The 144,179-nt window shown below is 36.7% G+C and overlaps 1 protein-coding gene across 1 annotated transcript; it reads right to left on the reverse strand.

The window, feature by feature from the left end:
- Positions 1 to 10,218: 10,218 nt before the first annotated feature.
- Positions 10,219 to 67,736, reverse strand: SNX2 (sorting nexin 2). Its single transcript, XM_060008959.1, has 15 exons — positions 67,584 to 67,736; positions 45,719 to 45,836; positions 40,905 to 41,068; positions 39,475 to 39,541; positions 39,096 to 39,139; positions 37,283 to 37,424; positions 33,224 to 33,302; positions 27,461 to 27,536; positions 26,420 to 26,533; positions 26,070 to 26,163; positions 24,529 to 24,734; positions 17,924 to 18,067; positions 16,637 to 16,717; positions 16,441 to 16,512; positions 10,219 to 14,704 (listed from the first exon to the last, which is right to left on the reverse strand). Exons 1-15 carry the CDS (start codon positions 67,689 to 67,691, stop codon positions 14,654 to 14,656), a joined length of 1,560 nt encoding a protein of 519 aa, XP_059864942.1. The 5' UTR covers positions 67,692 to 67,736; the 3' UTR covers positions 10,219 to 14,653.
- Positions 67,737 to 144,179: the final 76,443 nt, after the last annotated feature.

The raw sequence follows: 144,179 nt of genomic DNA on the forward strand, positions 1-144,179 counted from the left end.
TAGGATATTCCATCCATAAACAACAGAATACACTTTCTTCTCAAGTGCCCATGGAACATTCTCCAGGATAGATCATATCTTGGTTCACAAATAAAGCCTTGGTAAATTTAAGAAAATTGAAATTATATCAAGTAGCTTTTACAACCACAACACTATGAGACTAGATATCAATTACTGTAAAAACTACAAACACATGAAGGCTAAATAATACACTACTAAATAACCAAGAGATCACTAAGGAAATCAGAGGAAATCGAAAAATACCTAGAAACAATTACAAAGAAAACACAAAGACCCAAAACCTATGGAATGCAGCAAAAGCAGTTCTAAAAGGGAAGTTTATAGCAATACAATCCTACCAGAAGAAACAAGAAATATCTCAAATAAACAACCTAACCTTACACCTAAAGCCATTAGAGAAAGAAGAACAGAAAATACCCAAAGTTAGCAGAAGGAAAGAAATCATAAAGGGCAGATCAGAAATAAATGAAAAAGAAATGAAGGAAACAATAGCAAAGATCAATAAAACTAAAAGCTGGTTATTTGAGAAGATAAACAAAATTGATAAACCATTAGCCAGACTCATCAAGAAAAAAAGGGAGAAAACTAAAATCAAAAGAATTAGAAATGAAAAAGGAGAAGTAAAAACTGACACTGCAGAAATACAAAAGATCTTGAGAGATTACTACAAGCAACTCTATGCCAATAAAATGGACAACCTGGAAGAAATGGACAAATTCTTAGAAAAGCAAAACCTTCTGAGACTGAACCAGGAAGAAATAGAAAATATAAACAGACCAATCACAAGCACTGAAAATGAGACTGTGATTAAAAATCTTCCAAAGACAAAAGCCCAGGACCAGATGGCTTCACAGGCAAATTCTATCAGACATTTAGAGAAGAGCTAACACCTATCCTTCTCAAAATCTTCCAAAATATAGCAGAGGGAGGAATACTCTCAAACTCATTCTATGAGGCCACCATCACCCTGATATCACAACCAAAGATGTCACAAAAAAGGAAACTACAGGCCAATATCACTGATGACCATAGATGCAAAAATCCTGAACAAAATACTAGCAAACAGAATCCAACAGCACATTAAAAGGACCATACACCATCACGTGGGGTGTCTCCCAGGAATGCAAGGATTCTTCAATATATGCAAATCAATCAATGTGATAAACCATATTAACAAATTGAAGGAGAAAAACCATATGATCATCTCAATAGATGCAGAAAAAGCTTTTGACAAAATTCAACACCCATTTATGATAAAAACCCTCCAGAAAGTAGGCATAGAGGGAACTTACCTCAACATAATAAAGGCCATATATGACAAACCCACAACCAACATCATTTTCAATGGTGAAAAACTGAACCCATTTCTTTAAAATCAGGAACAAGGTAAGGTTGTCCACTCTCACCACTATTATTCAACATAGTTTTGGAAGTTTTAGCCACAGCAATCAGAGCAGAAAAAGAAATAAAAGGAATCCAAATCGGAAAAGAAGAATTAAAGCTATCACTGTTTGCAGATGACATGATACTATACATAGAGAGAATCTTAAAGACGCTACCAGAAAACTACTAGAGCTAATCAATGAATCTGGTAAAGTAGCAGGATACAAAATTAATGCACAGAAATGTCTTGCATTCCCATACACTAATGATGAAAAACCTGAAAAAGAAATTAAGGAAACACTCCTATTTACCATTGCAACAAAAAGAATAAAATACCTACCTAAGGAGACAAAAGACCTGTATGCAGAAAACTATAAGACACTGATGAAAGTAATTAAAGATGATACAAACAGATGGAGAGATATCCCATGTTCTTGGATTGGAAGAATCAACAATGTGAAAATGAGTACACTACCCACAGCAATCTACAGATTCAGTACAATTCCTATCAAACTATCAATGGCATTTTTCACAGAACTAGAACAAAAAATTTTACAATTTGTATGGAAACACAAATGACCCTGAATAGCCAAAGCAATCTTGAGAAAGAAAACGGAGCTGGAGGAATCAGGCTCCTGGACTTCAGACTCTACTACAAAGCTACAGTAATCAAGACAGTATAGTACTGGCACTAAAACAGAAATATAGATCAATGGAACAGGATAGAAAGCCGATATAAACCCATGTACCTATGGTCACCTTATCTTTGATAAAGGAGGCAAGAATATACAATGGAGAAAAGACAGCCTCTTCAATAAGTGGTGTTGGGAAAACTGGACAGCTACATGTAAAAGAATGAAATTAGAACACTCTCTAACACCACACACAAAAATAACATCAAAATAGATTAAAGACCTAAATGTAAGATGAGACACTATAAAAGTCTCAGAGGAAAACAGGCAGAACTCTCTATGACATACATCACCGCAAGATCCTTTTTGACCCACCTCCTAGAGAAATGGAAATAAAAACAAACAAATGGGCCCCAATGAAACTTAAAAGCTTTTGCACAGCAAAGGAAACCATAAACAAGATGAAAAGACAACTCTCAGAATGGGAGAAAACATTTGCAAATGAAGCAACTGACAAACGATTTATCTCCAAAATATACAAGCAGCTCATGCAGCTCAATATCAATAAAACAAACAACCCAATCCAAAAATGGGCAGAAGACCTAAATAGACATTTCTCCAAAGAAGATATACAGATTGCCAACAAACACATGAAAGAATCCTCACCATCACTAATCATTAGAGAAATGCAACTCAAAACTACAATGAGGTATCACCTCACACCGGTCAGCATGGCCATCATCAAAAAATCTACACACTATAAATGCTGGAGAGGGTGTGGAGAAAAGGGAACCTTCTTGCACTGTTGGTGGGAATGTAAATTGATACAGCCACTGTGGAGAACAGTATGGAGGTTCCTTAAAAAACTACAAATAGAACTACCATATGATCCAGCAATCCCACTACTGGGCATATACCCTGAGAAAACCATAATTCAAAAAGAGTCATGTACCAAAATGTTCATTGCAGCTCTATTTACAATAGCCCAGAGATGGAAACAACCTAAGTGTCCATCATCAGATGAATGGATAAAGATGATGTGGCACATATATACAATGGAATATTACTCAGCCATAAAAAGAAACGAAATTGAGTTATTTGTAATGAGGTGGATAGACCTAGAGTCTGTCATACAGAGTGAAATAAGTCAGAAAGAGAAAGACAAATACTGTATGCTAACACACATATATGGAATTTAAGAAAAAAAAAAATGTCATGAAGAACCTAGGGGTAAGACAGGAATAAAGACACAGACCTACTAGAGAATGGACTTGAGGATATGGGGAGGAGGAAGGGTAAGCTGTGACAAAGCGAGAGAGAGGCATGGACATATATACACTACCAAACGTAAGGTAGATAGCTAGTGGGAAGCAGCCGCATAGCACAGGGAGATCAGCTCGGTGCTTTGTGACTGCCTGGATGGGTGGAATAGGGAGGGAGGGAGGGAGGGAGACGCAAGAGGGAAGAGATATGGGGATATATGTATATGTATAGATGATTCACTTTGTTATAAAGCAGAAACTAACACACCATTGTAAAGCAATTATACTCCAATAAAGATGTAAAAAAAAAAGAGAATGAAATCTTGTCAAGTGAGACAACATGGATGGAACTCGAGGGCATTATGAAATAAGTCAGACAGAGAAAGACAAATACCATATAATCTCACTTATATGTGGAATCTAAAGCAAACAAACAAACAAAAACCAAGCTCACAGATACAGAAAACAGATTAGTGGTTGCTGGACATGCGGGCAAAATGGGTTAGGGAAGTCAAAAGGTACAAACTTCCAGTTACAAAATAAATGTTATGCAGACGTATAATTGTTAACAATATAGTTAATAATACTGTATTGCAAATTTGAAAGTTGCTTAGAGAATAGATCTTAAAAGTTCTCATTGGAAGAAAAAAAAGTTTTGTAACTATATATGGTGACTGATGGTGATAATCATTTCACAATATATACAAATGTAGAATCATTATATTGTAGATGTGAAACTAATACAATCTTATATGTCAATTATACCTCAATTAAAAAAATTTTTAAAAAAATGAAAAATAGAACTGCCATATGACCCAGCAATCCCACATCGGGGTATATATCTGAATAAAAATTTTAAAAAACCCATTAATTTGAAAAGATACATGCATTCCTATGTTCATTGTAGCATTATTACAATAGTCAAGATATGGAAGCAACCTAAGTGTCTATCAATAGATTAATGAATAAAGATGTCATATATGTATATATATGTGTGTATATATGTATACATATACATACATACGATGCAATAATACTCAGCCATAAAAAGGAATGAAATCTTGACATTTGTGACAACATGTATGACCCTGGTGGGCATTATGCTAAGTGAAAATAAAGTAAGACAGAGAAAGACAAACACTGTATGATATCACTTATATGTGGAATCTAAAAAAGAAAACGAATGAACAAATGTAACAATCCAATAAAAGACTCACAGGTACAGAGAACAAACTCATGGTTACCAGAGGGGATGGGGATGCGGAGATGAAAAAAAAAAAGGTAACTATGTGAGGTAATAAATGCTAATTAGTTTGATTGTGGTGATCATTTCACAATGTATATTTATATAAAACCATCACATTCACCTTTAATGTATATAATTTTTGTCAATTAGACCTCAATAAAGCTGGACAAACATTTTTTTTTAGTTTGACAGAGCTTCCAATCAGCTTTCAGTTCCCACTGCTAATGTTGAGAAGATATCCAAGGAGTAACAAATAGCTGAGCAAAGCATCTAACATGGGAGAGAAATAAAAATAATTGAGAAAACAGAAACAAGGAGTAAAAAACTTTAAAAAAGTAAACTATCACTAATATCCTCAGAGAGATACAGGAAGACATTGCACCTATGAAACAAGAACAGAAAGCTACTTAATAATAGGATCAGAAAATAAGAGTACACTCAGAGAGTAGAACAAAGTTCAGAGAGTAGAACAAAATAACAGATGCAAAATAACAAAGAACAATAACATCATCAGTCGAGGACATCCAATATTCAAATAATGAATCTTCCAGAATGAGAAGAGAGAATATAGAAGGGAGGAAATCATGAGTGAAATAACTCAAGAAAACGTCCAGAACTGAATATCGTGTTTGCAGACTGAAAGCACCCACACATGATGAAAACAGATATATACTATAGCAAATCCGTATGAGATTTAGAACACTGGAGATAAAAGAGATCCTATATTCTGGAAAGGGGTGGTGGTGAGGGGACAATTCATATACAAAAGATCAGAAAACAGAATGGCTTTGGAATTCTCAACAGCAACACTGGAAGGTACAAGACAATGGAGCAATGTCTTCAAAATTCTAGAGAAAATGATTTCAAACATATAATGAGTCAATTTTCCTTAATCCTTGATAATTTAAGTCTTGAGTATAGTTTCTATGCATCATTTTCAGGAACCTACTCTGTATATCTACCAAAATGAAAGAATAAATCAAGAAGGAGGAAAATGTGGGGTATACAGAACAGGAAATACAACCCTGGGGAGAAGCAAAGGGAATCTTCAGGATTGTCTGTGCAACAGGCATAAAAACGTAACCAGTCCAGACCGGAGCAAACTGACTCAAGAGGCAGACATTCTGAGGGCTACTTTCACAATGCTTTCTGCCATATCTTCTTTTTAACCTAAGAAACTACTAGAGAATATACTATTCCAACACAAGAGAATAAACCAAGAAGGAGGAAGGCATGAAACCCAGGATATAAGGAATGGATCCCAGGAGAAATGTAAGGTCAATTCCACAGCTGAGAGCAAGGCAAATCCAGAGACACAACAGACCCAGAGCACCAGTTCAGAGAAAGCAGAAGTCCTCAGTAGAGAGAGTCCTAAGGAAAGCAATTGGAATTGTTAAATTACCTGATCTGAGTGATCTTGTGGGAAATGTACTAAGAGACTGTAGGAAGACATGGAAAAAATTAGCAAGATTAAAAAGAAAACAAGCACCAACCAAATGAAAAAAATCAAGGCATGTTCTACCTCAGGGAAAAAAAATAGGAAAGTCATTGAAAAAAAGGAAACTCTGAGAAACTGTTACAACCAAGAGGAGCAGAAGGAGACATGACAACTAAATGTAATGTGGTCTTTTGGATGGAATCCTGGAAGAGAAAAAGGACATTAGGCAAAAACAAAGGAAATCTGAATTAACTATGGACTCTAGCTAATAAAAATGTAACCGTATTGGTTCATTAATTATATAACAAATGTACTATACTGTTAATAATAAGGGAAACCAGGTATAGAGTATATGGTAACTCTGTATGTACTACCTTCACAATTTTTCTGTAAATTTAATATTGTTCTAAAGTTTATTTTTTAAAAAAGAAAATCACAATTAAATATACGATCACTCTCAGCAGTGAGCAATATTTGTAAAGGCATAAAAATGCAAATATTGATTACTGATTTAACCAAAAATTTTGACTGCATTGAAGTGGGAGATGAGTGTATGAAGCAGACGGATGGCAGACTAAGAGAAATAAACTCTCATTTCCCATAAAAAAGATAAGTGGATGATGTCTAAAATTGGTGATTCAAATGATAGCAGGATATGTATTTTACTTAGAAATGTGAAGTATTTAAATGGCAGAAGAAACAGCTAAGAGTAGAAAGAGGTTATCTTTGAGGAAAAGGACTGGGGAAATTGCAGTTTGTGGGGCACAGAAACACTGTATTTTATTAATTAGCCTTTCCAATGCTAGTTTAGTTTTCAGACTATGTCCATGTAGTGATTTGATGAGATAAACATTAATCTAAAAATCAGAAGATTAAAGTCGAGTTTTATCTGCTGATATGCAAAAAGCTTTCAATACTTTAGCAAATCAAAAAGTAAATTAAAGGAATCCGCAGAAATTAGCTTCATCGCACTACGAAAGAGCTCTACGCAGTTGTCATATTGATAGTTATTCTTTTAAAAAAGTGGCAATACACTAAATATTAATGTCATTTCTGAAACTTAGGTTTCCTCCTTTGACCACTTTCTTCATTCTTATTTCCTCATTACAAGAAAAACGATTCTTTCACCTCACCACATCTACATTCCCCAATTTGTGCCTGTCACCTCATTTGCCTTCATCTCCTTTTAGTCATTTAAATTATTTCAAAATCCCTTCCCCCTTGACTTTTCTCACACACACCAACAATCCCTAATCTCGAATGAATCCAACAATCTGTTTTAAGTCCTGCTTTTTCATGGCTGAAAAAAAATGATACTTTCTTTGTTTGGCTTCATTTTATTTATTTTAAAATATTTATTTGGCTGTGCTGGGTGTTAGTTGTGGCACACAGGATCTTCATTGCCGCATGTGGGATCTTTTTTAGTTGTGGCATGTGGGATCTAGTTCCCTGATCAGGGATCGAACCCGGGCCCCTGCATTGGGAGTGTGGAGTCTTAACCACTGGACCACCACAGAAGTCCCTTGGTTGGCTTCATTTTATTATTTAAAATATTTATTTATTTTTGGCGGCACCAAGTCTTAGTTACAGCACATGGGATCTTTAGTTGTGGCATGCAGACTTCTTAGTTGTGGCATGCAGACTTCTTAGTTGTGGCATGTGGACTCTTAGTTGCAGCATGCGGGATCTAGTTCCCCAACCAGGGATCCAACCTGGACCCCCTGCATTGGGGGCGCAGTGTCTTACCCCTTGGACCACCAGGGAAATCCCTTGGCTTCATTTAAATTCCTGATTTCCAAACTTATTTGAAAGTCAGTACTCATCCATAGCCCTCTTACCCTTCTCGATTTGTTTTCAAACATCTACCATTTTTCTTTGTGTTTTCTAAACATCTACCATTTTTCTTTGGCCCCCAATCTCTTCTTTGGCTTTTTTGCTGATATCATTCCCTGATGATGGCTTAATTTCCTATTTCACTACGAAAATAAAAGCATTCAGGCATTGTTTCCAAATATATCTTTCTTTCCTTTCCTTTTTGTTTGGAGGAAGAAACATCCATACTTTTTTCCTGAGGCTCCTTCCATCTACCTGACTTCTTCACTTCCATTCTTCCCTTAGATGTTAGTTGTACATGGAATTTTGTCCTCAGTAGGCTGATCACATTCTATTTGTTTTCTGAGAAGGCATTCATTAACAATCATGGTTTTAAGGGATCAAGCATGTTCACATTTCTAAGTTGATGGTGCAATACCTAGCCCTGCCTATGTTTTCATATATTTTCATCTTGAATGTCCAAAGGTACATCAAAAACAACATGGGGGGAGGCTGGGATTAGCAGATGCAAACTATTACATACGGAATTGATAAACAACAAGGTCCTACTGTATAGCACAAGGAACTATATTCCTGTGATATATCCTGTGATAAACCATAATGGAAAAGAATACAAAAGACTATATATAACTGAATCACCTTGCTGTACAGCAGAAACTAACACATTGTAAATCAACTATACTTCAATTAAAACTACAACATGCCTGTATAACTTTCTGCAAATCTGTACCTCCTATATTATCTCAGTTAATCAAAGCAGCAGTATCCTAAGTCATCAAAGCCAGAAATCGGGGCATTATTGTTCTTTCCTGATACCCAATCCATTGCTTCAGTGCCTGACACAGTTGAGACTGAACAAATATCTACTGAATGAGTGAATGAAGGAATGACACTTGTCCATTCTTATTTCCATCTCCCTAAAGTATCTTTTCCTACTTCCACTGCAGTGTCAGGCCCTCACCATCAGTTGGCTGTATGACTGGTGTTCCATCAATTGCTGTCATGATCTTTTTATTCTCCATGTTTTTTCTTCATTGATTACTACTTCCCTTAGTCTGCAGCATATTCAAGCCTCTTACATGTGTTTGTGTGTGGAAACAAACTTCTTTCCCTAAGCAATTGCTACATTTCTATCTCACCCTTCTTTCCTTTGTCCCCAAGCTTCTTTAAAGGTCTCTAGGTTTCTGACAAGGCTCATTTAACTAGAGTATCTTTGTAGTGGGGGGCAGTTCTAAACTTTTGCTGGCTGAATAAAAACGGATTTTGACTGCAAGCATTCTTCCCCTCCACCTCCGATCCTCAGCCTCAGGGCTCTAAGAGCAGGTCTCAGGGGCAGACTGTTCTTAGAAGGATCCCTTCTGGTAAGCCCAACTAGATCCCAGTCAAATATACACCCATTGCTTTGAAGAAGCCATAAAGACTGGTAAAATAATCAAAATGCAGGTACTTTGTTCAGACTAAGTATTCAGTAAACACTTACTGGATGCATAATAGCTAATATTTATTAAGCACATGCTACTGCTGAGAAATTCACATCAATCAGCTTAATCCCCTGAAGGAGCACCTGAACAGTACTATTATTACTTTCCATTTTACAAATAAGGAAACTAAGTTTTAGAGAAAAATAACTTGCTCAAAGTCAATGATGTAGATCCTTGAGCCAGGGTTCAAACTGTCAGGCAGATGCGTAACTGTATTTTTAATCACCCCATTACACTCTCTTGGCTGTACCATACTAGGTTTTACAAGAAGTAACAAGGGCATAGTCATTCCTCAAGAAGCATACAGACTCCTCAAAGCAGAAAGACAGCTATAATGCAAGGTAGACATTGGTAAGCCCAATCTGAAAGGTGCCAAGTACTAGAGTCCAGCTGAGAAACCCACAGGTTCCTTGCTTCCTTCTAGTTAGGAGACTAAAAAGGATATATGGAAGATGTGGACTTTAAAGACTGGATAGGATTTAACCAATTGCTGGTAAAGGGGAAAAAGATAACTCAGACAAGGTAACATCAACAGCACTGAGCCAGAAAAGGACAGAGCATGCTCACAAGACAGGGGCATCATCTGATTAGAGCCAAGGGTGGGTGAAGGCAAGGGGGTAGGATCAAGACAGGAAAAGTGGTTTGAAACCAGATTCTGGATAATTTGGACTTTATCACGATCACAAGATCTTGTGGAGAGAAAAAGTAGAAATGAAAAGGGAACAGATTTCAGAAACATAATCAACTCAAGTTGGTCTTGGCAAAAAAATGACACCTAAGCAACGTAACTGAAAACATAAGCATTTTGCTTTGTCCCAGTTACAAGAGGCTGAGAAACATTTTTAACTGAAATTTAGAAAATAAGGTTGGTTAAAAAGCCTCCTGTCATGCATAAACATGCACATTTATGTACACACATAAATCCACACACACTTATACACACATATAGTGAGAAGAGTTGAAATAAAGATCTAGGAAATAAATACAGGTTAAAATCAAGATAACTCGAGACTTGACTATGGAAGCAATAAGGTAGCAATTTATTGTTCAGTTTTGTTAAACTCTGTCTGATTTTTTAAACAGTTACATATATATAAATTTTAAATAGAACTTTTTCTCAAAGTAGTCCCTTAAGGCAGTTTATCCCATTAACTGGTCTTAAAAAAAATAGTTTTCTGTTTATTAACACGGGGGCAGCTTCACCTTAATTGTCCTTAATTACAAAGTTTCCATTTGACCCAGTTAATTAAGAAAAATACTTTAAAATATTCAATTTTTTGAGAATTAAAAAAAGACTATGTGACAAGAGAAAGGAAGATGAGGATTTTTAATTTCTTCATGTGCATTAAAAGATTAGAGCAATCCATAACTTTCCTGTTTTGTATAATCTTCTATTCTTAGCCACTTCTGAAGTAACAGTTTGAAGAAATAAATTCTCTGTATACCAAAGGACTTCCTAGAATTCTATGTTAATGATTAGAAGAGGAATCTCAAGAAGTTTATCATACATTTTCAAGGAAGAATGTTCACAGACGATTAACAGATTTAAGAGGAAAAATCAGATCATAATGACTTAAGCTCTGAATTTGCTTATCTGTAAAATAAGGAAGTTGTACTATAGTCTCTATGTTTCCATCAGGCAATAAAGCACTACCACTTGTTCACAGTAGATACTGAGTGACCACTGCTTGCAGAGCACTGTGCTATAAAGTCTTGCACCTGAATTGTACTTGCTTTTTTTTTTTTGTACTTGCTTTTGAGAGCAACACCTACTAGTCCCTTTTATTTAGTTTTGAATTCTTCACAGGATTTGGGATGGTAAATAACAAACAGCTGTTGGATTCACTCCCCATTTCCAGTTCCACGGCATTGTCTACATCTGCACTGTCCAAAATCATAGCCAGTAGCCACATGTGACAACTGATCACTTAAAATGTGGCTAGTCCGAACACATATATGATGAAAGTGTAAAATACACACTGGATATTGAAGACTTAGTACAAAAAAGACTAAAATATCACAGTAATTTTTAATATATTGGATTACATGTTAAAATATTTTGGAGCTACTGGGTTAAAAATTAAAATTAATTTTACCTGTTTCTTTTACTCTTTAAAATCTGGCTATAGAAAAATTTTATATTACGTATGTGGCTCATGTTATATTTCCATTGGTCTAAACTCTAAGGACCACATCCACAGATCGCCATGACATCTCTTCATGGCCTTGATTACAAAGGCAGAGTAAGCAACAATTTTAATACTACTCTTTTAATTCCCCTCTTCTTGCTGTTTCTGTGTCTGGCCAACCATTTACCTTCATTATTACTTGAAACTACATCCTTCACTATGAGGATTAGAAATGAAACTTATTTGATTCCGGATTTTGGATAAGTGATGGTGATTCTATTCTTTTTTTCAATACTTTGAAAGAGACTCCATCACAAAGAGAGACAGTGTAACATATACATTTCCTGCTAGTGGATATGGAAATGCAACCAAAGATCTGAAGCTAGTGACTGCACTTCCTTTTTCGAGCTGTTATCTTCTCTCCTACCAGCGACCTTCGACCTTCCTTCCTTTAAAACAGGATGAATTTTGCTCATCCTATATAGTTCTGACTCTTGTTAATCACATGACTATCCATGCAGGGAGCCATAACAAGAAAGTGAAGTAGACATTTAGCTTTATAACTAGTCACATGCTTTAGGGGAAAAAAAAAAGAGTCTTTATAATTCCCTTAGACATCAAGAAATATTTTTTAAAGGGATATAATCATCTTCCTTCTTTACTCATCTGATTTCCTTCCTTTAAAGAAACCTGATTTATTAAGAGGCTTATTTATTTTATATTTAAAAACCACTTATGAAACAATTTGTACAAGGAATTTGTAAAACTTTGCTATATCTGAATAATAAAATAAAAAGGCTTAAAGAATAGCAACAATGAAACCAGGGTATTTTGACACTAGTATAAATATATATATGTATAAAACAAGATGAATAGTTGAAAAAACCTCATCAAAAAATACAATAAAAAAACTTACTTTACATTTTAGAAATCATATTTTTACACACATTTATTTTGCTTTAGCCTTGTTTTACTTTATTAATAGAAGGTGGTTTTGATTAGGATTTGATTCTCTAATAGAATATTTATACTGAAGTTTGATATTTTAAACAACATATTTTAAAGTAGAAAGGCACTTCAGGAATCAGTTTTATATTGTTTTATAGATGTGTCACGCAGCTACTGAGTGATAAGAGACTGAACACAAGTATGTTGACTCCAAGTTCAGCTTGTTCCACTGTACTATGCTGCCTTAGTCCTTCTTTAACTTTTATCCGGTTAAAGAAAAAAAAATTAAAATTCAGACCTTTATAACTAAAAGATTATGTTATCAGCACTATTAATGCTCTTGTTGTTCTATTTATTTGGAATGAAAGTATTCTAGTAAGATGAATAAGAGATATGAAGGTTGATGGGTGGAGATAGGTGTAGTGTTGAAGAAAGTAAATCCTGTTAAAATGTACATAGGTATCAGAAGTTCATATAATATACTTGAAATTTCCAACAGCCTCTTTATCTTTTAGTAAAGGTTGTTAAGGGGAATGAAATCTGGAATGGATTCAGGTCTGTTACTCTCTTCAGCTTGATCAAGTCTGAAAATATTTATTATTTTATTTGGAGGTACTGACTGTTATTACACATGTACCACAGCAGAATGGATGATTTGGGCTTGAATAACTAAATTATCCTATGTGTAAGCATAACCTATGTACCTAATACTAGCTCATCTTCCCAGTAAGCCTATATTTTTGCTCAGTATTAACAGGACAACAAGATAGGATCTGATACATATTAATAGGAATTACTCATTTCTTAAACGTATCTAAGTTACCTCCAACAGAAGCAACAACAGAAGACTATACTATTTCTGCTTCAATTTCTCCTTCTTCTCAAGACAGCAAACATTATTTTGCATCACTCAGGATTTTTTTTTCCCTGTTCAATTCATCAAGTCTTTATTATTCCCTATTATGTATCAAGCATTCTTCTGGGTACCAGGATCATAAATATGAACAACACCTACAGTAGGCCTAAAATTTCAACTAAAATAAGTGGAAGCAAACATATCTGAGGATACTCTGATATATTAATTGTATCCAGTGCGCTGCTAGAAAGGACTCAGTTACACATAAAACATTCTACTCTTCTGGAAGGGAGATACAGTTGTTAAGCCTGAGAAGAGGGGCATCTTTAAGAATACTTTTTAAAAAATGGAAATAACTGATCCCAGTTACAACTAAACTTTCATCAACATTAAGGGTTATATAATTGCCATCTAAACAGGATGCAGAAATAGGTGAGATGGCTGCCAAAGACAAATTTCATTTTACTTCAAATTTCCTTTGCACTATCCTTGGTTATTCATCAAATCACAGGGTATTTTAGCATGGCACTATTCTTTGTCAATGATAACCACAGATGATCTACTTTTAGTTTAAAACAAAAAACAAAGGAAAGGCAAGGAATAAATTAAATATATGCAAAGTCTTGGACTTTGAAGATAATAGAAAATGAGCAAAATCCACAGGACCTGTAACAGAAACATCTACTTTTTCCTAATTCTTAAGTTGGGCACTTATAATAGGAATGGATAAAAACAAGCAAACACAATTATTTACTCCCTTACTCAAGACAAGAGCACTCCCCAAAGTTGAACCAAGAGATAAAAAAACTTAATTAACCTTCCTTCTTTGAATCATTTAATAATGAAAGAGTTCAGTTTTTTTGTGAATTAAAAAAATTAGTGATCATAGCATCACCTATATACATCTAAAAGAAAATGTTTCTTCCTATTAAAATGCTTTTAAAAGATCCCTAATATGTTTACATACCCAAATAATCTGTTACTAATACTTCACAAGGAATATCATTTTATTACTGTAATCACAAAATCATCATTTCCGTACAGGAATGTATAAGTGAACATTAATCAATGCACTGATAATTCACTTCATAAAGAGGGCGAACACACTACAGAACATATTGTAAAGAAAAAAATATTGTAAAATTTTCTGGCCTTGCAGTGCACTTTTTAGTGCAAGTATTTAAGACACAATAGTGTTCAATTCAGCAAAGTATTGCAGAACGTCATGCCACAGTCCACTTAATTCAAAGAGGGTCAGGACATGCAGCTTGTAATAAAATGTCAGAATATATATTTATAAAAAACCACATGTAATTCATAAAATATATAGTGGTTTATTTAGATGGTTTTAGATGATTTCACTATGGAATTCTGCATAACTGGAACAAGCATCCAAGATCTTCTTAACAGGAATAACCTTCTTGCTACGCAATGGCTTTGGCCTCAGGTAGAAATGCCTCCCAGTATTTTATCAGCTGTGGATGATAACAAAAAATAAAAGACATTCTCATAATCTTTTTGTCGTTTATAATAATATATCCTGTGAAGCATTTAAAAAAAATCTATACAAATAGCTAACAATGATTAACATTTACTAAAGTCTGGTTCTTAAAGGGATCATCTAAATTCCCTTATATTAAGTCTGTCAATATAATTCATATATAAATTATTTTAAAATATTAATTACTCCTGGGTAATTTTAGTTTTTGATGTAAGAAAAAAAATTTTTTAATACTGAAAAACTTAAAGATTTCTTTATGAATTGTATATATAGGAACAGTTTGTTAGTATAAGTTAAATAAGATTACCTTAAATAATAAAACTGCAATGAGCTTTTCCAATATAAAGTGATAACATCTCCTAATTCAGAGGATATTCACATTTTGTTATTGCTAGCCAAAAACAATGAGAAAAGGAGGAAGAAAAGAAAATATCCAAGCAAATGTAAAAGAGACTGGAAGGAATTAGCTGCCAGTCTTTCCTGGATAGTCCAGAGTCCAGAGAACAGAATAGAACAGAATAGACTGACATATAAACTAACATGAAGTTTAACATTAAGTTTAAAACAATTCCTTTAAAAACAAGCTTATATAACCTTTTTTTTTTTTTTACAGATAGTTGCTTTATTTATTCATTTAAAAAATTTTTTGAAATTTATTTTTGGATGAGTTGGGTCTTTGCTCTGTCTGTGGGCCGTCTCCAGTTGCAGCGAGTGGGGCCACTCTTTGTTGCAGTGCGTGGGCCTCTCATTGCCGTGGTTTCTCTTGTTGCGGAGCATGGGCTCTAGGTGCACAGGGTTCAGCAGCTGTGGCTCGCGGGCCCCAGAGCGCAGGCTCAGCAGCTGTGGTGCACAGGCCCAGTTGCTACCGCAGCATGTGGGATCTTTCCGGACCAGGGCTCGAACCCACGCCCCCTGCACTGGCAGGTGGATTCTTAACCACTGCATCACCAGGGAAGCCCCTGATTTCTTTTTATATTTAAAGAATCTGACTTTATGAACTAAGTATTTAAAATAAAAAACAAATATAATTTGAAGATATAATATTATCACCTAATTTAAAAATTTAATCTATTGATATTATATAGTTTAAAAAGAATTGGAGGAAGAAATCCTTCTATTCAAGATATTAAATAATTTGATCTATTACTCAAATTTATATTAAAATACACAGGAACAAACCTCTGATATTATCTTGTTACAGACTTTTCTTTAATATAACATTAAAATCCATGGTTTTCTCTATTTAAGGAGACAAATGCCACTTGCGGTATACAATCAACACCAAACCCACACAAACTAAAGGAAAAATCAAGACAACATTTTTTAAAAAACCTTTAAAATTTAGTTTTTAGTTTAAGTTCTAGCTGGTATGGAAGAGAAGAACTTACTACAAGAATGTACTCAAACAGCTATGATCAATAGGGAAGTAAAACTGGGACGACTGCGAAAAAGGGAAAAGTAGTCCAGAGTGTTTCTCATATTCTAAAACTGGGAAAAGTGTATCTTTCCTAGAGGTTAGCAGTAGGGGCAAAAAGGACCCGAGAATTTCCAATTACTTTTACTACCATTCTTCCTTTGCTGTCTTTGGTTTTCTCTACTCCATTTATTACTTCTCAAGTAAAGCTCATTTCATTGATTATCATCTTTAAAATAAAAAAGCATATCAAAAACAAATTCTAGAAGTTTTTAAGTTATAAAAAATTACCTTACCTGTTGCTGTGTTTGTACTAATGATTCTAAGTACTTGATAATAACAGTTTTAAAATCTTTCACGCGTTGTTTCTGTTGAAGTACAATACATGGGGAAAAAAAGGTCCATTAGTACAAAACCAAACTTGATTTTACCATGATATTGTGGCAAAATGTGACCAAGTTGTTAAGAAAAGTGTGAAATTATTATACTTGCCTCAAATCTTCCCACTTCTTTTCGAATTGTTTTAGAGATCTGTTCAAAATCTCTTTCTCCTTGTTGCACTTTTGCCTCCCACTGACAAAAACAAACAAAAAGGTACAAATTTTTTAATCTTGCCTGGGAAAAATTTATAGAACTAGCTGTCATGACCACTCATTTGATTTATAATGCAGTGCCTAAAAATCCTGAAAGCTCAATATTGGCAAAGCCCAGTTTGGCATCATTCAAACTTGTATGTAACTTTTCAGTAGTGGAAATGCACATCAGTTTAATTTCCATTAATATTTTACTGTCAGATTTACAATTAGGATATTCTAGTGCTTAATGAACTACAGTCTCCACACCTTAATTTAGATGAAAAGATTTTGAGTATAAAATTCACCATCAAATAATTTAGCAGTGTTAGAGTGTAATTTTCTCATTTCTTTATATGCCTTTAAATTATTTCAAAATATATCAATACTACTGGCTAATTTCAAGAATACATGTTCATCACAATTTATATGCCCATGGAAATAATTAATTAGAAAAATTATATGACAAACATTTAAAAAACATTTTTGTAATGGTGAAATGTACAGATTAAAAAAAAATTGTGCAATTATGGTCTACTGAACACCTGTCGGTAAACATTAAATTCACTACAGAAACAATGAACGTTGTGATTAGTGACCAATGGAACAGCTTAAATAAAATAAATGAAGACTTAAGCAATGAAATGATATTTTCCCACTATGTAACCAAAACACTGGTACATACTCTTCAAAGAGCAGGTACATTTACTTTAAGTAATATAAAGGTTGTCCTACCTCTTCAATTTCCTTATTGAAGCATGGCAAAAAAAGTGTATAAATTATAATAAACTTATACAAATTTACTAAAATACCATATATAATACATATATATGGGGATAATGTCGCCTGGACAGCTACATGTGGGACAAGTCTATCTCTAAAACCAGTTTTAGACACAAAATAAGTAATTATCTGAAATCAAATTAACCATCTCAAAAGAAATGTGTGATCATTAATTCAAAGTTAATTTAAATCTTTTCCTTGTATGTTTCTTTATCCATTCCATAATTATGTGAAAGTAACAAAGGGATCTGGAGATTTTAATGATGATCAAAATGTTAAAGTAATTATAAAACAGTTCATAAGTTATGAAAAAATAGCTAAGTGTTGAATGGTTCAGAAAAAAATTTATGAAAAATTATGCATATATGAATGAGTCATGGAAAATTTGGGTAAAGAGATAAATAAAGCATTTTGTATTAATCACCTCTCTTATTTCATTTTTAGCTTGCTGTATTTTATCTGGTTTGTTAGCAACCATCATTTTTGCTTCAGTTTCACGTTTTTTGAGCAAAGTAATTTGAGCGTCTTCCCATTTCTGCCAGCACTTCATTCGATGGTCAAATACACCCTATAAGTGAATGACATAATATTACTACTGGGAATTAACACTGAAATACTTCCAAAATACTAGAAGTACTATAGTACGAAAAACAATAAAACCAAGTACTTATATACTACTCTAATATAATGAGATATTGAAAATAAACACGCCAATATCAAAGAAAATAGAGGTCCATATTCATTTGCTTAAAAACAAAAACCTGGTAATTGGATGAAATGTAAGAGCTCAGAATAAAAGAACAAAAAACAAAACTACATATAAAATCCATTTCACTAGCCTTTAGGGTTTTTTTCTTTTTCTTAGTTCCCATACCAGGGGGATCAAACCCATGCCCCCTGCACTGAGAGTGCAGAGTCTTAACCAATGGACCACCAGGGAAGTCCCACCTTTAGGGTTTAAAATGTGGCTTATAATAAGATTCCTAACAGAGTTTTATGCTTTGAAGAAAGATTTAATAGGAAAATGCTGGTGTCATATTTACAATTGAAAGTTTTCCTACTAAAATATCAAAAGCAGATTTAAGTGTTGGAAATACGCCAAAAAATTAAAAATAGGAAATGTGAAAAGCCATAAGATAACAGAAAGTAAAGTAAAAATGTGGTGGAAGAGATTACCAATAGCAAATAAAAGAAAAGGCAAAACAATGTAAAGATATAACAAAATGCCGGGGGCGGGGGGGGAGAGATAGTCCTATACAAGGTAAAAAGCGCAAATGGATATATGTATCTAGTATGCAGAATTAAATGAAGAAATAGACAAAAAGATCGTAACAGAACAATTCAACCAACTCCATGACTTCTTTCAAGGGGTTTGGTAGAGCAAGAGCAAGTGAATGGAGGAAAAAAATGAAATATGAATGTAAGACACTAATTAGAAATTTCATTAAAAAAAACTGATGGACAGACTGGAATACAACAATAATCCCTTTTCTAGCTTGATGTTGGGGATATATTCACTTTTTTTAGTATTTATTAATTGAACTAATGAAGCAAGCATTAATAACATGGGTGAAACAGTGTTATTTTCATTTATTCCAAATAGAGAGCTTTTGGATCAAGAAACAGTAAATTAATACATGCTGTTATAGGAACCTGATGAAGAAGAAAGCACGTAGATAGTGTATTTTCAAGGTGTAGGCTTTGGAACAAATCAAATTTGGATTCAAATACTAGTTTTGTCACTGTATGATCTTGGGGAAATTCATTTAATTTCTATAACCCACAGTTCTTCCAAATATAAAACAGTGAAATGAGATCTAGATTTATGGACTAGGAATAAAATGAAAAGTATATAGCATGCATGGTGACTTAACCTAGAGGATGTTTAATAATTAGTAAGTACTATTATGGATTACTTCTAGATAACATACACATATAAACGTAGTTGATTAACTCTTAGATTTCTACCAGAAGTGCAAATAATAATAACTTAATAGAAAAAAACCATAATCGGACTGTATTTACAGCATACAGCATATTTTGAAAATGTGGGCAAGAATATTAAAAACTCCAAATCCAGAGTTCTTAAAGACCATACACATTTTAATTAGCCAGGACGAGACATCCCAGGCAAACTGGTAAGTTAAACGCACTCTATAGGCATTTAAATACATTTTACTAGATTTGTCATCTCATATAATTTCTCTTCTCTCAGTAGTCTTACTGTTCTCTGTTTGCTTTTTTTATGTTTAAAAGACTACATTCTCCTTAAAACATTTCTCATTATGAACTGATTTTGCTTCAGCCAAATTAATTTGGGCCAAAATCACAAAAGTAATACATCTAACACAAATACATTCAAAAAGTCACTATTATTTACAACAAACAAACAATCCCTGTGCCTCACCCCCTACACATACACAAATTTTAAAAGCAATTTAAGACTTTAGGCCTAGTTTTCCTTTAAAGGAACACGGCCATATCAGCTCTTCATTTATAAATTCCTCTGTTCAATAACAATTTGATTATTTAAAATATGTACCAATACAGTGCAACAGCGAACCAAAATGCCCTTTAATTTCAATATTTGCTTAAGTTCTTAGTATATATCAACTGGCCTTTTCAGTGATACACCAACTTAAACTAATTTGGTCTCTGCCCGGTTTATTATCTCATAATATTCCAAAAATCACATGTTCACTGTGGTACAGATATAGGAGCTATGGTAAAGGCAAAGCTACTAAAGTCAGGTTATTTTAGATAAAAAAATTAATCTCAACTCCATAAGAATTAACTTTTTCTTCACTTGGTTTCCTACCCTTGTAACACCAGAATATAAAAGAAAAAAAGAATCAGAACCATACCTGATCTTCTAAAAATGCTACCTTTTTTTCTTTCCCATTGGGGTATAGCTGTTTTACAATGTTGTGCTAGTTTCTACTGTACAGCGAAGTGGAGTTCCCTGAGCTATACAGCAGGTTCTCATTATTTATCTATTTTATACATATTAGTGTATATATGTCAATCCCCAAATATCAAATCATAACTTAATGTATGCCTCTGCATGTCAAGATACTAATCCACTGTGGTACAACCAGCTTCTTCTACAAGAGGGATACATTTACACTGATGATTGACTTTAGACATCCCCCACCCCCCGCCAATTTATGGTACGCAATTGTATGCAAGTTCATCTAGGTTAGACAAGGTTGCAGTTGTGGAGTTTTCCTGGCCAATCAGGAAATTTAAGGCTGCAATTTTAATTTAATTAATACCATATTCTAATTCAGTGAATCTGAAAGTATGCTGCCTAGATTCCTGGAGTCCTGAAAGGATGCTGATTACTTACAGCCAAACGATGAAGATGTTAAACTCCTTGGGGAATCCATCTACTGGTTTTTAAAAAAATTATTTTATGTATTTTATAGATCTGCATTCCCTGTAAGAATTCCTTATGAAGATTCTAGTGCTAAAAACATTCAAAGCTATTACCTTCAATCCCTGACCCTCCTCTAGTGGCTCACAGAAGGCCAATACATGAAAATGCATCTAACGAGTTTACCACTTAATACACGTGAGCTAACTAACCGTATTATCCAAAATATAGAGTCCCAGATGTCAGAGCCTATACAAAAGAGGGAAACAGGTGTTCCCTGGCTACAAGGCCAGGCCTGGGCAGTATTCTGAGTGGATGAACTTCATCACTTTCTTTAAGGCCCCAATTTCTCATGTTCTCAGTACCCCTACTTTGGCCCTAAATTCTAATTAATACTCCTAGTTTCAAAATTACCATCATTTTAAAAAGTACTCTCAATACGGATAAAAGAAAGAGCTAAGTATTAAATAGTATTAAACAGGTATTAGAAATCAGTAAGACAAAAAATAAAACTGGGCATAAACATAAACAATTCGTAGAAGTGCAAATGGCTTATCATTTGTAAACATGCTTAAATTCACAATAACTAAAGAAATTAAAACTTACACACACACAAAAAAACCACCACTGGGTGGGAGAAGAAGCAACACATATATTGGTGTGAGAGTATAAAGAGGTATAACCTCTTCAGACAGTAATATGGCAACGTTTATTGAAATTTAAACTTCATATACCCTTTGGCCAAGTAATTCTACTTCTAGGAATTTTATGCCCAAAGAATTATTATCAAAATACTTAATATTTAATATTGGACTCATCAAATAATACAAGGTCCATCTATATACTAAATGATGGAATATGATACAACCATTTAAAAGAATGCAACATATATTTACATAAGTTGATAAAGAGACCTTTTTAAAATAGAGTGGGTTAAAAAAAAGCAGGCAAAGAATCATGATATAATATGTGCCTTTTTGAAGAAGGAAGGAAGAGATGAAGAGAAGGAGAAGGGGGCTGAGACAAAGAAACAGAAAGAAAGAAGGAAAGAAAAACAAAGAGAAAATTAGCTTCATAAATGTGCACAGCTAATTCTGTAAAGACATCTAACAGAATTCCACCAAGGGAAGAGAAACTAGAGGTTTTAGTAAAAATAAATTTTCCCTTTTAGGGCTGTTAGAATTATTCTGTGCACGTATTACTCTTTCAAATACAAATGAATTAGTTTAAAATAAAAAACAAACAAAAAATAAAGACCATAAAAAATGCCTTGTCATCTTACTCCATAATTTCTCAACTCCTTTATGAAGTTGACCTGGGCTAGGTTTCAGTAGAAAATCAATCTGAAAGAGCTTAATTCATCTTAAGGTATAACTTGACCATAGCTCTTTAACTCTCCTTTTAGTCAATGAATCACTAATTCAGTATTTCCCAAAGTGTGTTGCATATATGTAAAAATATATTAAGTGGAAAAGAATTCCTGTTCATATGAATTTGGAAGCCTCTGGATTAAATAAAGTTAAATGTCTTTTTTTACTGCTAGACAGTCCTGAGCTTTTTAAATGCACTCTGAATCTGCAAGACAGGGATACTGCATACATTATCTCCAAAACTCAGCTGACTGTGGCACATCTTTCGGTGTCAGTGTTATGTAGAAAACATTCCAGGAAACACTGATATAACTGTAATTTCATGGAATGTAAAAAAACAGTAAGAAGGCAGAGGCAGTATGAGAAAAGCTGTTTTTGAGGGATAAGCATCCAACACACAGGGAGGCCAACCCTGTCAGGGAGTCTTGTCCCAGGTTAGCTCTTCTCAGCAGGTACTACTTCTCACAGACAGTGCCTAGTGTCCCTTGCTGAACCCACAGGTTTTTTGCAGGTGTTATACTTTTTAATAATAGCTCTCATGCTAGTGGGAGCTCTGGAATGAGGTGAGAGCAGGTGAGAAACAGGAACCATTATCTGTAAACTGAATTTCTGTATATCACAAGTTGCCTATATAAAATGAACTGATAACTATCTATATTAATATATTTAAATAGGTGAAAAGAAAAATTAACTGCCAGGAATATAAAGAGTAACATCTAACAACATAAATGTCCATCAACAGAGGAACAGATAAAGAAGATGTGGAATATTACTCAGCCATAAAATAATGCTATTTGCAGCAACATGGATGGACCTAGAGATTGTCATTCTGAGTGAAGTAAGACATCATATGATATTGAAAGACACAGAAAGACAAATATCATATGATATTGCTTATACGTGGAATCTAAAAAAAAGGGTACAAATGAACTTATTTACAAAACAGCAGTAGAGAAAGACACAGAAAGACAAATATCATATGATATTGCTTATACGTGGAATCTAAAAAAAAGGGTACAAATGAACTTATTTACAAAACAGCAGTAGAGTCATGGATGTAGCAAACAAACTTACAGTTACCAGGGGATAAGGGAGTGGAGGGATAATCTGGGAGATTGGGACTGACATATACACACTACTATATATAAAGTAGATAAGTAGTAAGACCTGCTGTATAGTACAGGGAACTCTACTCAATACTCTGTAATGGCCTATATGGGAAAAGAATCTAAAAAAGAAAAGAGTGGATATAAGTATATGTATAACGGATTCACTTTGCTGTTCACCTGAAACTAACACAACATTGTAAATCAACTACACTCCAATAAAAACTGAAAGAGTAACACCTAAGAATAAATACAAACAAAATTGGTAATGTAGACAAACCTAAACCTAAGAAAGTACCACTCTGAAATGCTAAGAACCCTCTAGTAATAACTGTCATCATTAGCCTGAGAACAGAATCGTCTATAATATGCAATGCATCAATGTTCTGATTATAAATACTAATTTAACTTTCTAGATGTTTGAATCCAATGTAAACTTCCAGTTCCCCCAGACGCCATGAGAACTAACGTTCCTAACAGTAATTCAAAGACACCGTAAGATCTTAAAAAGTATATTCCAAAACATGTAACATAAAATAAGTCAGTTCAGTTTCATTATCTGAATATTGGAGTTATCTATAAAATACTAATTTTCATTAGTTAATGGGATTACTTTCTTAACTATTCAGAAACTTAAGACTGTTCATCCTTAAACATTACCATTAGGTAACACAATTTTTTATCTAATCTAGTCCCATCTTGTCTATAATTAGATGGTGACATATACACAGAATGTCTGCTTATAGTCCAAATTCATGCCAAAGCCACCGTTAAACATATTCATGCAATAATCAGTTCTGGTTTTTTCCTGCTTCTTATTATAACTTTACTAATGATAACAGAATCCACTGGGTAGTTTCAGCTTATGCTAGAAGGAGTAAACAAATGCTATCAGTTGGCTGCAAACTTCTATATATAAATACATAAGTAAGTGTGTAATGGTTTTATTTTATTTGGCATCCTTAGATCTCTTAAAAACATCAATTCTGCCTATTGTACTGTCTAAGTCATAGGGGAAGAGAATATTAAGCTATGAATAATCATCTTGAAGCCATCTTATACTTACTAGTATGTAATTTACACACTTAAATGCATGCCTAATAGGATACCATATTCTTCTTATAAGCAAAACACTGAAGTATGAAGAATTCAAGGAAGATTACAAAATAAGGCTTACTTTCACTGCAGCAATAAGACGAATGTAGTCACTAAGTAGTTCTGAAAACATATAAAAGTCAGCAAAAGCTTGTTCTTGATGTAACTGGTCTATCTTCTCCTCAACCTCTGCAAGCTGAGACAAAGCTCTAGACAGTGCAGTATGATCTTCAGAATTACCTAACATGGCAGCACTTTTAGCAAAGGCAGCTGTGTTGGCTGAAAGTTCTGAAATTAAAAAGTATGCACTTTTAGTGTTCACTAGTGAAATTTTTTAATATTGCATTGATTTTTTACTGTCGTTCTAAATTTTATCTATTCACAAACTGCTCAAATATTTTAAAATAATTAACATGCAACAATCAGTCATTAAAATGCCTTGGGCAGATAAATGTTAACTGCTCAGAGCTCTACTGAAAATTTAAAAGAACCACTGCCTATATTCCCAGGGGATGAACTATGTTTAATAATATAATAATCGCCCTTCCCTTTCTCCCCTAAAGTGCTCACTGTTTCTCTGTCTAGTCCTAAAAAAGACAAAAAATATATTTTTCATATGGAAAGCACTGGGAACGCTCACAATTGATTTATACTACATTATTTGGCCTTTAAACATTTATTGAAAATAATGTCTATAATTTTTGATAAGAATATTATTTAGCTCACAGGAGGAAAGCAAAGTAAAATTGTACATGCAATTCACATAAATCTTATTCTTTTCTTCTTTGTGTGCAACAACAATGCGTAGTGAAATATTAAGAATTTCTGAAAAGATTTTTCCATGTGATTATTTCAGATACATCAAATAAAGAAAAACAGATGTCAAGGACTAACTATTATATTGCTTGGATTGCTCTGTTGCTCTGCATTATGTAAAGTTCTCTTAAAGAACCATACAATGTTCCCTAAGAGAAAGAATACAAATAGCAAAAACTGTTATAAGTTACTTTCAATAATAAATGTACCAGTAGATTTTCTGTAATTATTTTTTGCAATGTATTGCTGGGAATGGCACATACTAAATTATTTATTGTTTTAGAAAGATGATTGTAAAAGCCATGTATTCTTCAAAAATAAAACCAAAAACCTCACCATGGAATCAAAAAATTACAACTAAAATTTTCTATGAATTTTTAACACCCCCTCCAGGTTTTTAAATATGGTATTTGAAAAATGAAGAAAATACTCCAGAGTTCTCTATGAAATATAGGTACAAAACTAACATTTTAAAGAAAAATTTCATCATTCATTTTTGAATTTCATTCCTTAATTATATAAGAGTTATCAATAAGACAGCTTCATTCATTCATTAAACATGTTTAACAAAGAGTTAATCAGTTTTAATCCAAAATTCAAAATATATTTTTACAAGTTCAAGATTTTTCTCCTTCTAAACTAGAAGTTACATAAAATGGAACAGAAAACATTAAATAACAAAGTTGAAACAGAAAACATCCTCTTTAAAATATTCGTAACTTTAAAATGTTCATTTTTAATAAAATTTAAATAAAATATCTGAATTAACTTACAGCGTTAAACATATAAATAACAAGACAAACAAACCTTTTCTATGACAGACCAAGGCTTCAACACTGGCATGAAGTTTCCTAAGTTGCTGATCCAGATTTTCAAATTGCTGCTGCTTTTCTTCGAACCACTAAGAAAAAAATGAAAAATGGAGCTAATTTAGCCAGAACAAACCACTGTAAATTAGGTTACCAATAAATAGCAAGCTACATTCCTTGTTTTAAAGCAACAAATTAACCATGTATAACCATGGTGGTCAACTGATGTGCTGAGAACTAAACTCAATAAGCAAATTAATATCCTATTTTCTACTTGTACAGCTTTAAAATGCAACTGTTGGGCTCATTAATTCATCTCATTATTCAAGTCAAAAAATCAGCTCTTACGGCATCCGATTCATTCATCTTGATTGTCATTTTGTTGACAGCGTCGGCAGCCTTGTTCACCATCCTCAATATTCCTGCTCCACTTAGAGCCTGTGTATTAACTGCTCTAGGCAGCTGGAATTGAATGACAAATAAGGGCAAACAAACCGGTTAAAAGCCTGGAGGTTTAACTGGCCACAGAAGGGACTGCCCCCACACACAGCCCCGAAAAAAAAGAAAAAAGAAAAAAAGGAGGTTGTATTTTCTTCACTCTCATACATTTCAATAGTGAGATGTAATTTCTCAAATACACTACTTCTCAAAGGAAAACTTAAAAAATAGACTTTCCATTTGTTTTTCTTCTGCACGTTTACATTTAGATGGAACAACACTCTGTCAAAATATATTAAGAAATTGCCAAGCACTTTAACACTGGCCACCTGTTTGCTAGCAGAAATAAACTGTTAATAAGGAAAAAAGAAGAAAGTCTTGAGAAAAATCTCCTTATGTTTAGTTAGGACTGTGTGATTTTGAATTTTTTAACAATTCTGGGGTTCAAGTAAATTTAAAAACAAATCTCAAACGGTAACAATTAGAGGATAAAATGTGCCAAATATAAAGAGCAGCATGGTTATAATTAAAGCTCTTTCAAATCATAAATTTGCACCTCAAAACCTTAATAAGACGATTAGAATGTAGACACACAAACACACATTATTCAACTATCTCTAAAATGAGGTCTGAATAAACTTATTTCAACACAATGCCTAAGCAACAACTTAGGGAATTCAGAATTAGACTATTTATAAGCCATTCTTTTAAATCTGGTTTTAATTTTTCAAGAAAGGGAATGATCATCCTACAATTATCAACGCAAAGAAGATATTTTGTTAGTAATTTAAAGTAATTAAAGCTAATTAAAGCATTAAGCAAAAAAAAATCTTTGCTTTATTCCATCTATTAATGCAACTGTTTACTGAACACCTATTCTTATACAAATTATTACACTGATAATCATAAATGAGAACATTTACATATAAAAATTTAAAGTAGAAATAATACCTCTGAACTTTCCAAGAACTGCCTTAAATCAGGATCCTGTAGTAAAGTCGGATGCTTTACTGTTCTTTGAAGATACCTAGATTTAAGAATAAAATGCTCCTTTATTTATCAGTACCATCTTATTTTAAATCTTATTTCAACAAAATAAAAATTAAAAAATAAAAAAAAAGATGTCCTCTGTTTGCCTCCTATCATATCAGTTTGCCTTCACTCTAATTATGTAGAATCTTATAGCAATTTAATGATTAAAAAGCTTTTCGTTCATCTTTTGAAAATTCATAATTATGTAAAAAGAGACATGGTGGGGGTGGGGGTAGGAATGGGGAGAGGTTAAATAACTTATCAAACTTCTCACTGCGAAGTATTAGAATTATAAAAGGGTATATAGGTAAATTCATCAAATAATGCTATCTTTCGGTGGGTCATTATATTTCCAGTTATTACTATACATATTCTAGTAATATATATATTACTATGTAGTCCAGTTAAACTTTTTTTTTTTAAATTGTCATCATTACCAAAATGGAGAGCAGCCTACCAATTTCTTTTTTCTTGGCAGCAGATTTTAATTATCAAGTAAGTTTTGGTCCTTATTTGACAAGGACTAAATTTTCTTCAATATTTTTATTTTTAAGGTTCTGCTATTTTTGATAAATGTCTTCCTTATATGACATCACATAAAATAAAAAGTAAAGAGAAACATCATTATTAAATCACTATTAGCCTAACTTTAGTAATTTTCCTTTACTAGAAAAGGTATAGCCCTGACATTCATAATAAATTACCAATCTTTCATAAAAAAAAAGTTCACTATTTGATGATCATTGATTACTTAACTAATCCCATTTTTAAAAAATTGCTCTTTCCCCAGATTAGTAACATGCAATAATATTTCAATTATAATATTTTACCTAACAGTTAATATACCTTTATTTCTGCAGCATAAATGTAGTCAGTGATGACTTCTATCTCTTTACAAGATTATAAAGTATGCCTAAAATAGTTTCTAAAAAAAGTGATAATCTTTTCTAAAGTCAAACACTATATATAATGGTTAAAATGACTAATCGCTGCTTAAATGTTAACTTCTGTTTTTGTATATTTAAATAAAATACACACCATATTAAACTTCACTTTAAGTCAACAGCCCACACAAGAAGTCATTATAACAGAAACAGAGCATTTAATAGATATGTACAATGCAATCTACACTGTGGTTTTAAAAAGTATTTGAGGCTTACTTTATAAAGGTATAAAAGAGATGCAGTAGAACACTAATCCTGTAAGTTTAAGAAATGTTGGTATTTTCCCACTGGAATTTTACTTACAATTTTAACACTGAAGTTCTCCAGTACTACTCTAGGTGAGTTATTTAGTTACTTAGACTGTGCACTGCTTAAAGCAGTCTGTGTAAGTTGTTCATCTGAGTGCACACAACAGCTGATAAATAGCAAGCACTCAGATGTTTGTAAAATGAACAAGCAGGAAGACAAAACATCTAGTACCCAAACCTTTAAGAAATATTCTAATATTTCTACCTAAATGGAAATACCTAATACTATTTATATTCTAAAATAGCTTTTTAAAGTGAGTTCTGCAGAATACTAGTCTCATACAATATTCCATGAAAACGACTGGTTCTACAATCAAGAAAGTTTGAAATATATTACATACATATTCCTTTCTTTAAGACCTATAATGAACAGCAGCATATTAAATGCTGTGAGAAGTACTGCAGGAAAAAAACCTGGTTTAACTTTGTTACACTCTACATTTATAAACCTCAACTGACAACAGATTTCCTTTTTTCACCCTACCACATACTAGCAATCTGAGGAATCCATTTTGGAAAATGATATTCTAGAAAAAGAGATGGTAAAACTTTTCTTCTTAAGGGTTACATGAAAATAAAGAGCAATTAACCATTAAAAAAAGTATTTGTAAATAGTCATCAATTCAGAATTAAGGTCAGAAAGGGTTGTAGATATATAGAGGAAGGATACAGAACAAAAAGGAAAAGAATGTGAGAAAAGTACACGAAAAGAGGTATGGAGAGAAGCAGAGACACTGAAGGAAGACAGAAGTTGGAAGATGCAATGGAACTGATGAAAAATAAGTATCAGATTCAACAAGAGGTGGTCAGTAGTTGTTCTTGAGAATTGTGCTAAGGAAAAGTTATTGGTACATTTAGAATCACTTAGGGCTTTCAAATTCCTACTTACTTACCAAAACAAAATAAAGCAGGTTATACAAAATGCTTGAGAGGAACAGAGTTAAAGATATTTCTCTCGCTTAAGACTCAGACATGTGTGCTAAGAATGAGAGAATAGACAGGTAGAAAGAGCCTGGGTCTTTGATGACATTCATTTGTTCATTCAACATTTATTGAGCATTTACTACACATCAGTTACCGTTCTGAGTACTCAGAATGTACCAGTGAACAAGAGAACAGGATTCCTTCTCTAGTAGACCTTTAATTAATTTATTTTTTAAGTGATTTATTTACTATTTATTTAATTTATTTTTGGCTGCATCGGGTCTTAGTTGCGGCACGCAGGTTCTTTGTTGAGGCATGCAGGATCCTTCCCTGCGGCGCGTGGGCTTCTGTCTAGTTGTGGCGCGCAGGCTGCAGGGCACGTGGGCTCGGTAGTTGTGGCTTGTGGGTTCCAGAGCGCGTGGGCTCTGTAGTTTGTGGCATGTGGGCTCTCTCTAGTTGAGGCGCATGAGCTCAGTAGTTGTGGCATGTGGGCTTAGTTGCCCTGTGGCATGTGGGACCTCAGTTCCCTGACCAGGGATTGAACTCACGTCCCCTGCATTATAAGGTGGATTCTTTACCACTGGACCACCAGGGAAGTCCCTGGAGCTTTAATTTTAGTTAACAGAAGACGGACAATAAATCATAAACATAAAAATTATGTAGTATGTGATAAGGTGGCAAATGCTGTGGAAAAATGAAAGGACAAGTGGAGAAAGGACAAGTAAATGGGATCAAGTGTGTAAGGTGTGGTTGATGGCGATGTAAACAGAATAGGTCAGAATGAAACCAATAATCAAAATAGGCTTCACTGGCAAGGTGACATCTGAATGTTTGAATCTGAAAGAGGCAAGGGAATTAGGTACACAGATACCTGGGAACAAAAGCTTTCTAGGCAGTGGGGACAGGGTAGGGGGTAGAACCCTAAGGTGGGAAGATGCCTGGGATCTTTGAGGAGCAGCAAAAAGGTGAGTGTGGCCTAGAGCAAAGTGATCAAGGAGGATAGGAGATCAAGTAGGTAACAGAGTGAGCAGTGCAAGTCATGTAAGAATTTATAGGTCATTATGAGGACTCTGGCTTTTATTGACTGAAACTGGGTGGGTGGACGAACAGGAGTGGGAAGATGATCTGACTCATGTTTTAAAAGGATGACCCTGGCTGCTATATCAGAAAAAAGAGTAGAGGTACAAGGATGGAAACAAGGAGACCAATGAGGAGTCTACCGCAGTTAATTCAGACATTTGGACTAGTAGTGGACGGGTGAAAAAATGGTTGTCCAGATATCAGAAGGAAGCAATAGGATTTCCTGATGGATTTGATAATACTAAACATCTGCCTACCTCCAAACTTCCTGATATGAACGAATGGATTAATCAACCGACACTAACTGTTTAGGCTTTGCCAGTTGGGTTTTCAGGTGCTTGTTATGATACACTTACACTTTAGAGAAAAGGAACAATGAATTTAAGTTAAATAACTTGTCCAAGGCCTCACAGATAGTGTGTAGTGTGTAATTGAGTGCAGGCTTCAACAGAGAAAGGATTCTAAAACCCTACACACTGTATAATGCTACTTTACATTTTTTAGTTTATATTTACAGAAGTGTATCCTTACTATAAAATAAATTCAATATGCTTGTAGGTAAGATATGAAGCACTCTTAAGAAAATCAAGTGAGCGATCTTCGGGATCCTTAGAAGTAATTTCTGCTTACTTTACTGAGTGTGGCACAGGGAAATTACTTGGGTTCTTAACCACTCCCTTTCTCTTCCCATATTTCAATACCAGATGTTTATCCTTTTGTTCAAGATAGTTATCTGGATTCTCTAAGTTGTACAAACAAATAAATATGTAAATGAATACCAGAGTGTAAACAAAGAAATACTTCCTTGACCCGCCAGATCCAACTAGGTTATATATCCACAAATATGCCTATTCTAATGTTTAAATTTTAAGAAATGCCACAGAAAAATCACTTGAGAAAAATCATTCCAGCTCCTTTCCTTCTGTATCTTTACACCTATATTTTCTTTAGTTATCTTTTCTAATACAAAATGAACTCACAGTACACTGTTTCCTTTTTTCCCCCCCCCACTACTGCAAATTCCACTAAGGTAGTATTTAACAAGTAACATTTATCAGTAAGAACTATCTTCACATATGCACTAGGTCAAGCTTCAATATTTCCTTAAAACTCTCCTCAGTGTTACACAGTGAATGAAGATATGGTTTAAGTACTATGCAATGCATTCAAGTTAAAAGAAAGGTGAATGTAGAATCAAATTATATGCCCTTGGTACAATAAATCTTCATTAACTTCCTTATCAAGAATGCCATCCAAAATATTTCAAATTTACTCACAGAAAAATAGGACTGGAAAGCCTTCTCAAAAGGTCATGGTTATACTTTCAGGAAGGACTAAGCAAAATCAAGGCAGCACATTATCTACCTTTACTCTTAAAAACACTCATTCTATGACCTCTTTCACAAGAGAATCAATTTTAATGCCTAAATTAAACTTCTTTCAATGCAATTTAAATCCTTTTCCTGAGTAACTGCTGAGTCTCATAGACATAATCTCATCTTTTAAGTCTTTAAGATTTTAAGCTGCACACTAGCTTTTCTTATTGCAAATTGTTCAAACCTGACTTTACTGTGGTATTTTCTTAAAATTGAAACAATTTATTACTAAAACCCAGAAATACACTGCCTCAAAGAGTTTTACAAAATAATTTGTACCCTATAGATATATATACTATTTCCTAAAATCTGTCCTATCTATGCCAACCACTAATTTTAAGCCAAGAGAGAAAATAAGACAGAGAACAAATAAGCACATTCAATTAAAATAACAAACAAAAACTATGAAATTAGAAAATGTATTAAGTGCAGGTAATTACCAACTTATGTACTACAAATTGGGCTTTAAGACAGTTTTGAACTTGTTTTCTCACATTTTCAGCATAGCAAGGAAGAAATGTTAAGATTCTGGGAGTGGGATTCCTCCCATCCATTTCCCGTTTAGTCGGCCACAATGAACACAAGTCTTCAAAGCCATAGGAAATGTGTCAGGTCAAGAAGTCTAAAGCAAGGCACAGCATATATATCTATCAGCCTTTAACTATACAGTCAACTTGAGCAATGACTAATACTTCTGTACACTCAAGTCAAAATCAATTACAAAGAGTTGAAGGAGGGAGCACAAACCTAATTTTTCATTGTATTTAATAACATTTCAGTATTATTTGAAGTAATAATTCAAAGGAAATAATTCAGATGAAAATAGGTATTACTTTGTTAGACTATAATGAGAATAAAAATGGAACAAGTATACAGTACTTCTGAATGAATCAATTTTCTTAATAAAAGCTTATAGCACTTAATAAGAGTAATCAAGTGGTACTTTGAGAATTTTAATACTTAAAATATACTTGTGCCATTTAATGGAATTAGACTTATACTACTGAAGTAAAAACATTAGAGTAATAAAACACAGCTGATTAGAATTACCTTTCAAGAGCTGCTCTTCGTTTTTCTACAAATTCTGTGGATGATGAATCTTCTTTACCCACTTTGACCTTGGTCATGCCTTTGAAAAAATTGGAAGACTCATGATTTTCTATTACTGAGAAACATTCTTTTATAATCATTTCTGCATAATTTAAAATATATTTTAAATTTGAACTTGACAAAAAAGCTAAAATTATAACTAGTATCATAGTTTTGAGAAATTAACATCTGTACTTGGCAAGCACTTATAAGGTAAGTTTTAAAAGAGTACAGCTAAAGCAGAGGTTGAGCTGTGTCTGTAGTTTTCTAACCTATAACTGTTTGGACTCTATCTGACATACATTAAACTCTTGGTAAGTTAAAATGTGTTTGCATTTCAATATGCATAACGGAGTTCAAATTAGTAAATTTAAGCACATTTGATATCTTCATCTCATATGAGCAATAATTAACGTTCTTTACTTTGGGGACTAGAAAAATAAAAATAAGTGTAATCCATTAATATGCTAAGTATTTCCTCTGTTGCAGATTCTAAGAACATGTTTATTTATCATAGCTGGTTTTATAACAGTTTGAAATAATGAGCTCTTTCACAGAGATATTTAGAACTCTTCAAATTTAGAGAATAAAAATCATGCTAATCATTTCTGTATTAGCAATTTCAATTTTAACACTACTATCAGATTGCAGATTTTTCTTCTTTCCCTGTTCTTTTTACTCTCAAAATTCGATTCTGTAGAAATGAAATAATGACATATGTACAACATGGATGAACCTTAAAAATATTATGCTACGTTGACAGAAGCTTGTCACAAAGGACCATGTATTATATGGTTCCCTGTTTTTTGAAATGTCCAGAATTGGAAAATCTATAGAGAAAGAAAGTAAATTAGTGATTGCCTAGGACTGGGAGTGGATGAGGAAATTAGAGGATGATGGCTAAGGGGTAATAGAAATATTCTAAAACTGACTGTGGTGAGGTATGCACAAGTCTGAATATATGAAAAGCTAATAATGAATTATACAATTTAAATGGATGAATTGTATGGCATGTGAATTATATCTCAATAAAGCCATTTAAAAATAGATCATGTAAAACCATGTAATTCTTATCAGGTTGGTACACCTGGTGAAAAACGATATTATCACCTATGAATGTTTTAACATAATTCCTCTGAAATACAATAGTTTGAAAAGGAAAACTCATTCAAACCCTTAAAATTACCTACCTTGAGTGGACTACTAGGTGTGGGATGTTATTTCACATATTCTGGTTTTGTGAAAAAAAACCTTACCACTATATAATATTTTGCTTTTTTAAATTCTGTGATCTTCTGCTCATGCTACTTCCTAGAGGTAAGTAACCATTATGCGCCACTGCAGTAAATAAAAACTAACTGTAAGCAGTTACTCCTTAATACTTTTCAACTTCTTTGTTGCTCTTTTTTAAAAGCTTCACAAAAATAGTGCTTTTTAGTCAACTAAGGTTCTATAAAAGCAGTAACAGTTATATGCTAATGAAAAGACCCCTCTTCCTTCAGTGGCAGTTACAGCTTCCCAGGAAAGAGAAGTTACTATTCTTATTACACCACTGTGTTTGTTACTTGAAAACCACTGGGTATATAATTAAAAGGGCCTCTCATATTTAAAATTTTTCTTAGACAATATATTCATTTTTATTTTTAAAAATTGATGGACAATATGAAATTTTTTTAATGACTGCTTCTCTACTTGATTTTCTGCCAGGAACTTCACAGAAAAACTTGTTACCCACCTTCAATAACTGAAGTTCAGACTTTATGCACATGTTTAGAGGAAACTGTTTAACTTGGCTTCATCTTTTATTTAACTACAATTATTTTTCCTGCTAATTTCTTTATTTATATCTTTTTTTTAAACTGCATTTTATGTGGTTGCCTCAAATTCTTTCAATCTCCTTTTAATTCAATAATTTGTGGAAGGTTGAAGATTATTAGGGCAAAATATTAGTTTGAAACACAACAAACTTGGGCATAAAAATTTAGTTAAAAAAATTTTTTTTTCTGGCTCAATGTTTAAGGCCTAAACTAGTGCATCTAGCCATCAAAATGAGAAAAACTATTTTTTGTTTTTTTCTCTTTTGATATATAAAAATAGCTGTACAACTTAAAGAAAAAAGGATATTAATAACAATTTATGATAAATGAAACTCAAGCTCACTACATAGATAATGGGAGGCCAAAAGATACCACTGCAACAGTTTAGAGGACAGAGAAATAACATTATTAACTAGACTAGCAGTTCTCAGAGTATGGGTAGCATATTCGTAAGGTTTCTGAGACCCTTTGGGCTGATGGGGGATATATACAAAAATCGACCTTCATAATACTAAGCTGCTATTTGTGTCTTTTTTGCTCCCATTCTTTCATGAGAGCTCAGTGGAGTTTTCCAAAAGTTATATGATGTGTTGTATCACAACAGGTAGAGTGTAGAAACAGATACGAAAATACAGCTATTTTCTATTAAACCACAATTTAAAGAGATTTTGCAAAAATGTAAAAAACAAAAGCAAGCCACTCAATAAATTTTTTTGTCTTATAAAAATTATTTTTCACAAAAATTTTTTAATTTGTTAACAGGTAATGAGTTTATTATTATTATTATTATTTTTTGCAGTACACGGGCCTCTCACTGTTGTGGCCTCTCCCGTTGCAGAGCACAGGCTCTGGACACACAGGCTCAGTGGCCATGGCTCACGGGCCCAGCCACTCCGCGGCATGTGGGATCTTCCCGGACCGGGGCACGAACCCGTGTCCCCTGCATCGGCAGGCAGACTCTCAACCACTGCGCCACCAGGGAAGCCCCGAGTTTATTATTTTTAAGTGCATTAATAAATACAATTTTAAAATTCTCATATAATAGGGACTTCCCTGGTGGTGCAGTGGTTAAGAATCCGCCTGCCAATGCAGGGGACACGGGTTCGAGCCCTGGTCTGGGAAGATCCCACATGCCGCAGAGCAACTAAGCCTGTGCGCCACAACTACTGAGGCTGCGCTCTAGAGCCCACAAGCCACAACTACTGAGCCCACATGTCACAACTACTGAAGCCCGAGTGCCTAGAGCCTGTGCTCTACAACTAGAAGCCACCACAATGAGAAGCCAACGCACTGCAATGAAGAGTAACCCCTGCTCGCTGCAACTAGAGAAAGCCCACGCACAGCAACAGAAACCCAAAGCTGTCAGAAATAAATAAATAAATAAAATTTATAAAAAAAAAAATTAAAAAAGAGAAAGAATATAATAAATACATTTAAATATATCAGGTTTCAAAAATCATAAAAGATATGGATAAAACTGCTTTTCAAATCAAATGTTTAAAAAAGTAAAAACAATAACTTAAAGATAAGTAAAATTCATTTTGAATACTTTTCAGAATAATAATCATGTATATAAAAAAAAAGATAAATAAAAACCTATGACTGAAAAGCTTGGAAAAAATACTACAAAATTTTAAGACATGACAGATGTTTTTTAATGGTGGGAAAATGGAGGTTCTCCTCCTCTTTTGTAATATTCTGCATATTCTTAACTAAGTAAGCCTTTATTACCTGTAAAAGTAGAAATGTTTTTAAATGTTAAATTGAAGTACGTAATAAACTAAGATGAGTTTAAATAGCTCCTGTGTGAGCAAGGCTAGATCAAATCTTTTTGTACAATGTATAGCTAAGCACAAAACACCTCCAAACCCTTAGAAAAATGTTAATATACTAATAATATTGAATATTCTCTAAGTGTTACTCAATAATAAGATACTCTAATGACTCTAAAAGGGTTTTTAGTTGCTTTCACCTTGTCAAATATTTAACAACATTATATAAATCAAATCCTCAAGTGTTAGAAAATAAAACTTAGCTATACATTCTTCAGTTGATGAATGACTATCAAAAACAATACTTAAATCCAGTATTTCTAGATATTGAGATGTCATGATAGTGAATGATCATGGAATATACACATCTATACAGTTAAAACTGAACTAGTAAGAGTAACAACAATAAATTTTTAAAAATTCATACTTACCTACTATACTTTTTTCTGGAGCTGGTGGCACAATGTAACCAACATGTAAATACTTGCTTGCTAACTTGCTATGCAAACCGAGAAAGTCACTAAATCTTCTTTTAACTGAAAATTCACTCTTACTGAACATGGAAAGAGAAGTCTACAAGTGAAGAAGAGGTATTTCAAATTTTGAAAACTAAACAATTTTTTAGAAGTTAATGTAATACATAATTGTGAACATGCATATATACATATCACACACACTGATCTACTCTGAAAAAAATGCAGAGTAGCTAACTAATGTGATGTAAAGATTTCTAACAACTGAAAAACACCCAAATCATAGAATTTTTTTTTTTTTTTACAGAAGCTTAAGAGGACAGAAAATGTTTGCTTTATTCTACCCTTAACTCATCTCATTGACTCTACCTGTATTTATGCTAATGATTCTTAAATCTTTACCTCTGGCCCAGATCTCCTCTGAGCTTCAGTCCAATAATACATAGCCCAAGGGAAACCTCCACTTAAATCTCACTGCCACCTCAATTTCACCATATTTTTCCCTGCTCCAACATAAGTTCCATGAGTGAAGGGCATTTCTACTATACTGTAGTCCTTGGAAAAGAGCCTGACCCCAAGGTATTTAATAAATAAGTATCTGTTCAATGAATTAACAAATCTGACTCCATACTGTGCTCCTCTCCTTGTGTTGCCTCTTCTCCAGGATCACTCCAACAACCACAAAGTTCCTCTAGACAAAAACTCAGGGGCTTCCCTGGTGGCGCAGTGGTTGGGAGTCTGCCTGCCGATGCAGGGGACAACGGGTTTGTGCACCGGTCCGGGAAGATCCCACATGCCGCGGAGCCATGGCCGCTGAGCCTGCGCGTCTGGAGCCTGTGCTCCGCAACGGGAGAGGCCACGACAGTGAGAGGTCCGCGTACCGCGGGGGGCGGGGGACAAAAAAACTCAGGCATGGGAGGGAGGCTCAAGAGGGAGGGAATATGGGAATATATGTATACTTACAGCTGATTCACTTTGTTGTACAACAGAAACTAACACAACATTGTAAAGCAATTATACTCCAATAAAGATTAAAAAAAAACACACACACACTTAGGCATCCCCCCTTCCTCACTCCTTACATCCAAGCTCTACTGATTCTACCTCCTATACATCACAAGAAGCCATTTATTTCACTCATCCCTAGAACTAATTCCTTAGTATTAAGAATCGCTTCTCACAGCTAGGACTGTTTCAGATCCTCTCTCTTTAAGATTTGAAGGCCTACAATCCCTTTAAGGATTGCAACCGCCTCTTAACTCGAAATCCTGACCTTTACTTTGATCCTCCCAATCCATACTGAGTCAGAGAAAGCTTTCTAGAACAAAGATCAATTGTACCACATTCTTGTTTGAACCTCTTCAATGGCTCTCCGTTATATATACTAAGGATGAAGGCTGAATTCCTAATGTGGCTGTTCATAATATAGGAAGGCTTACTGCCAAACAATTTAATCTGGCATCACTTCCTGCAGATCCTAGAAAGAACAATGCTGTCTTGATTTCTGGCTTTTACGAAAGCAAATCCCTTTGTCCCTCTCCCACCCAAATCACTTCTCCTACCTTTGCCTAGATTAGATCCCTTCCCGCATACTCTCCCGGAATACTTTACCTACCAAACCACTCAGAACTCATTGTAGCTATTTATATGCAACTTTTACTGGATGATAACCTTTGTAAAGACAGTGATCACTTACACTTTAATCACTGTAGTATCCTCATACTACACATGGTGAGGGCTCAATATTTTTTTAAAGGAGCAAAAGACTTACCTTTGTTGTTACTCTATAAGCCATGTAAGCATTCATGCCATCACCTACAAGAAAAGTCAAACTATTAAAAATCATAAGCTTAACCACATGCACACACACAAGGTAACTATATGAGGTAATACATTAACTTGATTGTAGTAATCATTTTATAACATATATTAAATCATCACACTGTACATCCTAAATACACACAATTTTTATTTGTCAATTATACCTCAATAAAGCTGGGGAAAAAAACAAAACAAGCTGCCACGAGTTTAAAAATAAAAGCACCATTTTAATATTGTAATAATGCATTTAGTTAAGAAAAATAGCACATTAACAACCAAGCTAATTATCAAAAAGAAGCAAGTACAAAATATAATAAATATTAACTTACCAACTTTCTCTGGATCTGATACACCAATTTCTATATCAAAAACATCTCCATTTGCTTCTTCTTCAATCTAGAAAAATTTTTTTTGTTATTAAAGATTCCAGTTTATATTACTGTCATAATACTAATAATTTTTACCATCTATCTTTTATTAGGGTCACTGTCACATCAATTTGAAAAGTCACTCAGCACTCCATTTATGAAAAACAATAAAAGCTTTCACATTTCCTGACTATGTAAAAGATACACACACACACAAAGACAACAGGAAAAGCATCACTGGGAGAAGGAACAGAAAATCTTGTTTTCCTCCAACTCCTCAGATATATAGAAAACGTTGTAGTCTTCTGTAGGAATATTGTGGAATGTTTTTGTTCTATATACTCAATCTTCAGATTCAGATTATGAAAATAATTAATTCCTTGATTTTTTTTAACATTAGTATTTTTCAAGGTTGTATCTCTCCTCTTTAAAAACCAGGAGGTAGCCATTACTTTTGCCAGTAGAATCCTATATACTTGCAGGAATTATAAGCAACTTGAGCACCATGATTTCACCAATTACCTAGTAAACACATGTTCTTCTTGAAGCCAATGAAAGCACTATAAAGCTCACTGAAAAAAGAAGTAGGAAAAATGATAAACCTACGGGACTACAGAGAAGCACTTTTCATCCATTGTAAATAAGCAATCCTTATTAATAGCAGTTCTGAGGGAAATTTTTGTTACTTTCAAGAAGAAAACACAGAAACTTAAATCTTACAAATTTTAAAAGCAATATTAATAGTCTAAAGCTACCAAAAATAAAGGGATGTTTTTCTAATGATAATTTTTTTCAAAGTTGCCCTCCTGTACAGATTTTTTAAAAGTAAGACTTATTTGAACTGTAACACACATAAAGTATATAAATCCTAGGTAAAGAGCTCAGTGATTTTTACAAAGTAAACACATCTTCGTAACCAGAATGTAGATTAAGAGAAAACACCATCATTACACCTTAGAAGGTCCTCATGCTTCCTCTCCACTCACAACACATCTCTTACTCTGCCGACATCACCCATTAACATTTATTATACTTTTATCAAATAAAATTACTCAAGATACCACTTTATTGTGATTAAGTTTTCAAAGCACTTTCAGACATTACCTTATTTGACCAAGAGAGGAACACTGAGAGGCACACATTACCATCATGAGATCACAAATGACAAACTGCTTGACTTGAGAAGGACAGTGATGTGCCCAAGTTACTGGATGAAAAAGGGGTGGGATAAAATTAGAAGCCAAATCACCTGACCTCTTTAGTTCAGTGTTCTTTTCCAAACATTACTAAAAGGCTTTGATTACAAATGACTAACAGTAAAGAAATGTTGGGTGGGGGACAAAAAATGTATTATTTACATATTAACTTAGAATATAAACATTTTTCCATACCTCCTCCCTGGATCTGTCAAAGATCACAGGAGCAGACATACTCTTTGATTCAATTCTGGGAGCAATGAGTGTCGTGGGGGTCACAGGTGTGACTGCAGGAGAAGGTTCTGAGGAGAGTATAGGTTCCCTTTCTGGACTGTCCAGAGAAACTTCTTCTGTAGCTTCTAGATAAAAATTAAACAAGTTAGTTGAGGACACTGGTAACAAACTCCCAATAGTCTACAGAGCAGTCAATAAATTATGAAAAATATTTTTATATGATCCACAATATCAAAATATTATTTTAAAATAACTGTTATAAATAATTTATGAATCCTTCCTTAATTGTTTATCAAAACTTTAAAACCAACAGTGACTTTGTTGATTTTAGGAAGAATCCCAGTAAGTCAGCATAACTGTCTATACTAGTGGTAGGGATAAAGCCAGTAGGAAAGCAATGACGTGGATAATTCCACATTCATTTGTGTTTGGATCTGTAATATATCTAATACTTGTGGTAACTTACCTTCCAAAATCTTGTATTCAGGCTAACATTACTATTCTTTTATACATATGAACACAAATTTCATGGCAGAAAACTGCCCAGAACTATCCCAACTGGGATTAAAACTTTGTTATGGAAAGTCCACAATGTTAGTAATCTAAAGCAATTAACCACTAAAGATTACTGGATATTAGCTGAATACACAAATACGACGCAAAACAAACAGGTGCTTAGGTTTTCATTTAAAGTGTTCGTTCATTTGAAAAATCTAAAATTAAATATATTTAAAAACAAATCAAATCGATAAACTGAATGTCTACAAGCTATGTAACATGTGCTAAATGCAATGGAGAACCATAAAGAAATGTAAAATATCATACCTGCCCTCAGGGAGTTTATAATCTAGTTGGGAAAACAAGACATAAGCATGTGGAATATTAAATAATAATAAAAGAAAAATAACAGCCAAGAGAAAAAGAAAATTACAAGACATTTAATTGCTGTATGAACTAAAGAATAAACGCTATAATTTGAGTTAAGTGGGACAGAATAATTTAGGCTGGGGAAAATGAGGAATATTTTATGAAACTGAATTGAGAAGATCTGAATGAGTTTAGAGAAAAAATGAGGGAATCATTCCACGAAAATGAAATACAGTTGACCCTTGAACAACGCGGGAGTTAGGGCTGCCGACCCTCCACACAGTCAAAAATCTGAGTATAACGTATAGTTGGGCCCTCCATATATGTGGCTCCTCTGTATTCGAGGTTCCACATCCTTGGATTCAGTCAACCTCAGATCAAGCTGTACTGTAGTATCTGCTAATTTAAAAAAATGCACATTAGTGGACCCGAGCAGTTCAAACTCATACTGTTCAGGAGTCAACCATAACAGCATAAGCTAAAAGCAAAGCCAGAAAAGTGAAAATTACAATCAGGGGCCAAAATGATAATCTGTTGGTTTATAGAATGCTACCAGGAAAAGGCAGGCAGGAGTATAAAGGAAACAGGATCAGATCAGCCGTTTCTAACCTGAGTTTCCTACATTCCTTGAGGTTTGGGAAGGTAGTAATGATAGTGAGTCATTTTAATACCTCAAAAAGTATATCACTAGTAACATGTTATTTACCTGAAGTGGTATCTTACCTCTTGGATTAGGAGGTACAAACTACTATGCATAAAATAAATAAGCTACAAGGGTATATTTTACAGCACAAGGAATACAGCCAATATTTTATAACTATAAATGGAGTATAAACTTTAAAAATTGTGAATCACTATGTTGTAACCTGAAACTTACACAATATTGTACATCAACTATACCTCAATAAAAAAAATAAGTAAAAATTTTTTTAAAAAGAAAATAAAATGGATAGAAATTTAGTTTCAGCAGACCAATGTACAATTTGCTTTAAATTCTTCCCATGAAAAATTTTTTAGTAAAAGTGATCTAACATACTACAAATTAACAAAAATTAATTAAAACCAGTCCTAAAGATTCCATAAAATGCCCCATATGTAAGTACAAAGATTAGCATTTCCTTGGAAGAGATACTTTGCAGATAAGTATAAACTGATTATGTCAATGTCAGCTAAGTAATATTTCACTCATACCACAGACACCAGAGAATTTTTTAAACAAAGGAATACTCATTAAACTTAGATTTGGTATCATTTGCTGAAAAGTGTAAGTGAAATAAGCTAAATACCCTGGCAGAAACAATTCTAAAAGTCTAGGACAATTTCAATATTGGCAATTTGCTCACCCTCCCTTATTCTTCTAGGACAGCTTCCTAGTATGTTCAGTGTAGCTTAGTGCAGGATGTAAGTAATGGTGGAAAGGGGCTCTGTAGTCACCCATATTTGGTGAACACTCTGTAAGTAAGCTAGTAACAGTAACAAAAGTCACACTTGAACTTTTTCTAATACCACTTCTGACATAATAGTATTTGAAATGCTACCCAAAATACATGAGCATACATACCAATTAACATCTAATCTTATGGTTTTAAAACCAAATGGCTAAATCACTAGAGCAATACCTATAGTTTCTCCTCTGATACATGTCTTAGAACACCTAATGATGTCATTATGAAATGCAGCTGAGTTTAAGATGAAAGATAAAGCATAAACAAAAGAAACAAAAGAAACAAATAACTATTTTTACTGCTTAGTCCATGTCCCTCCTTAAAAACAAAGACAAACAAAACAAACACTGACATTGACCATATTTGTATCATTATATTTAGTATAGGCTGCACTAGGTAGACTAAAACACAAAAAAAGATTTTTCTAATCAAGCTTAGTGGGCAAATATCACTGTATAATCCGCATGTGGCAAACTGATCAGCTGGGCACACTGTAAACAAGAAAACCCTCTTTCCTTACACGAACACACACACAGTTCTGTTTTTAGAGTTTCAGCACACTCATTAACAGAATTCTGAGACTTAAAGGTGAAAGATCCTTTAATAAAATGGATAATCTAAGTGTTCTATGTATGACCCTCTACTATTAGAGGAATAGGCACAATTTTAGATTAGCACCTACTTAGCAGAGAAAGAACTTGTGTCATCTTTCAGATTAAAACATAAATGCCATGAAAAAACTTTTAAGGACTGCCTGGAAAAAAGTCCATGAAAGGAAAGAAAAAGGAGTATTACAACTTTGGTTAACTGTCATTATACTCTAAGTTGTAAGGCACCTACAAAAAAAGGGGGGTGGGGGTAGGAAAATGATTGGAATTTGGTATCACATTTTTAACTTTCTGACGTGAATTCATAAAATACATGAATTTATCTTCAGTGAAAACTTTTCATATATCAAGCAGGAAATTATATGGACCTCTGTGATGGAGGATTGTATCTTTAAACATATTTGTAGGGGACTTCCCTGGTGGTGCAGTGCTTAAAAATCCGCCTGCCAATTCAGGGGACACGGGTTCGATCCCTGGTCCAGGAAGATCCCACATGCTGTGGAGCAACTAAGCCTGCTCACCACAACTACTGAGGCTGTGTGCTGCAACTACTGAAGCCCGTGCACTCTAGGGCCCGTGTGCCGCAACTACTGAAGCCCATGCGCCTAGAGCCCATGCTCCACAAGAAGAGAAGCCACAGCACCACAACAAGGAGTAGCCCCCGCTCGCCACAACTAGAGAAAGCCCTCGTGCGGCAATGAAGGCCCAGCGCAGCCAAAAAAAATACAGGATGGTTTGAATATTCAACCACTATAAAAGCTGAGGATGTATTATTAAGTTTTAACTCATGAAAGCCAGTTTAGGTAAATTAAGCTCTTAAATACACAAAGATTTACTATTTTAATTATTTGTGTCACTAATTCTAAGGAAGATTGTGCTTTTTAATATCCAAACATTAATTTGTACCTAAATTTTAATCTTAAAACAGATAACTGTTTTAAAGAGTCCAATTTTTTAAAAGGTAGAATGGACTACACCAAATCCTGCCCCCATATCAAAAATAAATTCCTGAAATATCAATTTACTCACCTAAAATTCAATCAAAATGGAACATGTGGTAAATACTGAAGCATTTTATTAAAACAGATTTCAAATATATGTAGACTATAAATTAAGAGATTGTTTTAAATTATTTTTTTATTTAAAAAAATTTTATTTATTTTTGGCTGCATTGGGTCTTCATTGCTGCACACAGGCTTTCTCTACTTGTAGAGAGCGGGGGCTACTCTCTCTTGCGGTGCACGGGCTTCTCATTGCGGTGGCTTCTCTTGTTGGAGAGCACGGGCTCTAGGCATGCAGGCTTCAGTAGTTGTGGCTTGCGGGCTCTACAGCGCAGGCTCAGTAGTTGTGGTGCACGGGCTTAGATGCTCCACAGCATATGGGATCCTCCCGGACCAGGGATCGAACCCATGTCCCCTGCATTGGCAGGCGGATTCTTAACCACTGCGCTACTAGGGAAGTCCCTAAATTAAGTGGTTTTTAAGTCCAGAGTTTAATTTTGCTTTGTGACAACTTGTAAGTAAAAAGAAAATATAATCACTTGCTATTTCTCAAAGTATGAATGCCACAACCGTTTGTTTGAGTCCAAGTACTGATCAAAATAATCAAATTATTAGTGTGACTTATTTTCACATGCTTAAAACCAGAAAGGATCACATTTGTGCTTCTTTCAACAGTCTTTATTTTTCACAAAGCAAATTAACTGAAATTTCCTATCCTCCTCAGTTGGTAACAAGAACAGCTACCATTAATACTTTACACAAAATGTCAGTTCTGCTTTAGAGAATATTTTCTAACAGAATATATGCTATAATTGACAATTTTTTTTTTTTTAAATAAAGGTACTTATAATTACCTGCAAAAAGGTCTTCTCTGTCATCATCCAGCACAACTTCTGCAGGTTTTGGACCATTGGAGTTCGTACTAATATCTTCTGTAATAAGACTAGCTGGATCTGGAGATGATGGACTTGACTGTTAAAAAAACAATAATTGACAATGGATTGCCATGTTTGTCTGTTATATCTCTATACACTACAGAAATAGAATATTCTCTTGATAAGAAAAGAAGACTAACAGCTATTTATAGTTCCTCCTTTGAGGGTAAGAATGAATCAAAAACATACTTTTACTCACTTTCTCCTTTCTTAACAAGAAGTCACTTAAGATTTAAAAATAAAATCTTCTCTAGTCACCCAGTTAGATACACTAATTTGCCATGTTGACTTATAATTAACAAAAACAAATTTTAATGATTTACATAGTATATAATATTATGACATAATAATAAATATCATATCTTGAAAACATGTTGCATGAGTAAGGAGTTCCAACTACTTACTTTATTGTAAGAGGAAGCTTTAACAGTAGTTAAATTGAGACTACAATTATTCTAAAATTTCTATAGTTTCAAACTAAAAATATGCCCTCCCCCAAATATTTACATTTCAACTAAGCTAAGGGACTATTTTTGTACTTTTTAAAGTACAAAGGTCAGCAAAATGGAATGAAGATTGTAAAGCTTTTAGTTTTATCACAGTTTTCTTATAGTAATAATTAAAACCAATACTATTTTTTTTTTAAAAAATAACAAAAAGGAAGTTGAATACGTCAAAAGTGCACAGCTAGATATTTTTACAAACCCAACATCCCTGTGTAATCAGCACCCAGATCAAGAAAGAGAACATTATCATCAACCCTAGAAGCTCCACTCATGCTCCCTCCCATTCTTTACCCTCTCTCCACCCAGGCTTCGACCAACATGGATTTGTTTTTCCTGTTTTCACTCTTCATGGAACTGGAATCATACAAAATATATTGTTGTGTATTTGGTTTTTTATCTTAATGTTATATATATGAGATTCTTCTATATTATTGTATGTAATAATAGGACACTCATTTTCGTTTCTGTAAATATTTCACTGTGTAAATACATCATAATTGATCCATTCTACTGTTGATGGGCATTTGGGTTTTCAAATTTCATTATCAGTTTTATACCACTACCAATAGCACTGTATAAACTTTCTAGTACATATATCTTTTAGCAAACAGTGAACAAATGTCTGTTTGGTATGTACCTAGTAGTGAAATACCTGGATCATAGGGTAGGTGAATGTTCTTTAGAAGATATCACTAAACATTCTTCTAAAGTGGTTATTTAATTTATACTCCCACCGGTAATATATGAAAATTTCAGTTGCTCCACACCCTTGTTAACACTTTACTATATTCCATCTTTTTCGTTTTAGCGATTATGGAGGGTGTAGAGTGTATCTTTTGTGGTTTGAATTTGCATTTCCCAGATGAATAATGATGCTGAGCAATTTTTCATATGATTAACGGACACTTGGATATCTTCTTTCGGGAAGGGTCTCTTCAAATATTTTCCCTATTTTTTTCTATTGTTCCTATTGATTTGTAATTCTTTACATGTTTTAGATACAAATTCTTTGTGAGATATGTATCACAAATATTTTTCTCCCAGTCCGTACTTAATGCCTTTCCACTTACTTAATGGTAGGTATTGATGAATAGAAGTTCTTAATTTTAGTAAGGGTAAATTATCAACTTTGTTTTAAGATTAGTAAATTTTTTGTAGGATGAATAATTTTTCTTTTTTAAACACTGTCCAGGGAACACTGAGACATGTCTCTTCTTCTTTTTTTTTTTTAATATTTACTTATTTATTTGGTTGCACCAGGTCTTAGTTGCAGCATGCCTGTGGGATCTAGTTCCCTGACCAGGGATCAAATCTGGGGCCCCTGCACTGGGAGTGTGGAGTCTTATCCATTGTGCCGCCAGGGAAGTCCCCAAGGATGAATCATCTTTTAAGGCCACTCCTAATTCATAAGATTTTCTGATCAGCTTTTTGAGTAAACTATCCTCTTCAGCATGAGGACATTTCTTAAGAGCTTTCAAAAACAGTTTAAATTCCTTACGGGAAAATTTTAAAAAGCGTTTTTTTTTCTCTCAGGAGCTCATAGCTCATGCTTATAGACCAAACTCTCACAAAGGTATGCCTCTATTTACCTTAGCATTTTTTCTTGAAGAAATTTGGAAACAAATAAGCTTTTATTATAAGCTTCGTCTAGAAGATGTTCCTGACCACCTCAATCTCATCTCTAGCTGAGTCTGGTTAGGTGAGTGATATATATGCTTCCACAGCATATCTATTTCTTTTGCCATAATTTCTCTTACCATACTATATTATAATTATTATCTGTTTATAGACTACAAATTCTATAAGGAAAGAAGAATGTCTTATTTTGCTTATTACTTTTTATCAGGTTCCTGGCCGCAAACACTCAATGACTATCTATTAACTGAATTCTAAGAAAATAATTACAAATATGTGTAAGAATTGGCCACAAGTTTGTCAACCAGATTGCCTATAATACTGAAAGGTTTGAAATACCCTAAAGCACAGCTACATAAAAATGTAGCAGAGTGGCTCCAACACCCATTCATGATAAAAGCTCTCAGTAAACTAGGAATACAAGGGAACCTCCTCAATTTGAGAAATAGCTACAAAAAACCTAGAGCTAACATCACACTTAATGAGAAACTCAGAGCTATCTCACTAAGATCAGGAACAAGGCAAGGATCCTCCCTGTCACTACTGCTTTTCAACATCATATTGCAAGTCCAAGCTAATGCAGTAAGACAAAACAAGGAAATAAAAGGTATATAGATTGGGAAGAAATAAAACTGTGTTCACAGATGACATGATCCTCTAAGTAGAAAATCCAGAAGAACTGACAAAAAAGGCTCCCAGAACTAATAAGCAATTATAGCAAAGCTGTAGGATACAGGTTAACATACAAAAGTTAATCACTTCTATATACCAGCAACAAACAAACAGAATTTGAAATTAAAAAAAAAAACATTTACATCAGCACCCAAAACAACTAAATACTTAGGAATAAATCTAACAAAATACGTATCAATACAATATCCATATGAGAAAAACTAAAAACCTCTAATGAACAAAATTAAAGAACTAAATAAATGAAGAGATATTCTATATTCATGAATAGGAAGATTCAATATTGTCAAGATGTCAGTTCTTCCTGACTTGATCCACAGATTCAATGCAATACCAATCAAAATCCCGGCAAGTTATTTTGTGACTATCGATAAAATGATGCTAAAGTTTACACGGAGAAGCAAAAAACCCAGAAGAGACATTACTGAAGGAGAAGAACAAAATGGGAGGACTGAAGCTACCTGACTTCAAGACTTACCATAGGCTACAATAATCAACACAGTGTGGTACTGGTAAAAGAACAGATTAATGGGACAGAATAGAGAGCCCAGATATAGATCCACATAATATGGCCAGTTGATTTTTTGACAAATGATCAAAGGCAATACAATGGAGAAAAATTAGTCTCTTCAACAAATAGTGTTGGAACAACTGGAAATCTACATGTGAAAAAAGAATCTAGACACAGACCTTACACCCTTCACAAAAATCAACTCAGAATGGATCACAGACCTAAACGTAAAGCACAAAAGTATAAAGTTTCTAGAAGATAACATAGGAGAAAATCCAGATGACCCTGGGTTTCATAATGAGTTTTTAGATACAACAGAGGCACAATCCATGAAAGAAAGACTTGATAAGACAGACTCCACTAAAATTAAAATGAAAACTTCTGCTCTGCAAAAGATAGTGTCAAGAAAATGGAAAAACAAGCTGTAGACTGGGAGAAAATATCTGCAAAACACACAGCTGATAAAGCACTGTGATCCAAAATATACAAAGAACTCTTAAAATTAAACAATTAGAAAATGAACAACTCGGTTTAAAAACAGGACAAAAACCTTCAAGATACTTCACCAAAGATAAACGCATGGCAAATAAGCATATGAAAACATGCCCCACATCATATATCATTAGAGAAATGCAAATTAAAACAACAATGAGACACTGTTATACCTCATAGTGGTACATTCTATATACCTATTAAAGTCAAAATTTGGAACACTGACAACACCAAATGCTGATGAGGATGTGGGGCAACAAGAACTCTCATTCACTGCTGGTGGGAATGCAAAGTGGTACAGCCACTATGGAAGACAATTTGGCAGTACTTTTATAAGATGAGCATACTCTTATCATACATTCCAGCAACCGTGAACTTTAGTATTCATCCAGAGGAGCTGAAAACTTATACCCATACAAAAACATGCACATAATGTTTACAACAGCTTTATTCATAATTGCAAAAACTTGGAAGCAATGAAGATGTTCTTCAGTAGGTGAATGGGTAAATAAACTACAGTACATCCAGACAATGGAATATTATTCAAACTAAAAGGAAATGAGCTTTCTAACCATGAAAAAATACAGAAGAAACTTAAATATTACTAAGTGAAAGAAGCCAGTCTGAAAAAGCCACATATTGTATAATTACAACTATATGACACTGTGGAAAAGGCAAAACTATGGAGATAGTAAAAAGGTCAGTGGGTTGGGGGAAGGAAGGGATGAACAGGCAGAGCAGAGAGGATTTTTAGGACAGTGAAACTACTCTGTATGATATTGTAACAGTGAACATATATCATTATACGTTTGTCCAAACCCAGGGAATGTACAATACTAAGTGAACCTTAATGTAAACTATGGATCTTGGGTGATTATGATGTGTCAAAGTGGCTTCACCAATTGTAGCAAAAGTACCACTATGGTGGAGGATGTTGATAATGAAGGAAAATGCATGTGTAGGGGCATTATATGGGAAATCTCTATACCTTCCATTCAATTTTGCTGTGAACTTAAAACTGCTCTAAAAAGTAGTCTATTTTTCAAACAATGTAGTAGCAGAGTGGCATTTACTGACACAGAAAGATGCTTTTAATATGCCATTATATAAGAGAAATAGTTACACATGTGACCCGGTTTCCTGACACTACTCATTAAAAATAAATGTTTTCAGCAGTTGGCCCTCTGTTTCTGGGGTTCCAACAGATTCAACCAACTGAAGATTAAAAATATTAAAAAAGTAAATTCCAAAAAGTTCCAAAAAGCAAAACTGGAATTTGCCACACACCAGCAACCACTTACACAGCATTTACCTTGTACTTACAACTATTTACAAACATTTACATTGACATAGGTATTATAAATAATCTAGAAATGATTTTAAATATATGGGAGAGATTGTATATAGATTATATGCAAATACTATGGCATTTTATATAAGAGACTTCCATAAAAGGGATTTTTGGTATCTGTGGGATGTCCTGGAACCAATCCCCTGTGGATACTGAGGGAGAACTGTACTTGTTTTGAATAAGATACAGGCATTAAGGACCTACATATAATATACCTGTACCTTCAACTTCATTTTGAACAAAGATTTTATTTTTGAATACCAAAATTTCCTGGAGATCAAAGCTCTGGATTGTAGTTCTGCCTGCACACTAACTTTTCTATGGTTACATAAATTTCCTTAAGTACCATTTTTTTGTCTATTTAATGAGAAGTATATCAAAATTGCTATAACAGTCTTTTTTTTTTACCTACACATTTTACCATTTCACAATTTCTAAATCTAAAATCACCTGATTCGATTTCTTTTTGCATTTCTTAACCTTGCTTGATAATAACTTTGAAAAAACAAAACACCAAAATTTGTAAAAACTAAACGCAACTTTAAAAATAGTCAGTCTCAACTCACTGCTATAATTTAATGCCTGTGTAATGAACCTGTGACCAAATCTCAAGAGAAAAGACAATCAACCGATCCCAACCCAAAACAGCTCAGATGTTCGAAGTATTAATCAAACAAACTTTTAAAAGCTTTTCTAACTATGCTCCATGAGATAAAGGTAAATACATATGAAGTGAATGAAAAGAAAGATGTTCACAGCAAAGAAACAGAAACTACCAAAAAAAAAAAAGGAAAATTTCAGAACTGAAAAAAAGTATCTAAAGTAAAAAGTTCAGTCTCCCTGGTGGCGCAGTGGTTGAGAGTCCGCCTGCCGATGCGGGGGACGTCGGTTTGTGCCCTGGTCTGGGAGGATGCCACATGCCGTGGAGCGGCTGGGCCCGTAAGCCATGGTCGCTGAGCCTGTGTGTCCAGAGCCTGTGCTCCGCAATGGGAGGGGCCACAGCGGTGAGAGGTCCGCGTACCACACACACACACACACAAAAAAAAGTTCTCATGATGGGTTCAATAAAAGACTGAAGATGACAGAAAAAAGTGTCAGTGAACTTGAAAATAAATCCACATAAAGTATCCAATCTGAATAACAGTGAAACAAAAGTTGAATAAAATGAACAAGGGGGACTTCCCTGGTGGTCCAGTGGTTAAGAATCCGCCTTCCAATGCAGGGGACACGGGTTCGATCCCTGGTTGGGGAACTAAGACCCCACATGCTGCAGGGCAACTAAGCCCACGTGCTCTAGAGCCTGTGTGCCACAAGTAGAGAGCCCTTGTGCCGCAACTACTGAGCCCGTGCACCACAACAAAATATCCTGCATGCCGCAACTAAGACCCGATGCAGCCAAATAAATAAAAAAGTAAATATTAAAAAAAAAATGAACAAGGCCTCAGGAGTCTGTAAGATAATATCAAAAAGTCTAACACTCATGTCACTGAAGTTCCTGGACAGATGAAAAATTTTTGCACAAATATTTACAGAAGAAATGGTTGAAAATTCCTGAAGTTGAAGGACATAAATTTATAGGAGCAAACCTCAAAGAGGATAAAACCAGACAAAACTATGTTTACACACACCATCACACAGCTAAAAATAAAAGTATTAGAGAAACAAATGAAAGTAGTGAGAGGAAAAAGCCCATTTTTACAGGGGGACACCAATTAAAATGACCAGAGATTTCTCATCAGAAATCACAAAGACTAAGAAAACAGTCTAAGAATACTTTCAAAGTGATGGAAGAAAGAACTGTCTACCCACAAATCTATAAACAGCAAAAATACCGTTCAGGAATAAAGGTAAAACAGTTTTCAGATGAAGCACAAACAAGATAATTCTCCATCAATAAACCAGGTCTAAAAAAACAGTAAAGGAAATTCTTTACGCTTAAGAAAAATGATACAAGAGGAAACAATGAATGAAGGAAAAGCAACAGAAATGCTAAATATCTGAATAACAAAAAGAAACTACGTTTTCCCTCTTCAATTCTCTAAAATAGATACGTCTATTCAAAGTAAAAATTGTAATGTAGGCCATAGTTATAATATATGTAGACTATTAACAACCTATAACGTATTCTTATCATAACTGAATGTTTATACTACTCTAATATCTTGGATATTCATTTTTCTCTGACATCAAAGTCAGAGAATGAAAAACTGGCATGTTGATGTAACAAAAAGGACTCTTTTATATCATAGTTCAGTGCCTGAGAGTGGAGAACAAGATGGGAATGGTGTGGACGGGTGAGCAACTCCAGTAATGGCTGTGGTGGCAGCAGTCACCCCACTGTGGGGAGACTATGAGGCATGCACTTTCTATTGGTGCCCATCCATCAGCAGCATGGAGTGCCCTGCTCCACTGCTCACAGAGCAGTCATGGAGCAGTCACTCATTAAAGGCTCTCAGGACTCACTTATCTCTGCCCCTGCCTCTCCATGTCTCTTTCAGTTTCCTAGTGAGTTCAGGAAGAGTTGTTCTCCACTGGATGGAAAGGAGTAAGGAGAGAGTGGTCCATCAAACAAGAAAGTGATGGTGGAAGGGTACAGTAACAGCTTCTGGGTGATCAGAATTATAGTTGTCTGAGACAGGCAATGAGGAGACATCAGTGTTTTTAATAAATATATATTCTTTTCTTCCCCTGTATCATCATTTAGTAGTTTTCTAGAGATTATTTTTATTAAAAGTTTCAAGGTTGCTAATATCTCTTCAAAAAAACAAAAACAAAAACAAAACAAAACAATTAGTGCTTTGGATTGCAACGAAGACTAAAGAAGCCCACCTAATCCTCTTTCTCCCACTGATTAACACTAAAAGCTCTGGATAGAATACAGAAACAATGATCTAAAAGTAAAAAATAGGCAGGGCTTCCCTGGTGGCGCAGTGGTTGAGAGTCCGCCTGCCGATGCAGGGCACATGGGTTCGTGCCCCGGTCTGGGAAGATCCCATATGCCATGGAGCGGCTGGGCCCATGAGCCATGGCCGCTGAGCCTGTGTGTCCGGAGTCTGTGCTCCGCAACGGGAGAGGCCACAACAGTGAGATGCCCGCGTACCACAAAAAAAAAAAAAAAAAAAAGCATCTAGAACAATTCTTTGCTCAAAAAGACAAAAAGTTTTGGGAAGATGGAATTATGAAGTTGCCTGGAAAATGGCAGAAGGTAGTGGAACAAAAGGTTGAATACGTTGCTCAATAAAGTTCTTGGTGAAAATGAAAAGTGTGTCTTTTATTTTTACTTAAAAACCGAAGGCACTTTTTGGCTAACCCAATACTTGCTATGCTTTAAGAAAGTCCTTTACCACATCAACTTCCAGCAACGATAAAACAAGTTAATTTGTTACCTTACCAGGAGGGTAAAGTTTACCCTTTACAGTTCTTGAAAGAAAAAATTAGTGACCTTGAAGATAAATCACTAGGAAATCTCCAATCTGAGTAATAGAGAGGAAAAGAGAAATGAAGAAAATGAACAGAACCCCAAGGATCTGTGAAACAGTATAAAAAGGTCTAACATTCATGTTACTGAAGTCCTAGAAAAAGAGCAATGCAGAACAATATTTAAAGAAATGATGCCTAAACACTCTCCAAATTTGGTGCAAGACATTAATTTACAGATCCAAAAAAATGAAAACTCCAAACAGGACAACTTCAGAGAAAACTAGATGCAGCCTCATTATTAAAAATGGCTGCAATGTGGGACTTCCCTGGTGGTCCCGTGGTTAAGAATCCACCTTTCAATGCAGGGGACATGGGTTCAATCCCTGGTCAGAGAACTAAGATCCCACATGCTGTGGGGCAACTAAACCCGGGGGCTCTAGACCCCGCATGCCACAACTAGAGAGCCTTTGTGCCCACGTGCCACAACTAGAGAGTCCATGTGCTGCAACTACTGAGCCCAGGCTCTGGAGCCCATGCACCAAAACTAGAGAGCCAGCATGCCACAACAACTGAGCCTGTGCTCTGGAGCCTGCGTACCACAACTACAGAGCCCACGTGCTACAATTACTGAGCCCACACGCTCTGGAGCTCACACATTGCATCTAGAGAGAAGCTCGCATGCCACAACAAAGAGCCCACATGACGCAACTAAGACCCTATGCAGGCAAATAAATACATAAATAAAAATGTTTAAAAAAAAAAGAACCAAAGAAATGGTAACTGTGGAAATAAAATAGACCATTTTTCTTTTCTTAAAAGTTATTTAAAATGTGTGTAACTATGAGAGCAAAAATTATAACAATGGTAAAGTTTTCAATGAATGGAAATGTAATACACATGAGAAATACAACATGAAAGAAGGAAGATAAATGGACCTATATGGTTGTAAGGCTCTGAATTTTGTTTGTCAAAGTACAATATTAACTCTAATTGGACTGTAAATGTTTAGGTATATATTTCCCTCTGTTTTCAGAGGGAAAAACAGAAGAGAAAAACAGTAATCAAATAAAATGCTAGATCTAATGCAATCACACCAATAATCACATTAAATGTAAATATTCTAAACACCCCAATTAAAAGACAGAAGTGACCATATTGTGTACAAAAATAACAATGCACAACAATATGCTGCCTATAAAACCCTACTTTAAAGACATAGGTAAGTTAAAAGTAAAAGAATGGAAAAAACATGTCATGCTACCAAAGAAGAGCTGGAGTGTTACATTAACATCAGATAAAATAAACTTAAGAATAAGGAGTATTATCAGCAATTAAGAGGGGTATCATGTGATAAAAGGATCAATTTACCAAGAAATTACAATAATACTAAATTACAGTAATTGATACAATAAATAGATAATAAGGGAAGATAGAGAAGACCTGGAAAATACTATCAATCAACTTGACTTAACATTTAGAGAACACTTCAACAATAACATTAGACTATATACATGTTTTTCAAGTGTACACAAACTGTTCACCATAACAGATCACATTCTGGGCCATCAGACAAACCTTAACAAATGTAAAAGAACTGGAGTCATAAAACATTCTCTGACACTAATAAAATAAACCTGTATCAGCAACAGAAAACTATCTGGAAAATCCTCAAATTTTGGAAATTAGCACATTCTAAATAACCTATAAGTCAAACAGGAAATCACAAGGGAAACTTGTGACTAGAAAATAGTTTAAATTGAATAAAAACAAAAACACAGTATCAAAATTTGTGGGATGCAGCTAAAGCGGTGCTTACAGCGAAATACATAGCTAAATACTAGCACTCAAAAAAAAAAAGTCTTAAACCAATGATCAAAGCTTGACAAAACAGAAGAGCAAACTAAACAGACAGCAAGCAGAAAGAAATTAATGAAACTAAAACACAAAACAAAAAATAAACAAGAAACCAAGAGACCAAAAATGGATTCTTTGGAAAGATTCCAATAAAATGACAAACCTTTAGCATGATTAAAATGAATGAATAAATAAGCAAACAAAGAGATGACATAAATTACCAATATAAGCAATGAAAAAGGAGGGGCATTACCCAGACTACACAGATACGGTAATAGGATAATGGAGTATTATGAAAAACCTATGCCCATGAATTTCACAGCTTACACTGAACAGACAAATTCCTTGAAAGTCACATACCACCAAAGCTCAACAAGAAGAAATACTTCTGTATCTATCAGATACACTGAATTTGAAGTTAAAAATCGCCCAGCAAACAAAACATGTTCAGATGATTTTACTAGCAAGTTCTGTCAACACTTAAGGCAGACATATGACTAATTCCACACAACCTCTTCAAGAATATAGAAGAGAAGGAAACACTCTCCAACTCATTTAATGAGGTAAGCATTTCTGATACCAAAATCAGACATAACTAGTAAAAGAAAATGACACACAAATATCTCTCACAAACACAGACACAATAACAGAAAAACACTGGCAAACTGGATGTAGCAATATATAAAAAGTATAAACACATTATGACTGTGTGGGGTTTATGCCAGGAATTCAAGGTTTAGTCAACATTTGAAAATCAATCAATATAATCCAGTTTATCAATAAACTAAAGAGAATTATATGAACATCTTATTAGATGCAGAAAACTCATTCACCAACATCAACATCATTCAGAGATACAAAAGTCAGAAAACTAGAAATAGAAGGAAACTTCTTTAACCCAATAAAGGTCATCTACCAAAAAAAAATCATATTTAAGGGAGAAAAAAATGAATATTTTCCTCCTATTAGCACGAAAGGGGAAAAGATACCCACTCTCACCATTTCTGTTCAGTATTACAATATTGGTTCTAACTAGTGCATTAAGACAAGAAAAAGAAAGACATACAGATTGGAAAGAAATAAAACTCTAATCAGAGACATGACTGTTTACATAGAAAATCCCAAAGGTTCTATAAAAAAACCCACTAGAACTAGAATGTTTAGCAACAGTTGCAGAAAGCAGGGTAAATATGCCACCAATGAGCAAACGTGAAAGATATAAAGGCACCAAAAAACTATAAAATAGGTAAAACTAATAAAATATGTACTAGATCTGTATGCTAAGAACTATGAACACTGATGAAAAAGATCAAGACAGACCTAAAAGAAAAAAAAAAGAGAGAAATAGTATACTTATGGCTTAAAGGCTCAATATTGTTAATATGTTAATTCTCCCCCAAACTAATTAATGGATTCATTACAATCTCAATTAAAATCTCAGCAGGAATTTTTGATAGAAATCAATAAATAGATTCTAAAATTATATGGATAGGCAAAAGAACTAGAATAGTCAAAACTATTTTGAAAAGAACAAAGTCACTGGATTCACACTACCTGATTTCAAGACTCAGTTAATCAAGGTAATCAAGACAGCACAGAACTGGCAAAAAGACAGCCAAAAGATCAATGAAACAGAGTCCAGAAATATATATGCTCTACTGATTTTTGACAAAGATGCAAAGACAACCCAATGAAGAAACTTTTAAAGTCTAGCTTCTCTAACTTAATATAAAACATCTGAAATTCACTGATGTTTGTTGCATGTACTGAAAAATACTATCAACTAACAATATTTATAGAACATTCCACCCAATATCAGACTAAATACATTCTTTTCAAGTGCACACATAATATTTACCACAGAAGACCATATTCTGAGCCATAAAACAAACTGTAAAATGATTATCTTTCAGTAAATGGTGGTTGAACAACAAGATATTTATATTCAAAAACATGAACCTCAGGCTTCCCTGGTGGCACAGTGATTGAGAGTCTGCCTGCCGATGCGGGGGACACGGGTTCATGCCCCGGTCCACGAAGAACCCACATGCTGTGAAGCGGCTAGATCCGTGAGCCATGGCCGCTGAGCCTGCGTGTCCAGAGCCTGTGCTCCGCAACGGGAGAGGACACAACAGTGAGAGGCCCATGTACCGCAAAAAAAAAAAAAAAAAAAAAGAACCTCAACTCATAAGAAAATTAACTCAAAATCAATCTGAAGTCCAAATATAAAAGCTAAAACTATAAAACTTATAGAAAAAACATAAGCAAAACCTTTGTGACCTTGTGTTAATGTTAGCCAAGGATTTCATATGTAACATATGAAGTACTATCAATTAAAAAAGGATAAAACAAGGCACAGATTGGGAAAAAATATCTTCAAAACACACATCTGGCAAAGGATGTGTATTCAGAATACATGAAGAATTCTCAAAACTCAATAAGGAAACCCATTTTAAAATGGCTAAAAGATACAAAAGAACACTTCACCAAAGAAGACAATTTTCAGATAGTGAACACGTATGTGAAAAGATACACACCTTCATTAACCGTTAAGGAATGTATATTAAAACCACAATTAGATAACACTACATACCTTTTAGACTGGCTAAAAATCACTGGTGTGCTGGTATATGTTTAGCAATCAGGTCTTTGGGAGAGAAGACCCTGAATTTTAGCTTTTGCTTATTTCTGTGGCATAAACATACCCTCTGTGGCTGATTTCTCCCGACTGAATGTGGAGCTAGGAAGATATGTTACTTTCCACCATATGGATACAACAGACATAATACAGAAACTAGTAAAACATAGTAATTAGGAAGCGACAAGTTTTATATATTCATTACCTTTGTTTTTTTAATATAATTTATGTTTATATAATTTAATTTTTAACAATGGCTGTTTACTAAACAGTTTACAAAATTCCTGAAAATTTAAACATCAGTTCTTTCAAGTCAGTATAAGCCAGCCCCAAGCGTGCCACTGCCTGAAATAAAACTGACACTAACAAGTGCTGACAAGGATGTGGAACAACTGAATTCTCCATCATGGAAGAAAACAGTCTGGCAGTTATCTTTTTCTTCTTTCTCTTTCTTTCTTAGAATCTTTTACAATTTTTTTATATTTCAGAGATAAAATGAATGAAAACCTGACCAGAGACTAAAACAGGCAAATCCAGAGGCACTTAGTTTCCTTCAGACTAGCTTTCAGGATTCAAACACTCAATAATACATACAAAGTGTGACTCTTTGAATAGGAATAAAGTGTCAATATATATTTTTAAAGAAATGTATTTATTTATTTTATTTTTGGCTGCAATGGGTCTTTGTTGTCACAGGCAGGCTTTCTCTAGTTATGGTGAGTGGGGGCTACCCTTCGTTGCAGTGCGTGGGCTTCCCATTGTGGTGGCTTCTCTTGTTGCGGAGCACAGGCTCTAGGCGTGCAGCTTCAGCAGTTGTGGCATGCCAGCTCAGCAGTTGTGTCTTGCAGGCTCTAGAGTGCAGGCTCAGTAGTTGTGGTGTGTGGGCTTAGTTGCTCCATGGCATGTGGTTCCTGGACCAGGGCTCGAACCTGTGTCCCCAGCATTGGTAGGCGGATTCCTAACCACTGCGCCACCAGGAAAGTCCCTAAAACTTCAATATTAAAATAACTTTTATGATGGGAGGAAATACCATAACATACTTTTGTCTTGAAACATCATGCTTTCATTTTAATGAAACCATATATTATCAATTCTCAGACTTGGAGAACACTGTCCTAATGGACATGGTCTTGGGTTATATTACTAGTTATTATTATAACTTGAGTTATATCATTACTAGAGCCATTAACTTGCAAGACTAAAAGTAATTAACTTCATCTCCCTATGCTTTATCTCCCTTGAACCTTTCTGGCAAAAAGTTTGGCAGTCTCTTAGAAAGTTAAACATGTATTTACCATACAACCAGCAATCCTACTTCTAAGTATTTTCCCAAAGGAAATGAAAATCGTTCATACAAAAATCTGTACGTAAGGCTTCCCTGGTGGCGCAGTGGTTGAGAGTCCGCCTGCCGATGTAGGGGACACGGGTTCATCCCCCGGTCTGGGAAGATCCCACATGCCACGGAGCGGCTGGGCCCGTGAGCCATGGCCGCTGAGCCTGCGCGTCTGGAGCCTATGCTCTGCAACGGGAGAGGCCACAACAGTGAGAGGCCCACGTATCACAAAAAAAAAAAAAAAAAAAACTGTACATAAGATGTTTATGTCGTTTCTAGTCATTAATGCCCGAAACTGTAAACAACATAAACATTCAACAACAAACAACTGTGATACACAATACAATGGAATACTAAATTCAGCAACAAAAAGGAATGAATTACTGATACATGCAACAACATCAATAAATATTAGATACTTTAGGTTAAGTTAAAGAAGCTACATTCAGGAAATTTCATACTGTTTTATTTATAAAAAATATAATTCCATTTATATGAGTCCATTTATATGAAATTCTGGAAAAGACAAAACTATAGGCAAAAAACAGATCAGTGGGTGCCAGAGGCTGCGAGTGGGAGGCGTTAACTACATGAGAGAATTTTTAGGAGGTGATGGAAGTGTCCTATATCTTGATTGAGGTGGTAGTGAACTTTACTGAGGTAAATTTTATCACAACTAAAAACCATCATCACAGGAAAAAAACACCAGAGTTCAATTTTATAGGAAAGTGGGCATTTGAAAAGTAACATTAAGGACAAATCTGGGGAGTTCCCTGGCAGTCCAGTGGTTAGGACTCTGAGCTTTCACCGCTGAGGGCCTGGGTTCAATCCCCGGTCAGGAAACTAAGACCCCACAAGCTGTGCAGCATGGCAAAAAAAATAAATAAATAAAATTATTCTTTTTAAGAAAAAACTGAAAAAAACTGAGCACCTCTGCCTCAAGCAACTACATAGAATAACATTTTTTACAGGCACTAAAAATAGTTCATTCCAAAACCCTTATATTTAATGGCTTCCAGGGAAAGTAGTCAATTAGAGTTATACCTCGTCATAAATCTCTTTCTAGTATTTTCCATGCTGTTGCCTTTAAATACCTGGTCACGAAATGTCTTTCCTCTTAAACATAGGTAATTCATAATGAAATTTTCAAAAAAATTAAAACATTTAAAGTTGGATGCCAACCCAAAGAAGACAGAATTAGGAAAACAAGATATATGCTGTTACTACCTGTTGTGTTAGAACAATAGATACTAACTTCAGTTCTTTACCCAAAGACTCTTTAGTCTTACTCTACTTGCTCTCTTGATAATGTCACCCACTTTTCAGGGTTTCAAAGATCATCTCTATGCAATTAAGTCACTCCAGTTTTCTATACTATTTCTGTACCATGTGCATATTTCAATTACACATATATCACCTGGTATTGCAGATGCTTGTTCACACAGGTTTGTTTATTATGTTGACTCCTGTTGGTTCATATACTCCGTAAGGGCAAGGACTAGATTTCTACTAAACTAGTTTGGTTTAGTGTCACCATTCAATAAATTGTATTGAATCTGTATCTCTAGCCACCCAGTATTTCTAGCTGTCTGATAGTATCTGCATTGGTGTAACTTATTCCCAAATGAAATAAACTTATAATTCCTTCCCCTAGACATTGTAAGTCTTAAGATGTCTATCTTTTAATCTGCTATTGCATCAACTTCTTTCTCTCCTTTATTATTTGCACTTTTCTTCTTGAGGCTTTTAACCTCAGATTTAAAATAACCTCTGGCTCATCAACCTACCAATGATACCTCGCACTCAAATTTATCCCTCAGACCACTAGCACATTAAGCTTCCTAGGTGATCATGTTACTGCCCTGAAAATCTTCCAGAGCTCTCACGTGCCTACAAAACAAATTTCAAAGCTGTTCACAATCTCACCACATTAACCTGTAACATCCTATATTCAGCCACTCAGAATTATTTATGGTTCCCTAAAATATGGACTGAACCTTAAGTGACACGTGCCATTCTCCCACACTGAAATTTCATTCCACCCTTCGAAGTCTCTCTTAAATATTATCATCTCAATGGCTTTTCCTAGCCAACAGAAACACTTAACTGTTCATCTACTATGTGTCAGGAATGCTGATAGGAGTTAGAATCGCTCCCATTTCACTGGTACTTTCAGTGTTTTCAGATCATATAGTCACAGTCTGTCTGTATCAGAGCTTTCTGTATATCTTTCCTCTCCACTGGAGATTTTCTGTCCTCAAAGATTTGCATTATCTTGCTAGTATCTGCACTCCTGTTATCATCTAAAAAGTATGGTAGAGAGTAAATACTCAAGTATTTACTGAAGTCAACTAAGTACAGTATCTTCTGAGCAATTATGGCATAGGGTTACATGATGGGAAAGGAATTCTAAGACCTGTGAACCTCCCATCTGGAAATTTCATTTGAAATGCACTATAAACTATCATGTGACAGTGTTGGTGAAACTGTGGTTCTCAACTTAACTTCAGCTGATCTTAAGATTTGAGGTTAGTACAAGAACCAGGTGTAAATATCTACAGTCAACCAATTTTCAGAAAGGATGCCAAGACCATTCAATGGAGAAACAGTCTTTTCATCAAATGGTGCTGTGACAACTGGATTACCACATGCAAAACAATGAAGTTGGACTTTACCTCATACCATATACAAAAGTTAACTCAAAACGAATCAAACCCCTAAATGTTAAGAGCCAAAACTATAAAACTCTTAGAAGAAAACAGATATTCATGGAATTCATGGAAAAGACTCTGACAAGTACAGGTTTCTGGTAACTGACTATACTGCTGAACTGAATGAATAAGCATTTTCAGAATTCTAATGGAAAACTGATGAATTCATAAAAGTGCTAACAAAAGATCAAGATGAAAAAAAATTAATTACATGGGACTGAGTGAACTGATGAGGATGATTATAATTTTTGTGACTTTCTTTTTGAATAAAAAAATGTGACGTAAATTTATGTAAAAAGAACTTAATGTAAAACAATGCCACTCCTCACATATTTTCTCTTGTTTTGGAAAATATATTTTCTGTTAAAAATGTGATTTATGCTGACACGTAATAGGTTGATTATTGTTAATATGAATGAATTAATAAATTTAAAAAAAACAGATATAAATCTTCATGACCTCGGATTGGGTAGGGGATTCTTATATATGATGTTGAAAGCATGACCAACAAAATAAAAAACAGATAAACTGGACTTCATCAAATTTTTAAAACATTTGTGCTTCAGAGAACACTGTCAAGAACATGAAAAGACAATCTAAAGAGTGGGAAAAAATTTTTGCAAATCATGTATCTGGTAAAGAACTTGTATCTACGATATACAAAAAAATTCTTATAAATAAAAAGACAGGGCTTCCCTGGTGGCGCAGTGGTTAAGAATCCGCCTGACTATGCAGGGGACACCGGTTCGAGCCCTGGTCCGGGAAGATCCCACATGCCACAGAGCAACTAAGCCCTTGCGCCACAACTACTGAGCCCGCACGCCACAACTACTGAAGCCTGTGCACCTAGAGCCCATGCTCCGCAACAAGAGAAGCCACCGCAATGAGAAGCCTGTGTCCCGCAACAGAGTAGCCCCCGCTCGCTGCAACTAGAGAAAGCCTGCACACAGCAACGAAGACCCAATGCAGCCAAAAGTAAAATAAATAAATAAATTTATAAAAATAAAAAATAAAAAGATAACCCAACTGAAAAATGAGCAAAGGCTCTGAACAGACATTTCTCCAAAGATGTACAAACGGCCAACAAGCATATGCAAAGATGTCTTCAAGAAAATATAATCAAAACCACACTTAGAAACCATTTCACATGCATTATGATGGATAGAATAAAAAAGTCGAATAATAACAAGTGTTGGTGAGGATGTGGAAAAACTGGTTCCCTCACACATGGCTGGTGGGAATGTAAAATGGTGTGGCCATTTTGGGAAACCACTCCAGCAATTCTTCAAATGATTAAATGGAGAGTCACCATATAACCCAGCAATTCCACTTGTACACAAATGTTTATTGCAGCATTATTTATAATAGTCAAAATGGGGAAACAATGCAAATGTCCAATGAATGACAAAATGGATAAACAAAATGTGGTATAGCCATACAATGGATTATTACTCAGGCATAAAAAAGAATTAAGTATAGACTTTGAAAACATTATGCCAAGTGAAAGAAGTCAGTCACAAAAGACCACATGTTACATGATTTCATTCATATAAAGTCTAGAATAGGGACGTCTATAGAGACAGAAAGTGAATTAGTAGTTGCCTAAGGTTGGGAGCAGAGGAGTTTAGGGAATGGGGACGGAGGTGAGAGGGTACGAGGTTTCTTTCTGAGGTGATGAAAATGTTGTAGTATCTGTGAATATACTAAAACCCATAAAATTGTACATATTAAATGCGTGAGTTATATGGTACGTGAATTATAACTCAATAAAGCTGTTTAAAAAAAGAACAGGTGAAACTAACACAACACTGTAAATCAACTATAATCCAATAAAGAAAAAAAAAAGAACAGGCATATAATAGAAATTTCCTGACCTTTTTAAGGTGTTGTCTTACTACTTCATGCTGCCTTAGGGCAAGCATCTTTTAAGCTTAGGACTATATCATTAAAAAAAAAAAAAAAAGGCAGTAAAAGTGGTATTCCTAAACAATGTAAAGCCTCTCAGGTACAAAAGAAGAACAAGCTTTTGCCAGATATTTTCCCTTTTCAGTCCCTTCCCTGCCCCCATGCCAGCCCTTCTCCACTCTGTTTCATAGTCACAACAGAAACATACAGTAGGGGTTTTAAATATGCTTTAGCTACTGAACATAGCTTTATGTGACTGTTCTTAATTTTGAAAGGAAAGTTTAATATTGGGATAAAAACATACTCATAGCATACATATACACTAAGTTGTATAGTCATTACAAGCTTAACAATTATGACATGGAAGCTGTGTATAATTTGATTTTCACTTATATGGATTTCAACTGATTTTTTTCCTCCAAATGCCCTCAAATGAAAAAGTTTCTACATGCATAATATTTTTAAAACTCTGACTTACTTTTTTTTTAAATAGAAAGACATTAATTTTTATGCCTTTCTTACAATTTACGGCTTAGGTAAGAACTATTCAAAGCAGATGACCTGTATCAGAATCACCTGGGGCTTTGCAACTCATTGTTGTCCTTGGGACTAGAAGCAATGTCATGAGGAGTTTGTTAAAAATGCAGAATTTGGCTTATCTGAGACCTACAGAATCAGAATTTGCTTTAACAAGATCTCTAGGTAACTTATATATAATGTTTAAAAATAATGATCTAGAACACTTATAAAACATGCAGATTCTAGTGAGGCAAAGGCATCTGCATTTTAAACAAGAATCCTATGGTTTCCCCTACACACTGAAGTTTTAGAAGCACTATTCAAAAGAAAAGGGGCATACTGAAAAAACATTCCTTTAGAGCAGCTTTTGTATACTAATAAATGCTGCTACCTATCCTTCCCCAAATAGTTTGAAAAGCAAAAAAAAAAATTCTGAATTTTTAAGTCTCACAGTTATACTACCTTAAAATTAATACCCTGAGTCTCACGAAATAAGGGGTTTAGATGAACAATCAGAACCAACTTTTTTAAAAGTTTTCATAATGCAGTAACCAAAATAAATTTATTCATACTCAATATTCTGTAGACTTCTACTGAAAAGTCAAATACCTTATTAAAAAGTCCCATCCAAATGGGAAATATAAGTTATAGTTCCTTTTACTCAACTTTAAAAGACTTCAATTAAACAGAATGCTTAGTGTTCACAATATTCTAGTTTAAACTATGTTAATTAAGTTTATTCTGATCCTTGCTGGTGGAAAACCTTTGTAGCTCTCACAAGGAATACAGGTCTTAGGATTATGCATAGACACTAACTTTCAGTACGTGTTAAGGTAGCTGTAGAGGATACATAAAGGACTACAAGGATATTGGCCCCAAAATGTAATTTGCTGTGCAAGATAATTTTTACTAATTCTTAGGGGATGCTGGTTTTGACAATTAATTCAGCAAACATTTGCTAAATACAATCAATGGTCAAGATTTTGTGAGGAAACAAAGATGATCAAGGCACTATCCCTAGGCCCAAGCAGCATATAATCCTGAGGACAGGTGGGGTTTGGGCAGGAACCTGCATATACAATTAGCAGAATGTGGTCAGTACCGAAAACGGGTGCCGGAAGTTCCAGTTTCAGCTAAGTGAATGCCAAATAATGGATATTTTACAGTAATTTCCAATTGATTTGCTGCAGAGTTCAACAAGCTAGGAAAGCCTACTGAAAAGCAGTTTATAAAGAAGTACAGCCCAAGATAATTCTCTGGGAAATGTGCTTATATTTTAATACACATACACACACTTAAAGTTGGGCTATGAGGTGTGTGTGCGCTCATCAAAGGCAAAGCAATTCAAATATGAACTGGATACAGGAGGCCCAATACAGTTAAGTTCATAGAGGGCGTTTCCTTTGACAAAAACAGGAAGACTTAGCTTCAGAGATCGCTGATCATGCGAGAAAAGAGGAAAAAGGAGTGAGGATCTGTTTTTATTTCTCCTCTGGTAACTTAAAAAAAAAAAAAACCTCCCCCACCGCCCAGCAGTTTCCTGAACTATTCCCTCCCTTCAACTGTATATTTTATCAACACTATGTTCCTTAAAAAGCTTAAGAACTAAAGAAGACAAGCAAGACCGGTCAAATGCATTTACCTATTTAACAGTCCAAAACAGGTACCTCCCTCAAGGGGAACTAGCAGTCCATGAAGGGCCAGGACCGGGAAAAGTGCATCCACACGTTCCCTCCAGCGCCTCGGCCACTGAGCACTCTCTTCACTGCTCTCCCCTTTCGGAGGCACACCCTTCCTTGGGAAGGGAAAAGCAAGCACCTCTTAAAAGGGGCTGCGGAGGTCGCCCGGCAGCGCGGTGAGGTTTGCGGGGACCCAGAGCAAAACCTTCTCTGCACTGGAAGAAGAGGTGCAAGTGACACTGACGAGGGCCAGCTGAACGGAGAAAGGGCACTGCGATGCTCTGTCCGGTCCCGGCCCCTCAGGGGTTCAGGTCAGCCCCCCGGCCCGCAGTTTGCTCTCTTAAGCAGGCCTAGCCGCCCAGGCCAACTCCAGCCCAATGACAGGTCCCCGAGGTGGGGCCCGCGTCACAGGTGTCGCCCCAACCAGGTCCTTGCAAATCCCAGGGGGTGGGGAGGGACAAGTCGGGGCACGGCAAAGGCACCGAAAGGTGAGACGCGCGGCAGCGACGGAGCGCAGCACCCACGGCGACGCGGTCTCACCTCTAAGGTGGAGACAGTGCTGGTGAACAGGTCCTCTCCGTCCTCCAGTTCCTCAAAGTCGGTGGCTTTCCCGACCCCCAGCGGAGGAGGTTCCCTCTCGGCCGCCATCTTCGCTCGCCCAGACTACTGCGCGAGCGGGACCTCGCGGACCTGTCACGTGAGCACGCACGGCTAGGCTGGCGCGCGGGCCGCTGTGCTCCCCCTCCTCCCCGGCCCGCCGCGCGCGGCCCCGCCCCCGGCCTCGAGACTGCGCCCGCCCGGCGCGCGCCGCGTTCAGCCCCGCCCGTTTGCCTCTCCTTCCACCTCCACGTCTGGGTCGCGGGCACCTTTTCACCGCCCACTTGCTGTACTGACTTTTGTGGAAGAATCTTGGACTTTTATTGCCACGTCCCTTTCTTAGCTGAACTAGGCCAAACGATTTCTGTTGTCGTTACCGCTTTTAAAATCTCCTTTAGGAAGTGGGAGAGCTTGGGGACCAGTCTTTGGGCTTGGATTATGCACAGAGGGCAAGATTGAGTATTGGTGGAAGAGAGACGTGTCTCTTAGATCTCTAGGCTGTCCCATAGAACTTTCTGACATGATGGAAATGTTCTATATCAGTAGCGTCCAGTAGAGTAGCCGGTGGCCGAGCACTTGAAATGAGACTAGTGTGACTGAGAACTGAGTTTTAAATTGTACTTAATTTTAATTAAATCTAAATAGTCCGCATGTGGATAGAGGCTACCTATTGGACAATGCAGGTCCAAATAACAAAGACCACCCTGAATAACTTGTTGTCTGAGGTTTACTCCAATTTCATCACAAGGCAGCACACAATATTTTTCCTCAATAAAGTAAGAGTCAGAAAGGCTGGAAAAATGACAATTAGGAAAATTAGTGGATGATTAGTAAGAGCATCATACGCAACTCCCTTTGCCGATTAATAGATCTTCATTGTCGGAGGGTCTCTTGAAGACTTTCAGCTTCAATTACCTCACCTCACCGCATAGGATTATTGTCAGGATCAAATGAGAAAAAATGTGAAAGTATTCTGAAAGCTAAAGATTGCTATGCCAATGCAAGGTTTGTTCATGGAAAAATAAAAGGCATTGCAGGTAGCAACCTGAAGTTACAATTTTGCTGGAGAAGAAATCTTCACAGGGATTCTTTACAAATTAAATATATAGAAGCCCTCAGCCCTCACTGACCTGGGAGTTAGAAGGCCTGGGTTCTACTGGCTATGTGCCAGACTTACTTAGCGTCACTGTAATTATTTTTTTTTTTAAGGGTATTGGAGCAGAAGATTTTCTAGTCGCTAGGATTTCTTCCACCCCTAAATTTCTGAATTTCTATAATTATTGTCAAGAAGTATCAACCCAAACCAGAACTAATTTAAGTAAGTATACCAAGTCATTGCTTGGTATCAAATGTTGCCTGGGTGAGTTGGATGCATGGGCCAGTTGTCACTGTCATGCTCCAATCACCATTGCCACTGCCGTCAGCCCGTCTGGAATCAGATGTTGAGGCACATTCCCTGGCCTGCATTCCACCACCTATGGACAGTCTGTGGCCTGTCACTGATCAGAAACTTTAATCTCTTTTGAAAGCTCACATTGCGTCTTGAGGTGATTCTTCTCTGTATCCTTTTTACCTGTGCCTCTGTTTATTGCTTACTACTTTCTGTCTTATGTTATGGTCATTTATATTCCCAGCATGTCTTTTTTATTAGACATTTAAATTAGTTGAAATACAGGTCCAGCTGCTTGTAACACAGAACCACATTCCAAGTGGCTTTAGAAAAATGCAGTGTAATTATCCCTCATGTGGGAAGATGAAGGCTCCATGAGCTCATCCAGGGATGGCAGGCTCCTTCTGTGGTCCTCTTCTCCCTAGGGTGTAATCTCTTCCTCATGGTCCACGTTGGCTAAGCACCACAAACCACATTCCAGCAGGCACAAAAGGAGTAAAGGGAAACGCAATGACATCCCCTTTACTTTAAGGGCATAGTCCAGAAAGTGCACGCACCACTTCTCTCCACATCCCTTTGATCAGGTCCTTACTTATGTGGCCATCCTAGCTACAGGAGACTAGAAAATGCCATCATTATGCCACCCCCTAAAAACTAGGGGTTCCCTTACTCTGGAAGAAATGAAGACTATTGTAGGAAACCAGCAGTCTCTGTTATAAAGCATCTATTCACTCTTTTTATGGTAGCATATCTGAATTTCCTTCTGGGTAACCATTCTTTCCTACTCTAGCCTGGAAGTCTCCTCCAGCTCAGGAATGGAGTGTATGACCTAGGCTTGAGCCAAACCTAGCATTGACTCCCTTGGCCCTATTGATCGGTGGGAGGTCAGATTCAGCCTCATTTCCCCAAACTCTTAGCAGCTTTGATTGTCTTTCTTTCCCTATTCAACCTAAATTCTACCAGGACTTTAAGAATTGTCTTGCTCTTTTTCTTGCCTCTTTTTCTTCCTCGGTCCTTTGCTTTTCTGTTATATCTTTTCTGAAATCCCAAATTCAGTCATCAGCTTCTCTAATCTTATATCCATATTGCTAAGAGCATTTGAAAAGTAAACCCCAACCTCAACTGGAGAGCCTGTAAGTCCGTGATTTCTAACAGCAACTCCCCACTGCCTAGATACCACCATTTGTTTCTTTTCCAAATCCTTCAACTATTCTTTCCAGTAAAGGTTCTCTTTTATCATGAAGTATGCCATCACCTTTTCTCCTCATTTTCATCAAATGACTTAGCCTGCTCATTCAATGACAAAATAAAATCTGCCAGTTGAATCCTTCAGCCTTCAAGTAGGATGGAAATTCTCTTCTTTCTGTGCTCCCATCACTTACTGTGTATGTTTCTATAACACCTATTATATTGTACTGTGATCATGGCCACTTTTCTATCACCCCTGATAGCCTGCAGGATCGTTGCATTCCAGGGCTATTTCTTATTTGACTTTGGATCCTGCGTAGCCCTCATCTAGTGATCTATAACTGTAAAACAAATTATAGCAAACTTAGCAGCTTAAAAACACAAATATTTATTTTCTCATGATTTCGGTGAGTCAGAAATCCAGGTGCAACTTAGCTGAGTGCCTCTGACTCAGAGTCTCTCACAAGGCTGCAGTAAAGGTATCTAGCAGAGCTGCAGTCAGTTCAAGCAAGACTCACCTGGGAGAGGATCTGCTTCCATGCTCACTCACGTGACTGGTGGCAGGTCTCAGGTCCTTGCTGGCTGTTGCCTGGAGATTGAGTTCCTTGGCACACAGCCCTCTCCATAAGGCTTTTCATACAACATGCCACTTGCTTCCCCTAGAGTAAGAACTCTAAGAAAGACAGAGTGAGCCAAGAAAGGACAGAGAGGGTGAAGAAGACAGAAGCCAGAGTCCTTCCGTAACCTAATCTCAGAAGTGGCATCTCATCACTTTTGCTGTATTCTGTTCATTAGAAGCTCACACTCAAGGAGAGGGATAAAATGGGGGTGCGGCTAACAGGAGGCAGGGATCTTGGGGGCCATTTTAGAGGTTGCCACAAACCACAATAGTATTTATTGCTCAATAAGATAGTATGCGATGAACACCTTCAATGAATAGATGAGTGAATATGAAACTCAAAAGAGAGGGCTAAGTGGAAGATACAGATCTGGTAGTTTAAGCCACTAGTATATGATAGGGCCCAGGTAGTCTGGGAAGCACAACCCTTAGGATCATTAAAAAAGCAGGTAAAGGAAGAGGTGTCATAAAGAAAACTAAAAAGCAACAAAGAGATAGGAAGCAATGTAGGAGAGAGAGCAAAAGGAAGCAAAAGAACAAAGAAGAGAGCGTTTAGCAGTATCCATTGCCTTGGGTATGTTAATAAGATGGTAACTGAAAAGGTGAATGAATAATGAATACAAAAAATGAATGCAACAAGTTGTGATGGTTAATTTTATGTGTTGCCTTGGCTGGACCATGGTGCCCAGATATTTGGTCAAGTATTATACTGGATGTTTCTGTGAAAGTGTTTTTGGGATGAGATCAACATGTAGATCAGTGGCATTTTAGTAACACAGATCACGCACCATAATGTGGGTGGGCCTCATCCAATCAGTTGAAGGCCTTAATAGAACAAAGACTGACCTCCCCACAAGCAGGAAGGAATTTTAGCAGACTACTGCCTTTGGACTTGAGCTGCAACCCTTTGCTGAGTCTCCAGCCTGCTGGCCTACCTCATCAGATTTTGGACTCACTAAGCCTTTACAGTTGCATGAGCCAATTCCTTAAAATAAATCTCTCTCTATATATGTAACACACCCTGTTGGTTCTGTCTCTATGGCAGATCCAGACAAATATACACGTATAGACTATTCTTTTAAAATATATAAATGGAAGCAACACAGAACAGCTCAGTAACTTGCTGAAGACACAGGTTTATTTTTTTTGCATGTTTTAATTAGATTTAAACATGTTTATATATTAGGGAAAGAGGTGAACAGAGAACAGTAGGTTGAGAATATAACATAGAGAAATAATCAGAATGGATGAGGTCTGAAAGCATACAGGCAGGAATGGGATAAAGAGCAAGCAGAGGAATGTGTCTTAAAAAAGAGAAGGTATACTTCTTCCTTTGTGAATAGAGAAAGGGCCATTTAGAGCCCGTTCTAGCTATTGTGCATAACAAACCGTTCCCAAACTTAGTCATTGAAAATGACAACCATTTCTTATCTCTCATGAGTCAGCAGGTCGGCAGGGTAGATCTGCTGGACCGGATTTGGCAAATCTTCTTGTAGGGTTTGTTCGTGTATCTGTGGTCAGCTGAGGGGTTGACCGGGGGCTGACTAGACAAGGCTGATTTGGGGTAGGACAGTTTCGCTCTGCTCCATGTGCTTTCCTTCTCCTCGACTGGGCTTCCTTTCAAGGCTATGGCAGGGTTCCAAAAAAGAAGGTAGACACATACAAGTACGTTTTCAAGCTTTCACAAAAGAAAGTCACATAACCAAGCCCAGGATCAGAATGGGAAGGGGCTGTAAAATTGTAGGGCAAAGGGTGTATGAAAAGGAAGCCATTAATGTGGGCCATGAGTGCAGTCAGTTTACCACAGGGGGATGCATTTTCAGACTTGTTTATAAATATAGGCGCGGGAAATGCAAAAGTCCACACCCAAGATATCTATATATTTATATATACATATAGGTACATAGATATTTACACATATATTTAAATTCATAGTTTATTTATTTATTTATTGGGCCAGGAAAGGTTAATTTCTAAGAGAAAAGCAGTCAGTACCAGCACAGGTGGCAATTCGAAGTATTTTCGGTAGATATTTTGAAGATTTAGCGAGGACATTCACCAGGGACATGTAAGGAACTGGCAGACGGTACTGGAAGCCTATTGAGAGAGAAGCCATATGTTTCTGGCAGCAATAATCCCAACACTTGTGTGATTTTCTCCTGTAGTGTGGAATTGGAGGTGTAGGAGTGCAAGAGGATGATAGGATTGATTCAAGGCTAGATATTTTGAGGATGAGCTTGGTGGAGGGAAAAGGCAGCTAAGAATTTTGGGGCCCCCTCAACAGGGAGGAGTGACCAAAAATAGATGCTTTCCAACGACAAGGAGGGATAGCAGGTGGCGTGTATTCCAAAGAAGACATTCTTTTCCGAGGGGATTAAAAAGTGATAGTATTAAAGTGATATTTAGGACCCAGTATGAGCTATATTTTTGGTGAAAAGTGACATATTAGTCAAGGCAAGGAGGTTGAAGGAACTTTCTGGGCAGAAATTCACAATGTAAGAACATTTGGATGGGAATTGGGCATCTAGGAGGCATAGTGAGAGTGAAGACAGCAGTCAGGCACAGAGGGAAGGATGTGTGTGAGGTGAGGGGAACAAGTCGAGAAGACCCTGGAGAGACCTTGTCCTTGAACATAGCTTCTGGTGAGTGATGTGACATACAGGGTAGCAGCTATGATAAAATAAGATTCATTATGATCTTCTTTGCAATTATATTGGGAGAGTAATCATTTGGTTGCTTAATTTTAACAATAGTTAAGTGAAGATATTTAAGCTTCTTTTTGAAAGATAATGAAAGACTTCATATTTGTTGAAGGAAGGAAGGAAGGAAGGAAGGAAGTCAAGCATAGTGTTTTCTTTCTCACAGGTCATACATGCCAACAAACTACCATTACTCTGAAAGTATCAGTGATTCCCTAAACAGTGACATTACTACTAGCTGTAAAATGATTATATAGTTACGACCCCTATATCTCAGTCCTTGAATGTCACAGAGTCCTACGGAATAAAATATCCTTTCAAAATTGTTTCTTCACTTCTATTTCTTTTCAAAAATAATTAATTTTTAATTTAAGTATAGTTGATTTACAATGTTTCATGTGCACAGCAAAGTTATACGTATATACATATATATGTATTCTTTTTCAGATTCTGTTCCATTATAGGTTATTACAAGATATTGAATATAGTTCCCTATGCTATACAGTTGGTCCTTGTTGTTTATCTATCTTGTATATAGTAGTGTATATATGTTAATCCCAAATTCCAAATTTATCCCTCCCCTCCTTTCCCCTTTGGTAACGATAAATTTTTCTATGTCTGTGAGTCTATTTCTAGTTTGTAAATAAGTTCATTTGTATCATTATTTTAGATTTCACATATAAGTGATATCATGATATTTGTCTTTGTCTGACTTACTTTACTTAGTATGATAATCTCTAGGTCCATCCTCTTCACCTATATTTCTTCTTTTTTTTCTTTTTTTTTCAGTTCTATTTCTTGAACACCCTAAAGGGAGACATCCAAATCATAACACTCCAAACAAACAAAAAGCCTTTATCCTTTTCCCTCCCTCCCTTTTCTCATTCTGTAAACGACCCTCTCTCACCCCAAAATGCCCCTGAAAAAACCCTCACCCTATGTTTCTGGGCCGTGTTTTCCTGCTACACACCTGCCACCCACTTCCCTGGCTCCAAGTGCCCACAGGTGCACTACCACAGTCATGCAGCTTCATGGCCATGAGAGCTATGTAGCCAACACGGCACCTTGCACTCAGAAGCACCTCATGTTTAGTTTAATGCTTTGCTGTCACTGGTCTTGAAATTCTTAACAAGTTCATTTTGCACTGGGCCCTGCAGATTATATAGCTGTTCCTGGCACCAGTCTGCCAGTTATGACAGCGCCAGAGGACAGCAGGAGGATTGGGTGTCCCAGGTCCCCCAGGGCAGGGGAAAACTCTCAAGTCAAGAGAATTGCCTGAGTGGCTTTGGTGGCTTCACCCAGGCCTCTCATCTCTCTACTGCTGCGAGGAGCAGTAGTGAATGTTGTAGACACTTACATATTAATAATTTTTGTCCCATCATACGTTCTTCTGAGGATAAGAAGTCAAGTTCAGACATAAGTTATGTCATGTAAATGTATATGGTTAACTTTACAAGAACTAGAGCATATAAAGAAAGGCTTAAAGCAATTTTTCAGTACAATAAAACATTGGCAACAAAATAAGGAGGATAATATTTGTTGTTTCTAAGAGATGCATTTATGAATACAGACTTCAAGGGACAGAGTTATTTACCTGGTTGAGCTGAAATGGGGATGGAAACTATTAAACGTGGAGAAAAGATCTAAGGAAATAAGATACAGCATAGGGGGTCAGGTAAAGAAACTGGGCCAAAACCAAAACGAAATAAAACAAAACTAAAAAAGAGTTACTGCAACCTCTTTTTTTTTTTTTTCCAATTCTAGTCATGAACCTTGTCTCCTACATCAGACATTTTCTTGTGCCAATGAAAGATTATATCTTTTTGTCTTTCATCGTCCTTCACGTGGTACCTTCCACATTGTACTCCTCAATCAATATTTGTTGTTTAATTAAAAATAAATCTACAAAAGAAACAAAGCCAATTCTTTTAGATCAAAGGAAGCAGACTTTCAGCCTGCAGCCTTGACACAGATGGGTTTTATTTGGCCCACACCGTTTTTTATATTTTAATCAACTGGTAAGATTTAAAATTCAGGAGATTTCACATAAAAATCCAGATTTCTGGATTCTCTTTAAAAAATCTGGCTACATATGGTCGAGACTTCTATGGGCATAAGCTATCCTGTTCTTCACAGTCCCCAGTTCACCCTGCTGTCCTCCGAACATGGATGAATCCCCCCACCCCTCTGTGGCAGAGACTGTGAGTTGATCCCCTAAATTCAAATCCAACCATACCCCATTCTTCCTTAATAATAAGCTTCAGGTTTCAGCAGGCATCATGGTAACTCAGAATAAAGAGAACTTTTCCTCCTCTTACAGCCAAGGGTGGCCATATAAGTTCTGGCCATCCTATATAATGTAAACAGTTGTAATATATACAACATCTTTAAAAAAAAAAATGTGCCCTTTCCCCCAATTCCTCCTTCTGCAGGCTGGAATTTAAATGTAATTGCTGGCACTCCAACAGCCATTTGGGACCATAAAGTAAACTTGGGACTGGTAGAGCAATCAATTAGAGGGGGCCTGAGTCCCTGGCTCTGAGAATCTGCTGTATCAACTCAGGGCGGCCTACCTCCAGGCTTTTATATCAGACAGAAACACACTTCTATTTGGTTTAAGCCATCATTTTTTGGGAATTTCTGTCACATACAGCCAAACCTAATCCCAAATAATACAACTACAGATCATCTCTGATAAGCAGGATTTTTCTTCTTTATCATGACTACTATTATTAAAAAGTAAACACTATGAAAAATCATAGTCTTTGGAAAGAAGGATGTGTGCAGTAGGTCCCATAATTTGGGAGGGATTCTTGTACATTTCATGAATACAAATTGGTTGAGGCTTCTCTGTCTTTGCTAATATTGTGTGGTGGTGAAGCACACAGGCTTTGGAGTTTCTGAATATCTCTATGCTTCGAGTCTCTCATCTATAAGAGGAGGAGAATAAAAATAGGAACTTCCTTAATGGTTTTTTGGAAAGATTAGATGAGATAATGTACACAGCCAAACAGAAAAGTCTCATTCCTTAAATTCTAGGCAGATGAGGCAGAATGATGGCCTGGAGATGGCAAAGATATGGAGACACACATTTCACTTCCTGCGCACACTGCTCTTTTCACATTAAGAAGTATTAAAGACGGTGGGAGCGATAGTGAAAAGTTTTCATCAGACCGCAGAAGAGCTCAGTGTGTTGTTATTTCAAGACAGTGTACGATCTATATAAAGTTAAGACTGATGAGGAAATCTCAAATATTATTGTTTTTATATCACACTTAAATCATCCCTAAAAGCGGTGAATCTGATGACATTTGAATGGGAATTATATTTTCTCGATCAAAGCACCATTATTAGACAAGTAAATCCTCAAAAGAGCTCTGAGTTTACCAAGAAACTTAATTCCTGCTGTTGGAGTGAGCTCCTGGTCAGAAAAGTTCTCATGAACTAGAAAAATGTACGTACAAAAAGTAGATATTTCTCCTTCAATCAATAGAGCAATTTCCATATATTTCCATAATATCTCTGTATTTTTGGAAACCAGTGTGCCAGTAAACTAGAATCAGAAGAAATTCCATCCATTTGGTAGTTTTTATGAAATAAAAAAAATTTTCCTTAAGCCAATATCTAACCCTTTTCTAAAATAATCTCCAGTGAAGCCTGAAACTTTAAAAATATCTTTAGCTGAAAGTAAACATAGGGCTCAGAAGAAATAAAGGAGGTGGTGCCACTTTAAGGAAGTAATTGAAAAGTGGTTTTATCTCGGCAAACGAGAATAAGTGGAAAATATTTGCATCATGGAAAAAAAATATTATACATAGAGTCAGTGTGTAATTTACACAGAGTTAGACTGGGACATTTTTGTTCATTACTCAGTGTCCACAGTGAAAATATCTTATTCTTCAGTGTGTTTTATATGAAAGTTGACATTTTACCAGTGAAAGAGCAGTCTTTACATATCATTTCCTTGTCCTCTATGTTTAAAGGAATATTCTAATTAAATAAAAAACCTAAATCTTCTCTATATTTGTGATATAATGATTCATGAATAAGTTATATAAAATGGCCCTGAAAAGGATCTGAGAAACCATATTTTAACTGGTAGAGATTATACTAATAATTTTTTTTCCAACAATTTTTTTAAACTCCCTGAAAATGTGATTGTGGGGACATTTTTAAAAATGATAGTTGTCAGTTTGTTTTTGTGAGAATTCCCTAGGATAATCTCTTGGTATGGGGCCAAGACCCTCCAGGTAAATACGATTTATAATGAGGCTTTCTATCTTTGAGGCCAGATTCTCAAAGTATTTGAAGCCATAGACTTTAGATATAAAATAGGCTGATGGTATGGGATTAAATACAGCTGTTTACGTACCAAAGTTCTATCTAAATTTTAGTGTGTGATTGACTTTTGGATATATGTCTTCAAAGGCTTGGAGAGTCCCTTTCGCCTGGCAGCCCCTTCCCTGAACGCCTGGCTTCCCTTGATGTGATGGGCAGTCCTGTCCCTGTTTCCTGCCTCTGTCAATAAGAGGACTACAGCCAGCCAGCCCAGTGGGAGGGAGGGAACAATGACCATCTCTTGGGATAGCATAATGCAACAGAGCACACACCCAGTTCATGCTGCCAGTGTCACAGTTACTTGCTAATTTAAATTGACCTTGTTTGTTGGGGCAAAGTCAGACTCAATTCCCCTGAAGACTTGTTGGCTGTCTGAATGTCTCCACCCACCTACCTCCCCCACTTGCCTAAGTGGCTAGAGAAACTAACTCTTGGCTAAAGATCACTAAAGATCATTTTCTTTCTCCCTCATTTGGTCATGAGAGCATGGTGAGATAACAATCTGTTCATACTTTTTCCACACTCTGTGGGACTATGTCCTTGTGTAAAAGTTGACTTATGGAAAGCAGTTATTCTCTCAAGTTCCACTGAGTACCAGAATCCCCTGGAGGGCTTAACAAAACACAGATTTCTGGGCTTTACCCTCAGTATTTCTGATTCAAAGAATCTGAGGTGGGGACAAGAATTTGCTTTTCTAAACAGTTGTCCATAATATTGGTGCTATTGTTGGAGTATCAGACTTTGAGAACCACTGATCTAGAGGATAAAAGCCTTTGGATCTGCCTCTGGAACTAGAGAGTTAGTTCTTTAACCAACTGATACGTAGTTTTATGTCTATCAGATCTTTCGGTATTTAAGTGTGTTGTCATAATATACATCTTAGGGATTCTTATTGTGTTAATCAAATAAGTGCTCTTTGATGATGTTCAAAAGCTAAGGCTGTGGATAGAGACCTGAGTTTATGTGCAGGGGGAGCAAACAGCCTCCCTCATGATTTGCCTCCTTTTTCACTTGATTCTCATTTGGTTCTTCAGCCAGTGTGATCTAAAATTTCTACAGTCACTTTCCAGTTTAAATAACAAAGGCCAGGGACTTCCCTGGTGGTGCAGTGGTTAAGAATTCGCCTGCCAATGCAGGGGACATGGGAACCCTGGTCCAGGAAGATCCCACATGCCGTGGAGCAACTAAGCCTGTGGGCCACAACTACTGAGCCTGAGCTCTAGAGCCCACGAGCCACAACTACTTAGCCCGAGTGCTGCAACTACTGAAGCCTGTGCACCTATAGCCCATGCTCTGCAACAAGAGAGGCCACCGTGATGAGAAGCCCGCACACCACAACGAAGAGTAGCCCCTGCTCAATGCGACTAGAGAAAGTTCACGCGCAGCAACAAAGACCCAACGCAGCCAAAAATAAAGAAATTAATTAATTAATTAATCAAAATAAATAAAGTAAAAATGATACTTTAGTCATTTTTAAAAACATGTTTTTAGACTTGCCTGAAAGTAATTTAAGGAGTGCCTCTTTAAGAAGGGCATTAAGAAGCTCCATGAGGCCAGCTGTCTGTGGGCCTAACATGGATGGAAGATGCAAAGAATATTAGGTTGGAGAGGCTGCTGTGGGGTCTCCTGAGAGCCGTGTGGCTGACAGGGTCTTGGTGCGTCGGCCAGGTGTCAGGCTTGTGCCTCTGAGGTGGGAGAGCTGAGTTCAGGACATTGGTTGACCAGAGACCTCCCGGTCCACGTAATATCAAACAGCGCAAGCTCTCCCAGAGAGCTCAGTCTCAACACTAAGACCCAGCTCCACTCAACAACCAGCAAGCTACAGTGCTGGACACCCTATGCCAAACAACCAGCAAGACAGTAACACAACCCCACCCATTACCAGAGAGGCTGCCTACAATCATAATAAGGTCACAGACACCCCAAAACACACCACCGGATGTGGTCCTGCCCACCAGAAAGACAAGACCCAGCCTGATCCACCAGAACACAGGCACCAGTCCCCTCCACCAGGAAGCCTACACAACCTACTGAACCAATCTTAGCCACTGGGGGCAGACACCAAAAAAAAATGGGAACAACGAACCTGCAGCCTGTGAAAAGGAGACCCCAAGTACAGTAAGTTAAGCAAAATGAAAAGACAGAGAAACACATAACAGATGAAGGAGCAAGGTAAAAACCCACCAGACCTAAAAAATGAATAGGAAATAGGCAGTCTACCTGAAAAAGAATTCAGAGTAATGACAGTAAAGATGATCCAAAGTCTTGGAAATAGAATGGAGAAAACACAAGAAATGTCTAACAAGGACCTAGAAGAACTAAAGAGCAAACAAACAATGAGGAAAAATGCGATAAATAAAATTAAGAATACTCGAGAAGGAATCAAAAGCAGAATAACTGAGGCAGAAAAACGGATAAGTAACCTGGAAGATAAAATAGTGGAAATAACTACCACAGAGTAGCATAAAAAAAAGAATGCAAAGAATTGAGGACAATCTTAGAGACCTCTGGGACAACATTAAACGCACCAACATTCGAATTATAGGGGTCCCAGAAGAAGAATAGAAAAAGAAAGGGACTGAGAAAATATTTGAAGAGATTATAATTGAAAACTTCCCTAATATGGGAAAGGAAATAGTCAATCAAGTCCAGGAAGCACAGAGAGTCCCATACAGGATAAATCCAAGGAGAAACATGCCAAGACACATATTAATCAAACTATCAAAAATTAAATACAAAGAAAATATATTAAAAGCAGCAAGGGAAAAACAACAAATAACATACAAGGGAATCACCATAAGGTTAACAGCTGATCTTTCAGCAGAAACTCCGCAAGCCAGAAGGGAGTGGTGGGACATAATTAAAGTGATGAAAGATAATATCCAGCATATTAAAGTGATGAAAGATTATATATTAAATATCCACCATATTAACGTGATGAAAGATAATATCCACCATATTAAAAAATTGAAGGATAAAAATCATATGATCATCTCAATAGATGCAGAGAAAGCTTTCAACAAAATTCAACACGCATTTATGATAAAAACCCTCCAGAAAGTACGCATAGAGGGAACTTACCTCAACATAATAAAGGCCATGTATGACAAACCCACAGCCAACATCATTCTCAGTGGTGAAAAACTGAAACCATTTGCTCTAAGATCAGGAACAAGACAAGGTTGTCCATTCTCACCCTATTATTCAACATAGGTTTGGAAGTTTTAGCCAAAGCAATCAGAGAAGCAAAAGAAATAAAAGGAATCCAAATCGGAAAAGAAGAAGTAAAGCTGTCACTGTTTGCAGATGACATGACACTATACATAGAGAATCCTAAAGAATCTACCAGAAAACTACTAGAGCTAATCAATGAATTTGGTAAAGTAGCGGGTTACAAAATTAATGCACAGATATCTCTTGCATTCCTATACACTAATGATGAAAATTCTGAAATAGAAATTAAGGAAACACTCCCATTTACGATTGCTACAAAAAGAATAAAATACCTAGGAATAAACCTACCTAAGGAGACAGAAGACCTGTATGCAGAAAAGTATAAGACACTGATGAAAGAAATTAAAGTTGATACAAACAGGTGGAGAGATATACCATGTTCTTGGATTGAAAGACTCAACATTGTGAAAATGACTACACCAACCAAAGCAATCTACAGATTAAATGAAATCTCTATCAAACTATCAATGGCATTTTTCACAGAACTAGAACAAAAAATTGCACAGTTTGTATGGAAAGACAAAAGACCCCGAATAGCCAAAGCAATCTTGAGAAAGAAAAACAGAGCTGGAGGAATCAGGCTCTCGGACTTCAGACTTTACTACAAAGCTACAGTAATCAAGACAGTATGTTACTGGCACTAAAACAGGAATATAGATCAATGGAACAGGCAAGAAAGCCCAGAGATAAACCCACGTACCTATGGTCACCTTATTTTTGATAAAGGAGGCAAGAACATACAATGGAGAAAAGACAGCCTCTTCAATAAGTGCTGCTGGGAAAACTGGACAGCTACATGTAAAAGAATGAAATTAGAACACTCCCTAACACCATACACAAAAATAAACTCAAAATTGATTAAAGACCTAAATGTAAGGCCAGACACTATCAAACTGTTAGAGTAAAATATAGGCAGAACACTCTATGACATAAATCACAGAAAGATCCTTTTTGACCTACCTCCTAGAGAAATGGAAATAAAAACAAAAATAAACAAATGGAATCTAATGAAACTTAAAAGCTTTTGCACAGCAAAGGAAACCATAAGCAAGACGAAAAGTCAACCCTCAGAATGCGAGAAAATATTTGCAAATGAAGCAACTGACAAAGGATTAATATCCAAAATTTACAAGCAGCTCATTCAGCTCAATATCAAAAAAATAAACAACCCAATCTAAAAATGGGCAGAAGACCTAAATAGACATTTCTCCAAAGAAGATATACAGATTGCCAACAAACGTGAAAGGATGCTCACCATCACTAATCATTAGAGAAATGCAAATCAAAACTACAATGAGGTATCACCTCACACCAGTCAGAATGCCATCATCAAAAAATCTACAATCAATTTTGGAGAGGGTGTGGAGAAAAGGGAACCCTCTTGCACTGTTGGTGGGAACGTAAGTTGATACAGCCACTATGGAGAACAGTATGGAGGTTCCTTAAAAAACTAAAAATAGAACCTACCATATCACCCAGCAATCCCATTACTGGGCATATACCCTGAGAAAACCATAATTCAAAAAGAGACATGTACCACAATGTTCATTGCAGCTCTATTTACAATAGCCCAGAGATGGAAACAACCTAAGTGTCCATCGACAGATGAATGGGTAAAGAAGATGTGGCATATATATACAATGGAATATTACTCAGCCATAAAGAGAAACAAAATTGAGTTATTTGTAGTGAGGTGGATGGACCTAGAGTCTGTCATACAGAGTGAAGTCAGAAAGAGAAAAACAAATACCGTATGTTAACATATATATATATATGGAATCTAAAAAAAAAACAAATGGTTCTGAAGAATCTAGGGGCAGGACAGGAATAAAGACGCAGATGTAGAGAATGGACCTGAGGATACAGGGAGGGGGAAGAGTAAGCTGGGACGAAGTGAGAGAGTGGGATGGACTAATATATACTACCAATTGTAAAATAGATAGCTAGTGGGAAGCAGCCACATAGCACAGGGAGATCAGCTCAGTGCTTTGTGACCACTTAGAGGGGAGGGGTAGGGAGCCTGGGAGAGAGATACAAGAGGGAGGAGATATAGGGATATATGTATATGTATAGCTTATTCACTTTGTTATAAAGCAGAAACTAACACACCGTTGTAAAGCAATTATACTCCAATAAAGGTGTTAAAAAAAAAAAGAAAATGAAAAAACAAACAAACATGTTTTTAAGATGATGCATTTAGAGAATGCCTGGAAGGATCTATATTGACTTAATAATAATTAAAATAATAATAACCACTAAAATTTTTATTGAGTGCTTACTCATGCTAAATATTTCATATGTTATATCAAGTAAATGCTAAATATTTTATATGTTACATTTCATCTTCACAAAATTCCTATGAAGACGGCTATTTGCATTGAAAATGTTTTTATTGATGTTGAATCACATTCGGAACCAGATTTTAATAAAAAAAATTTAATATATTAAATCACAGGGTAAGGAAGGTTTACATTTCACATAAGCTGGATACCCAGAACCATAACTCTAAACAAATAGCCTCTTGTTTCCTGATCTTGCTTTTCTACTGCTGCATTTTCACTCCTGCTTCAAACGTCTTTTCTATTCCTTTCCCCCATAGTTGAAATTCTGCTCGTTATCCTGGTCAAATTCAAATGACACCTCCTCCATGTTTTCTGTTCTCACTTCATCTTCTTTTCAACAGTCATATATAATGAAGAGGTGAATGTGTTTGGATATGGAATAGCAGGTGTTCATTCTGATTTTTGCCACATATTGGCTATGGAACTTTGAGCAATTAGTATCTCTGTTTCTGTGCTTGAAAAATGGGACTAATAACATACTAGTATACTGACCTGTTTTTATCTTATGAATTTATGAATCAGTAACTAACTGAATGTCCTCTGTGTTGTCTTCTAGAAAGCTCAGAGATTAATTGGCTGGCCCTCTCTAGGAAATGTACCAGATCTCATGGCATTTCACCTCTGTACTACTTCCTTGTAACATTTTCCTCTAGACTTACCTGAAAATAATAACTTAAAAAAATTAATTTACAGGGCTTCCCTGGTGGTACAGTCGTTGAGAATCTGCCTGCTAATGCAGGGGACACGGGTTCAAGCCCTGGTCTGGGAGGATCCCACATGCCGCGGAGCAACTAGGCCTGTGAGCCACAACTTCTGAGTCTGCGCGTCTGGAGCCTGTGCTCCGCAACAAGAGAGGCCGCGATAGTGAGAGGCCCGTGCACCGCGATGAAGAGTGGCCCCCTGCTTGCCACAACTAGAGAAAGCCCTTGCACAGAAACGAAGACCCAACACAGCAAAAATAAATAAATTAATTAATAAACTCCTACCCCAACATCTTCTTAAAAAAACCCATTAATTTACAAACATAATTCAACTCTGTGCATACGTATTAGAAAATACAAAGCCCCTACCTCCAGCCCCACTCACCCACTGAAGAATAATCACTTTTAATATACACATTTTCTCATTCATATCTATCTGTCACCTACCTGTCAATCTACCAATTTAAAATGGTGTTCTACTATTCGTATTGTTGTGTAACCTGATTTTTTTCATTTAGGAATATATTGTGAACATTTTCCCATGTCAATAGTTTCCTAGAAATGAATATTTATCACCTGTGGAGTTTTCCACTCTAAGGCTCCACCATGATTACTTAAAATCTGAGCAGGTGGAAGTGGATGGAACTCAGCACAGAGGGGAAGGTCTGATTTTAGGTAGGGGGAGAAATGTTCCTTCCACTTTAACAGGAAGAAATGGTATATGCAGATAGAGGTAGACTGTAAATATATATTATATATAAATATATAATATATGTATATACACGCATATATGTGTGTGTGTATATATATATATATATATTTTTTTTCCCCCCTTAGACCATAAGGTAAGATAAGAAGAAGCATGGGGTTGGTGACCTGAAAGCAGAAAGCAGTCAAATCTCCACTGCCAGAGTTAAGTTCAAAGGAAAAAATGGCAGCAGCTTGAATGGAACTTTGTGAATAAATGTAATCAGTTGCCTGGGAATCATTGTTTAAAAATAAAAAAGTGTGTCTTACTGAAACCTGGAAGTTAAACTGGATTTAAAGTAAGCAGTTATTTAGGACAGTTACAGTGAGTGAAGCATCTGATGGTGTGTAGGACTTTTCTTATTGCTGTATTCATGTATAGTATTTAAAAATATTACTTCATACTTTTAATGAATGTTTGTTAAAGTCTTACTGAGTGGAAAGGTATGCTATGCATTTTTACTCAGGTAAGCACTAGTATGAGAAGTACCAGTTCTCTTTCCTACTTCTAACTTTAACCTAGCTGTTTGCTCTAAGTACTCTGTGTTAAAGAGAAAAACCACAGGCATCAAATGGCGTCACTGGTGCCAAACCATGATACCAAACCTATTTAATACCTAACCTATTGCAGTTTTGAATTTCACCAGAAAGGTAATCTTAATCAACCAGTCTGGAATTTTCTGGTCAGCACCTATAAGGTAATCTGCTCTGTGGGTCCTCTTTATTCCCTAGAGGAAGAAGAGGCGATATGCATGATAAAACCCGGTCCACCATATTCTTCCCCACCCCCCCCACCAAAATATGTCCTGGCCCAAAATAATCCTTTCTTTTCTTTTGCTAATAACTTCCTTGCCCCACACTACTTTTGCCTTTATAATAACCTTCCATTTTGTATAACTCCTTGGAGCACGCTTCTGGTTGCTAGATGGGATGCTACCTGATTCATAAATAGTTGAATAAAGTCAATTAGATCTTCAAATGTACTCAGTTAAATTTTGTTTTTTTAACACCTGTCATTTTCAGATTGCTCTGTTCCTCTGCAGTAAACAAGGGGGATTAGACACTAGATTTTTCCTTGCTAATAAGGAATGAAAAATTGCTCTAGCTTTTTCTGAAGTTTTGAAGCCCTGAGTACTATGGCTGTGCTATTCTTGGCTATCAGTCCTGTTGTCAGGCCCCCTTAATTACTTCTAGAGAGATGGCAGAAGGATTGCTTGGCATCCTTATGCTCAGGTCTCCAGAGCTCATGTTTGTCCCTTACTTTTCCACAAAGGGGAAACTCACCTCGAACCTCTGCTAGCCAGGTTTCTGTGTCATTCTTTTCAGCCATTTCCTGGAAACTGGGCCCTTCCCTACCTCTTTCATGGGGTGTATTTTTCCACTGACTTCCCTGGCTCTCTATGACCTTCCAGCACCCTGACTGCAACCCCTGAAGGTGTGCCTCTTATCTGATCCTAGATCAGACCCTTTGCTCCTACCCTTCCATTAGCTTCCCAATTATCTGCCTACCTTGAGGTCTCTACAGCCACTCCCAAACCACTGCAGGACATTTTGCTAAAGGAATTATGAGTCTGTGCCTAACTTGCTGGCAAAAATACCCATTAGGAAATAATCCCTGGAGCATAAGTCTAGAAACTCAAAAGAACAGAAACATGATACACATTAGATCAGTGAAGTTCACACAACAAACAGAAGCCCTATGATCAATTTTTCACCAGGGAATCTATTCAGAAGTATTGAGAATAGTGCAGTGATGTATGAAAAACTATGTCCTTGAGTTGATTCAGAGATGAAGATGAACATGTTTACATTTATGCAAAATGCAGTCTGTTCAAGTTAACCTTTAAATGACCAAAAAAAAATATTTCTGGCTGAGTGACTGAAGTCTACAACAATAAAAATGTACTCACCTTCTGCTTCTATAACAGCCTGTGTTCTTCTGTTATAGAAGAAAGGTGAATTCTTTCTGTAGATAGCATCTACATTACTTGCTTATTTGACTTTACAATTACTAGCTCTCAAGTGTAAACATGTGAGATAAGCAGTCACATGGTTAAAAGACCTGAACAATATAATCCTCTAATGCCATTAGGTCTGTTAAATGTTACAATAAAAAAATCAAAATCAACTACCAGATATTGACACAAAAGGTCAATGTTTCTATGTGTGTATATGCCAGTCCTTAACTAAATGAGTTTATTTCCTTACAAAAGGTTTATTTTTGACATGTAGAAATGTGGAAAGTATCATGGTAAGCATGATACTGGGATACTCAGCTTAATGAGATAAAGGCTTGTCCAGGGAGGTTTGGGGAGAAGAAATGATGGGAGGAGGGATGGAGGGGGTAGTCAGCAAAAGCCTTAAGGGTGACAGAAGGAGAAATGATAGTCATAAACTCACATTAGCAGTAAAGGCTACTAGATAAGTAGGCAAAAGCAAGTTAATATATATTCATCTGAGTCACAAGACCCAGGGGTTTACAACTAAGTGAGAATGAGAATTTTGAAAGAGCCGAAAGTTCAAGTTGCAAGACCAAAGAATGTCACTACTTCATTAAATTCAGTAACCAAGTAGATGTTGGAAGTATAACTATGACTGATAAGATTATTCAATCAAAGTTTTATAATGATTATGTTGATGGTATAATTTTGGAGTAAAAAAGGGAAGTACAAATTTCACTTAGTAGCCATTATCCCATACCATTTCTAGTGAGAAAGAGGAGTGGGCAAAAGACAAATGGACAATTTAGCCATCAGTATATGTACTGTGTGGTTCTGAGCGGACCCCTTATAGGGAATGAATGAAGAAAGGGTAGCAAATTCTTCCTAGATGTTCTCAGATAAGGAACAATTTCTACCTACCACCCATTACTTACTGTGTGCGGTTCACAGATGAAGTTGGGAATTTGACCCTATGTCATGTTTTTCCTGTTCCTCCAGATTGTGGAGAGGAGGTTGGAACTGTGCACCCTGATTATCTTAATGCAAGGCAACTTTCTCTCCCTGTCTCTTTTCTCATTCTTTTCTATGGTCAGGGTCAGGGAGAAGTATCCTATATGTGAATAGCTTGTAATTTTCTTCATACTCCAGGTCCTTACCCTTGTCAAATTAAATCTGATCTCTTAAAATGGCAAGGTCGCGCTTCCCTAGTGGTGCAGTGGTTGAAGGTCAACCTGCCGATGCAGGGGACACGGGTTCGTGCCCCGGTCCGGGAAGATCCCACATGCCGCAGAGCAGCTGGGCCCGTAAGCCACGGCCACTGAGCCTGCGCGTCCAGAGCCTGTGCTCTGCAACGGGAGAGGCCACAACAGTGAGAGGCCCGCGTACCGCAAAAAAAAAAAAAAAAAAATGGCAAGGTCTGTCAGTCTGTACCACCAAAGTTGTTCTGGAAGGGGATGCATCCCAGATATTTGCCAATCTCGACATTGAGACAGGCTAGGACCTGGGACCTGGGACCCTTTACTGGAGTACTTGCACCTGGACTAATATCTCCTCAAGCAACAGAATACAAAGAAACTGCAAGGGACTAAAAATAACTGCACGCATGCTCAGTCAGTGCAATTATGAACAATGAGATACAAAAAGGCCACAAACCAACTGCCATTCCTGAGGTACCTGGAGGGTACTGCACATGATCCTGCATACAGCACCACCAAGGGGGTGGACAGACCCCCTAAGCCACCCCCCAACCTCACCCCATGTAAGGAACCAGCCGCCCTCCTCAGAGAGCGAGCAAGAGCACCTGTTTCTTATTTTTGCTCCCTTGTATTGTAGCAATAAAGTCCCAATAAAAACTTGCTTGAATTTTTCTTCTGGCCTCTTATCAATTTCTATTGATTAAAGAGTCCAAGGACCCAAGTTGGCAACAGCATAGCAGCGACATTTCCATTGGTCAGAACTTGTTACTCGGCCCCAGTTACACGCACAGAGGCTTTGAAATGGGGTCCTTGGCTGAAATGAAGTCTCTGACTCTTTCCTCTCAGACTCTGGGAGCATCCTGTGTAATCTCTCCTTAAAATTCCATTAGGTTCTTGGCTGAAGTGGTCCTCGCACAAATTTTATGTGGCCCATAGATTGTTGGTCAGGACAATATAGAAATCTTTTCAGTTAGTTGTCAATATTTAAAAATATGGAGATTTCAACATTTAAAAAGTCTACATTTTGGGTTTCTCTTAAAAAAGTCAGATTCTCTGGCAAAGCTAGGCCTATATTTATGCTTGGTAACAAATGACTATAGCTGGATCCTGTGTAATTTCCAGTCTGCTTCAATCCCCTTTAGCAATCCCAGTTAGTCCATCCAGCTAGTTTCACTGTTTTGGATTATTTGCTTTGGCACTGCTGGCATCTGAGCTTGTGTTTCTGGAGCAGAAAGCCAAATTATGGTGTGGTGTGGCTGGAGGTGGAGGAGAGCTTCTTGCTTTGCCCTATGTATTAATTTGTCAGCACTATTGTAACAAAGTACCACAAACTGGATGATTTAAACAACAAACATCTAATGTCTCAGTTCTAGAGGCTAGAAGTTTCATATCAAGGTGTTGGCAGTGTTTGTTCTTTCTGAGGGCTGTGAGGGAAAGTTCTGTTCCAGGCCTCTCTCCCTGGCTTGTAGATGGCCATCTTCATGTTCACATGGCATTTTCTCTGTATGTGTATCTCTGTGTCCAAATTTCCTCTTTTTATAAGGACATCAGTCATATTGAATTACGGCCTGCCTACCTTAATGAGCTCACTTTAACTTGAATACCTCTGCAAGGATCCTATCTCCACACAAGGCCACATTCTGAGGAGATGGGAGTTAGGGCTTCAACATATGGATTTGGATGGCACACAGTTCAACTTGTAATACCCTATTTACTCACTTGGTTTCATGTGCATTTCACGATTACATAGAGGAAAAAAAAAACCTCAATATAATCTCAACTAGGAAATGGATCATCCTATACCACTGTGTTGAAAAAAAAATCCTGGCATATTTTACAGGAGAGTTGAGATGCAATATTGAAATTAGTCTCTTTTCTTTGCAAGGAATGCCACATTTTTGGTTTTCACTGTGCAGCTCACATGGTCTATTCTGAGGCCCAGAAGAATCTCTCCATTGCACGGGGAAAGGCTTTTTCATATGGGAAGGGGCAGTGCAAAGGATGCTGTTGTGGATGAAGAAGGTCGCCTGTCACATCAGTAAACAAAAGATGTTGGGGCCGTCATGCCGGCAGCCACTGCAGCCATCCCCAACTGTGCACCCTGAGGGATTCAGGATGGAGAAAAGCAGGACACTGGCCCCGATAGTTAAGGTGCCTATTAAAGGAATGATTTCAATGAGCCCAGACTCTTGCATCTCCCCATAGATAGAAAAGCACTAAATTCATTAACTCGAGATGTCTGGTTTTCTTTAACGAACAGTAATGTTTTGATGTTCCAACTACCTGGTTTCTGTTGCAAAAACTCCTCTATATCCTCGTTCCTCCCTTACCTCTTTGGAGCAGTCCCTCAGAGCTAGCTGAGAGGCTGCCTTCCAGGCTTCAGTCCTCAGAAAGTCTGCCAAATAAAACGTAATTCTCAACTTTTATGTTGTGCATTTTTTTTTCAGTTGACACTGTGTTCCTTGACAAAAGAAAGAAGCAAACTTATTACTATAGCTCTGCTCAATCTTGCATGAACTTTTCTTCTTTCCCAGGCAGAAAAATATGTTCCTTTTCATGTAATCGTCTACCCACACCTCCTATCCCCAAAGCAGTTGTGAAGCTACCACACATATCCAGTGGGCTGTCAAGTCTTTCAGTAACAGGACTTCCCCCACAGAGCAAGCTATAAAATGTCGCCGAAGTTCAGTTGTGGTAAATTGAACTGTTTACTGACGTTAAGTGGAAGCGTTCCTTAACTGCCGTTCTCATTTTTTCAACTTCTCTCACCAAAGCATTCACTGACTTCTCTGAGGGGGCATGGGGGCCTTTCTGGGTGGAGACATGGGCCTGGGACAGCAAGGACAGGCCACAGTGGCTTGAATGAAAGAGCGCGCAGCAGCCGGGCATGATGGCACAAACCAAGGCACACCCTTCCTCTCTTGCATCCCTTCGCTAATAAAACACAGTGAAAGGAGGTACAGTAACACCGAGCTCTCAAAACTCTGTTTATAATACGCTTGGGAGCTCAAAGGGCCAAACCCCGGTGGACTGATTTAGATACAAAGGGCTACTGAATCGTTATTAGGAGTGGGAAAAAAGGCCCAGTGTTTGAGCGTTCATGAAGGCAAGTTGTCAGTTTAACTGTTGTGTGTTTTCTATTAGCCCATGGTTTGACTCGCTTCAAACAGATCAGTTGTTTGGAGACACATAAGCATAGTCCCACATAAAAGACTATTTAAAAATCTTTAAAGTCAAATCAGAGGGTTATGAAGATAGACAAACAACCCGAACGAAAATATTACAAAACATTCTGCTTACTTAGAAAGATCAAAATTCAAACTTCTTGGAGGTATTGAGACAATTCAAGAGCACTTGGTGCCACAGAAGTCACATGATTCATTTCCTTCCTCATGATATGAGAATATGAGAGGCTGACACCTTCTTCCATTAGCGTTGGTTGAAAAAGAGGATCTGGGAAGTACTCTCTGGCTGCAGAGGTGCTGAGTAGCTGAATGTAACTGTAGAATTCTGTAACTCTGCACAAATGAGATAGTCTGTGATTTGGTCTTAGAACAATGATAGGAAATAACCCATCATCTCTTCTCCAGAGAAGAGTTTTCCTTAGAAAACCATGTGACTGTATGTCCATGCCACTCTCTCACTTTGTCACAGCTTACCCTTCTCCCTCCCCATATCCTCAAGTCCATTCTCTAGTAGGTCTGTGTCTTTACTTCTGTCTTACCCCTAGGTTCTTCTGAACCATTGTTTTTTAGATTCCATATATATGTGTTAGCATACGGTATTTGTTTTTCTCTTTCTGACTTACTTCACTCTGTATGACAGACTGTAGGTCCATCCACCTCACTACAAATAACTCAATTTCTTTTCTTTTTATGGCTGAGTAATATTCCATTATATATATGTGCCACATCTTCTTTATCCATTCATCTGTTGATGGACACTTAGGTTGCTTCCATGTCCTGGCTATTGTAAATATGTAAAATAGATAGCTAGTGGGAAGCAGCCGCATAGCACAGGGAGATCAGCTTGGTGTTTTGTGACCACCTAGAGGGGTGGGATAGGGAGGGTTGGAGGGATACAAGAGGGAAGAGATATGGGAACATATGTATATGTATAACTTATTCACTCTGTTATAAAGCAGAAAGTAACACACCATTATAAAGCAATTATACTCCAATAAAGATGTTAAAAAACCCCAAAAAACATGTGACTACATCCTCCTTTAACCCAAGCCTCTGCTGCCTGGTAATTCCCTAACCTTCTGTCCTTCTGGAATCACCCTTTTCTTTCATAACCAAAGAACACTCCCAAGCTCCCATCCCATTTGCTGCAGTCTGGAGACGCCTTAATAAATCCTCCTGAAGAGAGGAATGCCCAGGTCACTTCTGCATCCACTCCCACTGCTGTCTGTTCCTACAGACTACTGGTTCCTTACATTACTCTTAGCTCGTTGTTCTCCTACCTCTATGTTTCAAATATAGGACTATCAGACTTCTACTGAAGGCTGGGAGACAACAGAGGATAATTGCAGTTCAGGGTATTAGACATTCTTGTCCTAAAACTTCTCAGCTGTCTTCAACATATAACAATCTCTTCTCAAACAACTTTCTTTCCAGCCTCTGCCTGCCATCATATTGCTTGGGTCCCTCTCTCTTTTAGGTTATCCTGAACTCCCTTCCTTCAGCTGCCACTAAGGCAACGATACCCAAGTCTCTTGATATAGTGTCTATGACAGTAGGCTTAGCTTGTCTGCTAGGTTATGAGAAAAGTTGCTTTGAGTGTGTCTTGTTCTAGCTCTCAAACCCTGGCCAAAATCTCTTATTGATATGCAACTTCATCTAGCTGAGAAAATATTTCCCCAAACTTGCTCTAAGGAGCAAATTGAAAATTATGTCTATACTACAATTTTTCTTTAGTGGGCAGGAGTATTTTTATCTCGGGGAAAATTTGGAATTAAATATGGAAGTGATGAAGTAGATAATCCATATTGTTAATATATATATATATATATATATATAGTGGTATGTGGGCCTTTCACTGTTGCAGCCTCTCCCGTTGCGGAGCACAGGCTCCGGAGCGCAGGCTCAGCGGCCGTGGCTCACGGGGCTAGCCGCTCCGCGGCATGTGGGATCTTCCCCGACCGGGGCATGAAACCGTGTCCCCTGCATCGGCAGGCGGACTCCCAACCACTGCATCACCAGGGAAGCCCTTGTTAATATATTTTTGTTAAGGAATAATCTATATTTAGATATTTAAAACATTTTAGATAATTTGGCCTGTTAGAAGGACCCTATCATTCCAATTTAAAGTGAGTAATTGAATAACAGTTTTACATTTGTGATGTTAAGTTAAAATTTAAGTTTAGAAAGAGTACAATTAGAACATTTAAGAGAATTTAAGATTCATCTTACTTATAAATGTAACTTATTTGATTCTTTTATAAGAATCACTTAAGGAGTGTGGGGTTTCTTTACGGGGTGATGCAAATGTTCTAAGGCTGACTGCGATGGTGGTTGCACAACTCTGTGAATACCCTGAGTTATGCACTTTAAATTGTACTCTTTAAATGGGTGAACTGTGTGGTATGACTCATATCTAATAAAGCTGTGAAGAAAAGAATCACTTGACTTCTTGAGAAGGTTTGTTTGTGAGTCCATTGTAATACTGAAAAATAAAATATAATACGTTTATAAATTCAGTGTCAGAATTTTTTTTTCCCGTTTCTGTGTCAGAATATTTTAAAGCATCAGATTAACTAAGTTATAAAAGCTTCCTTAAAACTGATTGTTAAAATTTGCCAAATAGAATAATAGGATTTATAAATTATAATTAAAGTTTAAGGCAAAAGTAGGTTTTTAAAATTTAATGTTAATAAATTGAATAATAATAAAAAACAGAATATCTTATGCATGCTTGGAACTTCCCTATGAAGTGAAGAGGATGAAATTTATAGGATCCTTTAGTCATTACAACATAAATTAGCAGTACTGAGATCTCTGTATGATGGATTAACAAAAATTCCAGCAAAATTGGGGTTGAAAATCTAGTAATTCTGAAATTAGAGTCAACAACTTTAACTGGTACCAACTCAGACCGGTTATATTTCACAGAATCGAAGCTGACAAAATGCTAACTTTATCTGTTTTCTTCACTGTAAAACAGAAAGAAAATGACCTACCTCCTACGACTGCTGTGACGATTAAATAAGGCGGTACATGTAAATGGCTTTGTTATTGGCACAGAGAAGGTGCTGCATAAATATTATCTATTATTATTAGCCGGTCAATGTCAGAACATCCTAGGTATACGCACAGCGTGGACAACAGATGTCTTCGTTATTTTGGGGGGGGCATTTAGTGTCCATTCTCCCTTCCCAAGTCTTGATTTCCTTTTTGAGAAGTTACCCATTTCCCAATGTGCAGTACCCTTGGTGGAACTATATAGGTGCTTGTCCTCATGGGCAGGCAAGTAATCCAAGCTAGACTGACTGGATCCCCAACCTTTACCTCTGGGGAATGTGATTCTTGAGTGAGGTGGTACAAGAAAGGAAAATGTGGGGCTTTCCTGGTGGTGCAGTGGTTGAGAGTCTGCCAGCCGATGCAGGGGACACGGGTTCGTGCCCCGGTCCAGGAAGATCCCACATGCCGCGGAGCAGCTGCGCCCGTGAGCCATGGCCGCTGAGCCTGCGCGTCCGGAGCCTGTGCTCCGCAATGGGAGAGGCCCCAACAGGTAGAGGCCCATGTACCGCAAAAAAAAAAAACCAAAAAAAAAAAAAAGAAAGGAAAATGTTTTCTCATCCAAGGTATGCGTAGTATTAGTCCACAGTCACGCATTTTGTGGTGAGCCTGGGTCCATAGCTGGTCAGCAGGGTCAACGGTCAGACAGCTGAGCAGGACGCGGCACAGAGGACAGCGAGGACAAGCTGGGACCCGCCAGGCGCCTCTGCATCTGTCTGTTACTGTATCTGACAACCTCCCAAGAGGTTCTTCTTTGCTCAGCTTTAACTTGGAACAATACAGAGAAGGGGATTCTGAGAAAGAAAGCTCCTAAATAAATCAAGTTGACAACTACATATTCCAGTATAGTTTTTAGGAAAATAAATGGAGATGATATACATGAACATGTCAGTGCAGGACCCGGCCCACAGTTAGTGTTTACTAAAATCTCATTTATTTATCACTGCGTTTGTAAATCAAGTGACCTGCGCTAATAGTATTGAGACTTGAAGTCATTGTTTATGATCATTTTAAACATGTGAATAGCTGACACACATTTTTTTAGAGTGAATAGCATTGCTGGTCCCCTGTACCTCCTCCTATGAACATATTTGGAAACTGTTTATATGGATAAGATAACTTAATTTGGTTAAATGTCAAAAACAATAAATACAAGTTGTGCATTTCTTGTATTTAGATTTATTTTCACTAGCCTTGTAATTGTATCTTTAGTTTTACAAATAAGAATGGTCTTTTTCTCATTTTCTTATCAAACTTGTGGTTTGTATTTGTTAGAGCAAGACCTTTTCCTTCTGCTATGCTTTCTTCATCCTGTTTTCTTTCTTTCAGCTTTCCAGCATAGACTTCATTATTTATTAAATTACGCCGATTTACTGCCTGTGTTCTTCTTGCCTGTACTTTTCTTACAAAAGAGGTAGCTAATTAGCTCTTAGGTAAGACTCTCAGTAAGCATAATTGTATCAGAAGGGTTCTAGCAGGAAACAGAAGGCACGCCCAGCTGGGATTTTGAAGATAATTTATTGAAGGGGCCATTTACAGAAGTGAAGATAGGGCTACCGGAACCAACAAGAAATGCTGAAGCACTCAGGGACCAGCCACAATTGAAAGTAATTACTGCCCTAGGCTTGAAGGGAACAGGGGAGGAAATGGCCTGGTAGGTGCTGGAACCAAGCAAGAGGAGTCGCCCAACAGGAGCTGTAGCTGTAAAGGGACGAAGCCTCCTCCAGAACTTTCTACTGAAGCAGGGCAGGAGTGAAGGAAGAAAAGTCCACCTTTTTCTCCTGCTCACTGATCTCCTGCCAATGCCCCCTCATTGGCTAAGCCCCATTAGCAGCGAGAGGACAATGGGGTGTAGGTGATGCAGTCTACAGAGGGCGGCTCTGCTGGGGAGCAGAGGACTCACTCATGTGCAATTGTGTATGTGTGAGCACTAAGTGGGTTCTGTGGGCGCCCCTGGGACAGTGTCCGAGAAGCCCCAGAATAGGGAGCAAGAGATACTTGGAACAGACTGAGGTGAGGTGCTGTTCCTAACAGGCTGAACGGGAAGCTGGTGGAACTGTCACTGGTCACCACAGCTGCGCCAGGATTAGGAGGTGGGGCTAAGAGGCTGAGCAGTGGTGCACAGGAGGTGTCTGGTACAATTCTGTAACAGCACTGAGCATAAGCTCTGGTCTTTCTTCCCAACTAGACTATGGTAGATGGTGTGAGTGGAAGGGTCACGTCTGCTTTACTTATCAGTGTATATACCCCATTTGTCTTTTCATGATTTCTTGCATTGAGTGAAAACCACAAGTAATCTCAAAAAAACGCTTTTCTCTATTAGGATAGTTTTAACCTTCGCCTCATAAAACCATTACAGTAGAACAGAAGTTAATTAGCAGAACACATAAATAAATTTATTGTGCTTCATCTTCAGTTATTAAAGAGTTAACCTCAGCAGTAGACAGGAAGAAATAAAGCAGCAATGGATAGGATTTCTCTACAGGGGGATAATACGCTGAAAAACTGGTTATCTTTTTTATAATTTTTAGACACACCAGTTCTGTTTCAGGTATTAAATTAATTAATCCAATAAATTTTTATGGAACAGCTTTTAGGTTTTTTGTTTGTCATTGTTGTTATTATTATTATTTTGAAGCAGCTTTTAGGTTGGAGGTAATGTACTAGCTATTTGGGGGATAAAAGAATAAAAAGAACCAGACATATTTGTGTTTTGTTTGGCAGAAAAAAAAGTCTTATTGTTTTAATTTGTTATCTTTAATTACTAGTGGGTTAAAATTTTCCCATATACATGTATTTTGTATGAGTTGTGTATTTATGTCACTAGCTCATATTCTCCATGTTTGTTTGTAAAGTCTTTTTATATATTAAGAATACAAATCCCCTGTCTGGCATATTTCTTTCTGCAAACTTTTAATCCTGGTTTGTTTCAGTTTAATTTTGATATAGTATAGGGAGTTTAATTTTTACAAAAGGTTTTTCTCCTTTTTTTTTCCTTTTTTATTGTAGTATAATTGATTTACAATGTTGTATCAATTTCTGCTGTACAGCAAAATGATTCAGTTAAACATATATATATATATATACATACATACATTTTTTCAATATATTCTTTTCTATTATGGTTTATCATAGGATGTTGAAGAAATACAAATGGTCAATAGGCACGTGAAAAGATGCTCAACATCGCTAATTATTAGAGAAAGGCAAATCAAAACTACAATGAGGTACTACCTCACACTGATCAGAATGGCCATCATTAAAAACTCTACAAATAACAAATGCTGGAGAGGATGTGGTGAAAAGGGAACACTTCTACACTATTGGTGGGAATGTAAGTTGGTACAGCCCCTGTGGAAAACAGTATGGAGGTTCTTCAGAAAACTAAAGATAGAATTGCCATATGATCTAGCAATCCCACTCCTGGGCATATACCCAGAAAAAACTCTCATTCAAAAAGATACATGCACCCCTATGTTCATACCAGCGCAATTCACAATAGCCACAACATGGAAGCAAATTAAGTGTCCATCAACAGATGAATGGATAAAGAAGATGTGGTACATATATACAATGGAATACTACTCAGCTACAAAAAAGAACAAAATAATGTCATTTTAAGCAACATGGATGCAACTAGAGATTATCATACTAAGTGAAGTAATTCAGAAAGAGAAAGACAAATACCATATCATATCACTTACACGTGGAATCTAAAATATGACATAAATGAAACTATCTACAAAAAAGGAACAGACTCACATAGATAACAGACTTGTGGTTGCTAAGGGGGAGGGGGTTGGGGGAGGGGTGGGGTGGGAGGTTAGGGTTAACAGATGAAAACTATTATATAGAGAATGGATAAACAATAAGACCTTACTGTATAGCACAGAGAACTATATTCAGTATCCTATGATAAACCAGACTTGGTTCTTGACTGAAGCTGTGTATAGTTTTGTAAGAGAATTAGCTAGCAGGACCTCATGAATGACCAGTAAAGGGTGATAAATGAGAGGGATCCCAGTCTTGCAAACATCCCTGCTTGGGCACCAGACATGTGACTGAATCATCTTGCATGTTCCAGCCCCAGCTACCATCTGACTGCAGATTCCAAACAAGATCATCAGGAGAACCGCCTGACTGAGCCCAGTCAAACCAAAGAATCATGCTTAAGCTGTTAAATTTTGGGGTGGTTTGTTAGAGAGTGTTAGGAAATGGAAACATCCAGGTGCAACAGCAGTTGTCTTCTGGATGAGGAGGTCCTCCTGGGTATCCCCAGGGGCCCAGGGCCCTGCATCTGAGTATCTGCTACTCTGGAATGGGGGGAAATACCTCAAAGTATTTTGAAGAATGCTGGTCTCCAGCCACTTACTCTGGTGGTTATCTAGTAGCTAGTGCTTCTCCTTTAATTTTATATTCTTTGCCTATTCTTTGCCTATGCGGTTAGTGTGATTGAGATCCACACCCACGTTTCTGAGTAGTCCTCTTTGGTACATATTTCAGGATGGACATACTTTGAATTGTATACTGTCTGCTCTCCTTTTTACAGGGAATCATAAATATTTTGCTGCTAGCAATTAATTTTGTTTTCCAGTTTTCCTAAAAATATACTACTACTTCTTGTGTATACAATTCTGTTCTTATTCTGTTCTTTTCCAAGATATTCTTTTGGAGAAGGAAATAGTTTCTTGCAGTTAATCTGCCTTCTTGATACAGTTTTGTTTATCCTTTTTTATTTCCCCCTAAATTTTGTGATCTAATTCATTGATTTTCTGCCATATTCAACTTGATTTTTTAAATTAATTAAAATATTTTGGCTGTGTTGGGTCTTCGCTGCTGCACGCGGGCTTTCTCTAGTTGCAGCGACCGGGGGCTACTCTCTGTTGCCGTGCGTGGGCTTCTCACTGTGGTGGCTTCTCCTGTTGTGGAGCAGAGGCTGTAGGCACAAAGCCTTCAGTAGTGTGGCTTGCCATCTCTAGAGTGCAGGCTCAGTAGTTGTGGTGCACGGGCTTAGTTGCTCCATGGCATGTTAGAGTTTCTTCCCAGACCAGGGCTCATACCTGTGTCTCCTGCATTGGCAGGTGGGTTCTTAACCACTGTGCCACCGGGGAAGTCCCTTAACTTGCTTTTAACTGCCTATATTCATAGACAGAAGAACACCAATGGTTAAAAGACTGGACTCTGAGTTAGACTACTTTGAATTGAATTCAGGGTGAACCACTTACTAGTGTATGTCTTAGCCAAGATATTTAACTTCCTTCAAGCCCTTTTACAGCCTGAGGAGAAAATGGAGAAAGTAGCAATGCCTAACTTACAGAGTTGTTGAAAGCATTAAGTGAGAGCACACATGTGGAGTTCTGAGTACATTGGCTAGCACATGGGAGGCACTTGATAAACGGTTGATGCTATTACAGGAGACTTTAAAATCAGCACTGATAACTAATTTCTCCCTTTTTATTTATCAAGTCAGAGCACATTCAAAAATGAAAACCTCCCTCTAAATCATATCACCCAGAGAAAATTACTGTTAACACTTTGGTGTTATTCATATTCATGTGTAACAAAACATTATTATAGTTTCCATACTGCTATGTGGCTCACTTTTTCATTTCGTGTTCTATCATGAACAGTTTTACAGATAAATATTATTCCACATAATTATGTTTACTGGCTACCTACTATTCTAAATAATAAACAGCATAATTATTTTTAATGATTACCTCTATAGACGCACAATAATTCCTTCCTAACAAGTTCTCTGATTTTGGACATTTAGGCTATCTCCAATTTTCTTGTTTTGTAGACTATTGTGAACTCAGTAGTTCACTTAATAAACGTGTTTGTACCCATGTTTGACTTTTTTCAGGATAAATTTTGAGAAACTGGGTTGTTCTGTAAAAGAGTATCAAAAACTAATGTTAATTATTTAAAAATAGTTACCTAATGTTAAAATGCCTCTCATATGAGGTGTATCTCACTAGTAACGGCATGTAAGCTCCGGAGGACAGGAATTTTGGTCTGTATTGTTCACAGTTGTATCCTAGGTCTATAGAGCAGTGTGAACAAAAACACCCTGCTTTTCAGTGAAGGAAACAAAATAATATTGTGAATACATATTAGTATGAACCAAGAGCAGTGAGATGATTTTGAAGACCTCTGCTAATAATACAGAAATTTATTGAGAAACAAAGGAACAAGTGTTGTTTGTTTTTAAGATATTGTTTTACAATATCTTAACTACTTCAGAAAAGGACATCTGGACAAAATGAGGATTTTTATAAAAATGGAGAAAAGGGAATGGCTGTTGAGTAGGCAGTCAACAATGTCTGCTGCACAAGTAAAATCATAGTTTTCTTAAATTTTGAATTATAATAAACATGTTATTTACAATTAAGTTTTAGCTATATTCTTGATTGCTCTATTAATCTGTAGGAGGAAAATTATTCTTGAAAGAATTGAGATGTTGTAGTCTCCTTAAAACACACACACACACACACACTTCTGGCCCATGAGATTTGAGGAGAAGCTTGCTAGGTGTGTAAGGGGTGGATTCTGGGAAACTTTTTCTTGATCTTAAAAAGAGACTCAGGGGAGAAAAAGGTCTTTTCTTTTCTTTTCTCTTTCCTCTTCTTTTCTGTCTCTGAATACTGTATTCATTTCTAGAATGATCCGTGGAGGGACTTAGTGTAAGGATGAGGCTGATGTGCTGAGAAGGCAAAACAGAAAGATGGAAAGAATAAGGGTCCTTGGAAATGTATTTGGGCTGCTAACTTTACCAATCCTGAGCCCATCCTGTCTCATGACTTCCTATCACATGAGAATAAGTTTTCCAATTTTCCTATTGTTCAGACCATTAAGACAAGGCCTTCTGTTCCCAGAAGTGGAAAGTGTTCTAATTAATTCCAAATAGTTTGGAGTAAGTCGTGTGTGGTACACTTACAGCCATTTGATAATTCTTAGAGCATGAGTTTTAATGACAGTAGATGTATACAGCTATATATTTAGCAGATATGGTTTACAGTTGGTTAAAACGTTTATAAAACACTTATAATATGGTAGGCATTAGCCTCAGCTTTGGGAACCCAAAGGAAAGTAAAACAGGGCCCTTTCCCTCTGGGAGAAAAACATGATTGTTTCCCAGTATTTTTTATTTTTAGCATATGTCTCCAGGAATGAAAAAATGAGCTTTGCTTAATACTTGTTAATGCAATTTATTTCTTTTTTAAAGATATTTAATGTGATCATAAAGAAATTATGCTATTTTAAAACCCTAGAAAGAGAACTAAGAACATATGTGAAAGACAAAGACAAATTCTTATTTATGAAAATTGCTATATATATATATATATATATATATATATATATTTTCTGAAGTTCTGTACAAGAATGTTACCTTTGAAAAGACCAAAGGAAGCATATTATTTTGGATTCATAGCACATCCCACTCAAGAGGTAAATTTGTATATTTATGTCCAAATAAATTTTTTAGCACATATTTTATGAGAAAGGTGAAATATTATACTATTTTTGACAGCTAATCAATAAGGTAGGCATTTAGTTTTACTACTTTCTGGGTTATTAGGCTGCTGAGTGAAAGCAATATAGCTAGTTAAAAGAGGTATCCATTTAATGAAAGGCATGTAGAATATTAATTGGTCGTTAAGATATATACCATGTTCCTAGTTGCCTTCTCTGATTTCCTTAGCTTGACATTTAAAAAATTAAGTTCCAATGTTCTAAGGCACCTTTCTCCTTCCCTTATTGATCTTCCTTTATATCTGTCACTGACCAAGATTTAAACACGACACATAAATCATACATATAAAGTTACAAGGCTAAAAGAGTAATAGAACAAGTAATAAGATAAACCTGCGAGACTCTGGTTAAAAACCTCTTTGTGTGAGGGAGTTGCTTTCCAGTGACTGATGTTGTATTGTGAGCCCAGTCCATGAATTCATACCCTCTTGCATTAGACCATAAGGCATGCTATGGAAGGAACTGAGTTTTTTATTGCTCTTAGAGTTCTCTGCATCATTTCCATGACTCCCACCTAGAGAGCAGTGTTGGCACCTCCAGGTCACCATACCAACTAACTTAACCAATAATATTTTTGAAGGTGTTTCAGGGCCTTACTCTTCAATCCTGCTTCTGATCATGTCACAAATGCCTCTTAGTGGAAGATTCTTGCCTTTCAGGCTGTTTCTGATCCTTCAGAGGTAATGTCAGGACTCACTGCAGTCTTTAAAATAAAACTATGATCCCTTCTACAGATATGGAAGTTCTGCCCAACTGTTCTGAGATAGGTTAGTGGACCCCACCGGTATCTGTTGTGCATATACAATGTACAGACCAAGTGATTTGTGAAAGGTGCTCTGGGGGATAAAAAGAGAAGCAGGAGACCCAGTCCCCGCTTTCACTGGGTGAAAGCTGAATAGCTTCCACGTGCCATTCTAGGTTCGTTCCACACTCTTCTCCAACATGCTGTCTGTCCCAGGAAGCTGACTGGTAGGGATTCCATCAGTGAGTTCCTGTGATTCCTGGCTCCTGGTTGGGGTTAGCCAATGGGTTGTCCCGACAAGAAATTAGAGGAAGGGAGGAGAAGAGGTCAGGGTATGACCCTGGTGACCTCCCTGTGAAGTCACCTTAGGTTGGCTGTAACAGAAAGTCTCAGCTCCTCCCAAAGAGGCTCCCTGTTTATAACTCTCTCTCCTTCTGGTAACCATTTCTCCCTGTGAGCCTATGGTGTGACAGCACCCTTTAGCTAGCCCAGGTTTCTAGGCTATCTCTTGTGGTTCCTCTATACGGTGCCCAGACCCATGTAACAAGTTCATTGTGAATTATCCCAGCGTGTGTGTGTGCCATCAGTGTAGTATTGGGGTCCTGACTGTTATAGTGGGCTTGTGAGACATACAGACAGAGATTCATAAAGAGATAACAGGTGCAGGTGAACCAATATAATAGGATTCTATAAAAAGGAGCAATTCATGCTACCATTGGGTGATGGAGGAGTTTTCCTTGAGGAGGGGCGTTTGTAAAATGTGCAGGGGAAAATGAAGCACTGATCTCTGTTTCTCATGATCATGTCTGAGCACGGGTCTCCATCTACTGTGCACATTTTGAAAAAAGAGTGGAAGACAAGGCAAGATGTTACAGAAAGTCGTCAGTAGCAGCCAAGTACATTTATCAAGTGCCTAATTTAACATAAGAAATCTGGTGATAAGCATTCTTTTTTACATTAACAAACTCTTATCTTCACTATTCCTCATATTACCTGAAAGATGTTGAAAAGCATCTTTTTGCTCCTTCACTATTTTCTATAAATTTGTTCCTTGTTCCTAAGGGATAGAGAATGGAAATAAGTTATAGCCCACAGGTTGTGAATTTATCATCTATACCTCTAATTCTCATTTGCTCAGTTAGAAAAATCTGTCTGTGACCGTCTGATAGACAATCATAATTAGAGCTCTATTAAAAATGTTCATCAGAATGCTTACGTAATTCATTTAGTCAGCAAATATTTACAGAGGGCCTATTACGTGCCAGCCACTCTTCTGGGCCGTAGGCAGAGAACAGCGAACAAACAAACAAAATCCCTGTCCTCACGAAGCTCACATTTAAGTGGGGCAAGACTGACAGTAAACCAAACGTAAAGTAAAATATATAGAATGTTAGTGCCGTAGAGAAAAATATTGCAGAGGAGAAGGACAGTAAGTGCTGAAGGCTAGATTGTGATTTTGTACTAATTTTGTAATGTGAGTCAGCTAGGCTGAATTTTCCCCTTCCCTGTATGTTTCCTGTGTAATATTCAGAGGGAAGACGTGAAACAGCTACCATACTGTTTTTTTATGCTTGAAAGGTCTGTACAGGTGTTATTGCTCACGTGTGTTGCAGCTTATCTGGGGGCTCACTTCATTAATAGGGGGCAGTGGCCAGGACTGCATTCTGCTTCAGCTTCTCTGTCTCCTGGGCCAGGTGTGCGTTTAGTTCTGTGATGAAGGGGACCAGTTTCTCATGTAGGACACCCACATCAACAGGTTGGAGGCAGTGAGAACTGATATGGGTTCCAACGCGTCCTGTTGGATTCCAGTTGGTCCTTGTTCTCTCCAGTTTTATATCTATCTTTTCTTCCCATTCTCTGATCTGTGGACATCAAGCCCCAACACCAGATGCAACGAAAACAGCCTTAGAGAGACCCCTTAACAAGCTCCCACAATTGTATAAAGTCAAATCCCTATAAGAAATCAATCTCTCTCTCTCCCCCCTCCTACATGTGTCTATCTATCATCTATCTATCTAGTTTCAAGTGATTATGCTCATTTAATTGAACCCTGTCTGAAACAGATGGCCTAACTGAAAAGCTGGTATCTTAGCAAAGATCTAAAAGAGGTGAGGGAGCAAGCTGTGCATACTGGTATTTGGCATAAGAGCACTTTCATGCAGAGAGAGGAGCAAAGCAAAGGCCCTAAAGCAGGAGCAGCTGTGACTGGTGTGACTGAGAAACAGCAAGGAAGCCAGCGAGGCAGGATCACAATAAGGGTAGGGAGAGGAGCTGGGATGAGTTCAGAGAGGTAAAGGGGAGGGAGAGGGGCAACACTTGGTTGTGTAGAGCCTTGTAGGCCACCGAATGCATTAGCTTTTACTTTGAGGGAGATGGGGAGCTATTGGAGGTTTTTGGAGCAGAAGAGTGACCTGATTTGCCTGAAATTTTAGCAGGATGCCTCTGGCAGCTGTGGGGAGAATTAACTGTAAGGGAGAAAGAGTGGGAAGCGGCGAGACCAGTTAAGAGGCTATTGCAGGATTCTGGCAAGAGATAATGATGATTTGGAGCAGGGGGAGCATTAGTGGTGATGAGAAACATTGGATTTTGGATATTATTTGCAGGTGGAGTCAACGGGATTTGTTGGTGATTTTTTTTTTTTTTTTGCGGTACGCGGGCCTCTCACTGTTGTGGCCCCTCCCGTTGCGGAGCACAGGCTCCGGACGCGCAGGCTCAGCGGCCATGGCTCACGGGCCCAGGCGCTCCGCGGCATGTGGGATCTTCGCGGACCGGGTCATGAACCCGTGTCCCCTGCATCAGCAGGCGGACTCTCAACCACTGCGCCACCAGGGAAGCCCTTGTTGGTGATTTTTTAATGAAGAATGTAAGGTAAAGAGAAGAATTAAGGATAATTCTAGGGTTTTGGGCCTGAGCACCTAGGTAAATAGGAAGATGGGGGAATGGTCAGGGAAGAGGGTTTGCGGGAGAAAATTGAGGATTTGGTTTTAGATATGATAATTTTGAAACATCTATTTCACATTCAAGTGGATGGTCTAGAGTTCAGATGAGGAGAGATCCAGGCTGGAGAAATAAATCTGTGAGGTGTTACAGTGGAATTTAAACCATGGGGCAGACTGAGATTACCTAGGGAGCTGGTGACCTTGATAAGGATTATTTCAGTGGAGTCGTGGGGATCAAAGCTTAGTTAGCATGTATATAAGAGAAAATAGGAGCCGAGGAATTGAACACAGAAAACTTAGGGAACCCTCCTACATTGCTGGTGGCAGTGTTAACTGGTGCAGTGTTAACTGGTGCAGCCACTATGGAAAACAGTAGGGAGGTTCCTTAAAAAATGAAAAATAGAACTACCATATGATCCAGCAATCCCACTCCTGGGCATATACCCAGAGAAGATGAAAATTCAAAAAGATACATTCACCCCGGTGTTCACAGCAGCACTATTTATAATAGCCAAGACATGGAAGCAACTTAAGTGTCCATCAACAGATGAATGGATAAAGAAAATGTGGTATGTATATACAATGGAATATTACTCAGCCATAAAAAGAATGAGATATTGACATTTGCAGCAACATGGATGGACCTAGAGATTACCATACTAAATGAAGTAAGTCAGAAACAGAAAGATGAATAGCATATGATACCACCTATATGTGGAATCTAAAAAATAATACAAATGAACTTATTTATAAAACAAAAATAGACATAGAAAACAAACTTATGGTTACCAAACAGGAAATGAGGGGAGGGATAAACTGGAAATTTGGCATTAGCAGATACATATTACCATATATAAAATAGATGACAAGGACCTACTGTATAGTCCAGGGAACTATATTCAATATCTTGTAATAACATATATGGGAAAAGAATCTGAAAAAGAATGTATATATATTTATGTATATACATATTTATGTATATATATATATTTATGTATATAGGTATATGTATAGCTGAATCATTTTGCTGTACACCTGAAAGTAACACAGTATTGTATATCAGCTATACTTCAATTAAAAAAAATGAAGTCTACCTTCTCTAGGAAAGCTTCCCTTAGAGACAAATTCAGGTAAGCTCTCTTCCCGTACACATTCTTTTTCAGACCATCATTGTGGCAGGTAACCCACAGTGCCTTGGGTTGTGAATATTTGGACACACTTTTTTATCTCCTTATCCTTCAGAGATAAGACTGCTGTTACTCACCATTGTACATCCCATAATCAGCACACACTGCTTTGCTTCAAGTATTGAATAAATGTGTGGTAAAATAGGAAAAAAAAAGATAGCAAACCTTGACAATGCTCTTGAGGAGTTTTCCTTTCATTAATATTGATTTATAACCACAGTCAATGTATACTTAAAACACCGCGAATCATTTGTATCTTATAGACATTTTCATTAAAGAATCAAGGATGACATTTTATTTAATTTTTGTTTATATGTATGCCTTTCCTACTAGCCAACCAGCTCCCAGAGAGAAGAACCTGTTTTTCTTATCTTTCTTTTCTTGCCAAGCACAATGCATGAAATAGAGGTTTATTGAATAATAACCATCTTTCATTAAGTGTTTCTCTAAGTTTTATCTATTTCTATGCAGTTTTGGGGAATATTTAAGAGTTCAACTGGGAATGGTTTTCATATGATCACAGCAGTTATAGAACACATCAGTATTTAGAGATTAGGTGAAAAGCTTGTCCATTTGAAAAATAAATGTTGCCAGTTACAGATGGATAGTAGCTCTTTTTAAAGAATTTTATGATTTTTTTAGATCAGAATAGGGAGCAGAAGAATAGTCAGAGATGAATTCAAAAATTAAAGGAGGAATGCTAGTTTGTATATTCTTTATGAAAGTAAAATTTTAGAATGTCTTAATTACATATTTAAACTTTTTATCTTGATGTAGGATAGGAAAATGTGTATAATATTACTTGCACTTCTGACATCTTATTACTTAATCCAAGATTTAAAGTTTTAAGAAGCATAAATAGCTGAATTGTGTTATTAGAACTCTGAGGAACCTAGCAGAAAGAGTAATTATTAGAGAAGAGATCCAAATAACACTAAGTAAACACAAAAATTAGAATGAGGGAAACATTAAAACATTATAGAGCCAAAGAAACAGAAATCATGTTGCCATAATCAATGTAGATATACCTAACATGGAAAATATTTGTTATGAATACTGCAATGCCATGTATTGGGGATGCTATGGACGGAACTATGTCCCTCCAGAATTTGTATGTTGAAATGCTAAACCTCAATGTGACTGTATTTGGAGATGGGAGCCTTTTAGAGGTAATTAAGGTTAAATGAGGTCAGAAGTGTGCATTCCTTACCTGATGGGATTCTTATTCTCATAAAAGGAGGAAAAGATACCAGAGAGCTCTCTCTCTACCATGTGAGGACACAGTGAGAAGGTGGCTGTCCCCAAGTCAGGAAAGGAGTCTTCACCAGAAACCAAACCCTGCTGGAATGTAGATCTTGGACTTCCGGCCTCCAGAACTGTGAGAAAATAAGTTTCTGTTGTTTAAGTCACCTAGCCTACAGCATTTTCTATGGTAGCCCAAGCTGACTAAGACAGAGGACAATACTTAAAAATGGAAAAGATACAGTACTATTTTTATTAATACATTAAAAAGCCCCAGAGCCCTTATAATGGAATGCATACATAATGCCAGGTACATTTAATTTCATTTAATCTTCAAAATAATTCTTTGAGATAGGGATTGTGATTCCTTTTTAGTGCAGCTAGTAAGTGGAGGAGTCAAGCTTCATACTTCCTTCATTTGATATCAAAAGACAGATTTTTAGCCATCCATTTTATTCATTTTCCAAAAAGTACTAGAGTCCTTACTATGTGGCAAGAATTAAAGGGGATATAGACATGATTTTGGACCCGTTTCCTGCCCTTGAGGGACTTACAGTTTTGAGGTGCTAGGGTCTGTGCCAGGATGCTATATCTGACATCCTGAAAGCCTAGGTCAGATATGGAGAGGAAAACATCCAGTGGTAAGATTTGACGTGAAAGATAGAATAGGAATCTGAAGCATTCTCATGAATTCTAGAGCACTGGTTCTCAAAATATACTGTTTAGGGATTTCCCTGGCAGTCCTGTGGTGAAGACTCTGTGCTTCCACTGCAGGGGGCACAGGTTTGACCCCTGGGCAGGGAACTAAGATCCCACATGCTGCGGAGTGTGATATATATATATATATATATACATACACACACACACACACACACACACACACACACACACACACACATATACTGTTCATATCAATCACCTGGGAATCCTGTTAAAACATAGTTTCTGATTCAGTAGGTATTGGGTAGGGCCTGAAAGTCTGCATATGTGACAAGCTGCCAGTCAGTACAGAAGGTGCTGGGGGCCATATTGGGAGTATCAAGAGACAGATGCAATCCTTGGTGCAGCCTAGAAAGAAGCCAGCCATTGGTCTTACATGAACACACATATTTGAGCTCACTAATGGGTTAGGAAACATGGCCCCTTTGGTAAGAAAACATGTGTTCTTTTACTTAATTATTCCTTATTGAACACCACGTTTTAATTAAATCAGGTTATATGGTTCTACATAACCCCAAGTGATCAGTTTGACAGAATTTTAAGTTTCACAATTAATGTGTTTTTTTTTCATTAGAGGTGCAGGTTTTGACTTCTTCATTTGAAATCACTGTGACATCCCTAAGTAGAGGGTATAGAAAGAAATTAAAGAAATTCCCCAAACAAAAGCATTATATACATAATGAAGTGTTTTTCTATGTTCTGGATAGTTGGCTATGTGATTAACTTTATTTCAGTTATGGAGACTGAAGCTTGCTACCTTTTTCCTTCCTTCCTTCCTTCCTCCCTCCCTCCCTCCCTCCCTCCCTCCCTCCCTCCCTTCCTTCCCATAACCCCAACAGTTAGTATCAGCAATTTTCAACTTTTTCACCAATGTTGCTTTATCTATCCCCCCAACTTTTGGTTACTTTTGTTCGATTATTTATGCACACTACTATATTTAAAATAGATAACCAACAAGGACCTACTGTATAGCACAGGGAACTCTGCTCAATATTCTGTATTAACTTAAATGAGAAAAGAATTTGAAAAAGAATAGATATATGTATATGTATAACTGAACCACTTTACTGTACAAACTAACACAACATTGTAAATCAACTATAGTCCAATAAAAATAAAAATTTAAAAAAGCAAAACAAAAAAATTAAAAAATAAAAACAAATCCCAGATACCATAGCATTTCAATTGTAAATACTTTAACATGTAACTGTAAGAAATAAGGGCATACATATACTCACCCACAATGCCATTGTCCCACTGAATGTGCCTAACAACGATTCTTTAATATCACCTAATACCCAGTCCTTGAAATTTTCACAGCTGTGGAAAAAGTCTTTTTACAATTGATATGTTGGAATCATTATCATTAGTTGTTAACATCTCTCTAATCTCTCTTTTTTTTAAACATCTTTATTGGAGTATAATTGCTTTACAATGGTATGTTAGTTTCTGCTTTATAACAAAGTGAATCAGTTATACATATACATATGTTCCCATATCTCCTCCCTCTTGCATCTCCCTCTCTCCCACCCTCCCTATCCCACCTCGCTAGGTGGTCACAAAGCACCGAGCTGATCTCCCTGTGCTATGCAGCTGCTTCCCACTAGCTATCTGTTTTACGTTTGGTACTGTATATATGTCCATGCCACTCTCTCACTTTGTCACAGCTTACCCTTTCCCCTCCCCATATCCTCAAGTCCATTCTCTAGTAGGTCTGTGTCTTTATTCCTGTCTTGCCCCTAGGTTCTTCATGACCATTTTTTTTTCTTAGATTCCATATATATGTGTTAGCATACGGTATTTGTTTTTCTCTTTCTGACTTACTTCACTCTGTATGACAGTCTCTAGGTCCATCCACCTCACTACAAATAACTCAATTTCATTTATTTTTATGGCTGAGTAATATTCCATCGTATATATGTGCCACATCTTCTTTATCCATTCATCTGTTGATGGACACTTAGGTTGCTTTCATGTCCTGGTTATTGTAAATAGAGCTGCAATGAACATTTTGGTACATGACTCTTTTTGAATTATGGTTTTTTCAGGGTATATGCCCAGTAGTGGGATTGGTGGGTCATATGGTAGTTCTATTTTTAGTTTTTTAAGGAACCTCCATACTGTTTTCCATAGTGGCTGTATCAATTTACATTCCCACCAACAGTGAAAGAGTGTTCCCTTTTCTCCACACCCCCTCCAGCATTTATTGTTTCTAGATTTTTTGATGATGGCCATTCTGACTGGTGTGAGAGGATATCTCATCTCTTTTAATCTGTAACTCTACCCCTACACCACTTATTGACTGAAGAAATCAAATCTTGTTCTTTAGATTGTCCCACATTCTGGAATTGACTGATTGTTCCCTTGTTGTGTTGTTTAATTTGTTCCTCTGTCCATTCCTCACCCCTCCCTAATTTCCTATAAATTAGTAGTTAGACCTAGATATTTGATTAGATTCTGGAATGGTTTTACAGGGGAGGCGGCAAGAATACTTTAGAGGATTGCTTCGCATTTGTGGTACCTGACCACAAAGATGGCCCCCATTGACCCCTACTTTTTCATATTAATGTCCTTGTGTAGTCAGTTCTCTCCCACACTGAATAGAAGAACTGACTTGTGAGCCAATGGGACACAGCAGAAGTGATGCTATGTGACATAAAAGATTTTGTAGAGTCTTCTTCTCTTCCTTTTGGATGACTCAATCAATCTGGGGGCAGCCAGATGTTAAGGCAGATGCACACACTCCAGTGGCCCTAACAGCCAACAGCCATGTGAGTGAGGCATCATGGACGTGGACCCTCCAGCCCCAGGCGGGCACTCAGATGACTGTTACCTTAGCTAATGTCTTGACTACAACCTCAAGATTCCTTGAGCTAGAACTTCCCAGCTAAGCCACTGCTGAATTCTCAATCAGAGAAACTGTGTGAGATGATAAATGTTTACTGTTGTTTTAAGCCACTAAGCTTTGCAGTAATATGTTATACAGTAATAGAAGAAAAAAAATCACCAATGTGTCACAGTTTGCTTGACATACCTTTAATGATGCTAAGATTGATCAATGGTTTCAGGTGTTGTCAACCTGACCTATCCATTATAAAGTTCTCCATGAATATTTCACCTAATGGTATTAATGGTCATTGATGTTCACTGACTAGATTTATTATTTTATTGAGGGTTGCATATAATTTCTTCCGTATTTATTAGTTGAGATTCTTAAAAACTTGGAAGTTTTATGCAGGCTAAATTAAGAGACATTTAAATTTTTTAAATATTTATGTTGTTTTTATATCTCCTTCATAGTTGGCCTAAATGAATTAGAAATTAGTGCCTTCAAACTAGAACATTTAAAATTAAAATGACATGGGGGTAAGGTGAGGGGATATTTATGAAATGATGCTAAACAATCTGTTCTGTTTTTCAAGGATGCAACTGGCTGCTTTGATGTTCAGTGGTGAATGAGATGTGAGATTCAGAGAAAATAGTGCTGGATTGTAGTTGCCAGTGAGTGCTGTTGTTTACTGGATGAATAGGTCTAATATGACTACCAGCACTTTCTGTTCCATTCAGCTTTAAAGAGTCTCCTGGGCTAAGTGTTTTGCAAAGCAGCAAACATTACTGCCTATGTAGTTCTTATTGTAATCACTTTAATACGATTTTATGTAATCACTTCTGGGCTATAAAATGGTGCATTTCCCAAAGCTATAAGGTCATCTAAAATTATGGCTAAAAATATACACAATAACTTTCCACAACTCCAGAAATTATTCCCAGCAAGCTCTAGTTATGAGAATGGATTTCCCCCACTCTTTAAAAGCATCACCTGCCACATATTATATTTTCTAAATAAGCAAATCTATTACAATATTTTATTTCTTAGGATTGGGAATAGTTAAATGCCAGTATTTTGCTTTAAATAGTTTTCAACCATTTCCTCCGGGAAAACTTTTCTATATAGTAAGATTTTATTTCACATTTTGTGAAAACACACTTTTTGGGGAAAGGAGACTGAGTTCTCACATTTTAAATGTTCATGCTAGAAGTGTGTATTCTTAACTCATATTAGCTTTGACCAGTTACCGCTGTCAACTTGCTTTTAGGGTTTGCCCTCGATTCAGTTAAGTTCTATTTCCCAAACATTTATTGAATATTTTCTAGAGGCAAAGCTTTATGCTCATAAGATATGAGTTGGTAGAGTTACAAATGTGAAAGAGTGACGATATAGTAACCAGTGTTCAATCAAAATAGCCAATTAGTTTCATTTTATGACAAACTTGGATTGGTTATTTAGGACTTCCAGGAGTACTATATGGAAAAGAAATCTAGGGCCACATTAAAGGTCAGCAGACAGAGCTGCCACCATCAAAGTGATATCTTCCATAGTCTGGAGAGTGGAAATTGGTGGTAAAATTGCAAATTTTAATATAAAAATTATGAGAAAATTTAGGAGAAAGGATCATTATTTCTCAACTGTTTCACAGAAGAAATAGCTATGAATTAGCCTTGGAAAAGGAGAATTTAGATCCAAAGAATGAAGAGGGAAGGGACATTCCAGGTAGTAGGAATCTGGAAGATCACGGAATAGAGATAAGCAATCTGGAAGAGCCAATTTGTGAGGCTGGAGCAAAGTTTGCCTGGACAGATGTGGGAGACAAGGTTGGAAAGAACATAAACTGACTTACAGAGGACTGAAATCATTATCTCATTAGGTATCCAAATGGCTGGGCTTGATATTTTATACACTTGTATATCAAACCATAAATGCTTATGAGCCTAAATGATTCTATGTTTAAAAAAATATAAACAATATTCAAAATGTCTCTTACTAACATGTTATGCCAGTACTATCATAGTGAACACAATGCTGCCCAATGTATGTTCCCGCCCTATCTAGGGCCTCTCCCCTCTGCTCAGCCTTATTTTATTGGAAGGACCATTTCCCCTGTTCCATTATATCCTGGGAGATAACCTCAGGATGGAGCCAAAACACAGAGGAGGACAGAATTAACATTTGGAGATGAACTGAGCATACAGAACATTGCATAACCCGTTGGAGCAAGTTATCCCTGAAGCTAGACAGTCCCTGAGCCTGCAAACAAATGAACCAACAAATTCCTTTTCTTAATTAAGTTTGAGTTGGATTTTCCATCATATGCAATGGAAAGAGTCCTAACTTATAGAATGATTTTAAATCATCACAGTTGTAAGTTCTTCTTGGGTTACAATGGAAGTTCTTCCTGTGACTTAAATGTGTCCTTATTAACTTGCTCCTGAAGCTATTTTGATGGGCAGCCTCTAGGGAAACAAAGACCAGTCACTCTGTCACCCAGTGAATTTTACATCTTTGTATAATGATAGTTTTCCCCAACTGTTCTTGGAATGGGGTGTTTCCATTGACTTTCTTTTTTTTTTTTTTTTTTACAATGGTGTGTTAGTTTCTGCTTTATAACAAAGTGAATCAGTTATACATATACATATGTTCCCATATCTCTTCCCTCTTGCGTCTCATCTCCACCTGAAAAACTTAACTCTTCTTATCTGGTACTATAATGATCAGTAAAGAGTGTTATTTAAACTGATTAAAATAGCTTTATTGTAAAACCTAATCACTAGATATAATTATCTCCAGGATAACTATTTTTACTGTCACTAATTTAAAAGGGCATTTATGGCCACATTGAAAAAAGATACTTAAACATAGAAAATTAAATCTATAAACCATCTTCAAACAGGTTAAAAAAAAGGCCTGGGCATCCATAAAAATGTTCAATAGCCTACTAAAGAGTCTTTAGTTGCTCTCTTATGCACTATTAACTGTTAAAATAGTCATCATTTTAAAGAAATTATATGTTTAGATTTAAACATTATTTTGTTCACAAAGGTGCAGTTTGGGAGGGGGTCTGTATTAGTTTTCTATGTCTGCCATAACAAGTTATCACACATTTGATGGCTTAAAACAACACAAATTTACTATCTCACAGTTCTGGAGGTTAGATGCAACACAGTTCTCAGTAGGCTAAGATCAAGTGTTGCAGGGCTGTATTCCCTTCTGGAATCCCTAAGAGGGAATCCGTTTCTTTGCCTTTTCCAGCTTCTAGAGACCGCCTGCCCTCCTTGGCTCAAGACCCTTCCTCCATCTTCAAAGCCAGCAACAGCAGGTCAAGTCATTCTCCCAGTGAATCACTCTGACCTTCTCTGCTTCTCTCTTTCAAGGATCCTTGTGATTACACTGGACCCACCTAAAAAAATCCAGGATGAATCTCTCTAGTTTAAGGTCAGCTGATTAGAAATCTGAATTCCATCTGCAACCTTAATTCCTCTTTACCACGTAAGACAACATACTCATAAGTTCTGAAGATTAGGAAGTAAATACTTCTCCATCATTCTGCTTACTACAGGCTCAAGGGAGATGATGGCCCATCTCTGCTCCACACAGCATTAGCTGGGTCAGATGGACTGGGTCTGGAGGGTCCACTTCATGACAGCTCACTCATGTGGCCGGCAGGTTGGTGCTGAGTGTCAACTGGGAGCTCAGCTCCTCTCCATGTGGGCTTCCCTATGGAGCGACATTGGCTTCCTCACAACATGGTGGCTGGCTTTATAAGGACTATGATTCCAAAGGACAAGAAATGGAAGCTGCTTTCTCTTAAGACACAGTATCATTTCCATCATATTCAATTAGTCAACATAGTCAGAGTGCCCATCTAGATTCAAGGGGAAGGGGCATAGACCCCCAACTCTCAATGGCAGGAATATAAAAAAATGTGATCACCTTTTAGTCTCCATATTCCTCACTGGGAAAACAGGGATAATCTTTACTTACAGTATTGTTGTGAGAGTAAGAAATGAGCCATGTAATTTGGGTAATAACATTCCTACTACATGTATAACAATAAATGGAAGGGAAAACTCTCAATGTCTGTTGAATATTTGGATATGTAATTTGGGTAATAACATTCCTACTACATGTATAACAATAAATGGAAGGGAAAACTCTCAATGTCTGTTGAATATTTGGATATGTATGAATAGATACATATCTATATCTGTGGTTAGTATTTGTGGGTGTGAAAAAAATGTAAAAAGATTACTTTGCAAAACTGGTGAAGGTTACAGTCCTTCTCCACAGAAAAATGTATGCATGCACTTATGTACAGTCTTTGGACGACCATTTCAAGGGATTTCCAGACGAGCTAAAGAGCCTTAGCACTAAGACACAGAATAACAGTAGATGAAAACACTGCGGGGCAGCTGTGCATGTGCTGTGGGGCATAATTTGGGTTTATTTCCTTTTTAGATCTGGGGCCAGAGAGAGTTTTCATATCTGCTTCCAAGATAGCCTGCTTTGCTTTTTTTTTTTGTTAAATCAGAGATATGGGGAAAAGATGTTCCACTAGAAGTATTAAATGTGCTTCGTCTGTTGTTTAATTTTCTCTCATATAAAGGAAATGCTATTAGATAGCAATCATCTTTAAGAAAGGAAGGGGCTGAATATTTCTATTTTTCTTAAAGCTCTAATCTTTCATTGTACTTTTTAATTTCATTTCCATTCTGGCTTAGTGTAAATATGGATAATTGCACTTTTATGCAATTAATCATTAATTTGTTTCAATAGCATTTTAGAATTTTAAATAAAAGCTTTATTTTTCCCTAATGATCAAAGTCATAGATACTCCTGAGAATTTAAACAATACAGAGATAAAATAAAAGGGGAAAAGTCTTTAAAATGTGGAAGGATAACCACTACTAATGGTCTGGAAGATGTCCTTCCAGACTTATTACCATGTTTATATACACATAAAACAAAAATAGGACCAGGATTGTGGATACTATGCAGCTGTTTTCTTTTTTCCCTAAATATATTAGGCACAGCTTTCTATGCTAGTGCTTGTTGATCTAGCTCTTTTTTCTTTCTTTTTCTTTTTTTATTGAGGTATAGTTGATGTATAATATTTCATAAGTTCCAGGTGTACAACATAGTTATTCACAATTTTTAAAGGTTACACTCCATTTATAGTTATAATAAGGCATTGCCTATATTCCCTGTGCTGTACAATATATACTTGAGGCTTATTTATGTTATTTTTAGTAGTTTGTACCTCTTAATCCCCTATTCCTGTCTTGCCTCTCCCTCCTTCTTTCTCCCCACTGGTAACCACTAGTTTGTTCTCTATATCTGTAAATGTGTTTCTTTTTTGTTATATTCACTAGCTTGTTTTATTTTTTAGATTCCACATATAAGTGATATCATGTAGTACTTGTATCTGTCTGACTTATCTCATTAAGCATAATACCCTCCAAGTCTACTCATATTGTTGCAAATGACAAAGTTTCATTCTTTTGTTATGGCTGAGTAGTATTCTATTGGCTATATATACTGCATCTTCTTTTTTTCTTTTTTCTTTTTTTTTGTGGTACGCGGGCCTCTCACTGTTGTGGCCTCTCCCGTTGCGGAGCACAGGCTCCGGACGCGCAGGCTCAGCGGCCATGACTCACGGGCCCAGCCGCTCCGCGGCACGTGGGATCCTCCCGGACCGGGGCACGAACCCGTGTCCCCTGCATCGGCAGGCGGACTCTCAACCACTGCGCCACCAGGGAAGCCCACTGCATCTTCTTTATCCATTCATCTGCTAAGGGACGCTTAGGTTGCTTCCATATCTTGGCTGTTGTAAACAATGCTGCCATAAACGTTGGGGTGCATGTATCTTTTCAAATTAATGTCTTCATTTTCTTCAGATATATATACAGGAGTGGAATTATTGGATAATGTTGTAGTTCAATTTTTAGTATTTTGAGGAACCTCCATTCCACAGTGGCTGAATCAATTTATATGCCCACCAACAGTGTACAAGGGTTCCCTTTTGTCCACATTCTCGCCAACATTTTTATTTGTGATACCTCATTGTGGTTTTTTTTTTTGCGGTACGTGGGCCTATACTGTTGTGGCCTCTCCCATTGCGGAGCACAGGCTCCAGATGCGCAGGCTCAGTGGCCATGGCTGACGGGCCTAGCTGCTCCGCAGCATGTGGGATCTTCCCGGACCAGGGCACGCCTGCATCAGCAGGCGGACTCTCAACCACTGCGCCACGAGGGAAGCCCTCATTGTGGTTTTGATTTGCATTTCTCTGATGATTTACAATGTTGAGCATCTTTACTTGTGCCTGTTGGTCATCTGCATGTCTTCTTTGGAAAAATGTCGATTCAGGTCTTCTGCCCATCCTTTAATTGGGTTGTATGTTTCTTTGATGTTGGGTTGTATGAGCTGTTTATATATTTTGGATATTAACCCCTTGTTGGTCATATCATTTGTAAATATTTTTCCCATTCAGTTCTACCTCATTCTTTTTGGTGGTTGCATACTTTTCTGTTATGCGAATGTATCGGAATATATTTTACCAAAAAATAAAACCCTTAATTAAAAGACTTGGCCAGGAGGGGACCTATAATATATCACTGAATACATGGGTAAAGGAGATTATTTTATGTCTCTTCTTCCCCCCCACCTCTCTAATTTATCCTCATACTAGTTTCACTGGAAGACTCCAGTAGGATATGTTCCTTGATGATTGCCCCTTGTCATGCATTTGTTTTTACGCTGCCACAGTCTGCAGGTGCTTTCTGCTGCGGAAAGAGCTCTGAGACTCCAGAGACCTGGGATCGAATCTAAATCCACAGCTCAATGTATAACTCTGGGCAATTTCCTTACTTCTCTGGACTTCACTTTCCAGAAGTGAACGCAAAAAGAGGTAAGTGCAAAAGAGGTAAGTGGATTACATGGTCTCTGAGGCTCCTGGCCATCTCTAGTTGAGTTTCTTGAGTCTACCATGTGCTAAGCACTGCACGAGGGACTTTCCAGGTTGTCTTTATACTAATTCCAAAAGGTAGATAATAGAATCCCCATTTTTCACACAGAGTTGAGGGAGATAGAATGTAAGAACCCAGAAGGCAAAAGGGAGCCTGGCATTATTGGAATAGGACTGAGCAAGGAAAAGAATTGGAGATCGCAAGCTCTTAGAAGCAGCTTTACCTAAACTGAAACCCTGGAGCTCACAAGTACTTGACAGTTTATAGTCCAGTTTCACAAATATTCTCTCAGTTCTGCTTCCGCAAATTCTGTGGGTAGGTAAAAATGATATTTTTATTCTCATTTTAAAAGTGATAAAACAGAGAAGTTAAGTGGCTTGTGCAAGGTCATATAGAGAGGAAGTGGTCTTAGAATTAATTTCTGGTGAGCAAATCACAAAGCCAGGCTTTCTGACCTAATTATGGTGATCATTTTCAAAATTCATATTGCAATACGTAAATTGACTATGCTAATTCCCCAGTTACTATAGAGAAAAGGACGCTGAAACTTAAAACTGAGAAGCATACATTGGTAAGAAAATATTTTTAGAAATCAATATACAAAATTTACCTAGACTACTCCATTTTATATTCTTAAAATTCAGTTAAGAAAATAACTGAAAATAATAAAATAATTCAATTTTATTTTATAACCATTGTTTTAATTACTGCCTCTTTTCATTTTTAAATAATATTACATTTAGGATATTGGCAATAAGTATTGTTTAAAATGAGTAATGGACTCTGCTCAGCAGGTGAAGAGTTTCAAGGGAATAAGAAGAAAGAAATATTTACCAATATGGTGAATACCTAGTTTTAGTTCAGTTTGTGAACAGATGACAGGCCCGTAAGTTCATGAAGGGACCATATTGCTTCATGTGTTTTTTTTTGTTTGTTTGTTTTTTGCGGTACGCGGGCCTCTCACTGCTGTGGCCTCTCCTGTTGCGGAGCACAGGCTCCGGACGCGCAGGGCCAGCGGCCATGGCTCACAGGCCTAGCCGCTCTGTGGCATGTGGGATCCTCCCGGACCGGGGCACGAACCCTTGTCCTCTGCATCGGCAGGTGGACTCTCAACCACTGCGCCACCAGGGAAGCCCCATGTGTTTTTAAGGTAAGTACAAATCACATTATTTAAACAAACTCCCTAATCAAGTAGAACTTAATGTTTCTATTGCAGGAGCTTTAATAGCTGCTTTTCATCCTAATTTCATTTACATTGTTGCATTTTAAAAGAAAGCTTCCCATATATAAAGCACATAGGAATTTCCCATCTAAGAGGACTGTGAAATGGGAATGTGCTTACTTGTTGCCCTGAAGTCTCCCTTCTGGGCATTATAGCTCAAGTCCTGCTTAGAAAACAGGCAAGAGACCTCTGAAGTCTCTTAGGACACATTCCATCTCTATGTATAAACACTGTGCCTACTTGGGATTGGTTTTATGATCTCACTTTTTAAACCTCTACTTTTATCCCAACCAGTTCTGGTTTCAATTATGTAGCTGGCTCGGCTCTCTTAATGAGCTTCCACCACGACTCCCTCTTAGGAACAGCCTTGCTCTCCTTTTCTTCCTTCCCCTTTCCCAATCACCAGTCATTTTAGAGACTCTTTCCTTGCCACGGGCTTCCCACTATTTTCTCTAATCTTAGTAAGTACTTTTCTCATTACCAAGTAGGTTTTTTCCTACCTCTATGCTCTTCCATCAGAATTTTTTTTTGTCTCCTCAAAGGGAGAATTTGTTGTTTGCCCAAGTAATTCTTTTTTCTTTTTTAATTTCAGCTTTATTGAGATAGCTGATCATATGGTAGCTATTCTTAATTTTTTGAGGAAACTCCATACTGTTTTCCACAGTGGCTGCACCAATTTACATTCCCACCAACAGTTCCCTTTTCTCCACACCCTCCCCAGCACTCGTTATATCTTGTTTTTTTGATTCTAACAGGTGTGAGGTGATATTTCATTGTGGTTATGAGTTGCATTTCCTTGATGATTAGTGATGTTGAGCACCGTTTCATGTACTTGTTGGCCATTTGTATGTCTTCTTTTGAAAAATGTCTATTCAAGCCCTCTGCCCATTTTTAATTTTTTATTGAGTGGTATGAGTTCTTTATAATTTTTGGATATTAACCCCTTATCAGATGGATGGTTTGCAAATATTTACTCTGATTCCATAGGTGCCTTTTCATTCTGTTTCTTTTGTTGTTCAGAAGTTTTCTGTTTGAATTAGTCCGAGTTGTTGATTATGTTGCTTGTGTACGAAGACCAATGTCAAGGAGCTTTCGCCACATGTTTTCTTGTAGGAGTTTATAGTTTTAGGTCTAATGTTTAAGTACTTAATCTACTTTGAGTTAATTTCTGTGAGTGGTGTAAGACTGGGTTCCAGTTTCATTCTCTTACATGTGGTTATACAGTTTTCCTAACACCATTTATTGAAGAAACTATCCTTTCCGCATTGACTCTTATTGGTTCCCTTATCAAATATTAGTTAACCATATATGCATGGGTTTATTCCTGGGCTCTTGATTCTCTTCCATTGGTCTATGTTTCTATGCCAGTACCATACTGTTTTCTTTTTTTTTTTTAACATCTTTATTGGAGTATAATTGCTTTACAATGGTGTGTTAGTTTCTGCTTTATAACAAAGTGAATCAGCTATACATATACATATATCCCCATATCTCCTCCCTCTTGCATCTCCCTCCCACCCTCCCTATCCCACCCCTCTAGGTGGTCACAAAGCACTGAGCTGATCTCCCTGTGCTATGCAGCTGCTTCCACTAGCTATCTATTTCACATTTGGTAGTATATATATGTCCATGTCACTCTCTCACTTCGTCCCAGCTTACACTTCCCACTGCCCATGTCCTCAAGTCCATTCTCTACATCTGTGTCCTTATTCCTGTCCTGTCCCTAGGTTCTTCAGAAGCACTTTTTCTTTTTTTTAGATTCCATATATATGTGTTAGCATACAGTATTTGTTTTTCTTCTTCTGACTTACTTCACTCTGTATGACAGACTCTAGGTCTCACTACAAATAACTGAATTTCATTTCTTTTTATGGCTGAGTAATATTCCATTTATATATGTGCCACATCTTCTTTATCCATTCATCTGTTGATGGACACTTAGGTTGCTTCCATGTCCTGGCTATTGTAAATAGAGCTGCAATGAACATTTTGGTACATGACTCTTTTTGAATTATGGTTTTCTTAGGATATATGCCCAGTAGTGGGATTGCTGGGTCATATGGTAGTTCTATTTTTAGTTTTATAAGGAAGCTCCATACTGTTCTCTATAGTGGCTGCATCAATTTACATTCCCACCAACAGTGCAAGAGGGTTCCCTTTACTCCACACCCTCTCCAGCATTTATAGTGTGTAGATTTTTTGATGATGGCCATGCTGGCCGGTGTGAGGTGATACCTCATTGTAGTTTGGAGTTGCATTTCTCTAATGATTAGTGATGGTGAGGATTCTTTCATGTGTTTGTTGGCAATCTGTATATCTTCTTTGGAGAAATGTCTATTTAGGTCTTCTGCCCAGTTTTGGATTGGGTTGTTTCTTTTTTTGATATTGAGCTGCATGAGCTGCTTATAAATATGGGAGATTAAACCTTTGTCAGTTGCTTCATTTGCAAATATTTTCTCCCATTCTGAGGGTTGTCTTTTCATCTTGTTTATGGTTTCCTTTGCTGTGCAAAAGCTTTTAAGTTTCATTAGGTCCCACTTGTTTATTTTTGTTTTTATTTCCATTTCTCTAAGAGGTGGGTCAAAAAGGATCTTGCTGTGATTTATGTCAAAGAGTGCTTTGCCTATGTTTTCCTCTAAGAGTTTGATAGTGTCTCATCTTACATTTAGGTCTTTAATAATTTTGAGTTTATTTTTGTGTATAGTGTTGGGGACTGTTCTAATTTCATTCTTTTACATGTAGCTGTCCAGTTTTCCCAGCACCACTTATTGAAGAGGCTGTTTATTCTCCATTGTATATTCTTGCCTCCTTTATCAAAAATAAGGTGACCATATATGCATGGTTTATCCTTGGGCTTTCTATCCTGTTCCATTGATCTATATTTCTGTTTTTGTGCCAGTACCATACTGTCTTGATTACTGTAGCTTTGTAGTAGAGTCTGAAGTCTGGGAGCCTGATTCCTCCAGCTCCATTTTTCTTTCTCAAGATTGCTTTGGCTATTCAGGGTCTTTTGTGTTTACATACAAATTGTGAAATTTTTAGTTCTAGTTCTGTGAAAAATGCCATTGGTAGTTTGATGGGGATTGCACTGAATCTGTAGATTGCCTTGGGTAGGATAGTCATTTTCACAATGTTGATTCTTCCAATCCAAGAGCACGGTATATCTCTCCATCTGTTTGTATCATCTTTAATTTCTTTCATCAGTGTTTTATAGTTTTCTGCATACAGGTCTTCTGTCTCCTCAGGTAGGTTTATGCCTAGGTATTTTATTCTTTTTGTTGCGATGGTAAATGGGATTAGTTCCTTAATTTCTCTTTCACATTTTTTATCATTAGTGTACAGGACTGCAAGAGATTTCTGTGCATTAATTTTGTATCCTGCTAATTTAACGAATTCATTGATTAGCTCTAGTAGTTTGCTGGTAGCATCTTTAGGTTCCTCTATGCATAGTATCATGTATCTGCAAACAGTGACAGTTTTACTTCTTCTTTTCTGATTTGCATTCCTTTTATTTCTTTTTCTTCTCTGATTGCTATGCCTAAAACTTCCAAAACTATGTTGAATAATAGTGGTGAGAATGGGCAACCTTGTCTTGTTCCTGATATTAGAGGAAATGGTTCAGTTTTTCACCATTGAGAATGATGTTGGCTGTGGGTTTGTCATGTATGGCCTTTATTATGTTGAGGTATGTTCCCTCTATGCCTACTTTCTGGAGGTTTTTTATCAGAAGTAGGTGTTGAATTTTGTCAAAAGCTTTTTCTGCATCTATTGAGATGATCATATGGTTTTTCTCCTTCAATTTGTTAATATAGTGTATCACGTTGATTGAATTGCATATATTGAAGAATCCTTGCATTCCTGGAATAAACCCCACTTGATCATGGTGTATGATCCTTTTAATGTGCTGTTGAATTCTGTCTGCTAGTATTTTGTTGAGGATTTTTGCATTTATGTTCAACAGAGATATTGTCCTGTAGTTTTCTTTTTTGTGACATATTTGTGTGGTTTTTGTATCAGGGTGATGGTGGCCTTGTAGAATGAGTTTGGGAGTATTCCTCCCTCTGCTATATTTTGGAAGAGTTTGAGAAGGATAGGTGTTAGCTCTTCTCTAAATGTTTGATAGAATTCACCTGTGAAATGATCTGTTGGTGGATTTTTGTTTGTTAGAAGATATTTAATCACAGTTTCCATTTCAGTGCTTGTGATTGGTCTGTTTATATTTTCTTTTTTTTCCTGGTTCAGTTTCAGAAGGTTGTGCTTTTCTAAGAACTTGTCAATTTCTTCCAGGTTGTCCATTTTATTGGCATATAGTTCCTCATAGTAATCTCTCATAATCCTTTGTATTTCTTCAATGTCAGTTGTTAGTTCTCTTTTTTAATTAAAATTCTGTTGATTTTGAGTCTTTTCCCTTTTTTTCTTGATGAGGCTGGCTAATGGTTTATCAATATTGTTTATCTTCTCAAAGAAGCAGCTTTTAGTTTTCTTGATCTTTGCTATTGTTCCCTTCATTTCTTTTTCATCTATTTCTGATCTGATCCTTATGATTTCTTTCATTCTGCTAACTTTGGGTTTTTTTGTTGTTGTTGTTGTTGTTGTTCTTATTTCTCTAATTGCTTTCAGTGTAAGGTTAGGTTGTTTATTTGAGATGTTTCCTGTTTCTTGAGATAGGATTGTATTGCTATTAACTTCACTCTTGGAACTACTTTTGCAGCATCCCATAGGTTTTGGGTTGTCGTGTTTTCATTGTCATTTGTTTCTAGGTATTTTTTGATTTCCTCTTTGATTTCTTCAGTGATCTCTTGGTTATTTAGTAGTGTATTGTTTAGCCTCCATGTGTTTGTATTTTTTACTAATTTTTTCCTGTAATTGATATCTAGTCTCATAGCATTGTGGTCCAAAATGATACTTGATATGATTTCAATTTTCTTAAATTTACCAAGGCTTGATTTGTGACCCACGATATGATATATCCTTGAGAATGTTCCACGTGCACTTGAGAAGAAAGTGTATTCTGTAGTTTTTGGATAGAAAGTCCTATAAATATCAATTAAGTCCATCTTGTTTAATGTATTATTTAAGGTTTGTGTTTCCTTATTTATTTTCATTTTGGATGATGTGTCCATTGGTGTAAGTGGGGTGTTAAAGTCCCTTACTATGATTGTGTTAATGTTGATTTCCCCTTTTTTGGCTGTTAGCATTTGCCTTATGTATTGAGGTGCTCCTATGTTGGGTGCATAAATATTTACAATTGTTATATCTTCTCCTTGGATTGATCCCTTGATCATTATGTAGTGTCCTTCTTTGTCTCTTGTAATAGTCTTTATTTTAAAGTCTATTTTGTCTGATATGAGCATTGCTACTCCAGCTTTCTTTAGATTTTCATTTGCTTGGAATATTTTTTTCCATCTCTTCACTTTCAGTCTGTATGTGTCCCTAGGTCTGAAGTGAGTCTCTTGTAGACAGCATATATACGGGTCTTGTTTTTGTATCCATTCAGCCAGTCTGTGTCTTTTGGTTGGAGCATTTAATCCATTTATGTTTAAGGTAATTATCGATATGTGTGTTCATATTACCATTTTCTTTATTGTTTTGGGTCTGTTATTGTTGGTGCCTAGAAAAGTTCCCTTAGCATTTGTTGTAAAGCTAGCTTGGTGGTGCTGGATTCCCTTAGCTTTTGCTTGTCTGTAAAGGTTGTAATTTCTGTCTCCAATCTGAATGAGATCCTTGCTGAGTAGAGTAATCTTGTTTGTAGGTTCTTCCCTTTCATCACTTTAATTATGTCCTGCCAGTCCCTTCTGGCTTGCAGAGTTTCTGCTTAAATATCAGCTGTTAACCTTATGGGGATTCACTTGTATGTTATTTGTTGCTTTTCCCTTGCTGCTTTTAATAATTTTTCTTTGTATTTAATTTTTGATAGCTTGATGAATATGTGTCTTAGTGTGTTTCTCCTTGGATTTATCCTGGATGGGACTCTCTGTGCTTCCTGGAGTTGATTGACTATTTCCTTCCCCATGTTAGGGAAGTTTTCAACTATAATCTCCTCAAATATTTTCTGGGTCCCTTTTTTTTCTCTTCTTCTTCTGGGACCCCTATAATTTGAATGTTGGTGCTTTTAATGTTGTCCCAGACGTCCTGAGACTGTCCTTAATTCTTTTCATTCTTTTTTCTTTATTCTGCTCTGCAGTAGTTATTTCCACTATATTATCTTCCAGGTCACTTATCTGTTCTTCTGCCTCAGTTACTCTGCTATTGAGTCCATGTAGAGAATTTTTAATTCCATTTATTGTGTTGTTCATCATTGTTTGTTTGCTCTTTAGTTCTTCTAGGTCCTTGTTAAACGTTTCTTGTATTTTCTCCATTCTATTTAGAAGATTTTGGATCATCTTTACTATCATTACTCTGAATTCTTTTTCAGGTAGGCTGCCTATTTCCTCTTCATTTGTTTGGTCTGGTGGGTTTTTATCTTGCTCCTTCATCTGCTGAGTATTTCTCTGTCTTCTCATTTTGCTTAACTTACTGTGTTTGGGGCCTCCTTTCACAGGCTGCAGGTTTGTAGTTCCCATTATTTTTGGTGTTTGCCCCCACTGGGTAAGGTTTGTTAAGTGGGTTGTGTAGGCTTCTTGGTGGAGGGGACTGGTGCCTGTGTTCTGATGGATGAGGCTGGATCTTGTCTTTCTGGTGGGCAGGACCACATCTGGTGGTGTGTTTGGGGTGTATGTGAGCCTATTATGATTTTAGGCAGCCCCTCTGCTAATGGGTGGGGTTGTGTCCCTGTCTTGCTAGTTGTTTGGCATAGGGTGTCCAGCACTGTAGCTTGCTGGTCGTTGAGTGGAGCTGGGTTTTAGCGTTGAGATGGAGGTCTCTGGGAGAGCTTTTGCCATTTGGTATTATTTGTAACCAGGAGGTCTCTGGTGGACCAATGTCCTGAACTTGGTTCTCCCACCTCAGAGGCTCAGGGTTTACCCCTAGCCAGAGCACCAAGGTCCTGTCAGCCACACAGCTCAGGATAAAAGGGAGAAAACAAGAAAGAAATAAAGAAAAAAAGAGAAAATAAAAATAAATTATTAAAAATAAAAAAATTAAAAAGTAATAAAAGGAAGAAAGAAGAGAGCAACCAAACCAAAAAACAAATTCACTAAGATAACAAGACCTGAAACCTACACAGAAAAATAAAACAAAACAACAACAACAAAAAACAGACAGACAGAACCCATAGGACAAATGGTAAAAGCAGTGCTATACAGACAAAATCACACAAAGAAGCATACATATACACAGTCAAAAGAAGAGAAAAAGGAAAAAAAAATATATTTATATATAAAAAAATAAAGGAAGAGCACAAACAAATTAATAAACAAAACTACCAGTGATAATAAACCCTAAATACTCAACTACGATAAACATAAAACCAGAAACAAATTAGATGCAGAAAGCAAACCCCAAGACCACAGTTGCTCCCAAAGTCCACCACCTCAATTTTGGGATGACCTGTTGTCTATTCAGGTATTCCAGAGATTCAGGGAACATCAAGTTGATTGTGGAGATTTAATCTGCTGCTCCTGAGGCTGCTGGGAGAGATTTCCCTTTCTCTGTTAGCACAGCTCCCGGGGCTCAGCTTTGGATTTGGCCCCGCCTCTGCGTGTACGTTGCCTGGAGGTATCTGTTCTTCGTTCAGAGAGGACGGGGTTAAAGTAGCAGCTGATTAGGGGGCTCTGGCTCACTCAGGCCATGGGGAGGGAGGGGTACAGAATGTGGGGCGAGCCTGTGGTGGCAGAGGCCAGCATGACTTTGCAACAGCCTGAGACATGCCATGTGTTCTCCCTGGGAAGTTGTCCCTGGATCATGGGACCCTGACAGTGGCAGGCTGCACAGGCTCTCAGGAAGGGAGGTGTGCATGGTGACCTGTGCTTGCACACAGGCTTCTTGGTGGCTGTAGCAGCAGCCTTAGCATTTCATGCCCACCTCTGGTGTCTGTGCTGATAGCCACGGCTCGCTGGTCTCTGGAGCTCATTTAGGCAGTGCTCTGGACCCCCTCTCCTCGCGCACCCTGAAACAATGGTCTCTTGCCTCTTAGGCAGTTCTAGACTTTTTCCTGGACTCCCTCCTGGCTAGCTGTGGCACGTTAGCCTCCTTCAGGCTGTGTTCATGCAGACAACCCCAGTCCTCTCCCTGGGATCTGACCTCCAAGCCAGAGCCTCAGCTCCCAGCCCCCACCCGCCCTGGTGGGTGAGCAGACAAGCTTCTCAGGCTGCTGAGTGCTGGTAATCACCGTCCCTCTGTGTGTGGATCTCTCCACTTTGCCATCTGCACCCCGGTTGTTGTGCTCTCCTCCATGTTTCCGAAGCTTCTCCCCCGGCCACCCCCTGTTTCCGCCAGTGAAGGGGCTTCCTAGTGTGTGGAAACTTTTCCTCCTTCACAGCTCCCTCCCAGAGGTACAGGTCCTGTCCCTATTCTTTTGTCTCTGTCTTTTCTTTATTCTTTTGCCCTACCCAGGTACGTGGGGAGTTTCTTGGTTTGGGGAAATCTGAGGTCTTCTGCCAGCATTCAGTATGTGTTCTGTAGGAGTTGTTCCACATGTAGATGTATTTCTGATGTATTTGTGTGGAGGAAGGTGATCTCCACATCTTACTCCTCCTCCATCTTGAAGGTCTCCTACCATACTGTTTTGACAACTATTACTTTGTGATATAAGGAAGTGTGATGCTTCTAGCTTCATTCTTTCTCAAGATTGTTTTAGATATTAGGGGTCTTTTGTTGTTCCATACAATTTGAGAATTGAAAAATGCCATTGGAATTTTGATAGGGATTGCATTCAATCTATAGATGGCTTTGGGTAGTATGGACATTTTAACAATATTAACTCTTCTGACCCATGAACATGAATAGCTTTCCACTTATTTATGTCTTCTTTAATTTCTTTTATCAGTGTCTCATAGTCTTCAGTGTATAGATCTTTCACTTCTTTGGTTAAATTTACCCATATTTCATTGTTTTTGATGCTATTGTAAATAGTGTTGTTTTCTCTATTTTTCAGATAGTTCATTGTTACTGTGTAGAAACTCAACTGATTTTTGCATGCTGATTTTGTATGCTGAAATTTTACTGAATTTATTAGTTCTAACAATTTTTTTGGTGACATCTTTAGGATTTTCTATGTACAAGATCATATCATCAGTAAAGAGAAACAATTTTACTTCTTTTCTGATTTGGAGGCCTATGATTTCTTTTTGGTGCCTAACTGATCTGGCTAGGACTTCCAATACTATGTTGAATAAGAGTGGTGAAAGTGGGCCTCCATGTTTTGTTCCTGATCTTAGAGGAAAGTCTTACAATCTTTCACAATAAGTATGATGTAAGCTGTGGGTTTGCCATATATAGCTTTTATTATGTTGAAGTATGTTACTTCTTTTTTCTTGGCTGTACCGTGTGGCTTGCAGGATCTTAGTTCTCCAACCAGGGATCAAACCCAGGCCCCTGGCAGTGAGAGTGCAGAGTCCTAACCACTGAACCACCAGGGAATTCCCAAGTATGTTTCTTCTATACTCAATTTGTTGAGAGCTTTTATCACAAAAAGATGTTGATTTTGTCAAATGCTTTTTCTGCATCTATTGAGATGATCAGATAAGTTTTGTCTTTCATTCTATTAATAGGTGTATCACATTTATTGATTTATGTATGTTGAGCCATCCTTGCATCCCAGGGATAAATCCTACTTGACCATGGTGTATGGTCCTTTTAATATGCTGTTGAATGTGGTATGTTAGTATTTTATAGAGAATTTTTGCATCTATATTTATCAGGGATATTGGCCTGTAGTTTTCTTTTCTTGTAGTGTCCTTTGCTGGCTTTGGTATCAGGGTAATGCTGGCCTTGTAAAATGAGTTTGGGAATGTTGTCTCCTCTTCTATTTTGGGGGAGAGTTTGAGAAGAATTGGCATTCATTCTTCTTTAAGTGTTTGGTAGAATTCACCAGTGAAGCCATCTGGTCCTGCACTTTTCTTTTTTGGGAGGTTTTTGATTACTGATTCAATCTCCTTACTTGTTATTGGTCTGTTTAGATGTTCTATTTCTTCATGATTCAGATTTGGTAGATTGGGTGTATGTTTCTAATAATTTTTCCATTTTTTCCCTAGGTTGTCCAATTTGTTGATGTATACTTCATTGCAGTCTCTTATGATCTTTTGTACTTCTATGGTATCGGCTGCAATGTTTCATTTTCCATTTATAATTTTATTTTGAGTTCTTGTTCTTTTTTTCTTGGTAAGTCTAGCTGAAGGTTTGTCAGTTTTATTATCTTTTTCAAAAAATCAACTCCTGGCTTTGCTGATATTTTCTATCTTTTCTGGTCTCTATTTCATTTATTTCGGATCTGATCTTTATCTCCTCCCTTCTGCAAACTTTGGGCTGTGTTTGTTCTTGTTTTACTAGTTCCTTGATGTATAAAGGCTGTTTATTTGAGATCTTTCTTTTTTTCTTAACAGAGCCTATAAACTCTCCTCATAGAACTTCTTTTGCTTCAGCCCATATGTTTTCATTTTTGTTTGTATCAAGATATTTTTTGATTTCCCATTTAATTTTATCTTTGACTTGTCTGTTGCTCAGGAGTGTGTTGTTAAATTTCCTCATATTTGAAAACTTTCCAGTTTTTCTCCTCTTATTGATTGTGGTCAAAAGAGATGCTTGGTATGATTTCAATCTTTTAAAATTTGCTAAGACTTATTTTGTGATCTAATGTATGATCTATTTTTGGAGAAATTTCCACGTATGCTTTAGAAGAATGTGCATTCAGCTGCTGTTGGGTGGAATGGTCTATGTATCTCTATTAGATCTGTTTGGTCAATTTGGTCTAAAGTATCCTTTAGGTCCAATGTTTCCTTATTGATTTTCTGTCTGGATGATCTATCCATTACTGAAAGTAGAGTATTGAACTTCCTTACAATTACTGTATTGCTGTCTATTAATTCCTTCAGATCTGTTAATATTTACTTAATATATTTAAGTGTTCTGATGCTGGGTGCATATATATTTACAATTGTTATATCCTCCTGATAAATTGACCCTCTTATCATTATATAATGACCTTCTTTGCCTTGTGTTACAGTTTTTGACTTAAATTCTATTTTGTCTGATATAGTTATAGCTACATCTGCTTTCTTTTGTTTTCCATGTGTGGGGAATATCTCTCCCCATACCTTCACTTTGACATAATGTTTGTCCTTCTTTTTTTCTTGGCTTGTGGGATGTTAGTTCCCTGACCAAGGAAAGAACCTGCGCCCTTGGCAGTGAAAGCATGAAGTACTAATCACTGGACTGCCAGGGAATTCCCCCAATGTGTGTCCTTGAAGCTGAAGTGAATCTCTTGTAGGCAGCATATAGCTGGGGTTTTTTTTTTTTCACTCTGCCACTGTATGTCTTTTGATTGGAAAATTTAATCCATTTACATTTAAAATAATTATTGGTAGGTATGGACTTATTATGGCCATCTTGTCAATTTCAGGCCTTTTAGTAGTTCCTCTGTTCCTTTTTTTCACACCATCTTCCTTTGTGAATTTATAATTTTTTGTAGTGATATACTTTGTTTCTTTCTCTTTATCTTGTGTGTATCTAGTATAGGTTTTTGTTTTGTGGTTAATATGAGGCTTACTTGAAACATCTTATTGATACAAGTCTATTTTCAACTGATAACAACTTAACTATGATCACATACACAAACTACATTTTTACTAACAACCCCTCAACCATGTTATGTTTCTGATGCCACAATTTACATATTTTTATATTGTGCATCTGCTAACAAATTATTGTAGCTATAGTTATTTGTAAAATGTTTGTTATTTAACCTTTATACTTAAGTGGTTAACACATCACCATATTATAATATTAGAGTATTTTGAATCTGACTATATGCTTACCTTTACCAGTGTGTTGTATATTTTCATATGTTTTCATGTTATTACTTAGCATCCTTTCCTTTCAGCTTGAAGAACTCCTTTCTGCATTTCCTGTAAGGCAGGTCTAATGGTGATGAATTCCCTCAACTTTCATTTGTCTGGGAAAATCTTTATCTTGCTTTCGTTTCTGAAGGAAAACTTTACTAGGTAAAGTGTTCTTGTTTGGCAGTTTCTTTCACAAACAGCTATGGGAGACCTAGCTGTTGGTGTGCACTACCAGCTGCAGGGAATCACCATAGGTGCACAGCAGTGGAAGCCACTGTTGGAAGTTTGGCTGAGAGCATGCAGGTGCATAGATGGAGGGGCCAGCTGTAGGCGAGCCCAGTGGTTCAGGCTAGTCACTGGAGACAGGGATGAATCTGGGCTCAGAAGTAGCTGTGGGGGCCTTGGTTTTGGGTGTGCAGTCCTATGCTTAAGAAAGGTGGGGACCACATTCTAACTTCCTCTTACAGCTGTTCTTTAGAGCTAACTCTTATTATTGTTTCAGTGTTTGGTACAGAAGAGTTAGCTTTTCCAACCATTTGAGGGCCCACTTACCATACTCTACTCAACTTAGAATTCAGACAAAACAGAGAAGGCCTCTTTTAAAAAATTAATTATTTTTAATTTTTGGCTATGTTGGGTCTTCGTTGCTGTGCATGGGCTTTCTCTAGTTGTGGTGAACAGGGGCTCCTCTTCATTGTGATGCGTGGGCTTCTCATTGTGGTGGCTTCTCTTGTTGCAGAGCATGGGCTCTAGGCATGCAGGCTTCAGTAGTTGTGGCTCATGGGCTCTAGAGCGCAGGCTCAGTAGTTGTGGTGCATGGGCTTACTTGCTCCGCGGCATGTGGGATCTTCCCGGACAAGGTCTTGAACCCATGTCCCCTGCATTGGCAGGCGGATTCTTAACCCCTGTGCCACCAGAGAAGTCCCGAGAAGGGCTCTTTTAATGAAACTGATTTTTCTTCTTTCTGATGGGAAACCATCTCTGACTTCATCATCTCTTTTTTAAAACTTTCCTTAATGTGGCAAGGAGTAGCCAATACACAGAAAGATTCTCAGTTTTGGTCTTGAACCCATGTCCCCTGCATTGGCAGGCGGATTCTTAACCCCTGTGCCACCAGGGATGTCCCGAGAAGGGCTCTTTTAATGAAACTGATTTCTTCTTTCTGATGGGAAACCATCTCTGACTTCATCATCGCTTTTTTAAAACTTTCCTTAATGTGGCAAGGAGTAGCCAATACACAGAAAGATTCTCAGTTTTTCTAACTAATTCTCTTAAAGGTATAGGCTCTAAGACTTTGTGGCTTATCTCCCAAAGTATGGCAGGCCACAGTTTAACCAAATATTTGTCCCAGCATAACAAGAGTCACCAACTTTCCACCCTGGATTATCTGAGTTTTTACTGCTTTATACCCAAGTGATAAGTTAATATCACATATATCTTTTGTTATAGCAGTACCACTTTTAGATAGTAACTCTATATTAGTTAAATATAGGTTTAACTGTTGAAACAAAGGTCACCAAATACCAGTGGCTTAAGAAAGAAGAAGTTTATTTCTTTCTCATGTTGCAGCCTGTGTAAGCTGATCATACCTAATATGGCATCTCTATGATGTTAAGGCCTAGGTCCCTTCTATCATGTTGACTTTAATATGTGACTTCTTTAACATATGACTTTCATGTTTTTGCCCAAGATGGCTTCTCTAGCTCTTGCTGGAATGTACATGTCCCAGCCATCAGGAAGAAGAAAAAGGGGACATGAAGAGCATGACCCATTTCTTTTTGAATATAACCAGGGAGCTGTAAGTGTGACTTTTACTCATAACCCATTGGCCAGAACTTGGTCACACTGTCACACCTAAATTTAAAGGAGCTTAGAAAGTATAGCTTTATTCTGGGTGGCTATGTGCCCAGTTAACATATTGGGGCTCCACCAATTAAGAAAGAAGGGTAGAATGGATGTTGGAAAGAGCTAGCAATTTTTGCCACATTACTTGAATCTAAATCATATTTCTTTAAAAATCTGAAGTCTGTAACCCTACAGTAATGAGTTATGTTGGCTCCTCAGTTTTCTTCATTGGGTCTGAAATATGTTATCCTCCAAAATACTCAGACTAGAGATTTAGCTAGCCCTTTGGAACTCTCTGAATGTTGAAAATAATCCCTTAAAAAGAGAGCTTTTGTTACTCTCTACCAAGAATCACATAATTCAATATTCTGTTGAAATGGTAGATGGAAACTGCTGGTCTCCAAGGAAACCTTATTTCTTGATGTATGAGGAAATATAATAACAAGGAGGCCAGAAGTTAGCTGGGGAAATTGCAACAAAGTTTGCCTCAGCCAAAGTTTAAAATGGTCCTGTAAGACTTAAAAAAATTTTTTTTTTCAAATAACTTACTTTCTGGCAAGGATCTTGGTATCCTTGCCAGAAAGTAAGGGTTCTCCAGAGAAATAGAACCAATATTTTATATACGTATACACACACCTGTGTGTGTGTGTGTTTGTGTGTGTGTATATACATATTATATATATTTAATAAGGAATTGGCTTACATAATTATAAAGATGGAGAAGTCCTACAATCTGCCATCTGTGAGTTGGAGAACTGGGAGAGCCATGGTGTAATTCCATCCAAGTTTGAAGGCTCAAGAACCAGAAGCACTGATGTCCCAGCTCAAGCAGAGGCAGCAAATTCACTCTTCCTCTACTGGGGCCCTCAATGAATTAGATGATGCCTACCCACATTGGTGAGGGGGATCTTCTTTACTTAGTCTACTGATTCAAATGTTAATCTTTTCCAGAAACATCCTCCCAGACACACCCAGAAGAATGTTTTTTCAGCTATTTGGTCAGCCCTTAGTCCAGTCAAGTTGACACATAAAATTAATCAACACAATCTGCAAGTATTACAATCAGAAAGAAGCTTAAACATAAGAAAAACTCAGGACTAACTCTACAGTTAGAAATATTCTGTTTAACTCTCTCCCTTTCTGTACAGAGAATGGTTATTTGGAGAAGTGGTTGATTCTAGGGCAGGAGCAGGAAAAGTACAAGATCAGCTTGAAATATCTTGTGGTGCCAGAAAGTAAGGAGGTGCTCAGAAAGTGATGTGCAGTCATGTCAAAAGGACACAGGAATATTGTAAATCAACTATACTTCAATTTAAAAAAATTTTTAAAAATGCAAAAAAAAGAAGACACAGGAACTGACTGGAAGGAGTAACTTAATGGTCAAATCTGAAACAGTTGAGCAAAAAAATTTAAAGTAATTAATTATAACCCATAAGATAAAATAAATATTCATGAGTCCATATTGATATAAATAATCAAATAGGGACTTCCCTAGCCATCCAGCCGTTGAGACTCTGTGCTTCCACTGCAGGGGGTGCGGGTTCCATCCCTGGTCAGGGAACTAAGATCCCACATGCCGTGTGGTGTGGCCAAAAAGTTAAAAAAAAAAAGAATCAAATATAAGTTCTTCCTTATAGTACAATTCTAATGACTGAATGTAGAAGCACTGAAGGAGATAGAGAATCACCATTTGACAGACACCTCAGTAATAGCCATTTTAGGCAAGGATCATTAATGGATGCTAAAATTAGTGGGTGAAAGTTTGATGAGAAACAGGATATTTGCAGAGGCTCAGAAGTATCTCTCCATGGAATACTGATTAGTTACAGTGAGGAATTAATGCAGTGGGGGAACTTGGTAGACCTGACCTTAACAAAGAGATCAAAGTGAACATCATCAGGAATGAACCTTATTACATCAAGTTCCTCCTGATAAGGGGCTCTGAGAAGGTCACAACATAAATTCTGTGCTATTCTTGCCAAAAATTGCATAACCTGAATTTCATCATGAAGAAATATCAGACAAACCAAAATTAAGAAACATGCTACAAACTAGCCAATACTCTTCAAAAATGTCAAGGTTAAGAAAGATAAGAAAAGAGTACAGAACTGTCCATATTGGAGGAGAAAATGGGACATGACATCTAAATGCAATGTGAGCTACTGGATGGGACCCAGAAAAAAGTATTAGTGAGACAACTGGTGAAATTTGAATAAGTACCATAGATGAGTTAATTGTATAATATTAATGTTAATTTTCTGGTTTTTATAATTATACTATGGTTATGTAAGATATTAACATTTGGGGAATCTGGGTGAGGGTATACTGGAAGTCTTTTGCAACTTTTTCCCTAAGTCTAAAATTATTTCAAAATAAACATTTTTAAAAAGGAAGAAAATGGTAATAAGACTTAAGAGGTGATCATAGGCATTGCCTAGGTACTTCCTCCCATTAAAGGTGATTGAGTTGAACTTCGAAAGCATTCTGATATGTATACTTTTCAATCAAAACTTGTATGTCACAAACTTCTTATATATCCTTCTCTGGATTTTTATTTTTCTTGACTCTATATTATAGTTTAGTTTAGCAACCAGAACTCTATGCATTATTCCATATAAGGCAGTTCTGAGATGAGATACTCTTCTGTATCCAATATCCTTTCCTGACAAGGCCTGGGGTTTTATTTAACTTTTGGCTACAACACCATACTGGATCTACGCTCTTGGAGGTCTGCAAATATGACTTTAAGATCAAACCTCCAGATCACTACAGAATAGAGATTTAAAATTTTGTCAGAGAGGGCTTGGACTATTTTCCCCTCTCCTCCTCCTCCCCAATGGATTATCCTAATTTACATGATTTTTTACTTACTTTTTTTTTCATTACCATAAGATCTGACTTCAAAACAGTTTGTGAATGAGAATTTTGATGTCTCCCTCAGCAGCTTTTGTTATGTCCTTTTTCCCATTCATATACAGTACAGTGGCCACCACATGCTATGCATTTTAAATATATTATCTCTAATCTTTTGAGGCTTTAGTATATCCCTTTTGGGGATGAGTAAAGTGAGGTTCAAAGATTACACAACACCTAGAAAAATATCACTTTAAACTTTGTTTACAAAATTTAGAGTTCGTGATTGCTCTAGAATGCCATGATCCCCAAATCGTCAGGTAATCCTGGGAAATCTCTAACAGATTCTATCTGGCTTTTACTCTTTGATGCATTTAATAGCATAAATATTCCTGGCAAATCACATAGGTGTTCTGCTACTTCTAGGATCAGATTTCTTTGAAAACTAAAAACAAAAACAAAAAAACCACCAAACAATAAAGTATACTCAGCCCCATAAACAAAAAAACATAATTGATTAATTTCTATTAGGTCTCTGGCCTGATTCTTAGGCCTTTTGGAATTATTTTGGCCTTGAGTACATGTTTGTCTTCATGTTTCTAAAATAGTTCTATGGAGCTACGTAAAAAAAGTTCTATGTAACAAATATACATCCTCACTGGCATTCAATAGGTAGTACTATTTCAACGTCTACATAATGCCTGAAAATGGCAAAATTTTAACCTATTAGAAACCAAACTTCAAAACAGTTATTTTAAATTACAAATGCACAATTGTTGCTTGTCATAGACCTAATTTTAACAGAAGCTTTGGCATCTATTAAGTCACCCTGAAAATGTGAGTAAAGAATTAGGGACTTAAGTAAACTGCATTTGTAGGGGTAAAACATCTTCTATCAAGAAATAGGGCTCTCCGCAGGAACAGATGGTTTCACAGGCGAATTCTATCAAACATTTAGAGAAGAGCTAACCCCAAACCCTCTCAAACTCTTCCAAAATATAGCAGAGGGAGGAACACTCCCGAACTCATTGTATGAGACCACCATCACCCTGATACCACAACCAGACAAGGATGTCACAAAAAAAGAAAACTACAGGTCAATATCACTGATGAACATAGATGCAAAAATCCTCAACAAAGTATTAGCAGACAGAATTCAAAATTCAACAGCACATTAAAAGGATCATACACCATTATCAGGTGGGGTTTACCCCAGGAATGCAAGGATTCTTCAATATATGCAAATCAATCAATGTGATACACCATATTAACAAACTGAAGGAGAAAAACCATACGATCATCTCAGTAGATGCAGAAAAAGCTTTCAACAAAATTCAACACCCATTTATGATAAAAACCCTCCAGAAAGTAGGCATAGAGGGAACCTACCTCAACATAATAAAGGCCATATATGACAAACCCACAGCCAACGTTCTCAATGGTGAAAAACTGAAACCATTTACACTAAGATCAGGAACAAGACAAGGTTGCCCACTCTCACCACTATCATTCAACATAGTTTTGGAAATTTTAGCCACAGCAATCAGAGAAGGAAAAGAAATAAAAGGAATCCAAATTCGAAAAGAAAAAGTAAAACTGTCACTGTTTGCAGATGACATGATACTGCACATAGAGAATCCTAAAGATGCTACCAGAAAACTACTACAGCTAATCAATGAATTTGGTACAGTAGCAGGATACAAAATTAATGAAAAGAAATCTCTTGCATTCCTATACACTAATGATGAAAAATATGAAAGAGAAATTAAGGAAACACTCCCATTTACCGTTGCAACAACAACAACAAAATACCTAGGAATAAACCTACCTAAGGAGACAAAAGACCTGTATGCAGAAAACTATAAGACACTGATGAAAGAAATTAAAGATGATACAAACAGGTGGAGAGATATACCATGTTCTTGGATTGGAAGAATCAACATTGTGAAAATGACTATCCTACTAAAAGCACTCTACAGATTCAGTGCAATCCCTATCAAACTACCAATGGCATTTTTCATAGAACTAGAACAAAAAATTTCACAATTTGTATGGAAACACAAAAGGCCACGAATAGCCAAAGCAATCTTGAGAAAGAAAAATGGAGCTGGAGGAATCAGGCTCCCAGATTTCAGACTCTACTACAAAGCTACAGTAATCAAGACAGAATGGTACTGGCACAAAAACAGAAATATAGATCAATGGAACAGGATAGAAAGCCAGAGATAAACCCACGCACATATGGTCACCTTTTCTTTGACAAAGGAGGCAAGAATATACAATGGAGAAAAGACAGCCTCTTCAATAAGTGGTGCTGGGAAAACTGGACAGCTACATGTAAAAGAATGAAATTAGAACACTCCCTAACACCGTACACAAAAATACACCCAAAATGGATTAAAGACCTAAATGTAAGGCTAGACACTATCAAACTCTTAGAGGAAAACATAGGCAGAACACTCTTTGACATAAATCACAGCAAGATCCTTTTTGACCCACCTCCTGGAGTAATGGAAATAAAAACAAAAATAAACAAATGGGACCTAATGAAACTTCAAAGCTTTTGTAGAGCAAAGGAAACCATAAACAAGACGAAGAGACAACCCTCAGAATGGGAGAAAATATTTGCTAAAGAAGCACCTGGCAAAGGATTAATCTCCAAAATATACAAGCAGCTCATGCAGCTCAATATCAAATAAAGAAACATCCCAATCCAAAAATGGGCAGAAGACCTAAATAGACATTTCTCCAAAGAAGATATACAGATTGCCAACAAACACATGAAAGGACGCTCACCATCGCTAATCATTTGAGAAATGCAACTCAAAACTACAATGAGGTATCACCTCACACGGGTCAGAATGGCCATCATCAAAATATCTACAAACAATAAATGCTGGAGAGGGTGTGGAGAAAAGGGAACACTCTTTCACTGTTGGTGAGAATATAAATTGATACAGCCACTATGGAGAACAGTATGGAGGTTTCTTAAAAAAGTAACAATAGAACTACCATACGACCCAGCAATCCCACTACTGGGCATATACCCTGAGAAAACCATAATTCAAAAAGCGACATATACCACAATGTTCATTGCAGTTCTATTTACAATAGCCAGGACATGGAAGCAACCTAAGTGTTCATCAACAGATAAATGGATAAAGATGTGGCACATATATACAATGGAATATTACTCAGCCATAAAAAGAAACAAAATTTAGTTATTTGTAGTGAGGTGGATGGACCTGGAGACTGTCATACGGAGTGAAGTAAGTCAGAAAGAGAAAGACAAATACAGTATGCTAACACATATATATGGAATCTAAAAAATAAAAAATTGTCCTGAAGAACCTAGGGGCAGGACAGGAATAAAGATGCAGATGTAGAGAATGGACTTGAGGACACAGGGAGGGGGAAGGGTAAGCTGGGACGAAGTGAGAGAGTGGCATGGACATATGTACACTACCAAATGTAAAATAAATAGATAGTGGGAAGCAACCGCATAGCACAGGGAGATCAGCTTGGTGCTTTGTGACTACCTAGAAGGGTGGGATACAGAGGGTGGGAGGGAGATGTGAGAGGGAGGGGATATGGGGATATATGGATACATATAGCTGATTCACTTTGTTATGCACCAGCAACTAACACAACATTGTAAAGCAATTATACTCCAATAAAGATGTTAAAAAAAAAGATATGACATTATCTCTCTGAAGAAAAGAAAAATAAGAAATAGGGCTCTCCATTCATGTATTTTGAGTTGCTGTGCCATGGGACACAGATATTTATGGATTCATATTTTATTAAATGATTGTTTCACTCAGTTTGCATTTAGTATCTTTATGCTTTTTTCAATCTCTGTGAATTCCAGAAGGGAAATGCTTATAGCATTTAAGGTAAAGAGGTATTTCAAAAATAATTTGAGGGAGAAAAACTAATTTTTGTCTATAAATTCAGTTATTAGCAATATAATCACTGTTTCACATTTTAAACAATATGATCATACAGTATAGAACATGTACATTTTAAAAAAATCTCTATTTTCTCTGTTCTTATTTTCTAATTCATGGTAAGAAGCTGGAACTACATACTTCGTCTAAGGGAAGAACTCTACAAGAAACGGAAATTATGCCCATAAATTTGGTGAAATGTATCCAGCCAGGAGGTCTTTGGGAACTCATCCATGAGGTTTTTCACTCACTTTCCTCAACACTGCTTAGAGCCATTTAAGAAGTAAACAGTATTTGTATATGGTAGAAAATTCATGTTATCTCAAAACTATAGTATGGACTTTAAAAATTCAGATATTTTGTTTTTATCTAAGTAAATTTGCTTTATTGGTTGGTAATCTGTTACCAAAGGGAAGGTTTTGTTAAATATTCCTACCATTATATTCATTACTCACCATTATTTATCATTATATTCACTGATTCTTTCTGCCCTTTCTTGGTTTCTAACATTTCTTAAAACCAAAAATGTTGTAATAAAATTTGACTGGATTATTAGAGGTTAGAGTTACAATGTTAGGACATAGAGTATCTTAGGTGTTTGAGGAAAAAAATTAGTGCGGAACACTTTTTCTGTGCTCTATTTATTATTCACAGCCATAACTTAAACTTGGAAATATAAAGAGAGCATCTAAAGCGAAACAAACCAAAATATACTGAGTCCAAAAGAAAGAAATTTATATTGACCTTAAAATTTGCTAATTTCCTTTTAGGATTTCACCAGTTTTTATATTACTTAGATGATTTCAGCCATCCTTTAGAGAACTAGATAAAGCTGTTGGAGAAAAAAGACCAATTGGCTCCTCTCATATTTTTATTGCTAGAGGTTAATAATTAAGGCAATATGTTTCTTGTTAGAGATTATTCAGGTGCCTTAGCCATTGGGGCTCCTTTTTTATATACAGTTAGGATTTTATTTTAATACATGGAGTATTAATATTTTTGGATCAATACGTTTTTCATGATCCATTAGATAGAAATGATGGTGCTTTGCTGGTTTGATTACAATCAGTTCTATGATAATTTTTGTTATTCATGGAAACTTTATAGAGTCCTGTGCTACAACAGAGAGCTTACTTTGCTTTCTGCCTGTAACTGAATCTTAGATTTGGAAAGGGTTTAAAGATTGCCCCACCTGTCTCCTCAGTGCACAATCTCTTTTGTGGAATCCTAGGCAGATTACCATTGATGATTTCAGTGAATACCTCCTAAAAGGACTCTTTTTTTTTGTTGTTCCCTAGAAGCTCCTTGCTATTCCTGGAGAGCTCTAGCTGGTTTCAGAGGGAAAAATGGAACAATTCTGTTTACATACATTTTTCCAAATTTTGAAATTTAACATCCATGTGTGAAATTTGCTTTTATAGTTGCTATTATTATATATTTTAAAATATATAGTTCACAAGAATGCATCAATAGATCAAACACAAAGGCTCCAACTTCATGTCACTAAAAAACGTGACTCTCATGGTCTGAGACAAATGAATTAGCACTTTGAAGATTTCACACAGGCAGCTGAAATAGGAAAAGATGAATCAGGAGTAAAGAATTAAATATCTGAACATTGGATTTAATCGGACTGGCAGTCAACATGCCCCTAATTTTTGGTACAAGGCCAGTTATGAAACTTTTATACAGTGACATGAAACCATTGAAGCATTAGTGTAATTTTCAAGCAAAGCAGAGTGATTTCACTGGTAAACCAACAGAATTTTTCAAGAGCAAGTTTAAACCCTCCTACACTGTTGGTGGGAATGTAAGTTGGTGCAGCTACTATGGAAAACAGTATGGAGGTTCCTTAAAAACTAAAAATAGACCTACCATATGATCCAGCAACTCCACTCCTGGGCATATATCCAGAAAAGACAAAAACTCTAATTTGAAAAGATACATGTACCTGATGTTCATAGCAGCACTGTTTACAATAGCCAGGACATAGAAGCAAACTAAATGTCCACTGACAAACTATTACATATAGAATGGATAAAAAACAGCACAGGGAACTATATTTAATATCCTGTGATAAACTATAATGGAAAAGAATGTGAACAAGAATGTGTGTATATATATATATATATATATATATATATATATATATATATATATATATATATATATATATAACTGAATCACTGTGCTGTACAGCAGAAATTAACGCATTTTAAATCAACTATACTTTAATAAAATAAATTTAAAAAAATTTCAGTGAGATGAGTAGGAAGTAGCCAGGTGGCAGTCGTTCCTGTCACTTTCTCTAACTGAGAATCAAAGACTTGTAATTGTCTTGCTTACAGTGACCCAGAACACTAAGAATTATAAAGAGAAAATTACTTGGAGTTATATTGCTAAAAATAATTCTCTTTCATTCTACACACACACACACACACACACACACACACACACTTGTATTTCTATATAAGTAATATATTTTATACTCAATGTGTTTCCCTATGTTACTAAACAGTTTTCAGAATAATGACTTTTCATGGTTGTATAGAATGCCATCTTTTGGATGCACATTATATATTTATTCCTTGATTGTTAGACATTTATAAAGTTTCCATTACTTCATTATTATATAAAATGTGGCAATGACCATGACTGAATATAAATCTTTATGTGAATCTATGTTTCAAAATTTTAAATTCTTTCTGTTAAATTATATTCCAAAAAAATTTTACCAGTTTATACTTCTACCAAGATAAATGAGAAAAACCATGTCCCTGTATCTTTCCCAATACTGTATATTATCATTTTAAAAATTCCAATTCTCTTTTAGCTTGAGCGGTAAGGAATAAAATTATTATTTTATTTTGAATTTTCTGGATGCACTAAGTTCTAAGAAAACTTTGTTACTTGGGATCTTACATAGGAAATCTGCTGTGTAACTTTCCTTCTTGTTAAAATGTTCTATTCATTTAGACTCAAAGTTTTTAGTATGAGTTTATCCACTAGCTAGGTATGTGAACTTGGATAATTGATAACTACTCTGGACCTCTTTTTCTTCAACTGTAAAATGATCACTAAAGTTCCTTCTGCAATTTTGAAATGAGAGATGAGATTTAATATATAATTTTTGAATTGAGTGGTTCTAAAATATAACATTAGGACTGGAAGTTAACTCATATTAAGTTTCTATTTAAGGCTGAATAGCATAGAGTGGCTATAAATTCCTACATTTCATATTTTAAAAAATTCAGTGTCTACATAAACTAGTGACTGAACTACACTTTTGTGTGATCTGAAATAAATATGTAGATATTCTACACACCCTCTAACTTTAAGTATTTACATTTTTTTTTCAATAATGGAGAGAGGATTGTTTCTGGCAACCATGCATTCATGGTTGCCAGTTAAACATCATAGTGCAATTTTTATCCTATTTCAATCACACCTTTACACACTCCCTCTAGTGGTTTATTGAACATTCCAGACCAAATTAGTTTCTTAGCTGTACTGTACTGATGCTTAAATTTGTCCTCTCATAGCCTTTCTTCATCTATCCAGAACCAATATTGTTTTTTAATGTGTCATTTAAGGTGAAGGTGAAAAAAAAAAAAGATGGGGGGATGATTTCTGTGCCATTTTAATTTAAAACAAAAGGAAGCAAGGAAATGCATTAACTCAATTCAACACAAATTTGTTGATGATTGTGTGTACAGTACTAAGGTAAACAAAGAACTACAGGACAATTTCTGTGCTAGGGAGGCTGTGTTACTCCTTGTCTTTTCTCCTCTGTGTGGCATGTAGTCTATGGAGCACTGGGAGAGGTGTGTGGCTGGCCTGGTAGGGTTTTGCCCTAGCCTTGTGATCAAGGTTTTAGTTGCCAGCTTCCAAGCTCACTAGTGTCCTCTGAGATGTTTGTGATCCCACTGGGTT

Source organism: Delphinus delphis, chromosome 3 (assembly GCF_949987515.2).
Source record: "Delphinus delphis chromosome 3, mDelDel1.2, whole genome shotgun sequence".
In the NCBI taxonomy this organism is placed as follows: Eukaryota; Metazoa; Chordata; class Mammalia; order Artiodactyla; family Delphinidae; genus Delphinus; species Delphinus delphis.

Coding starts and splice junctions, on each gene's coding strand:
- SNX2 (XM_060008959.1), bottom strand. CDS start 67,691: ATGGCGGCCGAGAGGGAACCTCCTCCGCTGGGGGTCGGGAAAGCCACC. Junction 16,718..17,923: donor CTAAAAATGAAATAAGAGAG/GTGATTAATACA, acceptor TGTTTTTGTCAG/TGGGAGGCAAAAGTGCAACA. Junction 14,705..16,440: donor TAGTACAAACACAGCAACAG/GTAAGGTAATTT, acceptor TATCATCCACAG/CTGATAAAATACTGGGAGGC.